This window comes from Nipponia nippon, unplaced genomic scaffold (assembly GCF_047370975.1).
Source record: "Nipponia nippon isolate SJK-2023a ecotype South Korea unplaced genomic scaffold, ASM4737097v1 scaffold_2, whole genome shotgun sequence".
Taxonomy (NCBI): domain Eukaryota; kingdom Metazoa; phylum Chordata; class Aves; order Pelecaniformes; family Threskiornithidae; genus Nipponia; species Nipponia nippon.
Window position 1 is genome coordinate 16,046,859 of NW_028262336.1, and position 118,435 is coordinate 16,165,293.

The window sequence follows — 118,435 nt, forward strand, 5'->3', positions numbered from 1 at the left end:
AGGGCATGTGGGTCTGAATCATCTGCCCATGTTCAAAAGAAAATCAAACACCTTCTTTGTTTTAATATGGACCCCTTCTGCCAGTCATGAGGGTAATGTCTGACCTTTTCTTGCATAGAGCCTTTTAACCCTAATGACTTACAAATTTTATATGTACACTACCACCAAGAACACTCACCTGGGGATGAAACATGGCAACTATTAAATTATGCAACTGCAGCACCACGCAACAGTTCAGGTGTGAGTGCTCCCAGGAAGCAGACTTTCAGATCACATCTCCTGCAGAACTGAAAGCTTTATATATTCCTGAGGGGCAGCTGTCAGCTTCTGCTTGCTCACATACCAGAGTCTCATGTGGGCTTTTATCCATCGTATTTGTGGTGTCTGTTCAGTAACTGAGGTTGCACCTTTTTGAGGGCTTCCTGCTTTTTATATGTGGAATCTCCTCTGACCCTCTGCCTCTAGGCAATACTTTTGATCCAATTCACAGCCTAAGGAGCACATGCCTTGCAAAATTATTGAGGGAGGGAAGTTTAAGTTGAAGTTGAAGAACTGAGGTTTGCATTTAGTTTTGAATGTAGTTATGCCTGTGGTCATTTTATCTGCTCTGGGAATGAACCTTCATAGGTTATGACAGCTACCGGGAAGTTTCTATGAGCAAAATGTACAAAGCTCCCCATTAATTGGTAGTTTCATAAAGGCTATTGTGGTTTGATAAAGCTCTCCTCTCAAGCAAGGAGGGACAGATGTTCCGCCAAACTAACAGAAGGCTTTCGACTGGATCTGAGTTCAGTACAGAGTCATTGCAAAGATCAAATTGCTGGGAAGGTCCATGACGACGGACCAGTCACACAATGTTTAATACCAGCTGCTGTGTGCTGCTTCTTTCTTTGATATGGTGCCCTGCAATAATCAAATGGAGAAATCACAAATAGGGAAATCTCTAAAATTAGGCGTGTTCCTGGCAGGACCTGAAGCATATAGCTGTCTGGGCAGTTGTAAATACTTCTTCCCACCACGGTTATTTTCTAATATCACTCAGAAGTCCGAAAAGACTCTTAAGACATTGAGCTCCAGGTAGATGCTGTTGGTAGTTGGGTGATGCTATAAAAACGATCAGTTCTTTTAAATGTTTCTGTCTTCTAACTAGCATCACCTATGTCTTGGTACAGTTTTATGCCCGCACACATGCCCTTCTGACTGGAGTCATCCTTCCTTCCACTGTTACTTGTGCAGAGTCCTTGGTAAGTTTGAATCAGGTTTTAAGATTTATTGATCTGGCCTTGTCCATTCTGTGGTCTGTTCTTTGATTTAATTTAATGACCGTAAAGCATTCAGGCATGTTGGCATGAAGGGTGCACTGGAAAAAAAATAAGTGATTGATTGATTGATTGATTATGTAGAGACATTGTTCTGTCCATAGTTAACAATGAAGCTAGTTTTCCATTATACCCATTTGTGTCTTCCAGGGCATACGTATCTTCACTAACAGTAAACCAATCTGCCTGCAGGTATGAATCATATGTGGAAGCAGTTACACTCCTGTGTAAGGATTAAATTTGTCTATTTTAAAGATACATGCAAATAAAAATCTTTGAAATGCAGTTTAGAGGGGAAGGTTCAAAGCACAGACAGGATGTCCCTTCTCCTGCACTCTAAGCAGTTTTCACATCGCCACACCTGGATAGCTTGGCATAGACATACCAATATTTTCTTTAACCTGCTGGTCCTGGGAAGGACTGAATTCATATTGTTGCCTGCTTTTGTAAGTCACAAATAATGTTTTCCCTTTATGTTTGTGTGAGTATGTGTGTGTGTGTGTGCTTGTGTGCATGTGCGTACGCACCCTGTGGTAGGGGAAGAGCAGTCACAGGAACACACTGAGCTCAGAAGCTACTGAATGGTTGTAACAGAGGGATAGATGGAAGCAACATGAAATCAGCTCCTGAATATGTTGAAATGCACCAAAGAACAAAAGGCAGTCTAGAAAAAGGATAGGATTCTTCCATGTCAAAAAAATTTCTGTTCCTAGGGGTGACCAAAATGACAGGGTGTTCCTTTAAGTAGATTATGCTGGTATTGGCAATACGCAACCTAAATATACCTTGAACCTCTCTCCATTTTTTAGATGAAGAACAATGTAACAAATCTTATTGGCATTTAAATTATTACTCCTGGGCAAATAAGGTAGCACCTTGCTGAGATGACTAGGGCAATTCACACACCATTTAGAGCTATGCTCCCACCTCTCTAGAGAACTGTTTATTTGTTACACATAGTTCCAATTTTGGAAGTTTTCTTCACAATTACAACAGCCAGAGATTTAACCCACTTTCATTTTTCTAAATGACAAGTGAAATTCCGGAGAATAGGTAGGTAGCTCTCAAAGAGATTTTGCTGGAGTACAGGAGCATGCAGTGTCTGTTTCCAAGCCCTAGACTATATTAATCACATGCTTTCTGCATCTCTGTTGGATTGTCTATAAATTTAGGAAGCTCATGGATACTGTGTTTTCATGTTATAATGTCTATATTGAATGTATTCCAGCTAAACCCTTTAAGGAAAGGCAGGCAATGCAATATAACCATCCCCAGGTAAAACTTTTTGTCTCGTAGTTCACCTAGCTCTCCACTACAGCTAATGCATAAGCATTTCTCAAGGAGCTCTAAAAGAAGGAAATGGTGCTAAACTCCTTTTAAAATTATCCAGTCTAAACCAGTGCTGCATTGCTAATAAACCAAATTGCCCTGAAAATCCTAGATGGGGGAAATGGGCCATGGCCCCACGTCTATCAGTATTACGATGCAGAATGCAGCTGTTACACTAGGAATAACTTATTTCTGGCACATTTCCGCTTCCTTCCAAACTTGTTTCTGCCACATTGAATTCCCAGTCTAGCACAGATGTCATTTTATCATCTATGTCCCACTGATGATTCTCACCTTTTCCAATTCTCACAGTCCCCTTCACATTTCTCACAAACCTGTAACTTCTGTAAATCCCACCATCTCCTTCCTTCCCACAGAGGTTGCCCTATAACCTTTCCCCAGATTTTTATACATCTAAACAAATTAATATTTTGCATTAGCCTCTTTGGCTCACATACGTATCTTACTGTCTCCATCCAATGTAGGTCCCCTTCTTAATTTGCCTGTTGTCTTCAGATCTCTTTTTGAACACTTATGTCCTAGCTCTCCAGCTTTCATCACTTTCTTACTTCTTACTTCAATCAGACTAACATCAAATGCGTTTCTCCCTCATGTATCCCTCCTTACCTTCTTTGCTTCCCACATACTCCGAGTTTCTGCATCGTTCAAAGGATATTAAGGAAACAGAATAGTAGAAATGAGAGGCTGGCTGTGTAAAAATGCAGAAGGACTTAATGAGACTGAGACTGAGCACTAAGATGGCAGATGAAATTGAAGGCTAATAAATGTCAAGCATTACACATAAGAATACTTAACATATCAAATGATAACCATTGCCATCCAGCAACAAGATTTTGTGGATATAATAAATAGTTCCATGAAAATGTCACCTTGGTGCTCAGCAACAGCCAAAAAAGCATGCAAACTGTTAGGAGTTAATAGGGAAGGAAAAGAGAACAGAAAAAAGAAAGTCATTATGCCACAGGATAAATCCCTGCCACACCTGCACCCTGAATACTGTGTGAGGATTTGGTCCCTCGTCTCAAACGTGACGAAGCAGAACTGGAAAGGGTTGGGAGAAGAATGGCCAGGATAATCAGAGACATGGAGCAGCTCCCGTATGAGGAATGAGTAACTCGGGCTGAAAACCAGAGAGCTAGGGATGGGGCACAACAGTAGAGGTGGGTAGAATCTTGTGTGGCATGTAGATACCAACTAGAGATTATTTTGGCATCAAAGGAGGCTAGTGGGCAGCAGGTTCAGAACAGACAAAAAGGAGATGGCTTAGCACTCAGTGTAGAGTAAGTTGTGGGACTTCGTGCCACAAGAGATCACGGAGGCTAGCAGGTACAAGGCTATAATGGCTATAACTCAAAAATGACTAAGCACCTCCATAGAAGGAAAATCTACCCAGGGCTATTAAATACAAAAAAATCACATCTGGCTCAGCAAGTCCTTGAGTTGCAAATGATTGGAAGCTGGAAGATCATGCTGGGGAAATATCACTTATATCACTGCTCTTAGATTCTTCCCTAGGTAGGCACTGTTGTTCTCTGTCAGAGACAGGATATTGAGCCAGATGGACCTTTGGTCTGACCCCATATAGCCTTTCTGATGTTCCTGTGTTTATATTCTTAACTGACTGTACGGATGCTCCTTGCACTTTCACCTTCCACTGTACAATGCCAAAAAACCCCATCCTGCCTTCAGCAGCAAACTGAGGCTGAGCAAAAATACCAGTCCCAGCGCATCTTTGCTGAAAAATCCTTCCTAGATAAATTTGGGTACTTACCTACTCTTTTAATCTAGTGTCAGACCAATGTCATTGCTGAAAAACCAGTCACTGCAGCTCTCGTCACCTGAAACAATCTGTGCAGACCTCTCCCCTTTCACCGATTCCCTATCTCCTGCTAAATTCTCATCTTAAAACCCGACTTTCTAGCCTGCCTTCAACCTCTCCATTTCTGTCTCTCCTGGTTATTGGTCTTATGACTGAATGCTTTAATATTTTCACCATGCAAGGTCTTTATGTCACTGTTTCATGTAATTTATACCTGTGAGCTGGAGCCTTTCCCATCTCGCTTTCAAGCACAGGCCGTACACTGAATGGAGTCCAAAACGATCCCCACCCCCTTATTGCTTTGGGGGTTTGGCTTTATTAACAAGGATATAAGCAATAAGAAAATAAAGTTCAGCTGTTTCTAAGGCTTCTCCCTCATGACTGCTCAGCCAGCATCTTAGATGGCCTCTCCCCAGCAAACCATTTTTATCTCCCTTTTACACAAGTGAACTAATAAGCCACCTACCTCAGTGAGTCAGCAGAACCCACTTAACCCTTTCCCAGAAGGGTCAAAACTTGCTATCAGGATGGTTTGGCTCAGGCTTGTTATAGAACCATATTCTGCCCCTCAGTCTTGAATAATTTATTTGTGTGGCAGACCTAGATTACTGTTTAAATCAAAATGCTACCCAAACAAAGGCTGTGCTGTACAGTGCAAAATGAAACCAATTACTACATCATATAATGCTCATCTTTTACAGTGTAAGATGCCCCCTACAGTACTGCAGAGGACAGACGTTTCTGTTGAGAACAGCAGCCAGCCATAGGAAGTGGGAGAGAGATTTTTCAGAGGGAACCAGCCTTTGATAAAAAAGTAAATTCAGTGCCAGAAGCTACTGCACGTTCCACTTTGATCCGTCGAAACTTAAGACCTTTTCTAGACTGAAATTAAAGCAAGCTCCAAATATGCATGTGCAGAGCTGTTTTTCCACAGAGCAACTTTACCAGGGATGAAGAAAGGAGGAAAATGCCTATCCTAAGACACATCGCAGAAATTCAATACAAAATCTCAGAATGTGGATCAAAGCCTGGAATTCCACTACTTTAAAAAAATACAACTCACAGAAGTATGCAGAAATAAGGGATGCATTGTATTATATATTATGTTGTATAGAAGTGCATTATAAGCCTTATAGCAGCTCTGGATGCCTGAAACATGAACAAGACCATGTTCCTTATGTACTTCAAAAATGTAATTTGAGTTTACTCAAAAAAATAAAAAACCCACACAAGTAAAATATGTTCTTTCTCTTATTTTTCTACCCCTGTTATTGTTCAATCACCTGATTTTTGAGACTCCATTCACCTGACAATAAGTAGCTATCATTTACCCTAGTCCTGGCTGTCAGAAAGAGTCATCTTTATCTTCAGAGAAGCAGGGATAATGTCTAATCAGTGAGTTATAGTTGAGAGAAATGATTCTAAGTTTAGGAAAATTGGCAGCTGCATTTTGTTATCAGTAACCATTATTTAGATAGGATTGCTGATGTGCGTGGCATCATACAGACAAGGACAAAGATCAGGTCCTTGCCCTGTGGAGCTTACTGTCTATATTACACAATTAAAATAGGGAGAGGTACTAGCATAATAGTAATAGTGAGCTCTAAGCATCGCAGTGGGAGGGAGAAGAGACGACAAGAAAAAGAAAGGCAAAACTTCCTGTGAGAGAGCAATACTGCATCATCCCTCCATTGTTGTTTTATGCTCAGCTCTGCCAGAGGGTTTTGTTTCAAAATACAGTCTGTACAGGAGACAGAACAGATTATTCCAGAGTAGAAATCAGGAGAAACTGGCCTATGTGTTTATAAGAGAGAGGTGGAAGATGTTGACTGGTGACAGATTTGGGTGCTTTAATGTGTTAAAGACACAGCGTCATACAAGCCATACAAGGGATGCTGTGGCAGACCTGGCAGGTCATGTCACACAAGCTTATGAGGCTCTGCAGGGCATGGAAAGACCCCAGGCTCTTAACTTGGTGTACTCAGTTAACACGGAGACTGTGCTCCTTCCACTCACTCTGAAAAGTGGGCTCTGTAGCTCATGATACAAACAACATGTCAACTGTAACACGCCAACTAAACCTACCATCTCCTACAAACAAGCTTCCAAGTACCACACTCAGCAGACACACAATTTGTCCTTAGGTGCATGGTGCCTTACGCCAGCTTTAGTTATACATCATTTTATTATGAGGTCAGCTTGTGTATCACTCTTTTCTTTTAAGGCAATCATGTTGAAAATTAATACATGACAGTCTGACTATAGACATCAGAGCACAGACTTAGCTGAGCTGCATACATAAAACAAACTGAAGTCAGTACTTCAGAAACCCAGCCTAACCTAACACTAATCCTAATCCTAACTCCATCTCTTTAACTACATCAGACTGCATTTTTTAGACAGCTGTTAATATTACTGCATTTTTCCTTTGTTGACCCAACGTTATTAGCAGGAACCAACCATACTGGAGCAGAGATGACTGCATCTAATAGAAAACAATGGTACCACAGGAATACATTCATTACTGCACAGAACTTCTAAAAAGAAGGAGGCATCTCCTTTCTTCTAGTATTCCACTTTGCTTCTGCTACTTACTGAAGTGAAACAGTACATGAATTCCCCTGAACTGTCTTATTCCTGTAGACATTCATAAAACTGGTACAGAAAATGGAGCCTACCTGGCCATATCTTCTCAGTGGTATAAATTAAAACTGATTAAGAGAGGAACATTCTTCGAGTTCCTAGAAAAGGCTGTTGGCTTCTTCCATTTATGATCAAAAAGATCCTAGAAAAAATAAGTCCAGTCTTTAACAAGACTAGGAAATTGAAATGACCAAAACGGGATGTGATTGGTCTTCTGAATTGAGGTGCTACCATTACTTGCTTTTGCTGCTGAAACATCGTCTGGCTCCTAATGGCTTGTAACATTGTGTTCCTACCTACATTGATCATTTAATACTAGCATCTTCTTTCTGACAAACCACAAACACTTCCAAAACTTGACCTCTTCCCTTTATCGCTTTTGATTAAGAAGAGAACTATCTGCAGGAAATGCCCTACAAACCACAAAGGATTATCAGAAATATAACGATGAGTGATTCAGGGACTCTGTGGCTCTGCTTGGGTTTCTATAATCTGATCTTGGTCACTCTTCCCTTCGCCGCCGGAGCTTTGCCGTAGTTTCTTCTAGTCGGCTTCTCCAAGCAGCGATAATGGCATCATCATCCATCTCTTCTTCCTCTTCTTTACGCATGCGTCGCCTGTACTGAGAGAACTGTCTAGATGCAAATCTTTCTTCACTTTGTTCCACTTTTGCCTCTTTCTTTCCATCCTCTTCAGACTTTGAAAAGCTCTGGGTGAACTTTCTCTTAGCTCCAAATTCTGACATGTCTGACCTGGCCTCCTCTTCACATGCCTCCACATGATGAGATCTAACTCGACTCTGTGTAGATGGTTCAGGGGATTCAGAGTCAAGGGATGGTTCAGGTGTTTGGCTGAAAACATGCAGCTCTGGGGTCTTTTCTCTGGAACTTGTTGTCTCACTGACCCTTGACCTTGTGAACTTATACATCTCTTTGTCCTCTTTTGCAGAAGCAGAGGAAAATCTTGACATGGTTCTCAGTGAATCTCCTTTCGATTCGTAGGAAGAACAGCTGTCCAGCTCTTCTCTTTGGGATCTGGAGAATCTGTAACTGGATGTTTCAGAATCCATCTCTCTAACTTTGGATGATCTGCTATATTTCTCTCTAGCCCTCTCACTTTGATCATAATATGACGGTGGTTCTCTTTCTGTTTTCAGGCCACTGAGCCACTTGGTAATATCAGTCTCTATCTCTGACTTCGGTGCAGCTGTGTTTGCAGGTTGACTGGACAGATCAAAGACTGTATCAGTTCTGTCAAGATCTGCTTGCAAGAGGCGCCTGTGGCTGTTTGTTGTACTCTCTCTGTCATCTTCTATTTCATTTCCCTCTCCTTTGGTCATCTTTTTTTTAAATAAAGTGCTGCGTTTATTGTCTCTGATCACCTTTTCAATTTGATAATCTGACATTTTCTCTCTCATTTCCATTTGCATCTCCTTCTCCTTCCTCCTGAGTTTCTTTAGGTCAACATCATCAGCAAAGAGGCTGTACAGCGGCTTGCTTGTCTGTGTTGTCTTCATGTTTGAACTAGTCCCTTCTGTCCTTGCGCTCGCTGAGGTGTTGCAAGACAGGACAGACTGAGACTCAGCCCTGTGCATGTCCTGCTGGCGAAGCTGAGAGGTAGCAAGAGATGAGCCACTCTGAGCACTGAGAAGAGAAACCTTATCATCATCTCTGCGCCTGCCAAGGTCTCCTGACATTACGCTGGAGGCCATTGCAGACGATGGACGGGACAGCATCATGATCTCATTTTGCTTTTGAGCAATGGTTTCACTGACCACATTAGCAATCCAGTTCTGAATGCTTGCCATGGATATTGTGTCACCTGGGCCAACCGGGAGATTGGGAAGGGGTATACTTGGCATCTGAGGCTGCGTTGCCCCTGTGCTGCTCCTGGGCTGTGATAAAGATGAATGATTTGTCTGCATGCTCAGGGCAGAAGCTGCATCCTCGGCACCGCTTGCAGAAGGCGCTGAGGGCCAGAAAGCTGACAGTGGGATACTCCCACTCATCGTACTGTCTGTCTCCCAGCTGCACAGGGACTGGCTTTCTTCTAAAATTTTCTTTGAACGTTCAAGAAGCTCTACACGCCTCTGCTTCTTTTTAGCTGAAGCAGAATCCTCACTTTTGGCAAACTCCACAAATTCCTCCTTGCTTTCACTGCCTACCTTCTTCTGCCGCTTCATTTTCCAAGCCTGGTAAGCAGTCAGGTTAATATCTGACAAACTCTTCCCTTCTGTCCCCTCCCCACGTGCCTGGCTGCCATCTTCTGCTGGAGATGGTGCAGAAGATGATGATTCTAAATCCTTCTTGTGAAAGCCAAACTGGATCCTCTTAACCTTCCACCTTTCTAGAGGAGTCAACTTGTCTTTGTTCTTTTGGCAGAAATTGTAAAAGGAGCTACTGTCTGAAAACACGCTCTCCTCATCCACATCCCTCTCCTTTCTTCCTGTTTCTGGGGATCGTGTCTCCCCACAATTTTTATTCTTCGAACGATACCTCTGAGCAGCTTCCTTCTCAATCTCCAGAAGCCTCTGGTTCCACATGTCCCAAGTGCTCTCTGAAGACATAGAGCCTGTGCGGCTCCTCCTCATCCTGCTAAAGCTACTGGCTTCCAGCTGTTGTTTTAGGGTTCGGATCTCAAAACTGCTCACGCTCTCAACATCACTGAAATCACCTGATTGGTAAGGTCTTCCTCCCATGTTGGAATCTCCATCCTCCTCCCTGGGTGGACCCTCCGTTTGGTATTTCTCATTTCTGCACTGCCAGTCATGGATCCTCTGTTCCACATCCTCCTCAGATTGTTCCCCTTCCTGATCCAGAAGCTTTGGAGATGTTCTTCTTCCATGGTTAACTCCTGGTTCCTTTGCAGGCAGGCCTTGTTTCTTCCTCCATTCCTCATACAACTGTTCCTCTTCCTCCTCACTGATGAGGGTGGAGTGCTTGGAAACCCAGCTAGTTTTTCCCACTGATGAAGAGCTCCTAAGACTACCCAGCAGGCTGCTGGTGTCCTCTTCTTCTACTGTGATGGAGTGGGCTTTGGCTCCCATGATGCTTTCTGAGTCTCCATCTCCAGACAGCCGGGAAGAAGTCCCTGCATGGGCAACAGGACTTTGACTAGGAGTGGCTTCTTCATCTCCAGTATGCTCCAACTCTCGTTCCTCCAACAATTGCTCATTGAGCTCCCTTAGCTGTTTCAGAAAGCCATCGTTGGGGTAAATGGCACGCTTCTTTCTCAGAGTCATCAGAGCCTCCAGAATGGTCATATGGTGGTAGATCATCAGGTAAGCAGCCACCAGAACAGCTGAGCGACTGATTCCCATTTCACTGCTGACAAGGATTTTGCCTACAGATATTAAATATAAAAGTAATTAGCTATTTCCAATAATATAGAGAGGTTGCTATGATATGTAACACAAAAGCATTCTCTGAATAGTGTTAAAAATTAGACAGATTATATGTTTCAGTGACTGAAACCAATGCTAAGTATTTGTTAGCTTTATAAAAAGCACATTAGTTTCAAAAGCAGTGGCAGGCACATTTTAAAACAATGTAAATAATATTTGTATTTTCACCTATACACTTCACTTCCCCAAATAATCAAAAAGCTTGTAGCAGGTATTAGAAAGCCAAGTGATATAGTATTCTTGACTTGCTGGCTGGCTTAGGGTAAAACATGTAAGCTTTCCATGCTTCAGTTTCCCCATATGTAAAAAGGGAGATACTAGCATTAGCCTCCAGGAAGGCATTGGCAGGATAAGCAAATAACTTAATTTTTTATAAGGCACATTATAGGACTTAAATACAATCTTATATTAATTTAATTATATTTTTGCCAGAATCCAGATCTGCTGTTTTGCAAAGTACACTCAAACAGTTACACGTAGGCTGGCTGGAGGCCAGAGTCATAGTATATCTCAGAACAGGAGAACCAAGCAACTAGCATGATTTTGACTCTGACAAACTGATACAGCTGCTCCAAATGACTGGGACCCACTGTTCTGTAAACAGTGACTGCAAGAGCCAGAATCAAAGCTGAGGATCTGCTTTATTTCATGGCATTTACACAGAAACCACCTTTTGCAGAAAACTAAGCTTTGGCACAGAAAAATTGTTTTTTAAAGTTACTTTTATAGCAAATTACAGTTAAACAAAAGCTTGTAAATATGAAAAGAGTGCAAATGAGGCTTTGCTAGCTTGCAAATAACTGAAATTACTGTTTCTAAATGTGTGATAAACTCCAGTTTAATCAAACTGTTTGCACTGAAACTTAATGAAGCCAGTTTAAACATCACCTTTCTGACTGCTGATATGTTACCGCAAGTATTTACCTAATGTACCTATCTCTACAATCCCAAAATGTCTTTTACACCTTTCTTCTTCTTCAGTTGCCTTCCGTGTTTTAACAGCCAGTAAAGCCTACTTAACAGCTCACCAAAAGGGGGAGATCTCAGTCCTCTGCTTTTCTTTCAAGGCTCCTCTGTCTCCGTGCATCCTTTCCTGTGTCGGCTCCGGTACTCACCGGGCCCTTTGGTGAGCCAGTTCAGCTCACTAACCCAATGGAAAACCTTCTCTTCCCTGCTGGGCTGTTGTTCTTGCTGGGTTGAAAGGCCGGCGAATGCCAGCAGCAGTAAGCATCTGTACTGTGCCAAGGGTGGCAATGGGAGTTATGAGGAAGAACATAGATGGGTAGAGTGTCCCTCCTCATGTTATTGTTGGTGAGCTATTAAAATTGGCTCAACTTTTCTTGCGTACTAACAAAACTTCTCACTTCTCTTACTGTCACTTCATTACAGGAGGTAATCTGTTGTCTCTCTACAAAAATGAAATGCATTAAATACATATATAAAGAATATCAGTGATATCAGTGATTGTGGTGTTCATTTTCACATTGAATTCCATAGATATTTCTAACTGTCCACTGAAGCTGCAACAAAATGACCAGCATGCACTGCAGGTCCACAGAATAACAGTTGCCATGGAATTGGAGTCCAGCAAATTATGCAGTAGCCTGGGTGTAGACATCCAGGGGTTCAACTCAGCTGTTTGGATTGTTCTAGTAAATCAGCCTGTTCTTTTGTAGTAAGCATCCTGGCAAAACTGAAACTCGCAGTGTACAGGAATATGTCAATAGATATAGTATAATATACTATCAATATAAAAAATATATTTATTGGAGCAGGGCTTCACCTCTTTGTAATTGTAGGGTACTTTCAAAGCAGCTGAGGGAGGTGGCTCGCAGCCAGTTTGAGTCCAAAGGCATGGGGCTTGCAGCAGGGGCTGCTGGGCTGCCTCATCTCACTAGTTTGCCCCCTCCAGCTTTGAATGAGGCATGGCAGAAATGGGCAAGAAGTTTTCACCGTAACTGGATGCAAAGAACAAAGTATCTGCCTTCTACCCAATCACAAATGTGGCATCAGCTGTTTATCAGAGTAATGCTTCCACCCATTAATTCCCAAGCATTCTGGAACCACTGTAATCTTCTCCTCTTACCCCTGTAAGTCAGCAGTGCTTCGTCAAGGAACTCTGCAGCTGGGCGGAAGTGTTTGGAGATATCCATATCTGGAAAATCATCCACTTCAATGCCCAGGTATTGGATATTCAGACCGTTGTAGAAACCTGGTCCTGTGTATACACCTGTACCATGAGCTGCATTCAAGACATGCGTGATCCCCAGTCTCTTCAAACGGCTTTTGTTCACCGCAACACTTCTTCAGAAATGAAAGAAAGATGTTAGATATCGGTGGTGCTATTTCGGGTAGGAAAGAAGCTGTCTGCTGCAAGCGCTACAGAGCTCCCAGTCTGTATTACTCATCCAACACACAGCTCCACTCAAACCTTAATGTCCTTTGAGAGTTCTACAGGTATTTCTTTCCAACACTCACCAGGAAAAGAAAATGAGAAACCTGCACTCACCAGTGGAGCTGCATGCTCAATTTCCACTCCAGCTTGATTTTAAACTCATCCTGCCATCCTACATTCGAGCTGTTTACTTACTCCCCAATTTTTATCACTCCATAATTGATGCTTTACACTATATCCCCTTCTAATTCTGTTCTGGTCGCTTGCACAGGTGTCTCAGACAGCTGAGCCATGGTACAGAAGACCTAACCTTTTCCGCTCGATATTTGCTACGGCATTTCTTTTTTAACTCTCTTTTACATAACAAAGACTTTAGTCTCAATTTCAGGGCCGAATTCCAATCAGAATCGTGTAATTTGGGCTCATTTGCCTTTTCCCCTCCTAAATTGTCAAAGCATCAAAATAGCATAGTAAAGCTGCTGATTCTATTCCAGAAGTATTTACTTTTCAGTGCACAGAGATCTTTGTGAGCATATTCTGAAAAACACTTTGGGACTCCCTAGGGATGAAAGGTATTACATGCATGTAGTACATGTTATGCCTTCAATGGTTCCATCTGACCCTTCACTGGGAATCTCGTGCAACTTGATGACTAAAGCTGACACTCACTTTTCTGCTATGAAGACATTAGGCCAGACTTCATCCACAGCATCCCTGGGGGTCTCCACCCTGTCCTTCACAAGTGCCCTCTGCAAGTCCATCACACATGGTGTGTTAAACAAGCTGGTGTCATCAATCTTTTCCTTAACTCGGTTGTACAGGTCTTCCACCATCAACTGCCGCGCAGACTCTAACATCCTGGCACACACTGAATCTACCTTGCCGTCCTTTGTCTTCAGCTCTGGAATAAACCGACATCGTAACTAAAAGCATGTAAAAACAAAGGAAATATATGACCTGTCATTCTTTGTTCCTGGGACAAGCCTTGTGGCTTCCTTTTTTTCCCAGTAACATCACACTGTCCTGCCTGCAATGTGTTCATGTACCTGCTTATCTAGCAGCCTCAAGGTAGTTAGTAATGGAAAGAACACATTGCACTTTCCTCTCAGTCCAGAGACCCACACTGGCCAAAGGCCTGGGACTTAAGGGCACACTGATTCTAGCCCCAGAAGAATGCAGTCACTCTCTACAGCTTCCTGAGGAAGAGAAGTAGAGAGGGAGGTGCTGAGCTCTTCTCCCTGGTATCCAGTGATAGGACGCGTGGGAATGGTTCAAAGCTGCGCCAGGGGAGGTTTAGACTGGACATTAGGAAGCATGTCTTTACCGAGAGGGTGGTCAAACACTGCAACAGGCTTCCCAGAGAGGTGGTCGATGCCCCAAGCCTGTCAGTGTTTAAGAGGCATTTGGACAATGCCTTTAATAACTTGCTTTAACTTTTGGTCAGCCCTGAATTGGTCAGGCAGTTGGACTAGATGATCATTGTAGGTCTCTTCCAGCTGAACAATTCGATTCGATTCTGTTCTGTTCTGTTCGTTGCAGCGAGCAACCAGCAATCAAACTGTATTCACCGCTGCGGTACCTCATTCTGCCACAGATTCAGTGCACATCTTCAAAGGAAGTCACCAAACCTTGCTGTAAATTGTTATTTCTTTGTGTTTTTCACCTCCACCTCAGGTGGGGTTTTCTCATAAAGGCTTTTTTATCATTTTAGGATCTCTGGATGAAAAAGGCAAAAGAAGCGCAACTCAAGTCTCTATTACTTACATAGTTCTTTTACCCTTCCTCCTCTTACCTTCATTGATTATTTGTTTGGCAGCCACAGCAGATGACAGATGGATTGGCTCCATGAAGATGGTCTCTGTATCAGTGTCCGATATCACTGAATACCTGCCAACCAACCACACTGCCTATTAGGCAAATGCCCTCCACTGGGATCCCACCTCCAGGACTTTAGCCCTTTTCACCCATTCCAGAAGACAGCAGCAGGGAACTGGAGCAGTGAGGATCCTTTGATGGTAGAAGGGAAGCCCCAGCTCTTCTCCCACCCCTCACCCTGACCCTGCTCTCCAGCGTGGCACTGCAGGCTTCAAATATGCCTTGGTTCCAGTGTTTGCAGGAGACAGACTCCATAGGGAGGAGCCGCAGTGGGCTGGGAGTGCAAGAGAATGGACTGGTGCAGCAGGTTTTGGGTAGAGACAACCGTGTCTGGTTTGAGACTGGGAGGGGGATGGATCACAAGGAATAGGCTCACAAGTAGCTCTCACTTAGACAGACAGACATAAACGTTGTCCTAACTAGAATTTATTGAGCAATTCAAAACAGATTATGCTAGAAAATGGTTGGGTTTTTTTCCTGTTAGCTAATTGCCTACAAGCATCCTTTGAGTTATCACAAGCGGCAATGCAAGCATTAATATTGAAGCCTGTGAATCTCTCCTTCAGTACTCAGTACGTTGGCCACTTCGTAGTATGAATCTGTGGTCAGTCTCTCCACTCACATAGTGTTGTCTAACTGCAGGGCAGAAACAACTATGAAAGCCACAAACACCTTTGAAGGGAGTTCTTTGACACGCAGCGTGATTTACATAAGTTTTTGTTAAGCAAAAAAGCCACAATCTTGAAAACAAATATATTTCCATCTAGGTCCACCTGTACAGTCCAGGTAAATCTTCTCATTTAGACCATCTTAACAAAATATTTTACAGAGCTTTTTCGCTGATGCACATGCTCTACATTTCCTTCCAAATAGATGGTACAGATCATTAGGACAAGTTTGCTGCCATCACAGAAGCTATCTGGCAATGCAGGCTTGCAGTACCTGCAACACACTGTTTGGTTTTGTTTAATTAAAGCAGGAGAGGGAGCGTGATTAATGTGCAGTCAAGGTGCAGCAAAGCATCTGGAGAGCTAAACCACTTTCATTCTCCAGAATCAAAATGGAGGGCACAGCCATCGGAAACCGGTTAACGGGCTTGTCTAGGTCATTTAGGTGGGTTCCAGCACTTGTCACCCGTGACTGAAAGTAATCCTTTTCTAGCTCTTCAAAGGAGTTTATGAGATGACCAACGGGAGTGTCAGTCTCATTTACAGGAGCTGACACAAATTTGCAGCTATGACCTGCCTTCAACTCCTTTTGCTGTAAAGGTTGCCTGCAAGCTCAATAAAAAGATAACAGTTGGTAGTAATCTGCCACCACAGCCTCAACACATTTTACCTGTAGCTGCCCCAAGCATCCATGAAACACACAGGTGCAGAACTGCCCAAGCCTGGATGCTTCAAGGGCCTTGTTCTGGTTGGGAAGGACCTTGCCATTCTGATCATTGCTTTTGGCATTGACAGCAAGAAAAAAAGGAGGAAAAAAAAAGGGGAAAGGGAAGGGAAGGGAAGGGAAGGGAAGGGAAGGGAAGGGAAGGGAAGGGAAGGGAAGGGAAGGGAATGGAAGGGAAGGGAAGGGAAGGGAAGGGAAGGGAAGGGAAGGGAAGGGAAGGGAAGGGAAGGGAAGGGAAGGGAAGGGAAGGGAAGGGAAGGGAAGGGAAGGGAAGGGAAGGGAAGGGAAGGGAAGGGAAGGGAAGGGAAGGGAAGGGAAGGGAAGGGAACTGGAGAGGTGCTTCTGTTCATTTTGAGTGGCTGATGAGCAGTAGGAGAGTGATTTACCAAGTTCAATACCTAATTTTACTTTCTGTGAGCTCAGTGAACTTCTTAAACAATTTTAAATGCATGTAGTTAAATGAAATAAGCACTCTCTCTTCATTTTTCTGCAGTGCCCCACAGTTAATGGGAAACATTTCATAACCTCCTACTTGTTGAGGGCCACTGGGGAAGGTTCTTTTCAAACTCGATCCCTGCTCCCTGCCTTCAGCTAAAGCACCTCAAAAGTGTACAGAAAGCCCTGTAGAGCATTTTGCTTTAGGAAAAGAGTACAAAGGGATGTATTTTTCCTTGTATTAGGAGAAAACACATCTAATCATGCTTGTTTTGCTTGAGGTAACTCAATTTCTGCTTGCACTGTGACAGTCTCCTCTTCAGTGCCTGAAGCCTGTAGCTAAAGATGGCTCTGAACCAAACCCAAATCTGAAGATCCTCAGTCTTTCTGGGGCTGGGAAAGGCTAATATCAACATTAAAAAATCCACAGGTCCTTATAAAGGACAGAAAGACAGGGCTGAATTTGGGAAGAGTTGAAATCTGGAATAGAAGGTTCAGCTTGGGGGTGGACGTGAGAGGATGAGACAGGGAAGAGCAACGATACCACCCCACAGTAATGATTTCTGCAATTTATCCCCCCCATGTGCACGTACGCTCTCAGCGGGATGGATTAATTAGCACATCAGTCCTGCCTCTGCAGTCTCTCTCCCCACTGGCACACTAACCTCCGCCTCTGGGAGGGGAGGGAAGCCCTGGGCTCCACACTTGATCCAAGTGCCTGTGCAGAAGGAGGCGGTGGAAGAGGAAGGAAGGCAAGCTGATCTACCATGTGCTGCCGGGAGGCCATGGCGGCGCCTGCAGCAAGCATACTCACCGGCTGGGCGAGGGGCTGCGGAGATAGTGGGCCTGCACGGCCTTCACGTCCGGTCCCTCATCCTCCTCATCAGGCACCGCCTGCTCGCTGTCCGAATCTCTGCCACTGGCCATGGCAGCTGTGAGAGGATCCGCTACAAGGGGAGCACAACAGGAGGGAGGGCTGTTACAGAGGTCTGCGCGGGAGGTCATCCCCCAGCCGTGGGGCAGTGGTAGCAGGGGGGTATGGCAGAAGGGGCTCCCACACCTTGCTCCCACCACCCTGCGAGCAGCCCTTGCTGCAAGCCAGCAGCACTGGCTCCTCTGCCAGGGTGCCTGCCATTCCTGAGGCCTCGTGCAGCTCCCTGGCTGGTGCCCAGCGAGTGCCGACGCCCTTCTTGCCTGTGAGTAAGCGTGCAGGAAGGCCAGGAAGGAAGGGGTGGCGGGGCAGAAACTCTATCCCCAAGCTGGCCGGCTCAGCCTGTGCATGATGGCTGGAAGAAGCTGTACACAGCCAGAGCTGGACTGGAAGGAGCGTCGGGGGCAAGAAACATGAGACCTCGCCTTCCCAAAATGAAATGCTCCTAAAGCTCAAGGCCGAAGGTGCTTTAAGCCTCAGGACTTTGTCCTTGTAATCTTTTGTGGGGAGGCTGCTGTGGCTGCGGGAGAGCGAGGGGGCCATAGCTCGGTTAGGAGCGTGAGAACACAGCAGCTGCCTCTTCCCCGGGTCCAGCCAGAGCGACTCCTGCCTCACCGTGCCACGACAGCCGGTGGTGGCTCCGAAGGGCCCCAGCAGCTGGCCTCAGGCGGGAGCACCGCAGCAGCGTGCCACCATCAGGGCTGAGGAGCAGCTGCCGCCCATGGGGCAGTGAGTAGGGAGGCAGGGGAGCAAGGAACGGGGACTTACCCACTGTGCCCGGACGACTCTGCTGGGGGTCCCTGCTGGAGGCACGGCAAAGAGTCCAGTGAGGAGGGCAGGAAACCTGGTAGGGAATGGTACTGGGGGAAGAGAAATCAGCTGCCCCCTCTCACTCTCTCTGCGGCTTCTTCATCAAGGGGCAGGACAACTGTCTGCACCAAACCTTTATCAGCTTTCTAAATATAGCGTTGTCCTGACACAGGCTGTTGGATTGCACAGGGAAAGAATTCAGTGCCTCATAGACGGCAGCTGGTCAAGCACTTAACTCCTTCCCCACTGTGGGCTGGATCCTCCGATATTTCCCAGTTGCAGGAGGAGCTCAGAGAAAAGCCCAGAGCTAGGGCGGCTGGACCTCTGCCTGTAGGGAGCCTCCAGGCAACTGGGACCCCACCAGGCGCAACTTGAAATGCTGGTATGACCTCTGATGTCCTTGGGAAACGCAGTGCGGGATGAGCCACTCCAAGCTTACTAGAAGCAAGCTACCTGTCAACTACCTAGAGTCCTGGAAGGTCTTTGATATGGCCCCCCACAACATTCTCACCTCTAAATTGCAGAGAGATGAATTTGATGGATGGACTATTTGATGCATATGGAAGTGGCTGGATGGCTGCATCCAGTTACAGTTAACAGCTCAGTGGTGTCCCTCAGGAGTCCGTACTGGGACCAGTACTGGTCAATATCTTCATTAATGACGTAGACAGTGGGACTGAGTGCACCCTCAGCAAGTTTGAGGATGACACCAAGCTGAGCGGTGCAACTGATTTGCTAGAGGGAAGGGATGCCATCCAGAGGGACCCTGACAGGCTTGAGGAGTGGGCCCATGTGAACCTCATGAGGTTCAACAAGGCCAAGCACAAGGTCCTGCACCTGAGTCGGGGCAATCCCCAGTATCAGTACAGGCTGGGGGATGAAGGGATTGAGAGCAGCCCTGCAGAGGACTTGGGGATAGTGGTAGATGAAAGATTGGACATGAGCTGGTAATGTGCGCTTGCAGCCCAGAAAGCCAATTGTATCCTGAGCTGCATCAGAAGAAGCGTGGCCAGCAGGTAGAGGAAGGTGATTCCGCCCCTCTACTCCGCTCTGGTGAGACCCCACCTGGAGCTCTGCGTCCAGCTCTGGGGTCCCCAGCACAAGAAAGACATGGACCTGTTGGAGCATGTCCAGAGGAGGGCCACAAAAATGATGAGAGGGATGGAGCACCTCTCCTATGAAGAAAGGCTGAGAGAGCTGGGGTTGTTCGGCCTGGAGACGAGAAGGGCCCAAGGAGACCTTATTGCGGCCTTTTAATACTTAAGGGGGCTTATAAGAAAGACAGAGAGAGACTTTTTACCAGGGTCTGTAGTAACAGGACAAGGGGCAATGATTTTAAACTAAGGGTAGATTTAGATTAGATATAAGGAAGAAATTCTTTACATTGAGGGTGGTGAGACACTGGAACAGGTTGCCCAAAGAAGTGGTGGATGCTCCATCACTGAAGTGTTGGATGGGGTTTTGAGCAACTTGATCCAGTGAAAGATGTCCCTTGGCAAGGAGGTTGGACTAGATGATCTTTAAAGGTCGGTTCTGACCCAAACCATTCTGTGGTTCTATGATTGTATGATTAGCTGATTTTTGTTCTTGGAAGAGCTAGGACTGAGGTACACTATGTCTTCTCTGATGCCTTTCCAAAGAGGAAACCTGCAGTTCCCATCTCTTGACTCCCCAGAAAAGCTCATGGGCCAGGCTGGTCCAAGGCAGAACCAGAGGAAAGCCTAAGTGCTATTTACCTGTAATGGGGCCTCCAGTTCTGAGTCATGCAATGACATCGCACTGTTGATTCCTTTTGCAAACAAACAAGCAAACAAGAAAGGAAGTGGAAAAGAGAACTGACCTATCTCATACCACAGACACCTTTGCTGCTGCATCATGCTGGGCAGGGCCTGCATACCCCCCTTCTTACTTGAGTGCTGCATCCCCACATGGAGATGGGGCCACCATCAGCAGGGATGCCACATCATGGCAGGGAAGAGCCGTGAAACAGGCACTCAAGTCTTTACGTGCTCATAGCCTAGACCTGTGTTAATACAGTTACTGGGGTAAGCAAACAGGAGCAAGAGAAAGTGGTATATTGAATCTCAAGTGTCATATCAAGGGGAGAAATGGATTATTGATTACAGGTTTGAAGAAATCCTAACGGTTTCATGTACCACAAGAGGATGAATTGTGTTGATCCTACAGCTGCCTCCTCTGGGCAATGCAATTTTTAGCCACTTCTGCAATGCAGTGCCACATGTGCTCTTGTTAATTACTGCTAATTGAGTCAGGAAGTGATCTAAAGACATTTGCCTATGGACTTCCTTATTATTGGAGAACAGAGTTTTCAAAGGACCTAAACGTTGTGGGAGCACATATACCATTGACACCCAATAAAAACTGATGCTTTTAAGTCACTGACCTGCTTCTGAAAATCCTGTTCATGAATCTTTAGGATACAGCTGAAACAGGGCATGATGGCTAGACCTGAAAGCCCTGCCATGACCACCGCAACCATTCACATGTAGAGATGCAGATAGGATCGCGTATGTTGCAGACTTGTGGAGAATACACAGACAGCAGGCAGCCTGGCAGCTCTTCCTTACTGCTTGTTACAGGTTGTTGCTTTAGGGGATCAAGATGACAATGCAGAAGAGAGGCAAGGATGCTAGAAATATTTGATAATGAATGTATGCACATGCAAACATAGCAAAAAGTAACAAGCTGTAAGTGGCTGGGCACCTGTCATTGGTGATTAATATATCCATTCATAGAATATCCCAAACTGAACATGGCCAGGTGCTGTCCTTTTAGGTGGGAAAGATGGGATCTTGATGGAACATTCCTCTTTCTCTGTCTTAACTTAACAGGAGTTACTATCATTTATAGTGTTAGCACTATGCTACCTGTGCATTAATCCTCATTGGCTTTTACAGGCAAGCCTTATCAGAGTATGTATTTTTAGCAGGACAATGAGGCCACCCTAGTTTTGTATTAAAGCTTTTCATGTCAATGGCAGTTTCATTTGAATAAGATAATAATATCCCCTAAAAATCCTATATATCAGCAAAAAGATTCCCCAGAGCTGTAGCCGTCAGCAAAAATAAGACTTTAAGGTTTTGCATTGCCCATGGGTGAGTCACGAAGAAGTTGATGCGTGTCAGCCTATGCTGAGACGCAGGCCTGCGTTAGCCTAAGTAGGGCCATGGCAAAGCTTTGGCAGCGTTGCCAGTACCTGTGGGAGTTCTTTCAGCTGTGGTGCCAATGCCTGTGAGTTTTGGCAGCTTACACTAGACAGGGAAAGAAAGTCAACCCAGAAACAAAATTAAAATCTCTTAAAATTGCCAGCTGTCCCAGTCTTTCTGATTGGGCAGCTCTACCGACTTCTCATAGGTAAATGGTACATTTGCCTCCTGCATTTATCAACAGCTCCTGAAGCCCCCAACGAGAACTGTCAGGGAAAAGTAACAGGATATAAATGCCTAAATACCTTCTCCAATCTAGGCCTAAATAACTAACAAAAGTAATAAATAAAGTGCCTCTAAACAAGCGTCTTAATATCAGATTTATGTAAGTATCAGGTGTTGAAGCATATGCTCTCTATGATACCTAGGAAACCAGTCTTACTCAGCTAAGTCTCCAAAACAACAGAACATTATCAATCTCCGCACCAGCTTATTTACTTGTAACACAACTGAGTGGCTGACAGAGGCAGGGTAAAACTGTTCCCACAGTGAATCGTTTCCACACCAGTACTTCCACATGGACACCAGTTAAGGCAGCCTATCCAAGTTATGGACCGTGAGATGAGATCCAGTGCCTGTCCCTCCTCCCCAGCGCAGTGGAACAAGACACATGCCAATACGCTTGGAGAGGACGCACCTTGTTACTTTTACAGTTAAATAACAAATTTATGTGAAAATAGTGCATTTGTTTCAGGGTTAACATACAGTGCTTAATCTACATACCATCTTTTGGACAGTAAGGTTACTAAGCTCAGACCTGCGTCAGGTATTTGAGGAACTAGTGTTATAGGCACTGTTTTCAGCTTAACTCTGCAAGTTCTCTCTATGGTAGGTTTTTTACTAGCCAGTTGCTGAAGTTAAGAAAACAGACTAAACCTCATGTATTTCCACAAGCAGTGGGATTACCAAGCCTGGTTTCCAATGGACATGTGTCCTGCAGTCCAGGTGCCCCAGCACGATAAACATCCCTCACAGAGTCATCAGCTCTTGCCCCCGTGACTTCTCACTATACCGTATTTCCCCATCTGCCTGGCTGCGCCGGAGATGAAACAGACCGTGGTTAGGTGCATTGGCTGTGCAACCACAGATTCTTGGAATGGAAGACAAGGATTAATGCCTAAGAGGTACCATTAATTTAGATTTCTCTCTTATCCCAACTGATTGGGATTGCTGATTTTTATGAGACTGAAAGGAAATTCCCATCTTTAGGTTTACTATTCATTTGTCAAATTTAGCTGAAATCAGTTAAGTGGGTTTTGAAATTATTGGGGAGAAGAGAAGTTGTATAAATGATAGTGAAAATCTTATTTCTGTGAAGAGGATAACAGCAAGCTTACCAAGTTGGTGCAGTGTCTGTCAGGGACTGTAACCAAGTTCTTTCAGTGAATACTTAAAGCTGTTATTTACAGAACTGAGAATTAACAGAGGCAGTATAGGCAGATGGTGTACAGTGATGGCATCTCTGTCACTATCTCAGTTCATCAGATTCAGTTAAAATATTAAATGGGAGCAAAATCTAAAGTGTGGAAGCTAGACTAAAGATCCTACATGTCTTTCCCTGGAGGCTGTGGGATAAAGTCACAAAGATCTTGAAGTTTTTAAAGGAGGTAAAAATTTAAGAACCTCATCCTTGTGGGGAACCTCTTCCTTGTGGGCTCCAAAGAGGAGAAAGGAGACTACTGACCTTGCTCCAGTTTTGTTTACATCTTAAGTCATTTGTAATTAGCATTTAGAAGTTAGCAAGCTGTTTTTGAAAAAAGGCTCGCCTCTTTTTGCAGAGTCCTTGCCATCTCCTAATGCCTGCAGCCTATCAAAGATGAGACACATACAGCAGGATGGATTTTTCTACTGGCTGTCCTCACTTGGAAGATTGCCAAAGAATACAGTTTCTGTACTCTGATGTGCTTTAATTTGCTTTGTGCTAGCAATTTGTTTGAAGAGAACTGAGGTTATATATCAAGCACAGAAGTATAGATTGTCCTTTCTATCAGAGGGATTGGATTTCCAGTCACTCGTAAGTTTTATTGTCTCGGAGGTGTTTTGAACAACTGCCATATAGACAAAAAGGCAGTCTTTAGCGTGGCTTTTGACAGGCTTACCGTGCAAGTATGGGGTCAGCACCAGATCAAGATCCAGATCCACTTTACTGGACTAAACACAGGTATCTCCACTGGAGACACCCACTCTTGAGGTAGCCTCCTTCAATAATCAAAACAGAGTTCATCAGTACTATCACTGCATCGTGAGTACGATTCATTTCATTGGAAAATGATGTCTGAAGACATGAAGTCCCCATCTAAGATGCCTAAAATGATCACTCACACTCTAAAAGTGACTTTGTCTCTCAAATGTCTAGAAATAGAGCATAGATGACTATCCCAGATGGAGACATCCCTTGCTGCCTATTGGCAGTGAAGAGTTTAAAAGACAGCCTAGCCAGCTGCACTCAATTAAATGTAATGTCAGATATTTGCCTGAGCTGCCATCAGTCCTCCTTTTATTCTTCAGTTATAGCAGCAGTTATTTGTGCTTTCCAAGTGCCCATCCAGAATATGTGAGCAGTGGCTGGACTTTCACTGCGCATGCCTCAACAGATACGTAGCTAGCATGCTACAAGCCATTGATCAGTTTATCTAACAGCCTTTTTCAGCGGAAAGGTAGAAAGTACCTTTGGTAGGTACAGCCACACACGAGGACAGCTGAACAGTACACATAAGAGCATAAGAACATGGCTGAGATACATCTCACTTATATTTAGATAACCCATTAGTCATCAAATTCTCATAAATTACATATTCTTACAGGTATTTAAAGTAAGTGGAGTTAAGCACCTCAGTTCCTTAAAGGCTGGATGTGGGCAGCTGCCTGCATTGTGAAGCACTTCAATACCTTTTTAACTCTGGCTCTGGACTCCCTTAATAAATACTTAAGATGAATGAGGCTTATCCTCCCCTAGTTACACGTCATCAGATGCATGACTTCAGTTGTTGTATAGTGTACTCCCAGTCACCGCACCCTTCGGTTTGCATCTTGCTTTATGTGCCTGCCTATTAGGAGAAACTGGAAAAGGCAGTTTAATTGGGGAAGAAAGTTCACAACTGGGGAAGGAGTTCACAAGTCTCCTCTCTGCCCCTAGGCAGAGAGCAACAAGCAATGTCAAAGCCTACTGGTGATCTGGCTTGTCACTCTGCCTGAGAGGGGAGTGGCAGACCGGAGAAGCAGCACTTTAAAAGAGACTGAGGAAGGGAACCTGCAATGCCACTGTGAAGCAGCCCTTCAGCTAAAGCCAGTTACCTACCCAGCCACCCAGAGGTTCCTAGAACGAGCACCCTGAGGTGAAACAAAGGAGAGATGAGGAGGACGGCAATGAAAAGACTTTGGCTGTTCATTTTCAGTGCAAGTGAGTGCTAATTTGGTTATGTCCGCAAGGGTTGGGTAGAAGGAAACAGCACTACAAAGTCAAAGTATTCCATTGGACTTTGTGTGTTTCTTTTTCGTTAAGTAAAAGTTCCTTCATGTTTATGATCAGGCAGGTGTGTTTACCATCTGTGTGCTGAATGTCCAGACTCACAGGCATCTCCTAAAGACTGAAGACAGTGTTAGGAACAGGAAAAGAATGCTATTCTTCATAAGGCTGGAAATTATTTTTTAAAAACAGTTTTAATGTCTTCAGTTAAATACAATGATTCTCTCTGAAGAAGGAACTTCCTCAACTGGAAGTGGAAAAGTCCTTGGGTTCTATTCTTTTATACATAAATCTGCATGTAGCGTACATCTCCGTAAGTTTAAATTCTACTGTTTATATGTGCTCCAATACAACTTGTGATCTCTATATATTATTTACGCCAAGGGGATGCACAACAATCCCTACTAACGCATATAAATCAGCCAGCTCGCTCTTGGCCTTCATCACAGACTTGCCCTGTCTCATCCTGCCTTGCAGAGCCTGCAGTCTCAGTTCCACTGCTTTTTGACTTGTCTCGTCTTCTCATACCAATACTCCTACACCTTCTTCCAGGCTTCAAACAAACCTACGCACGTGGAAATTGCTTGGGTTTTTTTACCAAAAATCCTGAAAACCTCACTTCAACAATAAGACCCACGAGAAGGAAATTCACAAAGTTTAATGTAATTAGACAAAGTGGATGTGCTCCATATGCAACAAATGTGACTTGGGTCATGATTAGATGATCATTGTGTAAATTGTGTAATGCCATTGGTATTCATTCTCCTTTTTCATTATTCTCACCTTTCATGCTATCCAAATTATAGATGGGAAACTTTTCAGAGCAGAAATATGTATGTTGGGTGAAGCTTTTCTTGCCTGTTTGGGCAGGACTCAAATGGTAATAATTCAGTGTTAAAATACTGGCCTGTCAAAAACATTTTGAGAAGGTATAGTAGATTCCTGCACTGCACCAGAGTGGAAAAACTGCACAGCACATGGCAGTGCCGTGTTGGGATGCCAGAGCTGCCCTGAATGAGCTGCATCAGGATCTCGGCACAGGCTGACTTTTTCTGCTGTACAGCTTTTCACTGCAGTTGTGTGAATAACTGGTACCGTGTGCTGGCTGAAGGAAAAGCCCCTAATGGTCATTCTGAATCAAACAAAATATTTACTTTTAATGCAAATTTCACATTTAAGAGGTTTCCCCTCACCCACTTTGGAATTAAATTTCAGCTAAATTATGAGGCAAAGTATTGAGGAATTAAAAGTCGGAACATTTCCTTGTAAAAGTGAAGTAACACATTTCCACTTTTCCTACTTTTCTCACTAGCCAAATCTACCAAGACAAATCAGAAATAATAATTTTGCTTGATCAGAATCTCAATTTTTTCAGCAAACAAAGTATTCCTCTAATTGTTTCCAGCTCTATTAATTGCCCTTCATTCTGTTTTGATTCACACTTACTCAGTAAGGAATGTGAAAGTAGACACATCACTTTGATTTTCTTCTTCCTTCGTACAAGTACAAATGTTTACGTTGAACAGAGGGAGATAAAACCTTTCTCAATTTCTTAAAATGTTACAGACACACTAATTAATAACAAAAAAAAGTAATTCTAAAGCTTAAATCTAGGTGACGCCATCCCTCTAGTACTATATATGCTATTCGTCCTCTCTCCTTTTCTGAAGTTCTTTCACAATTGACTCTCTCCTCCCTTCAGCCATACTTTGAATAGATTGTTTTCTCTCAGAAAAAAAACCCAACCCCTGAAGAATAAACCACAATTTCTAGACATGCTGACTGTGACTAGCTGGCTGTTGGTGATTTTGTGAAGAAGTGAAATGTGGTGAGAAGGGAGAAGGAGGAAATTGGTGTGAGTAAATGGCGTCCCAGAATGAAACCGTGCAGCTTCCCCGAGAGCCAGAAGGAGCCCTAACAAGGGAGGACTGGGAGCCAGAAAGAGATGTCATGAGTGAAAAATGGGAGAGCATCAGAAGAAGTCGGGCAGTAGGGTGACAGCAACAGATGAATAAGTTGTCTTGCTTGTTACGGGCTGTGTCTCTTGGTTCGGCTGTTCCCTGATTCTGCACTGAAGACATGTTTGGAAAAAACCAAAGATGATCTCATCTATTGTAGGAAGGAAAAGCACTTGTGAGGGGAAGCCTTAGGGTTGGGCAGTCTTTTCTCTGCCTCAGGGCTGTTGATGATCTGTCAGTGAACCCCGGCCTGGTGGAACATTTCTGAGTGGCAAAGGAATCAGGAAATGGGGTTTGCTCCATTTCCTAGTACAGGTAGTGGTGCTTTTCACCTAAATGCAGGAAAGCGTCTCTATCCAGTCGCAACATGCAACGAGAAGGCTTTCATAGGTGTCTCTCATACAGAGGGCACGATGAAAAACACAGAGTGTCCTGGGGCTGTGCAAACAGGGCCCTTGCACTGGGTGCTCCAGAGCAGGCAAAGACCTGGGAGTGGCTGCAATAAAACCAAGCTAGAAATACTTTGCCCTGCTGGTTTCCTTCTCATAGCTGTCCGTAGCTGTAAATTAATCCCTGAGAGAACAGAAACCACTACCGCCATGCCACAGAGGAAGAGACTAAAATGCACGCTTAACTAATGAACTGTGCAAGACCACAGAACAACTCGGTTATGGGATGGGGAACGCAGAATGGTGGGAACTTTGGCTAGAAGCATCCTGCTGTGGTCACGCAGCTGCCTCTCCGTACCAGGATGCTAACAAGCACAGAAGGCAGTCTTTGTACTTCTGCTGAAAATGTCTGAAGCTGCTTCTGAAGACAGTTGTGGAAGGGAGGGCATCCCTGCCCGGCAGCAAGGAAAGAGGGGTGCCAGGGTGGGAAAGGTTTGGCTGCTGTGAAAATTCCTGTCAAACTCCTCTCAGGAGAGAAAAGATGCAGCAGTTCTGTAAACATAGGCCATTTCTAAGAAGAGACTTGAAGGACCATTTGCTATGGAGAACAGACTGGATCCGGGAAGCTGTCACAGAAGCTTTTGCCTCTCCTGAGGGGCAGCAGATGCCCTGCCAACTGTCCCATGCTACCCTGTGCAAGTACCTGAATTGGTACCAGCAGGTTCCTAGTGCAGTGACAACAAAACCTTTTGGGTCCCTACACTGTTATTTTCTAAAGGACACTATCATTCACTGCTGTTATAGTCAAGGATCTGGTGGTGCTCAACTTGCCAATGGCTTACTCTTATTGACCTAATATGCATGTGGCTGTGGTCTTTTCCTGAGTGAAAAAGCATGTATTCACAATCCACTTGCAACTCAAGGTGGAATCTAGATGTCCTTTGTTCTCTTCCTTACACATTAGATTTCCTTATGGATCTAATCTGGACAGAGATATGGCAGAATGAGGACCCAAAGCTTGCTAGATGGCAACTTTTCAGTCAAATCCTCTCTGGGGGACACTGGCTCAGCCTGGTTCTTTCAGAAGCAAACCGTCACCACCGCACACAGCGTGCCCCTCCCAGGGAAAGCATACATCCCTGCCCTCCTCCACCTTCCTCCTTACTGGGCCATGTTCCTCTTTGCCATGGGAGTGCCTCTGAGCAGCACTCCCTTTCTTGCCTCCCTGCACTCTCTTTAACTGGTTTCAGCCTTCGATTTTTTTCAAATGATTCAGTGTCATAAAAAACCCAAGCAAAGAAAACAAAACAAAAAAACCCCACACAAACTGTAAGGAGAAAGCAGGTGTTTTTAAACACAGGTTCCCACAGGCATGAAGGTCATCTATGGCAGGGCAGAGGTAAACCTCCAGCCCAATCCTGAGAATAACTATGACCTGCCACTAGCTAATGCTTGGATATGATGAATTAACCATCAAGTCAAATGGAATACAGAGTACAAGAAACGCCTACCCTGTGCCCTGCATGCTTCACCAGGGCACGGAAGGATTTCTGTTTTATTCAACTCTCAGCTATTCCTGTGCTCTACCGGCAGGAGCTACAGTTCTTGGAGAAAGGTGACTACTACCCTACTCATTTTTAAAAACGAATAGCTATTCTTCTCTTGTTTCTTTCAAGTTCTCTTTGCTTTTCTAGGTTTTTCTCTTTTCAGGGCATTACATGAACAGGTTTTGATTCCCTAGCACAAAATGTCACTTCTCTATGGACTTGGATTGAGTCAAGTTATTTGACAGTTTTCCTGACCCCTTAAATTTGACAATATCAATTTGTTAGTTTAGCCTGAATCCTTAAGACTGCTGGTGCACTTGTATTATCTGTTTATCTGTCTCCCTCTGTACATTTACAACTGTCAAAGGATGTCAGTCACACTGAAAGAGGGCTCAGAAAAAAAATACATCTTTATAAACTCCATGGCAATGTCTGTCCAAGTAAAGAAGAGGGAAGCGAGGAACAGCAAGCAGCCATCCTGTGCGGCAGCTTCCTATAGTCAATCAGCCACAGCATAGATCCCCTCTTGCTCAGTGGGGAATGTCATGGATGACAAGAGGGGATGTGGGGTTAGTGTGGCATGTAAGAAAGCCAAAGAGGCAAAACGTGGAATCCAGATGTTAATTTTGCTGACTGCAGAATCTGTTCTCTTCCTAGTTCTGGTGGCTGCTCATGGCCTCGTTGTGGAAGCACCTGCCAAGGAAATACAGGTGGCACGAGGGAACAATGTTACTCTCCGCTGTCATTTTAAAACGGAGGCTGCTATTGACTCAAGAGACATTGTTGTCTGGAGAAAAATCAATAGCGCGGTAAATCAAGTTGCATAAAGAAACGTATGATAGGGCATCCGAGAGGGGGTGGGAGGAGAGATGGAAGCAGAACCGTGGGTGGGAATGTGTGTTGGAAGAAAAAGATTCCTTCAAGACTTTCTTTAATCTCATAACTATGCAAACAGAAGCTCTGATTCCAGATGCAATTCATCCCAAATCTATTGCATGATACTAGGCAAGCCCCTATCCTTCTCTTTTCTCTCTCTCGGTCTTGCATCTGCGTATTGAGGATACATCGCTGTATGTACTGTGAGTTTGTATCTATTAACATATGTGAAATACTCAGATACTTTATAAAAAGATCTGCATATTTTAAGTATATATATTATACATATATTTATATATATATACATACCATTGATACTATATAAGAAGTTTTAAGTTGATGATAATAGTACGTGGAGAGATTCTTGAGGTCTCCTACATTCACATGGAGTATTTGAAGGTAAAGAGACCTCTAAAGTTCTCCTTGACTTCTTGGGAATTAGTGACAGAGGAAGCAGCCTTTGGAGATCTCCTTGCAGCAACTGCCAAGGGTTTCTTCTCTGAAGATCCTTGCTGGATGAAAGCAAGGAAGTTTGTGTAATCATAGGGGAATTTGATCGACATATGGATCTCGGACAAGTCTCACAGTGTCCTGTCATGGAGAGGAAAGGTGAATAAGCCCCAGCTTAGAAATCAGCCCCAGAAAAGAAATCAGTTGTCTCTGACTTCAGATAAGGTGGGAGAAGGGGATTCCAGACAGAAACCCAGACCCTTTTGAATTTCTATGTTTTTCTTGGCTTTTTGGAAAACTGGGGCAGCTTAAGGCCCTCTTTTCCAACTGCTGCTCTCTTAAGAGTGAGCTAACGCATTGAGTTAGGTTGTAGACTCACACAGAAGAAACTAAGATTGATCATTTTCCCTCCCTCTCTATCAGGATGATGCTGTCACTAGGTATTTTGATGGACTTGTACAGTATGGCAAGGGCTATGAAAACCATATACAGTTTAGTGGTGATGTAAACAAAGGGGACGTCAGTATCACCATCAATGCAGTGACCATGGAAGACAACGGAACATATGCATGCAGTGTTCGTCTACGGAATGACCCTCCCAGGCAGACTGCAACCTTGGCTCTTTCAGTCCTTGGTAAGCACGATGGAGACAACACCAGATCCATTAGATAAAACACTGGCCTTCCCGTAACATCCACATTGGTTTATACAACAGATTTTCCAACAGAAAAAAAACTTTCCAGGAAGTCATCATCCACAATTCCATCTTCGGTCTTTTCCTACTACTATGGAAGTAGGCTGGAAGGCACCCAACTCCCTTAGATACCTGACTGTAGAAAATAGTCTTTAGAGTTGTATAGTTCACTTTCCTGATAACCCTTGCCTCATTACAGGGCATTCCTCATTCCCCCTGTGGCTTGTCATACTCCAGTTATCAAAGGAGGAGTTACCCAACACTATTAGACTTATTCCAAAAAGCATCTTACAATTCCTTCTTGGCTGACCAGTGCCAAGAAGGGAGAAACAAATTACAGACAAGTTCACTCCCGTTCCTTTGAGAAGGTGCTAGGTTCAAGACTGGCCTCTTTAGTAAGAATAAAAACCACAGGTAAAGGAGATGGGTTGAAACAAAAAACTACTTCTGATTAATAAAATTCCTTCCTTTTTTCTTCCTTCAGTTGCACCATCCAAGCCAGAATGCAAGATTTTGGGGACGGCAGAATATGGACAGACAATCAATCTGACCTGCTTTTCTCATGAGGGCTCCCCAAAGCCCAGATATACCTGGCAAAGCTTCAATGTACAAAATGAGCCCCGTGTACTACAAACAACAGAAGGTATGGGAAATTCAAAGACATCAAGACTTTGAGCTCCCTGTAGATCAGGGTTAGAAATATCTTGAAATACAAATACAAAAAACACACTTAAGGCTTTTTCTAGGAAGTTTCCTGACCAGGATTTTGAAAAGTTGTCCTTTTGATACAAGACACACTCACAAGTAACTTAGCAGGGGGAAAATGACTATTACCTGAAGTAACAATGGTCAGTAAGATTTTCACTTCAGCTCTCACCTGGCGAGAAAGCTGGCTCACTCTGGAAGCAGCCAGAACTAATTACTTCTCAATTGCTGGGTGTAAGGGGGGCATAACATGAGGAATAACATGGAGGTTTCTAACTGGTATGTCTTTACATCCCAGCTCGCTCGACAATGACCAGGTCACTTTCTGTGGTGACAGTAGGCAAACAATAGTTGGCTCTGGAATCTCCTTTCCTTCCAGAGATGACTCCTCACCTAGAGGAAGGTGGTATCATAAAGAGTTACACCAGTCCTGTTTTGCGCATAAAAGAGGCTTCTGGTTCTTTAGGACTGTCACACAGGCCCCAGTATTTTATTTGCTTTCATTTTAAGTCAGAATCGGGGGGGGGGGGGGGGGAAGGAACTGAATTTCCATGACAGGACCTTTTGTAAAACTATTCACACAGAAATGAGGGTTTAATAGTCTTTGAAGTGTAGCAGTGACAGAGGACTCAGATTTATTCCTTTAAACAGCTTTGTTTCTTCCTGGTATGTTCAGCTCCAGAAAGACTCAGTATCTGAACCTATCCTTTTTGGTTTAAGTTGTTGTAGCATCACTAAGGAGGTATACTAAATATGATCAGACTCTATAGGATATTCAATGCTCACTCGACGATTCTTGCATAAATTATGCGAAAGACGAAATGTCACCAGGGACAAAAACCTTATTCATTTAACTGGCCACTAAGTGGTGCCAACGCATCACGCACCGCCCTGAACATACCGGGATTTGTCCTCTTATAGCAGCAGCTGCCACCTGCTTCTGCCCCGTCATCCTGTCCTTCCCAGGGACAGGAGTCTCTTCGGATCCATTTCCACATCGTTTCTGTTTTCATCAGAGCACCCATGTCCAAGTAGTGTGCCGACTGTCCCCTTCTGCCCCAAGCTGGCTGGATGCCCTACTGTCGCTACAAGCAATTTCTTTCTGTGCTAAGCAAGTCCCAGTGCTGCAGAGTGTGCAGAATCCCCTTAGGAGCCACTCCAAAACTGATAGTATCTGACCCGAATTTTTCCCAATTTGACTCACCAGTCAAGTACTTTTGATTTAATATAGGAGCATTTACAGTCTGGTAATAGACTGCAACTCAGAGATATAAACATCACACCACAAAGAAAAGTGAAGTAAGCATGGACAGTATGTAGGAAACTAAAAAAAAAAGCATGCTCTTTTATTATCTGGCGCTAGGCGCCAGCAGAGACTAAAGAGAATCCCAGTCCTGCGAGTGGGCTGGAAAGAAGTGAGATCTCAGGGAAAATAAAACAGGAAAGTCACTGAAAAGTATTCAGTCTTTTGCTTTTAGAGCAGGAATCTGGACCTTTATTAGTAGATCACAAGCAAAAAGCATGGACTGCGCATACAAATGTCAGCTGGAGATGTAACAAACAAAAACTGACTGCTTGAGCAGACAGAGCTAAGCTTTAGTATATGGTTCTGAGCTCTGTTGGGTTGGACAGAAAACACCAGTGTCAGCAATGCCATGTCACTGCATTTCTTTTCCTTCATTTATTTTCACAGCCTGCATGGCCTCTCCACGAGTAGAAAGCTATTCCCCCCACTGCTAAACAATTCAGATCTGAAATCCTAAGAGCTGGAGGACTGAAGAGTTTTTTGTTGTGTTCCAGGTTAATTCATCAGATGGCCAGTTCTCAAAGCCAGATGCCGGTTTGAGCTATCTTATATTTCTCAGCAAAAGCCAATGCAAAAAAAAGCTTTCACTAAACACACATACTTCTTTACCCTCCACCTACAATTTTCTTTCTAAAAGGAACGTTCAAATGCCACATGCTCCCTGTAACCAAAACAGCACACTGCCATTTGTCCTCCCACAAATCACACTAAAACCTAGGGACTAGCATGGCAGCTCCTGAGCAAGACGGAGCAATCCATCAGCTTTAATAACCTCACATCACTCCCACTATCCTGGGCTAGAATTGAAGGGCTGCTGTCCCCACTTCCTTCCCTGCTTTAATTCTTTTCTGTTTTGGACTGGATTTCTGTTTCACAACAGGGGAACAAATAACTCTGAAGAACATCTCGGCGGATACCTCTGGCTTTTACATCTGCACTTCAACAAACATTGTGGGAAAGGAATTTTGCAACATGACAGTCAGCGTTGTGCCACGTAAGAGACGGAGTTGCTTACTAGAAGAGCAGTACCAGAGAAAGTAGCCTAGCTAAGTGGCAAAGGATTAATGGAGGCAATGCAGACAGAAGTATAAAATTCTGCTTTCTTTCCAAAAAATAGCACACTTTTTTTACCTTTAAGACAGATTCTCTGCATTGGTTTACATGCTCATAGAGTGCTCGCTAACTCATAGGGTTAGTTCACAGATGACAAAAAAAATGTGTAGAGTGAGCCCTCAAAGTCTGAAACTAAACTGTATCGATGAAGTACAGCAGTTGTTCAGATCCAGGGGCTCCTCTCTATCACTATCTAACTAATTGCTCCTGCAGACTTAGCAGCTACCCAGTACAGAATTAATTCCAGTTGCTATAGTCAAATAAATGTGGCTTCCACTCAGTCTGGATCCGGTAGTGAGATCTGACATCTGGTGGTGGGATTTGAAGTCCAGTGATTGTGCTGATTGCATTTGATATCATTCTTACTGCAAAGGGGTAAATCTTTTCTTCCTGTATAGCATCCATGAACATAGCTCTTTACGCTGGCATCATTGGTGGAGCTGTTGCTGCAATTATAGTTATTGGCATTTTAGCCTATTGCTGCTGCTGTCGGGTGGACAAGGACAAGGACTATGAGATGACGTAAGTACCTTACTCTAGAAAAGTGGATGGAACATACGAAGGGTTCACATTCTCCCTCTGGCATCAACATATGGAGTGCAAAGCACAGGAGAAAAAAGAAATCAAGGAAAGTGTGCACTCCTTTCTCCTTTCAGTTTCTACCCTATTGGCTCCCATCTCTTCTCATGGAATATGCCCAGTATTACCAGACACCTTTGTGGTCTCTGGGGTAGAACCAAAAAATTCAAACCTTGGAACTGAATTAGCAAGCCCAAGTCAGTCAAGCGTGCACAGCTACTTGATAAGCAAAGCCCAGACTGTGTCTCATTTCTCTGAGTCCCTATACCTGTTTCTGTCCATGTTAGCCTAAACCACCATGAGGCTCTGTATTCAGAATTATCACTCCAAGATAGAAGCCTTTTGGTTATTCTCATGATGGAAACAGATCATTGGAAGAAAAGGGGGATGAGAAAAGAGACACCGGTCACCCTTTCTCTACAGACATGCTATGGAAAAAAAAAGTAGCTCACGCACCTCTCTTGCATCACCAGCAAGACTTAATTTATGGAGTTCAGTATGGTACACTTCCAGGTCAGCTTAGAGCAGCCTAAAACCATTCTAACTCAAAATCTCTTCAGTAAAAATTCTAGCTGGTTTTAATTAACATCTCTACTCCTGAACAATGTTTTAGGGAGCAAGAAGATATAAATGAACCCCCCAAGGAGACACTTACAAGGAATCAGAGAGCAGAGGATGATGTTGAAGATGAATGAAGAAAGAAGCAGGAGGCCAATGCCATCTTCAGGATTTGCTGAGGCACAGACACCACTGTAGAAAAGAAATCAATCCCTCTTTCTTACTGCAAGAAGGTTTTTTTGAATAATAAAATGAAAGCTAGTGGCTCTGCCTTCAAGTTCTGGGAGAGAATATCCTTGTCTCCCTGGAAAGAAGTGCTTAACGTACAATAAGTACTAACACATAACCATAAAAATGCATGTGAAACACTGTTTCACCCAGTCATCCAAAAATAACCAGTCTTCTCGACTTCCCACTTTCTGGAAAAAGAAGCCAGTCAGGTCTATTTGGAGAACAGAGTTGTTGCTCTATCCCCAGACCCATTGAAGGTTTCAAGGTCACCAACTGCAAGTCATCAAGGAAGGGTGGTCTTGTTTATGGTGTTATGCAAATGTCACAGTTTACAGCATTGTCCAGTATAGAAATTATTTTATGCAGACCAAAGCAAGCTGATTTTTAAGGACTTTTTATTAAATGTGTTCTTCGTATATATTATACATGCACATATAAATAAAAATATGGAAAAAATCACAGATGACCAATGAAAGTCTCCTGTTTGGAACAACAATGCATACTAAGGGACTAGATAAGGTAAGAAGTTAGATGGATTTGTAATTGGCAGCTGATAAGATCTAGAAACAGTCTGGTAGCCTATATACTGTCAGATTCTTGAACTTATGAGTTCCAGCTCAGAGAGTTCCTAAATACTAATTTTCATTACACTATCCTTTCCTCCTGACTGTTGCATGGTTAAGTCAGAAATAGTCCATTGCTGCTGCTGGTGCTTCTGGAAAAATGACAGTGTGAGAGCACGTACATGGCAAGTACATCTTTAATAAAAAGAAGAAAACAAAAGAAAGAAGGGGGGAAAGGAGGAAAAGTACCTTTTTATTCAAAATTGTAACAACTTAATCGGAAACGCTGTATGTGCAAAATGTGTGCAAATGTGGAGAGAACTCCCATCACTAGTATCTTATCTTTGGATGAAAATGGACTGTCTGTCCAAAAGACTGACAATATGGTATTAAAGCTAATTAAGAGCTGTTTGTTTGTTTTTAAAAAAAAACAAACATGTTCAATAAATGACTTACACTACAATATTTATTCTTTCAAAGCTCTCTATTGCATCTTCGACTTCAGGAGTTTCAGAAACGCATTGCAATGCCTCCCACATACCCTTTACCCCCAAGTAGTTACTTTTAAATCTGTAACAACAATCTAAAATATAACTTTAAAGAAGAACCAGCAACCCTCCTACACATGGGCAGCATTTTCTAGATTCTGAACTATGCAAAACAGACAACCAAAACTGTTATTCTGTCTTGCTTTCTGACTGCATTTGTTTTACATGGTACCTCAAATATAATTATTCATTTGTACTAATAAAAACTGCAAAGACCAACAACCAGAGTTCTTTACAAAGTACATACAAACCCAGATCTCTCTGGCAATGAACAACCCGAAATGTAACTCAGCAAGACATTCTGAGGACCTATTCCCATGCTTAGTTTAGATGCATGACAAAACATTGCAAAAATGGATGACTAAAAAAGAATTTTGCACACAGAAGCTGAAGGCAGATAAAAACCGAGGTGCATAGCTCAGAAACAGAGCTCATATGTATTTTATTCTCTTTTGTAACAAGCAAGTATAGTATGAATTATCTAATTAGCATTGTAACAAGTTTTTACTGTGAAACAAAAGCTATTTCTTTTATAAATGTTACAGACATTAGTCAGCACTCCACATTCCCTCACAAACACCTATACCCTAGGGCTGAAGAGGGCTTCTGCTGAGGGACAATTATCAGAAGTATTTATGGCCAGAAACCGGCTCTGGCCTCCAAACCATTTTAACACTGTGTTACCTATCCCATACTCTTCACTCTTAGGATACGTGAAGCTTAATTGCTGCTTCTCAGCTGGAGTCTTGAAGTAACAAACATTTGCACATTGGTCATTTTAACCGTAAAGAAAAATGTAGATGAGCAAAGCTGCATTAAGTTATCTGAAGAAACTAGCCACGAAATACAGAAGAGATTACATAACCACCCCCAAAACCAGGAATTCAATTCTCTGTAAGCAGGTTCTGTGAGAACTAGCAGGTAAAAAGCGAAAACCTTCCTAAAGTCAAGGTAAATGACCACTACTGCTCTCCCTTTATTCACAAACCTATCATGGAAAGCATTCAGGCTGGTCAGGCATGATTTAGCCTTGGCAAATCCACGCTCACCGTTCCCAGTCCCCCTCTTATCCTTCACGTACCCAAAAATGCATTCCAAGAGGACTCCACGGTTTTTCCAAGGAGTCCAGTGGAGCTGAGCAGTCTATGGTTTCCTAGATTGTCCTTTTGGCAGATGGGGGCAATATTTGCCTTCCATTGCGGTGGTCTTTCCATGCTCTCTGTGACCTTTCAAAGAGAACAGCCTTGCAAAGACACCAGGCAGCTTTCTCAGCATCCTCAGACGCAGCCCATCTGGCCTTGTATGGGTCAAGATCTCCCAGCTGATCCCTGGCTCAATCTTCATCCACTGCTGGTATTCTCTTCCCTGAACCCTTCCCTGAGTATAGAGATCTAAGACACCTTATTAGTGAAGACTGAAACAAAGAAGGTACTGAGCACCTCAGCCTTTTCTGTGTTACTCCAGCCATGTTACTAAATCACTCGCACAATTCAGCAACTTTTTCCTTGTTCAGTCTTTTACTGCTAACAAAGTCATAAAAGCTCTTCTTGTTGACCTTGATCCCTTGCAAGCATCAACTCCAGGCGAGCTTTGGCTTTCCAAAAAACATCCCTACATGCCTGGCCAGTGTTTGTGCATTTTTCCTCTCTACGCCACACCTGCTTCTACCTCCCACATACTGCACTAGGACTAGGGTGCAGACATGAGTTCCCTGTAAAGACAAGACAGTCTCCTGACAAATCTACCTGCCTTCCTGGACTTTTCTTGCATTTGGAAGACACTGTTCTTAATGAACTGCTAACCTTAATGAACACCTTTATTCTTTGGAGCTGGCCCCCGGGGATTCCACCCCTACCCATTTTCTGCATAACCCCCAAGGTCTGCTTTCACTGCCTTCCTCACTTGTCTCAGGATTTTGAGAAGTATTTCCAGTATTACGCAGACACAAAAGCCGGCACTGCCACTGCTTATTACAAGATTCAGTATCGTGCACAATTCAGAACTGATCAGACAGACAAGAATTAATTATGCCACAATTCTTGTTGCTAGAGTAACAGCACTACTTTTCTATTTATCTGTATCATCTGTTCCAGGAAAGACACCAAGGCAGTCTTCTATCTGAAGAAGTTCACAGTACGATGAGCAAACCGTCAAGATTAATTCTGGATACATTGGAACTAGCACTATATTTATTATAGCCCAACATAAGGGAATTTGGAACTTCTCTCTCCTGCCTTTCACCTGTTCACTAGGGAATGAGGGGAATTATTCGAAAATGGTAATTAGAGAAGCTTCTGGGAGCTTCTAAGACAGAACCAAGGAAAAGTGAGGGAACAGAGATAATACAGGGTTAGACTAATAAAAGTGATTTCCGATTTCTTCATTTTACTGAATCATTGCAATAAAAATTAACGGGCAGCTCATTCTAGGGTGGAAGTGAGGGATGATAATCCTGCAGAAGACACCAAGAGGGCAGAAACTAGATAACAAACTTGTTATTCCCCTGCCCCACTACAGTACATTTACTCTGCCAAATGGGAAGATGTTACAGCCTTTGCAGTCAGCTGCATATACCTCTATCTATCTACGAGAAATTAAAAACAGTTTCACACATAAACTTGACTCACTTAACTTTTGGGGAAAGTTTGAAATTCTTGTTAGGGGAAAGGATTAGCACTTTTTAACTCAACTAACAGGTCAAAAAGTACAGTCTCTCCATGTTAATTATGCAGGTTTCCAAAAACATTTCAGGAACAGAAAACCACAGCTATTTTGCAAGGAAATCCAGACAGGGCTTCCTTGAATACAGGTTTTCATTCACCCAGCACAAATTTTTATTTGGAAGAACCTGACCTTCAGCAACGCCATCTGACTGTGATGGCTCAAGACCCAGAGTCCCTGAAATGGAAGCAAGTTTTCTATTTGGGTATGACTCAGCATGGACCTCACCCTAGGTAGCTGACAAAGAACACAGCCACTGGAACAAATATCAACCGTGCCACCTGATCAAGGATCACAGCACCGCTTCCTCTGGTTTGACATGTACTCGAACAGCAAAATCCCACACCTAATATTTGACAGACCCTCCACCCAGACAATCCCCACCAAATTACTGCCTTCCTTCTACATTTTAAGATTTTGATGACTGTTTGTGCTGGTTTTGGCTGGGGTAAAGATAATTTTCTTCATAGTAGCTAGCATGAGGCTATGTTTTGGATTTGTGCTGAAAACAGTGTTGATAACACAGGGATGTTTCCATTATCACTAAGCAGTGCTTACACAGAGTCAAGGCCTTTTCTGCTTCTCATCCCACCCCACCAGCTGGGGGTGCACAAGAAGCTGGGGGGGACGCAGCTGGGACAGCTGACCCCAACTGACCAAAGGGATATCCCACACCGTATGACCTCATGCTCAGCACATAAAGCTGGGGGAAGAAGGAAGGGGGGGGACGTTCGAAGTGATAGCATTTGTATTCCCAAGTAACCATTACGCGTGATGAAGCCCTGCTTTCCTGGAGATGGCTGAACACGTGTCTGCTGATGGGAAGCAGTGAATGAATTCCTTGTTTTACCTTGCTTGCATGTGCAGCTTTTGCTTTACCTGTTACACTGTCTTTATCTCAAACCACGAGGTTTACCTTTTTTCTGATTCTCTTCCCCCATCCCACCGAGGGGGGGGAGTGAGTTAGCAGCTGCGTGGTGTTTATCTGCACGCCAGGGTAAACCACAACACTGACATATTGCTAAAGATGTAATAAAGATTAATCTTACTTTAGACACAGCAAACACTCTCTGATGGCTTAACTAGTTATAATGCGGATCCTGAAACTGACACAAGTGTTGAGCCTACAGGCCTCAAGAGTAAAGAGATTACTAGGCTTCCCTTCCCACACATCACTTACTGTCCAGCTTGTTTTCTCCCACTTGGGAGGCGAGAAGGGAGAGTTGCATGAGAGAGCAGCTGGAATGGACAGAGCTCTGCCTGGGGATGGACAATGAGCCAGTTGGGAGCTCACAGGTCAGGAATAGAGGGCAGACCAACATGGGTGATATTCTAGCAGGTGTCTGCTGTAGACAGCCTTATCAGGAAGAAGTACATGAAGCCTTCTTCAGACAACCGGAAGACTCATGACACTCCTGATACAAGTGATTGAGGAGTCAAGGAGGGGAGGCACTCTCTGCTGGACCTCAAACTTACAAACAAGAAAGAACTGGTCAGGGATGTGAAGGCTGGGGTGCAAACTTAACTTCAGTAACCACGAGATAGTGGAGTTTGGGATCCCAAGAGGAACGAAAAAAGCAAGATCATAACCCTGGATGTCAGGAGAGCAGTCTTTGGCCTGTTCTGAGATTTGCCTGGAAGAATCTTGTGGCATATGGTGCTGAAGAGAAGAGAGGTCCAGGCAAGCTTGTTGATTTTTCAAGTATCACCTCATCCAAGATAAGCAGGAAAACAAGCGGAGGTTGACCAAAGAGCTCCTGACAAAACTCAGACATAAAAAGGAAACGTACAGGAGGTAGAAGCACAAGATGAGTGATCTGGGAGAAATAGAGAGATGCTGTGAGTGTGCAGGTATGGGGGTAGGAAAGCCGAAGCCCACCCAAAGCTAAATCTGGTGAAGCACATGAAGGGCAAGGACTTCTGTGGGTGCATCTGAATGGGAATGGGGACCTGGTCATAAAGGACAAGGAGAAGGACAAGGAACTGAATGCCACCTTCACCTTGATCTTTACTGGTAAGATCAATTTAATTTGAAATTTGTTTTGGAAGGCTGAAGACATCAAAACCACGTATTCTGTATCTACAGTATATATGTATATACTTAAGAGAACATTTTTGCTAAATCAGAGTACAAGGTACTGATAAGAATATTCTTAGCTGGAGCAGAGACAGTAATCAATAGGAACTTCTTCCGCATACCTAGTTTCTACAGTTTATCAAAAGGAGAAGGCAGGCAAGCCAGAAGTGCACAAGCAACAGTCAAATTCATACCTTCTACTACATGAAGCTTCTACTGCTTACTCTACAGGAACATGCTTTATTTTTCAATATCAGTTATATACTCTTGAATATTATGTAACAGAAGAAATACGCGATTACAGGTTAATATACTGATGTCATAGACTAGATCAGCAAAGTTGTCACCACAGTCCATTGTGTTTTCGTGACCCTCAGACAAGTGTTCTCCTAGCCAAAACCTTTACAGTAGAGTAGTTATGCACAATTCACCTACTTAACTCGTATAACAAGAACAAAAATACCTATTAACTTTCTAAAGCGTATGCAAAGCCAGGATGACTTTTATCCATTGCTGCCATGGGACTGAGTAAGCTACGCTAATAGGAGGTCAGAAAGTCACGTCTGATAGAATCTGTTAGATGTCTCCTTTAAAAAAACAATTCTTTAGACAGTTCAATTTGTATGGTACCTATACACCCATATGCAGAGTGTATTAAGTTAGTTACTTTTTACCATGTGCAAAGTACATGTTTAAAGCTCCCAGGCTGCATCACTCAAACTCTGCTCAAGAGCCATTCTGCCCTTTTTTTTATTTTTTATTTCCCCTTGAGAATTTTGTCATGCAAGTGGGGAGAATTTTTTTCTGATTTTGACCCACAATTTGTGCCTTACCAGTACTATTACTTGCACTTAAGAAGTGTGCTAAGGTTATAAGTCACCATCTTTCCCTCGTCTTTACTTTTCCCTTAAAGGAGAGAAGCATTACTGTATTGTGTTTATTAAGCAGAATTTATTTTTCAAGAAATCAAACAGAGTTTCAAATGACAAAACAGTCAGGGAAACAGAGCTCCAAAACCGAAAGAATTTTCTATCATCCTCCAATAGCTGTTAGGGATCCCCCTCAATATATCCAGAATAATAGTATTAAACGGGCTAAATCAAGTTAGTGTACTCATTCTCATTATACAGATCTTACAGTTTTCACTACAAAAAACACCACAGGTTGTTGGTTATTGCAGGAAGACAGTTACTGCCCTACTTAACAGCTCACTGCCTACAGCATGTAAGTAGATCTTCTACACCTTATGTACCATTTTAAGTTACAGGCGATAAGGTACAGACATGCCATGGAACCCTAATTCTGTATTTCTCCATTTCTGCTCAGATTCTTTATCTCAGTATTGAAGATGTATAACACCTTAAGCATAGTAACAAATGCTCTTAGGTTTGTGTACTTACACTGATACTGAAGAAATCTTTTAATACTAATGAATTCTTCATAAGAACTGAAACATGAAACTTCTATTGCAACACTGACCTCTGAAAATAATTCAAAGATTACAGTTGTGTGTTTTTAAATGTCAATGCAGCAATGGCTGTCAATGCAGCAATGGCTGTCAGTTAAGAAACTCAAAACTCAAACAACTCTATTCCAATGCAGAGAAGCCTTTACCACTACTAAATAGACACTCTTAACACTTTTACAATGTTCCCAGATGTTTCATTTGTAAATCTCACTCTCAGAGGTGTATTGTCCTCATCTGGTGAAATTTAGCAAGTAGAACAGCCGCCTCAAAGGAAAGAAATACAGAATAAGTCAAGAAAATTCAGTGGTATAAGCAAACTGTTAGGCATCAAAATGGTTCAGTGATCCTACAATACTGGAAAAAGGGCCTCAACTGGCTGTACAGCAATGGTAACAGGTTTCCAACTAAACCAGAAATTGGCCTTTTTTAACATACTGATCAGCATGCTCGAGTTTATTCATAAATGAGTTGACCTCTTATTTTGGTTGGGTTTTGTTTTGTTGGTTTGGGTTTTTTTTTTTCCCTATTATCCAAAAGAATGAACTGAGTTTCAGTTGCTACAAGGAATGAAATAAATATCTTCTCACAGTTAGTTGCTATGGAAATAGTAATTCACAACTGGACCTCTGTTGCAACAAAATGGAGAAACAACTTAAAAAAATAAGCTCTTATTTCTGAGAATCAGTTGCTTAAAGACACAACAACTAAGGATGAGGCTCAGGCAACAAACAACTTTTTGGGAACTAGTCCAAGACTTGTACCTCCAACAAAATGCAACATGTAACTTCCCAGTGATACATCAGTCTCCCAGTTTTTATGTGCCCTTAAACAATTATGACTGGTATCTACCCAGCCTGACTAAACTTGTGAAATTATATCTGCAGATTAATATATCAGTTAGAATTTGATATTCCTTTCAAAAAACCCCGTAACACCTACACCTTCTCTTCAGTCTGTAAGTTTGAGGGACATACATTTTTTTAAACAGAAAACTGATACAAAGGAAAAAACAATATCTATGTTGTACTTGTTCCTGATGTATATAATCTGTGCCTCTAGAAGAACATTAATAGATGGATAAATTTGCCACTGCATTTCTTCCAAGACATAGAAAGCCTGCTTTTTTGCCTTGAATAACCACTCAAATTCTTCATGGCTGGAACTGACAGATTGAAGGTTTGCTCATAAGACTGTTACCCTTTTAATTCCTCTAGTGCAGCCCTTCATACCTCCAAGCTCCCCCATCACTTTTTGGGGAGAGACTGTTATGCACTGAAATTCTATCTTCCACATGCAGAGGAGGGGAAGGAGGTTATTGAAGAAGAAATAAAGCACTTGTTTAAAGTCACATTGGCCACTAAAGAATTCTTCTAAGCCAATGATATTGACTAATTGATCTTGAATTTGTACTCCATCCATTAAGAAATAGAACTAGCATGCATGTATTTTTAAAGAGAGGATGCAACGGTCAGGTCCCTTCAAAGTAAGTCTTCCTGTAGATAATAAACAAGATTTTCGTCTTCTTTAAATCCAGTCAATAGTTTTATCATTCTAACAAGAACTTGAACTGTCCATGGTTGCACATAAGATGAAAAACTGCAGTCTGGAGAAACTGCTGGTTATCTCAGGGAAACAAGGAAAATCAGAATTTACAGCGCTCCTGGATGTAAAAAAGATTTTCAATTACTGAAAGACTTGGATAGATCAGATGCACTTTTCAACAATCGAGTAATTCCTCTTCCTCTCATGGTACTTGTTCCATAAAGAGAAGTCTTCACACCACATGGAGAATCACCTATTAAATTGAATACAGTTTGCAAATCAAATCAGCCTTTAAAGCTTGCATAAATTAATGGAATTGTTCTTCATATGCTGTGGAGCTGAACCTATTCAATAGCTCTAACACAAAAAGTCAGAGACAGGGGTTGTGTCCTCTATAAACACCAAGACCATAAGATCTCATGATTTATAATTGGAACAGTTTTGGAGTTTAATTCAGCGTGTATTTTATATGCAAGAAAATAAGCTACAAACTCAGAATTCTTACAGTTATTTGTCTTGCAAACTTGATTCTCGTCCTCTGAAAATTAGTCATGAACTGAGCAGATGAACCGAGCTCCTATGACTTCTATTAAAAAAAATTTTGTCTCCAAAAAGAAGATTTTAAATGAGCATTCCTCATAAACTGAGCTATAACAGAATACTTGCAACAAGTACCAGCTGAGTCTGCAAATATAATGACTTAAGAGCAAGGAAAGTATTTTAAAAATGGCCCTGCCTCAAAGCACCTAAGCATATGAAAACAGACTTCGTGTAGTAGAAAAATAAGGGGGTATAAACCAGAGAGCAACATTTGTAAGAAAAACTAAATTTTGAGAGACCTTTTTGACCATAAGATTGAATTCAGTATGAAAAGGGCAGCTCTTTATGTCTTCAGAAATTCACTGAAATCCATGGGCAGGAATAAACGCGGCTCATGCAGAGTTGTTTAAGCTTTATGCCACTGACAGGCAACATCTAAGCCCAGAAATTTGAAAAAGCAGCAATTGGATTAAGTTTAAATACCTCTTTCCCCTTACAAATGTGAAACTTTCAAACTCACAATTAGAAGGGACAAGCTCTTGATCCTGACTTGGAGAAGCGAAATGTCTGTTGCATCCAGAACCCTCAGCCTTCATTTTCTGTATGAAGGAATAAACATTGCAAATGATATGTGTGTCTTCTAAAATGCAGTATACACAACTATCCATGAAGCCTATGAATTATGGTCAAAAATCGTAAGAAATGACCCAGCTAGTGATTATTTTTCTTTCATCAGTCTGCCCGATATACATCACAAAAGTCAGCATCCAATGAGAAAACAGCTAACCTGAAATTTGCAAGTTTGAACACTTGAGTTAACTAGACATAAAACAGGATACCAGTTTAAAAAATCTGACCTGAAAACGTCCAGCATCCAGTATCACCATCTTGGTATTTCTGCTTTCACCATAATCAGAGTCTTGAAGAGGTAGGTGAGCTGCTGTCAGTGAGACTCCATACACATTAGCTAAAGATTTACTGATGCAGTAACTTGATCGAGAAAAAAAGAAAACAAGAAAAGTTTGGCTAAGAGGGCTGTAATGCTTAGGTACAGAAGCACAGCATTTTTAGTTCTTCAACTGGCAAACAAAAGCAACCACAGACTGAGATGCACAGAGCGGATGACGGAGGGCGGAAGGACATTATTGCAGCAGCTAAATAGTTAGCCTGCATCCTTCCAAGACCACCAGCCTATTCTGCAACTACACATGAAATTAAAACAACTGCTTCCCCACACTATCAAATGCAGCCCCTGAAAAGTATGAAAAGCAACATTTTTTTGCAAGGCATAACAGTGCATAATGAATAGTCTTTCATTTAAAAAACTCTTGTTATTATCTCCCTCAAAGTGCTACTACTACTGACTGACATCTTAAATGGCATTTCCTTGTTTCCCAACTATTTACTTTCCCTCTCCCCACACCAAAAAGATTACAGAACCATATGTATCTACATTATATGTAAGGCAGTATAAGTTTCCAAAGTAGAGATGTACTAGAATATACTGAGAATGTCTTACCAAATACAGGTATACTAAACCTCTGAAGAAAAACAGTGAGTCCCAATGTAATTAGCACTTCTCTCAACTCTCCAATAGTAAGTGGAGGTAGTGAAAGGATGACTACAGAGTGGTGGACATTACTATCACAGAAATGACATCAAAATGCTAAGACTTACAGCATACTGCTAAGCCATACAAACAACAATGAAAGTTACAAATAGAACAAAATCTTGGGGATGGAGGGAATAAATAAAACTCAAGATCTAGAACTACAGTGCTCCAGGCAGTCAGAGAAGCCAGAGCCAAAAACAGGCATCTGTAACAAAATAAAAAGTCATCATATTGGAGATAACTCTATAGCAATACTCACGCAATTTTCTTACAGGATGCCAAAGCACAGCAGAGTATATCGTTCTCTTCATGCCACTTGCACCTACATGAAAAAAAGTGCAGGCTTATTTCAGAAGCATCTACATCATTAATTAACATGAATAGTTGGTCTGGTCAGAAGGAACACGAACAAATAGTAAAGATGTTCTTTTTGTCTCAGTGACCATATAGTACCTTTAAAATTTCACAGAGGACCAGTGTTCAATAATTAAGCTCTAAGTGGTTTATGCAGAGTTAAAAGGCATGCTTAACAGGCAACCTGCTTCATGCTGAGGTGGGGGGAAGGGAGAAAAGAGAGTCCGAAGAGACAAATGGAATTTAAAGGTAACAATTTGAAGTTTTCCATTAATGTGAAATAGTTCCTCTTAGTATAAGTATCCTCACTTTCCTCTCCAAATGTGTGTTTTAAAGTACATTTTCCCATTCTTGTTAAGGTCTCCCTCTAGCGAAATGGAAAACTGCTTGACTATAAAAACATAAAGTGACACTGATAATCCCAAAATCCATACTGTAAGCAGACTTCCAAGAATAATTTCTTTTTAAAGATCTACTAAAATTTAAGATCAAATTATTGATTCTTACTTAAAACAGTAGCAGAGGAAAAATTAAAGTATATTCCTAAGTTAACTGCGTCATCACTAAATATTCCCCTGCAACACAAGCTACATAGCACTTCTTTGTACAAACATGGAAGAATCCGAACGCAGGAAAAGCTTTACCGATCAAGACACATAAGGAAGAAAAAAAAAAAAAAAGGAAAAAGAAGAAAAAGGATAGGATCTAGCTTAATGCTTATGCTTGAGAACTTGATTTATACCACAGGCAAACATACGTGTCCCTCATCACAGCAGCAGCATGAGGCATTTGATGTATAGCAACAGCCAGGTCCCATCCAGATTATGCTTCTGAGAGAGTCTGAATCTTCTCAATTCTATGATTTCCAGTTAAATAGCACAATATATTTTATTACCATGTTTTACCCCTTCCTTTAAATTAGGCCCCAGACTCAGCATTAAAAAGCTGTCTATCTTTACACTTCTTTTGGGAAAGTATTTTTCATTTCCAATTGTACTCATGATGTGACTAGAAGCATTTCTGATTAGAAGGCTTGCAGAACGTTCTAGCACAGCAGCATATAAGCTATATGTAGGGCACCAAGACACATCAGGCTAATAGACGTTTCCACAATGAAGAACTCAACATACCTGGTATTACTGGAGAAATCCCACAGGAATACATCCAGTTCTCTACACACCCAAGTCTTGGATGGCTCCTTTTGGTATTTCTTCCGGTACAGTTCTATTACCAGGTCTTCTACTGCAAGAATCTCCAGGTAGCTCTCAATGCCTATAGCTCAGAGAAAATCCAGGTCAGGAGAACAAAAGAGTGAGTGAATATTCTGTTCAGCTCACTTCTCAGTCAGTCCCTGTTCACTGCCCAGCCTCTTACCAGAGCATCAAAGCTCTTGTAAACCTTAACAAGTTATTCCACCAGTGGTTTTTATGAAACTTGGCTTCCTAGCAAAGCGGGTCATCCTATATTCCCATAATTTTCTCCACCTCAGTAATTACATACCCTACTTGCAGGCCATCTCTGCTCAGAAGCTGTTAGTTTTCCCATGTGTTACCCATACGCTCACCTTCACAGTAATCTCACTGCCTCTAGTGCTCCTTTAACTGGCTGAGCAAGAAATGGTGTATGTTATCCTATGGATGTGCTTGTTAGCCAGTTAGCTGAACATGCTCCTGTTTTACTGTCACTGATGGGGAGGAAAAGGAGAGGAAGAAGCATGCAAAGTAGTTCTGGCTGTCAGTACCAGCTTTTATGAAACCTTTGAGACCCAAAGATTTTCAAACCTGTCCATGATTACACAATCCTTCTTTGGCGGGGGGGGAGGGGTGCAGGGAAGGCCAAAAATGATCCATTTCCCACCTGTTATGCTAGCCATTCGATTGAGACACCAGTTAATTCGGAATCTGTCATTAGACTAGAGGAAAGAAAATTTCAGTCACATTGAAGAAGTACAGTATATAATTCTGACATCTGCAAGACTTCTGACTACGTCTGAAAAACTCACCTCTAAAACAAAATTCAATGTTTGTGGGACTGAATGTACACTCTTCCTGAAAATTATCTTGAAGAGGAACCAAATGCCACAAAAGCTTTCCAACCAAACCCCAGGAGAAATCTTGGACTAATGCTTGGGGACAGGTTAAAGGTTAACCCATACTATAGTACGTTAAGTGCTCTGAGATTTTTTTTCATGTGTATTTCTTCAGAGCACTATATTTATGGATGGAGCTCAAGATCTTGACCCTCCCCACCTTTTTAAGGATTGACATTAGGCTTGAATGGAATCAAAATGTCATATATCTGTCACGAAGCTTAAACGCCTCTGAATCCTAATGTTTTGCTTTGCACATTGGCAAATGAAACTTGAGCAAAAATTAAGATGTACAGTATTCTCATGGGGAAAGAGTCATAAAAATGTAAAAACATCCTTTAGACAAGAAGGATTGTGTGACTATTATTCAGCACAATCAATTTAAGTCAATCTTAAAAGCCCTTAATCTAAGTCAAAACAATGTCAGAGACCAAGTCAAATGTTCATCAGTAGACTAGAGCCAGAGTACAGGCTGAAAATAAGAAGGTAGAAAATTAGGTCTCTGATTTATAAAAAGGTTAGCTTCTAGGGGCCGTTTCTTCGTGCATGGAACTGGAAAACTTTTGAAAAGAGTGTCTTTTCCCACTCATCTGCACACTCATTAGGTTTTAGAGTGAAGTATCTCCATAGTCATGCAACAGAAGTGAAACTAGAGGTTTTGATTTATCATAGAATCATAGAATGCTTTGGGATGGAAGGGACCTTTAAAGGTCATCTAGTCCATCCCCCCTGCCATGGGCAGGGACATCTCAACTAGATCAGGTTACTCGGAGCCCCATCCAGCCTGGCCTTGAATGTTTCCAAGGATGGGGCACCTACCACCTCTCTGGGCAACCTGTTCAGAGCACCTTACTTTGACCTTGGTCATACCCTGCAGTAAAAGTGAGGCCGAACACTGCTGGCTGGCTGGACAAACTCAAGAAGCTCCCGTAAGACAACTGCGTAAGAAGTACATGAAAGATTAAATCCAGATATAGGGATCTTATGAGTGGCATCACCTAAGGGGGGGGGGGGGGGGGGGGCAGGGGAAGGCAGAAAAAAAAAAGAAAAAAACAGTTTATGAGAAGTCCTGTTTCCTTAAATGATACAGTTCCCGCCTCCTTTGTATCTTTTTATATACATATATGCATACACACAAACACACACATCTCCTCTTCTCTACAGGCAGTGTCTGTGATTAAGCTATCAAAACCTTGCTTCCCAGCAGAAGACTGGCAGGTCTGGGCTGTGAGCAAACACACACACACATACCCCCACCCCTTTAAAGGGCCATTATCTAAGTATTTGACATAGGAAAACAGGCCAAGTTTGCTCCCTCTGTACACAAGGGGAGGAAGCGTCCTAATAGAAACAAACTGGAATCTATAAACTCTTCTTAAGAGTCACAAGGGAAATAAGGCAGGCCAAGCCAGACACAACAACAGTATAAATACTTTAACTTTGTTGATATATGTAAAGCTGCAAAACACTTACAACTTTTAAATACAAACTAGTGTCTTTGAGTTACCCTATTATGAATTAGCACCTCAGGCTGAAGATATACACAAGGACTATCAAGGGAAGGATACTCTGCTCAGATGGGCTTGAAAGCATTTAAAGCCACACAAAGTTGTCCCATTTAAGAAGAACATACTGCAGTTATCACTGAATTAAATAAGACGACAAAATACAAACAACTCTGCCATTGACAAAACCATTTCGGGTGAAGCACTCTGCCATTTGTGGGTACAAGAAACATACAAAAGGTGACTGTGACAAGCTGCTCTGTCATTCATTTTTCTTCAAAACTTGACAAGTTCCCAGAAGGCAAAACTGTAGATTTACAAAACGCTTGGATACAGATCAGATAAGCTGAGTCTAAAACTGTACACCTTTGCATACTATTCTTTTTCTCCATTGATACTCACTAGCAGCCTGGCAGTGGTACCGAAAACCACGTGGTGGTACTTCTGCAGAAGAGCGGGGGAGACGGGAGAAAAAGAACAATCATCATCCAACATCCACAATGACAGATCCTTAACTCTCAACTATACACCATTGTTTCATGTACAGAAAGGAATAGCTTCATCTTCTCTTATGGCCTTGTACAAGTGCCACAACTATTTTTGAAAAAGTTATTTTCAGTTATAGGCATTTTAAAAAACAAAGCATATTGTATAGTGTGTGTGTTTAGGTCCAATCAAGACAAACATTTGTTGGCATGAAATATAAAGCACAAACATTTGAAGGTCCTCCTGGATTTATTCTACCCTCTTTGAAGCTTCATGCAGTTCTGATGCTTAAGTCCATCTCTTCAGAGACAATCAGCACTGCTCCAATATTTTAAGAAGTCCAACCACTTATAGTCAAAGAAATAAACCTGTCTTAGTACCAGAAATCTAATCTGGGCAGCGGTGACACTAGAAAGCCTCCCTCTCAGCCCAAAGCAAGATGAACTACTTCTTGTCTCCCTTCCTTGGAACTCACCTGGATCTATGAAGTGATGGAAATCAGCCATTATGCCATTCTGTAGGGAGTACCTGACACACCCAATCTCGCAAGGAAGGAAGCGCTGTTCACAGTGGGATGGCAATTTGCCATGGCTGTAAATGTTCAGGAAGTAGAAGATTTCTGCAACCACAGCTGAAAGAAAAAAAAAAACCAAACCACAACAACACATTTTCAGAAGAGCCACCGGAAGTTACAGCAAGCCATCCTGGCCTCACCTCATCCAGTGAAAGCTTTGGTGCGCTTTATCATATGAGTGAGTAAAGTAGGGTAATGACCAAGTAAAGCACACAGATCTTTATCTGAGATGACAAGGTAACTAATACTTGTGCAAGATTCAGGAGTATCGGTAGTCCTGGTACACCTTCCATAAATGCTACTGTGTGTAGAGATCAGGGAAAAAAAAAAACAAAAAACAACCAACCAACCAACAAAAAATAAAAGCAATTAAAAAAAAATCAAACCCACAAGAATGTTAACAGGCCTGGAATCCAACAGGAACCACTATACCTTTTTATAATAGGTCTCTTCATCCTTTAGGAAAATAAAGTTAGAAAATAAAATCTGTAACTGCAAAACAGCCTCACAACCTCAATTCAGTAACTTACACAAGTTAAATGAGCTGGCAATAATCTTCTAGTGTAAGAGGAGATGAGAAGTCTGACAATTAAAAGGATTGCTTCTCCTCTGCTAAATGAGCTCCCAAAGAAAGCAGCAAGAATAGCCAAGGCAAGTGTTCAGAAATAAATTTATCATTTACTAATTTAAAAAGTATTCAACTATGAAAAATATTTCACAATACACCTTAATCCTTCTCTTCATGAATGTCACATAACATTCACATTGAAGTTTAAGGTAGCTATTTAATTCTTACCCTTAACTTCTGCCCCTCATCAAAAAATCCTACTTATTCTACTAAATAAGAGAGATGTATAGCTGTTTTTACACAGAAATGCTGCTGTGGGTCAGACTTTATGGCATTTAACACCAGTTGTCCTAACCTTGAATGCTGATGCTCTCTTATATGGGTCTTAAACTCTACAAGCTGCAGGGTCACAGGAAAGATACCTCTCCTACCTGAGTTTGAACTGCTTTCCTTATGAAAAGATGGATATAGCTACCAGAAACCATACAGGACTTTTACCGAGAAATATTAAGGAGCAACATCATAAAATGCATCTCAGTTATCCCTTACCACTATCCCTCTCATTCAGTTTCAAGATCAGTTGTGTCAGCTCAAGCCACCATGATCAGCCTGATCAGATTTGCATCACAGTGACAGCGGAGCATGACCTCTGGCAGGGAGGACGCTAACAGGTATTACACTTTTTTCCTGCCTCTCCATAACCATGACAACACAAAAATAGTTCAAGAGACTTGTTACGTAAAAGGCTTGAGTGGAAACTTAACCACACAACAAATACGGCTTATATTAACTGCTTGCTTGACTTCTCTTGTAAGCACTACCATTTATCATTTTTCAGAATAATGTAATATTCATGAGGAAAAGATTACAGATGTGCTCATTACTCAATTCTAATCAAAACATCCATTTAAAGAGGGGGTACAGATAAGAAAGGTTCAGTTTCCAAGAGTTCTTTCAATAAGGAAGCAAGCCAGGATGTTATAAAAGCACTGACAAAGTACATATCCCCTCTTTTATTCTCCCAAAGAGACCAGGTCATTGTTTTATTTAACACCTCTACCATACAAATTTTGAACATTGATATCTAACAGCTCTTCACCCTTTAAAACTGGTACAAGTATTCTTTTATGCTGAACTTGGATTAGGCCTTGTAAGTCATAAATGTAGGAGTTGAAGAATTACCTTTTTCTTAAAAACCTTGAAATAATTGTGAAGATACTATTAGTGGCTATACTCCCATCAAGCTAAAAAACAGAGGACAGAATTGTTTTGCCCGGAGGACGACACACAGAATGGACAGGACACATTTGCACTGACTTCCCTCTACACTACAAAAGACCTTTTTACAGCAGCAGACCATTTTAAAACAAAGAAACAGTTGACACAGATGTCTATCAGCAAAATGTAAACAGCCTTTGTATAGGTACCATTGAGAATATCTATAAAGGGCAAGCTTTTATCTACCAGGATCAACAGCTTTAAGATTACTATACCCTGATCATTCTTCCAGGACATAGCAGAGGCATCTGGAAGAGAAGTAACACTGGGCATCTTTGTGGTCGGACAAGCAGGAACCGGATGGGCCAGATTACATGTCTGGAAAAGATGAGAAGGTTAAAAAAAAAAATCAAAAGAGTCTACTAATCCCCAATAAAGTCCTTCACCTCCTTCTATTAGAGGAACATATGACATCCACTAACAGTTATGGTTAGGTGGAACAAGTCTGCAGTTTATATACAAGTGCCTGTGTACTTGCAGACCAGGAAGGCAAGATTTCTCTTCTAACAAAAAGAGAGAGAGGTATCTTAGTACCTTGGTCAACTCACTACAACTGGAAACAACTACAGCTATATTTGCAAAATGTAATTTAAAAAAAAAAAACCAAACAAACTTATTTTGCTAGGTTCAACCTCTTGTCACAGGTGAGGAACTTTTCAAATTGGAATTTCAAAACTTTTTCCATAAACTTTAGGAAAAAGTTTGGCACATGCATTAGTTGCCTTTGAGTAGGAATGGAATTCATGAAAAGCTGATAAACCCTCAAGGAAGTCATCAGATTACGCTGGCACAGAGCAAGTAAGAGGGGCGCATATGCCCATTAACCACTACAAATCCATGTGTGAACAATAACCTTTGAAGAGGACAGGAAGAGTAACCTGGCAGGCTTACAGAATTCAATCATTCAAGACCCAAATTGGGAATAACATCCACATCCAGGTAAACTAATTCTAGGTGACCATCTTAGCCAAAGGTTGTTGATTATCAGTTTGAACCATTTAAAATAAAATGAGGAATTAGTACCATCCAAATAAGCTTAAGTCACCTCCAAAAGACAACCGAGACCTTTCACTACACAAAATAACTGTGGTTGTCTGTGTACAGGGATGTGATTAATAAATTGAAATCACATATAATCTCATACATACACACTTCCCTATTTCCACTGATAGGCAATAAGGATGATGCTCTTTATTTTGGTAAAGCAATTATTCCTTTCCCTGATTACAGCTTTCTAAAATTCTATCGCTTGTGGAAGGAAATGCAGAAGCCTCCATTTATGACTTAGTTGTCATTTCATGTAGCTCTCCATTATGTATGAAAATGGAGCTCCATTAATTACATACCCCTAGCCTGCTAAATAAGACAATGATGATCACGTTTTAAACAGCTCTTCCCCATACAGGCAGGCCCCCAAAATCAGAAAACATTGCCTAACATGTCCCTACTAGTCTAGATTGACTAAATTAACTAATCCGGATTTACTAGTTACTCAGAACTACGATCATGCTGTCATTCTCTCTAGCATCACGTGTTTTAAAGTCCTAAAAGTTACCCTCATCAGTAATTTGTAGTTCATAGTCAGTATCTAGCAATATGGGATGAAGAAGTAAATGCAGTATTCTCCGTATACTCAATCAGGCTCTTTGCTTTGACACACAAGTTTTTACATTGCCAACCAAGACTGGAATATAAGAAGTTTTCTGACACCTCACAGAATTCAAACTCTGAAGCAAACTATGCTTCAGGGAACTGCTGGGAGAGGGAGGGAGAGAGACAAACAGAAGGGGGAAAAAAAAAGGGACACACACACACCTTTTCAAGACAGTAAATAATAGCAGGGATCTCTTTAGCACTATTTCTGACCACAACCACATTCAGCTTAACGTAACTGCTTACTTCTATATTGTGGGATTTTGTCCTCCACCATAGCATTACTATTCTCTCCATAATCAAGCCAATCTAAAAATAATGGCAAGGCGTAACTATACTTTTTGTGTGTAGGTTGCAACATTTCATTGACCTAGTGTACCACACAGCCACTCAAGAATGTCAAATCAGCTGCATATAAGATATGGTTTCAGGCCGTCAGACAAGGACCACCTAAATTAAGGACATCCACAAAGCAAAAGCAACATGAACCTATGACCAGAAGTCAAACCAATTTACAGTATTATAAATAAAAAAAAATTGTAGATCAGTCACTGGAAAATATTGTTAAACATAAAACTCAGTTGTTGGAGAACTACATTTTACTTGGTAAAAGAGCCCAAAGGAAAAAGCTGTGCTGGTTTAAAATGGTATAGAGCATTTTCACCTTCAATTCAAACGAGAACAATTTTCTGTGTAACCTTCATAATGGTATGGACTACTACAGCAGCCATAACCTCCAGAGGCTGGAGACTATGGAGAGCAGGTGATCTTCCATAACGTCACAGCTGACCAAACCTCAACAGCGCTTACTCTCCCTCTTATTTAGCTATATCGAAGGGTGTTCCTTTTGCAGCATTTACCTCTTTCACTGTCTTCTGAGAGCGTTTCTTTTCATTCCACTTACGAGCCTTCTCTGTGTATGCCATCTTTTCCTCCTTAGTCAGCAACTTGAAGGAAAGCAAATTGTTAAAAAAAGGGTTTACTGCTTCTTTCTAGGAGTTCCACGAAGCAACAAACTCTGTATAAGAAATTAATTGTGCATTTCCAAAGGACATTGTCAGTCCTTGGCAAGAACTGCCAACTGCTAACGTTGACTCAAACATTTCCCGTAGCTTTCTCCCCAACGAAGCCATAAGCTTTGATTCAAAACACCTAGCGAGCACGTGCTTTTGAAGCATCTTCAGCCGAGGGCAAACTAGCACTGCCCCACCACAAACAAGGGGTCTTCTGAAACTACTCTTACCAGCCAGGGATGCCACTACCCACGGCAAAAATGCCAGAGCTGCCCCCGTCTTGTCCTTCTTAGCTAGAGCCAGCTGAGGCCACTCAAGATGCCCATTTGAACCGCTAAACGTACGGCAGCTGAGCCACCAGCTAGTTTACCCTCTGAGAAAGGCCACACTGACATTTTGCCCACCACGCAACCTGCACAGGGCCACCGCACAGAGCCACCTGAGGGGTGGTGGCTCCCCACCAGCAACAGGCAGGTGAGCTGCTAGGAAACCCACGGCCCCGGCACACTGCGGCTGGAGCAGGACCACGCCGCGGACCTCCCCCCTGCCCTCCCCGCCATGAAGCTGCCCTTAACCCGACGCCGCTCCGCGCGAGAGGAAGCCGGAGAGGCGAGGGGCGGCGGGCGGGAGAGGGTCCTTCCTTCCCCTCACCGCCCACGCCTGGGAGCAGTAGGGGACGGCGTCGACCACGCGGGTCACAGACAGCCCGCGCCGCTGCAGCTCGGGCAGCTGGTCGCGCACGAAGAAGCAGTAGCGGCTGGTAGAGCCCTTGCGCTGCGCCACGGCGGCTCAGACCCCGCCGGCCCTCGGCCTCTCCCCGCCACGCCGCTCTGCAGCCCCGCCGAGGGAGGGACCGCCGGGCCGGCTGGCAGCCCGCCCGCCTCTCGGGGCGGGGCGCCCTGAGGAGCCGCCGGCGGGGCGGGGCGGGGCTCGGCTTTTGGCGGGAAGAGGCGGGTAACGGTCAGGCGTTACGGCCGCCCGGGCTGGGGGCCCTTGCCCCGCCCACACCTCGGGTGTTAACCGTCACCTCAGGATGGGCCTGGAGGACAGATTGTTTGAGGGGTTTTTTTGGCTTTTTTTAACGTTCTTTGGGTGCTGAAGGAAAAGAAATACCCAGTGGGAGCAACAACTTGCACCAAGTTCCCATAGACATTCAGAACGCAGGCTCTCCACCCTCACAAAATGGCAATGTGCTGCTTTTTCAAAATAAAAGGGTCATACGCCTCTATATCCTCTCACTCTCAATAGTGTTAAATACTAAATTGAGCAAAATCCTTACAAAGAGTCACTACATTCATTTATGCAAATAGATACAGAATCCTAGAATCGTTAAGGTTGGAAAAGACCTTCAAGATCATCAAGTCCAACCGTTAACCTAGCACTGCCAAGTCCACCACTAAACCATGTCCCTAAGCACCACGTCTACCTGTCTCTTAAATACCTCCAGGGACGGAGACTCAACCACTTCCCTGGGCAGCCTGTTCCAGTGATGACAACCCTTTTTGGTGAAGAAATTTTTCCTCATATCCAACCTAAACCTCCCCTGGCGCAACTTGAGGCCGTTTCCTCTCGTCCTATCGCTTGTTACTTGGGAGAAGAGACCGACCCCCACCTCGCTACAACCTCCTTTCAGGTGGCTGTAGAGAGCAATAAGGTCTCCCCTCAGCCTCCTCTTCTCCAAGCTAAACAAGCCCAGCTCCCTCAGCCGCTCCTCACCAGACTTGTGCTCCAGACCCTTCACCAGCTTCGTTGCTCTTCTCTGGACACGCTCCAGCACCTCAATGTCCTTGTAGTGAGGGGCCCAAAACTGAACACAGTTCATATGTATACCTGTACATATGTTCCCATGTATATGTTCATATGTATAAACAAACAAAAAAAAGGAACAGAAAAAGAAGAGACCAACTGGAATTACATATCCAAAACACATCTACTGGTACGTGGGACTTCTGAAAATATTGAGAACATTATTACTGGTTGCAACTACTTCATCTAGGCCAAAACAGGGATCTTACTGCATCTCACCGTCGGGCTGGGCACTGGCTGGCAAGGTGCCTGCCCTGCAGCCTGCATGCCCCCCACAACTTGGCTCCCAGCTTTCTGCTCCTTCGGGAGCAGCCCGGTGCCTGCTGCTCCCTGACAGCGAGCTCACGAGGAGCTGGTACTTCATGAGACAAGATGATCACGGTGATGCGCCTACTCTGATGCCTCCAGTAGCGCTCCAAGTGCTAACAGGACCTGGGGTGCTAGGGGAGATTAGGGGGTGACAGATAATGAGGTAGGAGCCCAGAAGATGCAGGAAGGAGTGGAGAAAGAGATGAAGACCAACTTCAGTTAAGAGGCCTGGGTTCGGTTTTGAGATACGCGGTAGAAAAGTGGAGGAGATGAGAGGTGGCATGGTTTAACCCCAGCCAGCAACTAAGCACCACACAGCCGCTCGCTCGCTTCCCCGCCCTGGTGGGACGGGGGAGAGAACTGGAAGGGTAAAAGTCAGAAAACTCGTGGCTTGGGATAACAAGAGTTTAATAATTGAAGTAAAATAAAATAGAATAGTAGTCATAGTAGTAGTAGTAATAATGGTAATAATAATAGAATAATAACACAATAATAACATACAAAGCAGGTGCTACACGATACAATTGCTCACCCCCCGCCGACCGATGCCCAGCCCGTCCCCGAGCAGCGATCGCCGCTGCCCAGCCACCTCCCCCCAGTTCATATGCTGAGCATGACGTCATACGGTATGGAACAGCCCTGTGGCCAGTCTGGGTCAGCTGTCCTGGCTGTGCCCCCTCCCAGCTTCTCGCTGGCAGGGCAGGGGAAGTTGCTTGATCGCAGCACATGTTTCGCATTCGTGGATAACCTGTGCAATAGTGCAATACTTCACATCTATAAACTACAGTCTTTAGAGTCCGATATAAATTTCTAGCTACAACTTGAGAGTTGTATAAGGCTTCAGTTCCCCAATGAGTTTTGTTGTGCTCTGTTTTTATAAGTTTCCATAATATGCTAAAGAGAACTATTATTCTGTTATCTTTCAACAGTGCCCATCCTGATGGGCTGATTTCAGCTCCTAAGTTAGTGATCAGCTTTTGATCCTTTTCATCATATTCAATTGTTTCAGGTAGTGGCAAAGATTTTTCAGGATTTCTACTTAATACCTCACCTTGTTTCACAGCTCGCCTTGCCTCGTAATCAGCCAATTTATTTCCCACTTCCCTGTCAGTGTTACCTTTCTGATATCCTTTGCAGTGCATAATTGCCACTGCTGGTGGAAGTTGTACAGCATAAATTATATCAGCACGTTTTATACCTTTCCCTTGAGCAGTCAAGAATCCTCATTCCTTCCAAATTGCTCCATGGGCGTGGACTACACCAAAGGCATATTTTGAATCCGTCCATTTACTCGCAGCCCTTCGGCCAGCTCAAACGCTCTCGCTAGGGCAATTATTTCAGCTCGTTGTGCAGATGTGCCCTTAGGGAGTGACGTTGCTTCCACCAGTTCGTCTGTGGTGGTTACAGCATATCCTGCCATTCCAACTCCATTCTTTACGAAACTGCTCCCATCAGTATACCACCTTCGGTCGGCTTCCTCCAGTGGCTCCTCCTTCAAGTTTGGTCTGCTTGCATATACAGTTTAAAGCCAGTGTCCCCCTTTTTGTGGAGGTTACACAATCATCTTTTGTCCCAAAGTAAATTTTCGAGCTTTTTGGATAATCAAAACAACGGCGGCCACTGCCCGAAGGCGTCCCGGCCATCCTTTGCTTACTTCTACAGTTCGTTTAGAAGGACCCAGCTTCTGGGCCAGAATTCCCAGAGCCACTCCTTGCCTTTCATACGAGAACAGCCAGAAAGGTTTTGTTACATCTGGTAGGTCCAAAGCTGGAGCCTTCATTAGCTCCAATTCCAGTTCCTTGCAACCATAATCAGCACCAACCTGTCATTCCCAAAAAGGTTCCAGGCTCTTTTACCATGGTCGGTTCTGGAGTCCTGCAGATAGCTTCCTTTCGGTCATTCCCGAGCTGTCTTTGTCCCTTAGCAATCACAAATCCCAGGTATATCACTTCCTTCTTCAGGATTTGGGCTTTCTGTAATGAGACTCGATAACCACTTAATCCCAGAAAATTCAACAAGCTCACAGTCCATTCCTTACACTTTTCATCCTTTTCTGTGGCTGCTAAGATATCATCCACATACTGCAAAAGAATCCAGTTTCCTGGGGGCCTCTCCCAGGTCTCCAATTCCTTAGCTCATTGATTTCTAATAATGGCAGGGCTATTTTCAAATCCTTGGGGTAGCACTGTCCAGGTCAGTTGGGTTTTCCGTCCTGTATCAGGGTTTTCCCATTCAAAGGCAAATAAATTGTGGCTTTCTGGAGCCAAGGTGAGGCAAAAGAATGCATCCTTTAAATCTAATACAGTAAACCATTCATAGGTTTCTTTTAAACTAGTCAGCAGAGTATATGGGTTTGCCACTACTGGACACAAATCTTCAACTACTTGATTTATGGCCCGCAAATCTTGTGCCAATCGATGGCTTTTGCCATCAGGCTTTTTGACAGGCAGAATGGGAGTGTTATATTCTGAAGAGCATGCAATTAATAGTCCACATTTTATAAACTCTTCTATAATTTTTTTTTAATACTACTGCTTTAATGTGGGGTTCAGTACGAACCAAACTTAAAATTTCAATGTGATTTTCATCTGGTATTTTAAATTCAGTTTCCCCATTTCTAAATTTTATTGTGGTCTAATAGGTCCCTCCCCAGTAATGGTCGAGGAGCCTCAGGCAGGTAGAGAAATTTGTGAATCCCCACACTCTTCCCAATTCTAAATTTTAATGGTCTCAAGAAAAAAGCCTTTTCAACCTGCCCAGTTGCTCTCACATCATTAACATTTTGTTTAACAAGGTGTGAACCCCGTCAATCATTCTCTTGTACTTCTGCCACAGTCTTCAAATGACGTGTCTGCTGGGGGCATTCTTTTTCCAGTGTCTGAACCCTTTACAATAAGCACATTGTTATTATTATATCTCAAACTACCCCTTCCTCTGCTGTTCATGCCTCTCCCTAGGCACCGGGATGCAGCGGTGACCTCAGATTTGCTCGATCTACCCCCAAGATCGCTAGCGGCTGCTCTATCGGTCAGCAAATCTCCTTGGCCGCTCTATCGGCCAGCAAATTTCTTTGGCCGCTCTATCGGCCAGGGTACCCTCCTCCCCTACGGGGACTATGCTGCACGCCAGACGTCTCTGTGCGGCTTACCAGCAGCCCCGGCCAAGCGTTCGACTTACTGGCCCTTCTTGTTAAACATACCGTTTAATCCGCGGCTTCAGGAGTTTGTTGTCTGCTCCCACGGTGAGTGGCCAGCAGCGGAGGCTCCTCCGAGGAAGGTGCTCGGGGCGCGCCTAGGAGCGTCCGCTCCGCAGTCGATCCCGCGGTTGAGCAGAGACTCTCCTGCCTGGCTCGCCAAACTGACGTGCGGCAACAGACTCCACAACCCGTAAGGTTGTAAAGTAGGTATGTTTATTCAGCGCTGGGCAGCACGGGGGGTCATCCCGCCAAAGCCGTGCGTGCCCACGTGGTGGCTTGTCCTGGATTTATACGGAAAAGTATTACATACACATAAGGTTTCCCAATACGCCTATTGTATTAAATTTAGCCCCAAGAGGTCGTTTCCATAAACCCCTCCCAACCGCGCTTGCGCGGTGCCTCCTGGTGGTGCTCGCAGGGGGTCGTGGGGATGAAGGCTGATGACTCTTCTTCGTCACCGCTAGTAACCCCTTGTTCTTGCGCAGACTCAGTTGCTCCTTGACTCTTGTCCAAACTGCAGGGTCGGTTTCAGCTGGTTTTTAAGAAAAGTTTCTGTTCTTATCAGGAACTGGCCTTCGCTGAGAGATTACAAGACTCCTTACTTCAATAATTTTGTACAATAGTTAAACTTGTATAGTTGCACTCTAAAGCCCCTTTTCATGGCCAGTCCATGATCACTTCCAAGATGCCCGGGCAACTGGGGTTGTGTGATCAGCGCGACCCACTTACTCCACGTAGCATCAGTTGCGTGATGTGCACAGGGGACCCTCCCTTTGAACATCCAGCCCAGCACTGGCAGTCGGGGTGCCAGGAGGAGCTGTGCTTCAGTCCCAACCACTTCCAAAGCGGCTCGAACCCCTTCACACGCTGCCACTATCTCCTTTTCAGCTGGAGTGGAGCGGGCCTCCGATCCTCTGTATCCCCGACTCCACAACCCTCGGGGTCGACCTCGAGGCTCCCCGGCTGCGGCCATCCTGTCCTGCCTGTCGTGCTGGTTGGTGGAAACATGGCTGTTCTGTTGTTGATCACCTCCATTGGGATCTGACGACATCCATCTTGCCGTTTTATTCCTCAAAACTGGATCTCCTGCGCAGGTCCCTTGACCTTACTTTCTTTTATGGCAAAGCCGGCCTCCGGAAGGATTTGGACTGTTTTCTTCCCTTTCTCAGAAACCACCTCTTCTGCTGTGTTGCCCCACACGATGATGTCCTCAACGCATTGCAGGAGTTCCGGAGCCCCACCCTGTTCCAATAGAGTCTGGATCAGTCCATGGCAAATGGTGGGGCTCTGCTTCCACCCCTGGGGCAGTCGATTCCAGGTGTATCCAGGGACTTCACCTGGATCTTTGGATAACTGGAAGCTGAAAAGGCTTTGACGAGTGTAAGCACTGCTTAGCAACATCTAAACCATCAGTGTCTTCTCAACATTATTCTCACCCCAAATCCAAAACACACCACTAGACCAGCTACGAGGAAGAAAATTAACTCTGTCCCAGCTGAAACCAGGACACCCACTTGCCCAGGCCGGCCAGCCAGACCCATACATCACTTTCCCCAGCTGGCCAGCCCGAGTCCTACCCCATTTGCCACGGCGGGTCAGTCAGAGCCCCACACCACTTGCCCCGGCTGGCCAGCCAGATGCCTACCCCACTTGCCCCGGCTGGCCAGCCAGCCAGAGTGCTACCTCCCTTGCCCCGGCCAGCCAGCCAGGGCCCTACCCCACTTGCCCCAGCCGGCCAACCAGAGCCCTACCCCACATCCCACGGCGGGTCAGTTGGAGCCCTACACCGCTTGCCCTGGCTAGCCAGCAAGAGTGCTAAAACACTTACCCCAAGTGACCAGCAATAGCGCTACACCACATGCCGCAGCCAGACAGCCAGATGCCTACCCCATTTGCCCTGGCTGACCAACAGATGCCTACCCCATTTGCCCCGACTGGCCAGCCAGATGCCTACCCCACTTGCCCTGGCTGACCAACAGATGCCTACCCGACTTGCTCCAGCCGGCCAGCCAGATGCCTACCCGACTTGCCCCGGCCAGCCAGCCAGATGCCTACCCCATTTGCCCTGACTGGCCAGCCAGATGCCTACCCAACTTGCCCCGGCTGACCAGCGAGATGCCTACCCGACTTGCCCCAGCCGGCCAGGGCCCTACACCACCTCGCTTTCCTCCCCAGGCCCCACCCACATTCCAGAACCTGCCAGTCAGCACGCAGGTAACAATCACCCACCAGCCAATCAGGAGGTGGCTGCCAGAGGCCGCAGAAGCTTCTGGAAGTTGCTGGGCAGCGAAGCCCTCCCGTGGGGGCTGACAGGGAAAGGAAGGCCAGACTGGAAGGTAAACCTGAACTCTGCCTTCAGACAGCATATTTTCTGTGATAAGCCTGAATGTGAGCTAGCGGGTGATCCCCTTCAACAAAACAGACATTTCCTTTCTGAACACAGTTGGAGGAGCAAGAGCTATGAAGACAGGGAGTTCTTACCCCGATTCACCACTAAACCATGTCCCTAAGCACCACGTCTACCTGTCTCTTAAATACCTCCAGGGATGGAGACTCAACCACTTCCGTGGGCAACCTGTTCCAGTGCCTGACTGCCCTTTCGGTGAAGAAGTTTTTCCTACTATCCAATCTAAACCAGCTGTCCTGGCTGTGCCCCCTCCCAGCTTCTTGTGCACCTGGCAGAGCAGGGGAAGCTGAAAAGTCCTTGACCGGTGTAAGCACTGCTCAGCAACAACTGAAACATCGGTGTGTTCTCAACATTATTCTCACCCGAAATCCAAAACATAGCACTACACCACCTACTAGGAAGAAAATTATCACAGTTGAAATCAGGACGGAGGGCATGTGTGTGCTTGGAAAGGCAAACTTGCTTATGAATAATAATTTGGGAGCTCATGTTATACAAAACTGAGGCTGCTGTCCAGGCTCTCTTTTTGTGGTTTTGGGTTGTTTTTTGTTGGTTTTTTTTTTCCTTTCATATGTCCCATTGACATAATTGACACTTCCTTCACTGAAAGTTTGCAGAGTGAGTCATCAGAGTGAGTTCAGATAAGATAAAGGCTGGAAATAACCTGATCTGCATCATCTTGATGAGTTGCTTCCCCCCTTAATCGTTCTGTTGATCTCTCTCAAACACCAAATGATCTTCACTGGCCATAGTAAAAAAAAAAGGAAATTAGCAGGGCAATAACCACAACTGGCTTTAAAACAAAGTTTAATCAGTTTACAGAAGGAATTGTGAAATCTGGCTGCCTGCAACAGAGGATCCTATGTTTGACCCGAAATAGGGTTACTGAAGTGGCAGTGTTGGCATAGGACCTGATTAAATTCTGGCCAGGTTTTTCTTGTCCCAGGCGTGCGATGTCTCCCACATTCCTCAACGTTCCCCTTGTCTTTTGGGGGATCTCCTACAGCATGTGGTTGCAGTTCCTTCAGAGCCTGCGTAGTGTAGAACAAGAGCCAGCACACGTGTCGCTTCTCATGCAGCCACCTTCAGTGGAGTAACCCAGACAATCTCAATGAAAATGAATGGTGTAGCCGTGACTTGGAAGATTATTTCCAGTCCTCTATCCTCTTGACTTTACTGTAAACCTAGGCATGAGGATAAAAACGGGGATAAAACACCTCAATGCAATTCCAAATCACTGGAAAACTCTGTCTCTTCTCCTCAGCCTAACTGCTTTTTTCATCTTCTGGTTAGGTAATGTAAGTCTGTTTAGCTCCAAAGGAGGTAGCTGTTGTTTAGGCTTAAATCTTTGGCTTAGCTGATTATGTTTGTCACTGCTGGAAGTGCTGGCAGGTAAGGTCAGACCAGATTGCTCTTGCATCTCACTGGTGGCTGGTTTCTCTGAGGGTTAAAAAATGCTAGCGCAGTTTAGTCTTCTGGATGCTATCCTGTCTTACTCAAATCCAGTGAAACTGTTTGTTTTATGTTTGTGAACAACTTACTGAATTTGCTGTTAAACATACAGGAGGAGTCACATTGTTATAAATGTATAAAATCGCGATGTAAACTCAATGAGAACAGGTGAGTGTTTTTAAAATCACTTTCACTGTTGTGAAAATAATTTATATTCTGGTCTAGTTCCTCATACATTAATGCTAAATCTCTGAGGAGAGGCTGCAAGAAATACCTTGTATCTTGTAAATACACTTCTGCAGAGTCTAGTTTTTCAGGCAGAAAGGCGAGTATTTATTGTTATATTACTGCAAGAGTTGTTGCTAGGAGTGCATCTGTGCACATTTGTTTTACTTTCCTTCACACCATGTTCTTTTCTCTTGTGGGCAGCTTTGGGACCCACCCTTTAGTAGCCCTTCCTTTTAAAGAAATTCAGATAATGTGTGCATCAACTGCTTGAAAAACAGAAGGCTCCAGTAATAGCTCTCCTAGGGCTAGAGGTGTGGTTGAAAAATAAAATTCATAAGCAGGGGAGAGAGAGAGGATTTTCCTAAGTGGGGTGGGGGGCAGAGAAACAACAGGGAACAGATCATCTTCAGAGCATCATGTCATCAGGATTCTTCCCCAGGGCACTGGGGAGAGCCCAGTGTCTCTGAAAGAACTCATGTTTTAACTCTTCGATTGCCTGCTGTTTAATGTAGCTGGCAAAGGAGTTCTCTGGACCATTTATACTGATTTGTAAATAAGTTTTGTAGCGCTGGGGCTATTCCAGTGGATAAAAGCAAGTGTTGTGCCAGTATTTATATATTACTTTTTTTTTTTTAAAGCATTTAATTCAATTAAATTACTTGATATGCCAACACTTAACTCCTAGGTACCTAGGCACCTTTGATGAGCTGATGGCTCCTGTGATGGGTGTGGGAGGAGTCAGGGCAGGGTCTTATTTGGGCTACCCCCAATTTAGGCAACCCCCCCTGCACTCCTTCGTGGGTGTGTAGACCAGCTTTTATCACATGATCTCACAGCTGATGTCTTTCTCAACCTGGTTATGGAGGATTTAAACCCACAATTTCCCTGGAGAGTGATACAAAATGGGAACTTTGCCTTTCCAGTACAGTAATTATTATTGTTTCATATGTTCATATGCATAAACATTTCAGGGATCAGAGCCTGCAGGCTTCCCCTTCCCTAGGCGAATAATTTAACCAGTAAGCTATAGCTGTCACCTTTCTCTTGGTCTCACTCCTTTTCACCTAAGGAATCTTGGGTTTCTTTCTGAACAGTGCCACAACTGCAAAAGGAGTGGAGTGTGCCTTTCATCTCAGCTGTATGATTAAGGATGTAGCTTTGAACACCTAAGCGTCAGGAGGCCTTTTTATAAAAGGTAAGCCACATCCCCCCGCCTTGTTCCCTTGCCTGCCTTTGCAGGGCTTTGCTGAGTGTTAGACCTATTGTGAATGCCCTGGATTAGGCCTCCCAGGTGATACCAGCATCTTTCTCTCAGGTTTCTGGTGGAACTCAAGTGAGAGCTGCTATGCTTCTGTCTGCTCTTCAGAAATATTAGTGCTTGTGCTGGGAGTTGCAGTGCAGCAGGTGATGGGGTTGTGGGATGCATGGGACTTGCTGGGCAAGTGCTGTAACCCTGCTGACCAGCACGCCCCAGAACCACTAAACCTGTTACAAGGTACGTGGCAACCAGCTGCATGTGTGGTACAGCTGCATCCCCTCTATGCCATAAATTTCAATTATCTTCAATGCCGTGGCTCCAGGGAAACCACCACGTTGTTCCAGCATCCTGGACAAATACCGGAAATCCTTAATATCTAATAAGACTAGGTTTTCAGGCGGAAAACAGGGATCTGGCTGTGACAACCCCGATGCATATAAGCCTTAGCTTGGGTGCTTGTTAGACATCTGTGTGCCCAGGACTATCTGGGCATGCAAAGAAGGAAAATTGTAAGCGTGTAGTCAACTTTGACAGTACACGTGTGCTTTCAGTCTCAAATTGCTGCTGAATGAGGGGTTTTTAGATTGCAGTTCTAAACATTAGGTACCAAAAATCTTCCAAAGTCTTGTTTTGGATCTGGCCCTAAGTAAGATGACCTGGGTAATTACAGACCTGTCAGACTGACAGGGATCCCAGGCAAAAGAATAGAATCACTGATATAGGAGTTGCTTCAATAATGAATTACAGAAAAGTCATGTAATTAATGCCAACCAACATGGGTTTGCAGAAAATAGATTCTGTCACATTGGTTTGTAATTGCATCAAAAAGGTATTAAGTGTGGTTACTAAAGGTAATGCATTCAGACATGTGAGGCCTGTGACTTGACCACAAAACACTCAATCAAGGAAATGCAATGATACAGAGATCATCCAGTCCCCAGATAAAACATTGTCTCAAAATGTAATTTGCAATGAGGAATTCTAATTGCACATTTTCTGCAAGATCTTTCTTAGGTCACTTCTTGGCTGCATACTACTATTTGTTGATACCTTTGAAGGAATACAGTCATCACAGATACTTGCAAATGATACAAAGATTGAGGGAATAGTTAATTACAAGGTGATAGAGTGGGATATCCACCAAAGAGGAGCTCTGCATGTGATGCTATATCAAAAGGACTAAAAGCATAATCCTTGCAAGGATAAACAAAATATTAAGCAGGAGTGATGATGCTGTAGTACTTCTGCTTTCATGCTTTTAGCAACTGTGCCTGGGATGTTCTCTCCAGGTCTGCTGTTAGCTCAAGAGTATAGCAAAATAACAGTCTGTTGAACTTCCAAAGAGAATGTTAAAGGGTGCTTTGATCATAGCCTGTCATTACCTCTGTTCAGAAATGCCTTAAGAAGGCCTTTCCATCTAGCTTGGCAGTACTAGAAAGTGAAGTTAGATGAAATTAGGGGAAAGGTGAGGTCCCTTCCAACCCAAAGTATTCTGTGATTCTTTTTCTAACAGATACACTGTAGTTCAAACAGGATGTAGTGTGGCACAGTGATGTGGCCTATTTTATTAAGAAAGCTGGATTAGACAATCACAAAAGTTCAGTTTGTGAACTCCAGCTCCCTGAAGGTATTTGTGCTGCCCACAGTTTCTCTACAGCCAAAACCGTAGAGGGTTTAACAACTGTTACCTCCTTGGTTATCTGTAGATATGCAAGCAGAGTTTGTCTCATGCCTATTCTGTGTATTTTTGCATACAGTGACACACAAAAGATTGTGAGCTGGGATGATTCGCTTATGATTGTGTGCCTATATAATAACTTCACAAAATGTTGCTGCTAATATGCACTTAGTGTTTTACTTAAATGAAGAGTTAAGTGTAAAAAAGAACCAGGAGCAGCATGGGAAATTTATACAGAGGAGTGAATATTACAGAAAGATGCTGTTCTCTTGGGTTTTCTCCGATGCTGAACTTATATTACAGAACTCAAGGTTCACTGGAGTGAGAAAGTAAAATTTCTCTATTAAATATTCTAAACATTTGTTGGTACAAACATCATGGTTAAGAACAAAAGTAGTTTATATATCCATATCACCCACTCCTGATGTTAATGGGAAAGAAAAGGTCTGTATTATCGTGCTATCAATTGTAGCCAGGCAGCTCAGAAAAAAACAACATATACAGAGAGTGCATATATTTCAGCAATATCTTGCTGTGAAGCTATCAACGATTAATAAGAGATTCCAGTGTAACAAAGCAAACAAGGAAAAGTTGTAGTTAGTAGCTATTCTGAAGAGACTCACTAAACGCTATGATTTGATGATGTGTCACCTAATACCTTCTGTAATGTGCTGGCCTCAGTACTAAATCAAGAGAGCAGTTTCTAATGGCTGAATCTAGTATGACATCCCAGAAAGCTGTTGAAATCACTGTTTCTATGGAAATTTCTACAAGGGAAATCCAGCGGGCTGAACGGATGTACAAAAGTACGCATGAAGAGAAGTATTTTCACTCAGCATAGCAGGTTTTCAGGGATGTTGCTGAGATGGGTCATTCTGAGTGAGGTGCTGGTGTAAATCATTCCAGGTGCTGGTAACTTATGGAAAAGCTGACTCCACTTATCAACAGAGGAAATGACCACAGAAGGCTGGTACTGGAAGATGAAAGGAGGGAGGAATTAAGTAGTTGAAAAGAAGAGAAAGGAACCAGCAGCTGCTACAGCACGAGTAAAAAGTGAGTTTGTTTGTTTCCCTACTGTTCCACTGAATTTGTTTGTGATCCCATTGCTTAGAGAACTGCTCCGAACAGAGTCACGGTGTCACTTACATCAAACGGTGTTGTAGCATGGTATTCTTCCAATTCAGTCTGGGGCTAAATTATGCAGGACAGGCATGGGGAATTTGGTCATCCGGTATCAAGGTTGTCAAGTGACTGAGGGAGATGAAGGTTGAAGTCTACCAGTATGCTGTTTTTCAGCGGACAGAGAATCCCCGCTGGGCTGTGGCTTGAAGCGGTCTGGCTAATTGCATAGGAATTCACCCACTGTTTGAAGGTGAAATGGGGCTAACTGCAGTCATGCAGCTTTTTGTCTCCAAGAACTGGCTAAAATGAAAGACAACATCCCAACATTAACTATTAAGCCTGCTCGCTCAGATGTTGCAATACTCAGATCAAAGGTCTGCAGAGATCTGGAACATCTATTCAGGGCTCGGGCAGGGCATCCATCATACATGCATATATTCAAATGACAGCTCACATTAAGTGAAAAAGAACCCTACCGTGAGTTTGAGTGTATGAAAATTTCAAAGCAGCTATAAATCCAACGTTACATGCAAAACAATGGTGCTTCCTTGTATTGAAAATCTTTCCTTCCTTTGTTATGAGTCAAAAGTTTAGCAAAAGTGACGTATGCCAAATTTATTTGCAAGAGCTGGAGTAGATTAAAAAAAAAAAAAAGCTAGGGGTAGCTAACAATAGTGACGCATAAGGGATTGTACTGCTCCAATGTTAAACATGAGATGATAATATCAACAACAACATTGTCTCAGGAAACTCTGGATCAGACTCGTGGCCAACTAAGTTACAGAAAGGCAAGGCACCAGGATTTCACTTGAAATTTTGAGGGTTATCAGGAAAAACGGTTAAGAGAGGGAGAGAAAAAATAGCTTTGTGTTCACCTTTTAGGAGTCTTAATTCAGCCCATACAAACCTTCAGCCCATACAAACTTTCATGGATTACATCCTATAGATACATAACAGGTCTTCAGCTGATGTGAAGCATTATAGCTCCATCTGAGTTTTCTGGAATGACATGTATTTCTTGAGGCTGAAGTTGTGGCCCTGACGAGAGTTTCTACTTTGCCTTCCACCTGCAAGTATGCACAAAGGCAGTGGGGTGTCAGATCACTGTGTGCTGAAGGAGAGCAGCACTGTGCGCCATGGCGTATGTACGTTATTTAGCATAACAGGGTCTTAGTTCTCAATAGTGGCTTTTAGCTGGTACTGCAAAATGGTTAAATTCATAATGTATCAGGTCAGAGGCACATCAGGACACTGACTGGGGTGGGTGTGTATTTTTTTTTTTTAAAGCAATGTTGAATAAAAATAAACTTCTATGTGAAATGTATTTTTAAATAACATTGACTAGCTCTGAATAAAACACTTAAAAACGGGCTGGCTGCCTAGGGATTACCTCCTTGCTTAATTCCACTTTAACTATGTTAACAGAGGGACTACAACTGTTCAAAAACAACTAAGATGTTTCAACACATCTTTTATCATAGCAAACATGCTGGTTTGCTTTTTCACTCAGAAATTATTGATCTATTTTTATTCATGCTTTTGAAAAAGGCTTATCTTGCCTGTAGAGAAGTTTAGTCTGAAAGGCAAAATTATGAGGAATCTACAGGCGATTGGAAAATACCCGCTGGAAGGCAGATGGCTTGTGCAGTTTTACCGCCGGCATCCCTGTGCACCCTGCCTTTAGCAGCAGGACACGCCTCGCGCTGCTCCCTTCTGGGGCCCAACTTCGTGTTCTAAAATCAGAATCGTTTATGTTCTTTGGCAGATTCCAGACGAGAAGTGAGAAGTTGAAGACTACTCCCATCTCCCGTGTGGACCACTGATGTCTGCAGAATGCAAACTTTGCTTATGAACACCAGCCAAGGCCCTAAAGAAAAACGCCCGAAGATGAACGACACGCAAATGGAAGCTGTGCTGGATGCTGTGAACGGTGAGTGCCACGTTGGAAGGTGCTTTGGTGCTGAGCCACCAAAGAAAGCATGCTGCTATTTAGCCAGCTCTAGGCCTGTGAATAATTCCAGTGACTTATTTCGCTTTCTCAGAAAGTTCGGAAGTTTTAAGTACAGTACGTATGCATACATGTGGGTCTGCTGTGGCCAGGACCATTTAATTTCACAACAACATCCATCTTTTCAGAAGTGACCTTCTTCAGCTGTATTTCTAGTCGGCTGTCCCCTTCCTCCCAAAAAACTGCCATCTCTCTTCCAACATCATGTTGGCATTAAAACTTAACACCCCACAACTCAGCTGTCCATCATTAACAGCCAGAACACCTCCTCCTCATCTAAAATTATATCCCCTCTTCATCTAAAATTACGGTAATTAGTCGCAGTGCCCATGCTGGAAGTGGAAGCCCCAGGGAAATTCAGAATTGGCACAGTCTACATTCAGTTCCCAAGGTATACACTTGGCTCCTCTGGGGAGGACAGACGATGGGAGCAGACGTTTTTAAGCGCTTACTCGGGAAGTTGTAAGCCGGGACGGGGCCGCGGCCGAGGCCGCTGCAGGCCCCGCGGGGGAGCCGGGGGCTGCGCCTCGCTCTGGGCTCGGCGGCTGAAGCAGTTGCGGAGGAAGGCGCCGGGGTGCCGGCAGGCCGAGGCCAGCTCCGGCACCCCGCCGCGCAAACCCCCAGCGGCACCTGGCAACCGAAACGCCCCTCTGCCGGAGGGAGGGAGGGAGGGAAGCAGTTTCGGGAAGCCGCGTCCCCTCCCCGCCGTCCTCCGCTTGCCTCCCGGCGGCGGCGCCCCCCGCCCGAGCCCCCGCCGCCGCGCTGTCCCCGCCTGCCGCCGCACCCGGATAGCCGCGGGGGCGGCCTTGCGAGGCGGCCCCCCTAGCCGCCGCGGGAGCCGGCAGCCGGGGAGGAGCGGAGCGGAGCGGAGCCACACGGCGCGGCCGCTCGCCGCCAGCCCGGCCGGCTGGGCGGGGAGGCGGCTGCCGGAGCGGGCTGCGGGCGCGCCGGGCGGGGCCGCCCCCGGGCCTCTCCCGCCGCCCCGCGGCATGGTCGCGCCCGCCCCGCGGCGCCCCCGCCCCGCGCCTGCCGCCCGCCCGCCCGCGCCGCCCGGGCCAGCGGGAAGATGGATGGGCACGTCCTGGGCTGGATCGTCCTCCTCTGGCTCGCAGGTAGGGCCGCGGGCTGCCGGCCGCGGGCGGGGGCACGGGCGTCCCGGCGGCCCCGACGTGCCGGTGCCCGGCGGCCCCTACGTCTTTCTTTAGGGCGAAAACGGGCGGTTTGGGGGAGTGCCCCGGCAGGCTGGGGAGGGCAGCTGCGGAGGGAGCCGGCGTGGGGTGGGGGGCTTTTCGGGGGCGTCCCACGGCGCAGTTTGCGGAGACTTCGCGGAGAGGGCTGGTGCCGTTGGGGACGTGGGGAGGCAGCCGGCGCCTCCTGCCTGCCCGGGACCGGCCGTGGGGGCAGCTCCGAGGGGCCCCCGGCCCCTCTGTCCGCGGGGGGCGTTTAGGCCACTGTTTACCGCGGGTCGGGGCGGGGAGAGGAGCGCGCTTGGGCGGGGGAGGGTGGGAGCCGGCCCGGGGAGGCAGCAGGAGCGCGGGGGGGCCGGAGTGTCCTTGGCCGCGGTGCAGGGGGGATGGCGACAGCCCTCGGCTCCCCCCGCCCGCCCACGCCGGGCCGGGAACAATTGCAGGAACTTCTCCTTTCCCAGTGTCCTGGCCGCGCACGCCGTCGACAGAGGTGTGAGAGGAGGGGGCTGCCCTGCCTCTGCCCCGGCTTCGAGGGGAGCAGGATCCGGCCTTCCCGGTGCTGGTGCAGCTGTGCCCAGGCCTTTGTGGGCGCAGGACGAGACTGCCTCCCCCAGCGCAGCCCGCCAGCCACCTCTTGCCCGGCCGGCTCCCAAAGAGGTCGGGAAGCCCTCCCTAAGCAAGGGGGAGGGGAGCCGGAGAGGAGAGCAGAGCAGAGCTGAGAGGGCTCTGCGATGGGGAGAGGGCAGGGGGACCAAGCTGAAAAGGGGCTGGGTCTGAGAGCTGGACAGCGAGGAGAGGAGAGGGTAGGGATTACAGCGGAATGAGAGCGGCAGGGCAGCCAGGAATCGGGGAGAAAGAGGGAGCCCTGTCAGGTCAGCGGCAGGATCTGCCTCCTCTGAGCCGGTGCAGCAGCCAGGTACAGGCAGGAGGCTTGAGGAAAAGCTGCAGCAGGCTGACTTAGCCAGGCAGGCTTGTTACAGGCTGAAAGAAGAAACAGACACACTTGGGTTAAGTGGCATATATTCCCCCCCACAATGTATCCCGCAGAAAAGACCTCAGGCTCTTCCCTCTTCCTATTCAGATTTAGGATTCACAAGCAGTAAATTCGGCTTTTAGTCATAACACCTCTCTCCCACCACCCACCCACCCCTTTCCTTGCTTTTTCGCTCTGAGTCATCTTCAACACCGGTGCCTGCCTACTGCTCCCTTCCAGGGTTTCACGGCCTCATCTGGGGCTTCAGCAGCTTCCAGCTCATCCTCTCTCCCTGCCTCCCTCTCTGCCATTTGGCTGCTTCCGAACATATCCCGCTTCACTGAGTTGGTCTGGAGTGCCAGTGCACCCACAACTACCACTCCTTTCCCACTAGCCATAGTAGTATGCTGATAAATAGCATCCAGGGTAAAGGAGTACAGGGTGTAGATAAACATGACGTTACATTCCTCCCTCTTTTTAAAGAGCTTAATTATCAGGACATGTCTGGCTAGATCAGGACTTTTCCATCAAGCTAAAAGGCTGGGCTGTTGACACCTTTCTCCCTTCATTAAAGGTAATTCACGATTACTGGCAGCGACTGCTGTTTGGAGCATGCAAGGTCTATGCAGAGAGAGGTACCGCTGCAGCAGGAAGACCTTCCAGTCTCCTCTAGTCCTGGGCTTTTGAGACAGGACTGCCTGTCGTTGGTGCTGTCGACTGCCGGCAGGCAAAGGCTTCCGGCAGGCAACAGGTTAGCCGTAGCCGAGTGCTGAGAGATGGAGGCAGCCGGTGTCAGCTTGCTCCCCTCCAGCCTCCTGGCCGCTGCCGCCCAGTGATAGAGCAGGCACTGCTGTCCTTTTTCATGACTGAGAGAAAGCAAATAAGCACATGGGTGTGTGTGAGTGTGTACGTGTGTGCACAGAAAAGGGAGAGAGGCTAGCAAACATGGATTCAAGATTTTCGTCTTCCCAGTGGCTGTGCAAAGGAATGAAAGGTCTGCATCAAGGTAAGGAGCCCTAATCCAGTCAGAGTGGTACACTCCACTCTGGGAAAGAGAAGTGGGGGTTGGGAGGTGGAGGGGCCAGGGTAAGAGACAGAGTGCAAGATGGGGAGGAAGCAGGGAGACAAAAGGAAACAAGAAAGAGAGAGAGAGGCTCTCGCCCCCTTCTCTCCCCTCCTCCCTCCTCAAGGTAGGCTGAGAAATTTCTAATCAGCACTTGCAGTTCCTTTCCTCCCAGCAATAGTTCCTCTCTGTTCTTTGTTTGTCTTTAATTTTTGGCTCTTGCATTTATCTTTTGTTTGGTTTTGTGCATTGTGACTTCTTACTGCAATTTCAAAAAACTCTGCATGAGGTGCAGTGGATTTGATTTGGCTTCTCTTCCTCCTGCCATGGTCTCCCACGTGCCTGAAGCTAGTGTTTTAATAACAAGAGCAAAAGGATGGAGAGCAGGTCATCCTTTATTCCTTCCTGTGAAGTGACACAGGTTAGGATACATGTGGCACTGTGTTCTTCGCATTGTAGAAAAAGAAGGTACAATTTGTCAAGTATCCTTAAGCCCCTGGGTAAAGCTGGTTCTTGTAAACTACTAAGTGCAGCTTGATTCTGGAATGAATCCTCCCCTTGGGTTTATCATTATTCTTATTAGTACTGTAATTCCTAATGCATTTAAAACTAGACAGAAGTGTTGCACTGGAGACTGAACTCCAGTTTTACCTATAGAATGAGCAGAGCAAATTTTTTTTTCTGCCTCACGACTCAGGCTAAGCTTGGAAAGATTACAGTTAGAAGACTGTCCACATTAAAAGGTGATCTTCTCTCCCTGTTAAGTAATTTTTCACTGATAATTTAGCACTCTGTACCTGTTTGCTCTCCCTATGCAGAGGAGCCACTGCAATGCAATGGTATGGTTCAAAGGCGGGTAGATTTACTACCTCTACTTTCCCAGCCACAGTTTAGGAGAGCAGGCAGAGGGGGCATACTGGAGCACAGTTGTGCTTTGCTGTTTCCTGGCCAACTGAGCAGACTTCTTGGGAAGGCAGGGAAATGGATGGACTGTTTTATCTGCCTTGATTTAAAGTATTCATTTGTCTTCCCTTGACTGGCTGCACGCAGCATAAGTGTAGTGTAACTGGGAAGAAATCTCACTTTTTTTTTTTTTTACTTTTTGTTCCTGTGAGATCAGCTTGAGTGGGACTGGCACCAGTGGAAATCCCAGTGCTGTCCCAAAGACAGGTGTTATGGCTTGGTGTTATAAGGCTTGGAGAGACTCTTCCCATTTCTTTTCTCAGGCTTCTGGTGGTGACCAATTACTGAGTGATAGTTCTGGGAATGATTTCTGGGATGCTGGGATGTAAACCAGGAGCCATCTGACAATTTTAACAGCTCTCAGACAGTATATAAGACAGGGGTGATCAGATTTGAGCTGGTGGCCAAAGCTGGGATAATTCACCTGAAAACATCCAGGGTGACTTTTGTGAATGTGTGAAAGGGGCGGGTCGTAAGAGAGTGTAATGGGTGCAGGGAAGCTGGTGAAGAGAGACCGATACCTAGAAAAGCCCATGAAATGTCCTGAGCTCTTGTGAAAGTCCTTATGTAGTCCCTGCCATTTCAGTGCTGTGTCCTTCCCTAGAGAAGCTGGGAGCATGGGGCGCCTGGGGGACAGCATCACAGAGAATGGGGAAGAGCAAGGAATAGTCCAGTGTCTGCTGCAGTCAGTTTGCAGAGTCTGGGCTGTGTCCTACGTGGAGTGTTTCCCTGTTGAGGTTCTGTGCTGTGAGTGCTGGGTGTGCAAGGCCGTGGTTTTCTCCGACTGCTTTAGTTTTGCCCCTTTCCAGGTTAAGCAGTTAGGGAGCTGAAATTCTGAGTTTTGCTACGGAGCTGTAAAAAGCAGTACTATGCTTTCACCTCAGCTGCAGCTGACCTATTTAAGTATTGGTTTCTTGCTGGCTAAAAAAGTTGGCAATTAGTGGCCACAGAGCTAAGAACACAAGTCTGATAGGAACCAGACCAAGGCATCCAATTCATTTCCATAAGGCACTCAACACAATCTGATGGTGATGGCTTTTTCTGATTAATCGCATGGATTGGATTTAGTCCAGCATGAGTAGGCAAGAATGTGTACAACACAATCTCAGTGATCCCACTGGCTCTCCATACAACTGTTTATCATCTCTGACTTTTCAGTCTCAAAGCCCAGATCTTGTAATTCCTGATCCAGGCTTGATCCACATGTGAAAGTGTGGATGGTGTGCCTGTATTCAGCAGTGGGGGAAAGAACACTGTTAATCGATGCATAGTGGCCAAGGCACAAAAAAGAAAGATGTAGCATCCTTTTGCCCAACGGTTTATTTTGTTTGGGGAAGTGATATAAACTACCCAAGGAGCACTGTCTCTTACCAATGAACATACACTTTTCTGCCAAAGCCCTTAGTTATAGTCCAGGAGTAGTTTTCCTGAGGTGCGTAGTTCAGGGCCCATGGACTTCTGTTCTCCTGTGTGCACAACTGTCACTCCTGTCAATAAAGGTGCATAAAATCAGGGGATGTAATTTTTGTAGTTTCATAGCATCAGCTATACTGCCTCAGGCGAGTGGTAATGTGAGCCAAATAATTGCAAAGAAAGAGATGTGATGCGTGCACAGGTAGGGAGACCCATGCTGACCTGAAGAATAATGCATGCTGCCTTCTTGTGGACTCAAATCTTAGGCACTAGAAGGATACAGTCTGAGACCTATTCCATTGAACTACAGTACCTGGCTTTGCCATTATTTACAGGGATTAGTGCTTCAGATCAACTTCATTCTAATTAGATGATCTTTAAGGTCCCTTCCAACCCAAACCATTCTATGATTCTATTCATAAAGGCTAACTTAAGGCTGTGTAGTGAAGCTAAGTCTTCCTGAGATTCATCTAGCCTCAGGGAGGCATAGGCTTCTCCGGAGGGCAACTGGAAAATAAGAGCCTAAGTTATCACTTCTCAATTGCCTTCTCTCTTTTACTCATGGAAAGTGCTTATGAAGATAAGGCTCACAAGGCTCAAATGCGGCCTTACAAATATCCCCCTCTATAATCACTTCCCTGAATTTTCTTTAATCACCACTAAAATGTATTAGTGATAGCTTGTGTGTAATGTTGATTGCATACTTTGAATGCATAATCTGAGGATAGTTCAGGAAAATAATCAGAGAAAGGAGACATGCATGTTGCCGATGAGAAACAGACAAAATCCATACAATTATATTTCTGAAGTGTGATTATTTTTAAGCTCTTTCTCCAGGAGTGTATATATACACATGCACAGACATGTAAATACCTGGATTATTTTTATTTTCTGAGAGTAAGGATATCTGTGTTTTTAAGATGCACTTGATTAATATTTGCAGACCTTTTTTTGGGGATTTAGGAGAACAAGAAAGAAGGGAAGAAAAATTGTCACGTAGTCATGAGACTCCCATGAGTGAGATTTTTCTTGTGAAAGTTCAAACATTGTGAAATTCACAATGAACAGGTTGCTTCTCTGGAGTGCAGGAATTACATTTCCGTGATGATTTTGAAATAAGGGCTAATCTTGCTCTGTCTGCATTAGTCAAAACATAGCAGAGCGCAATTCAGCTTCTTTTTAGTCCTACTTGTATTAAACTAGACAAAGAGCTACCACGGTGCTGTCACTAAGCTTGTCATCATTTTTCACATCTTTCAGCCTTTTTTTTTCTCTGCTGTATAAACAGCCCAGAGTTGTGTCCTGTGGTACATTGGAGGCTTTTCTTATCTTGGCTCATCTCTTGAAGATTTTTGAGGTCAGCAGTTTCTTCTTGAAGTTGAGGAAGTCCTAAGCAGACCTCTATAATTCACACACACGGACATAACTGATAGGTGTAAAGCCACCATCTTGTCTTCAGGCAGTCGAGCATCCTGTTGGCCTTTCTGATGGACACTGTTACAGCAGTGACGTATTACATGAATCGATTTTGGTAATTTATTTTTTTTTTTTTTTGGCAGAGGAAATTACAGGTGTATAATTTCCCAGTTCAGCCATATATAATTATATATAATTTGACTTAAATAGATGTAGAGTTTCCGCTGCTCTAGTCTCTCAGTCTGAGGCACTGTGTTGCTCTTAAATGCTATTTCTGGAAAGGATCCGAAAAGAATACTTTAAAAGTTAATAAAGAGCTTGGGGTGGGATATAGAAGATGCCAGATAATTTACTGCACATCTCCCAAATGCTTTTGGGTAGAAAAAGAATTCCTATGTTTTCCCGAAAGCTGCTTTTCTTTTCTTTTCTTGATATAGACATTCATGTGGGGGTGGGGTGGGGAAAGTTAGTCAGATGAGAATTTGCTAAATCTCAGCTAATCATTTATTAAAGCAGTTCCTGGCTTGTCAAACTCATTAATCTCATTAACAGGGAAAGAGGGCTATGGTGCATGGTTAGCTGAAAGCACTGTGTTTACTAAGCAGCGTACTTGGTTCACAAGGGAAAGATTTAAATATTCACTGTGTCACTGTTTTATCCCTGAAGCTGAAGTAACGTGATGAGTCACTTGACCAGCCCGTGTCACATGCTGGCTTCACCCACAGACTGCGTGGGGTCAGGCACGGAGTTGCCAGATACACGTCTGACCTGGACCCATTAATTTTTCAAGGTGGTCATCATGTCTCTTGCATTCAGATGCAGCCCAGGAAGCACGCGTGTGTGGAGAAGAGAGAATAAGACAACGTCACCACTTGGTTCACCTTAAGAAGCAAGTGGTGACGTTCTCTTAGTGCCGCTTGGCCCCTCTTGACCCTGGGAACAGGAGGCCTGGCAGAAACGTCCCAGCTGCCACTTCTTGAGTTATCTCTCTGCCTATGCCTCGGGAAAGTGGAGGAGCTGCCTCATGCCCTTGCCTCTCCTGTGGGAGCATCTTTTTGGGACCCCAGCTGTGTTTTCGTGGTACTCAGGAGAACACCCACACTTCAGTGTTCGGATTTGGGTCTAGGCACTTCTGGCAAAACTAATGATATCTCCTGTGCAACTTCCACATGGCATGAGTATGATATGCATAATGTCATGCATTCATTATACGCGTAGTATAGCATTCCTGTGCAAAGGCCATAGCGCCCTTGTGCGCTGCAAGCCTTCGCACAGTAGTCCCCAGGGTCAAATCCTACCTAGATCAGTAATTCTTTGTTAGTATCAGTGACTATCTTGCCTCTCTGAAATATGCTTTCCCCTAGGTTCTGTCCATACTGTGTTTTTATCCCCTGACTGGTGTTTATAGACTTCGTTGTGTTTTATAGTTTGGACATTGATAACTTGTTGAAATGAATATTCAGTGTTGGTCCAACCTCTCCACTTTTCTTTGGTTCTGGCTCCTGATCATGATATCTTTGCTTGCTTTTGCTTTCCAGCTCTGCAGCTGTCTCAACTTGACCTTGTCCCTTCATGCCTGCTGTTGTCATACTGTTGATGCATTTATTGCTCTCTGTCTGCTTTAAGCTCCAATGCTTTAGTCTAAGCCTTTTTTTCCCCATCCTAAAGATACCTCCTGTCATTTCACTTTCTTTTGCCAGCTTCCATCTCCTTTTCATCTCTAGTTTCTGGAGTGGGTGGTTTATTTTTGCTGACTCCATTTCCTCTCATCTCTACATCATTTCTTAATCTCCTGCAACCTAGCTCTAGCCCTTTGAAATTATTTTGACCTAGGCTGAGACACCTTCTTCAGCTTCTTCCAGCTAAATGTAAGCTTCCTGCTTCCATGGTTGTCATTCTGCTTATCCTTCCACTTCCTATACTTACGCTGATTCTTTATCCTTACTCTGTTTTCTTTTTTCTTGGCATTTGCCCTTCTCTCCTACTGCTTCTCAACATCAGGAAGCCTTTCTTTGTCCTCAGTCTTTCATTCCTCCCTGCTTGGGGAAGTGTCAGCGTGTGTTTCTGGTGTTGTGTAAGTGCTCTCAGTCATTGCGGCCTGCAGCGCAAGAAAGAGGGGAGCAATGAAAGGCACATGTTGTAGGTTTTGCCATTCCCCTGTGGGTAGATGGAGTACCTCACTCTCCCGAGGGCTCTCTGCCGGCATTGCTCACTGACTCTCGGCTTCTCCCTAAGCTACGCAAGGATGTGGCAGCAGTCCCATTCGTCTTCTCTGAGGCCTTAATACATCAGCTCCAGGCTGCAGCTCTCCCGTCAGCTGGTAGATAAACATTATGTGTTGAGATCCATCTCCTCCTGGGAATGTGAAAAACTTGAGTATTTGGGCCATTTTTCTCTGCACCTCCCACATGGAGCAATTTCTCTTAGTGCTACATGCCAGCCCTGGCAGGAGCTGTGCGATTTGGATCCACTCCTTCATGCATCTCTAGAGTTTGGCAGAGCAAGCAGCACTTAACTGGGCACCAGTGCATGACGGGCTGAGCCAGGCACTGTGTGCTGCCTGACTTTCAAAGAGGAGGTGTGATGCCACTGAAATTGGGAGGGGCGTGACTTACTCTGCATTGGTATTGTTATGAACTCAGGATCTGGTCCCTTGGCTGACTGCTGTAGAAGTGGAGTATGGCCATCCCTAAAATACCTTTTCCTTATCTGTGAACGTGCCACAGAAGCCGTGAATTGTCATGTTGCTGTGTTAGGGTCTCTACAGAGCATAAGGATACTACATTTGAGCCTTCAGCCCCATTGTGCTCTATTTTTCCTTGTGGCTGCAGGCTATGAAAAATGCAAAATTACTTCTGCCAACATCTGTGCTTACATACATTGAGGAGTATTGCACCCTAGCACCTGAAACAGATGGACATTTTAATTTTATGTTCATGGGGAGAATGATGCTATGATAAAATGCAGTAGCTCCCTCTTCAAGCAATGCTAAGGCATATGACGCTCATGTTTTTGTTTTTCAGCTGAGGTGGAAGGGTTGCAGGTTACCGTGCCTGAGAAGAAGAAGGTGGCCATGTTGTTTCAGCCTGCTTTGCTTCGCTGCCATTTCTCTACTTCTTCCACCCAGCCAGCTGTGGTACAGTGGAGGTTTAAATCTTACTGCCAGGACCGGATGGGAGAAGCTTTGGGTATGGCAACTTCTGGTTTACAAACAATGAGCAAGAGGAACCTGGACTGGGATCCCTACCTGGACTGTGTGGATAGCAGGAGGACAGTCCGTGTCGTGGCCTCCAAACAAGGATCTGCCGTCACTATAGGGGACTTCTATAAGGAAAGAGATGTCAGCATTGTCCACGGTAACTCTCCTGCCCCAGTGGTGCTTGGTGCGGGTTGGAATGGACCCTTAGCAATTTGGGATACTGGAAGCTGGCAGTAATTGTTCAGTCAGCTCCCTTAGAAGAGGCTGCTGGAAGGGAGCTGTTTTATGTCGGACATTTAGGATTCAACCAACCAATCAACCCTAGACCCAAAGGTCCTTTTCTTTGGCCCTTCCCTTCATCCGACTCTGTGTAGGTCTCCAACTCTGATACAGTATTCTTTTCCCTTTGATGAAGTGGAAGGTTTTTATTCCTGGCTTCTGCATATTGCTCTGTATATAGATTTTCCTTAACAAAGGGATGCCAGCAAGAGAGGTATCAATTCAGTCTTTGCTGGCTAGGTTTTTCTTCCTTGCAAACTCTATTTTTTCCCAGTTCCAAAATACCAGAATTATCCTATAGGTCATGTTTGCTCAGCTCTGGACTTCACCAGCTTACCCCATCATGAACCTAAACCCACACAGCCTTGGGCTGTGTGAAAGGAAGGGTGAAGTCAAGTTGGGTGGAGATGGGGAGTGGCAGGGTCCTTAAACATGTGGTCTGGAAGGCTGTATGAGAGACCTTGTCCCTCAAAAGTACAAGGCTTCTGTTTGACTCGGGAGACCACCTAGGCAGAAGTGGAGGCTCGTTGGTGTGGAGAGCATATGATCAGCCTCAGCAAGGGGGAGCGTAGCCTCAGCAAGGGGGAGTGTTTTCTTTTGTTGCTGTGTAACCTCTTCGGCAGATGGCTGAAGTGCTGTAGAGGAGACACTGTCAAAGCCCTTCTTTCATGGCATGAATACTGTTGGGACCCCAGGCCTTAGGTGATAGGAAGGACAGAGAGTGACATTAGTTACTCCTCCTGCTCTCTCAGCACTTGCAGAGTGAGCTGCCTCTGCAGCGTTACCTGTCTTCCCACTTACAGCCACAGAGTCCTGAGCCTGTCGGTTTTTTTCTGCATACTGTGATATTCTGGATAAGGTTAACCCCTCTTCTTAGTAAGGAAATGAAATGGATTTGGGACACGGAGACGGACCCGGTGATTTCATCACTTCGCACTTCCTATAGGTGTTGGAGGGAAAGCCTGACGTTTCTTTTTTGCCTTTCAGATGCAGACCTTCAGATTGGGAAGTTGATGTGGGGAGACAGTGGGCTCTATTACTGCCTTATTATCACACCGGATGATGTGGAGGGCAAGAATGAAGAATCGGTGGAGCTGCTTGTGCTTGGTAAGCCCTCTTGCCAGATTGCTTTTTCAGCAGGTAGCTGATGTATCTTTCCTTCTGCTCTCTCACTCTCTCTACATGTCTGTGCACCATACTACTATGGGTGCAAGATCTATGTAAAACAGTCCCCGCAGTACCTTCACCATTGCCTTGCACCTTGTGCAGTCATTCACACCTAGGCAAAGTGGGTGGCAAACACTACCAAACCAGAATAGTAATGCCTACACCCACACTGCTCACACGTTACACAGGCGTAAATGACTACAGAAAGTGCAGGGCTGTGGAAAGTCAGAACCCTTGTTTTTAAGGCATAAAACAATAAACTTGCAGCAAAGTGAACACTTGAGACAGAGTCTTTTAAAAATAGACACCCAGAAGACATCAAATCATATGCTTTTTCCAGTCTTTTAACATTCCCTTCACCCCATTCTTCTGACCTGTGAGGATGTCAAGAAGCACTGTGTTTTTCTGCTTGAGTGTGTCAATTTGGCAGATTTTTCTGTCTGCCTAATTATACTTGTCCAGTTAGAGGTGCAGTTTCACAATCACCCTAATCAGGTCTAAGCTGTTGGTGCCAGCAAAAGGACCTGTCCTCTCTGCAGTGTGCACGCTTGGCCCTGTGTTTCTTTTAAGCTCCCCTGAGCAGCGTGGTGAGCAGGATCAGTTTCTTTCCAATTTGCAGGGTTAGCTTTCAGCCATGGCTTCCACAGTCCAGCTCACTGTGAAGGTCAAAAAAGCACCCATCCCAGCTAGGGGAGAAAAGCAGGGTGGAATGGGCCTTTCAGGGGCGTTTGTTGACACTGCCTTGAGCCAGCTGTAGTACTTCACCTCTAGACTGCCCCAGGAGAGTAAGATGAGTTAAGACGTTAAGACCTGCTAACATCAGTGTTTGTCTGGTCAGCATACTTGCATGGTTCTTGGGTGTATAGATTCTGTACGAAGAAAATGTGAAAAAGCTTGGGTCTATAGTGTGTAGGTGATATGTAGAGGCATATCACAGAACATGTCTGTCAAGTGCTCTTGCTCTCATGGCTAAGGTCAGAGTTTAATTGGCATTTATATTTGGAGCTGTAGTTGTCATCACAAAGTAAAACAGATTGAATGGCTTGGGTGAGTGACTATAACAGTGCCATCACCTCCCCTCACTCCTTCAGATGTCAGTCAAGCAATGGACAACTGCAGAATGGGTCCCTCCAGAAAACAGTGTCATACCCCTGTCTAAATCCACAGTGTGACTGTGTATCATATGCTAGTTAATAACAGGCCCAAGACTGACCTGTGTTAGTTCAGGTGAGGTTATGTCTGCTGGGTGGCAATTGTCGCTGTTACGTAGCCTCTCCAGAGGAGCTGACTGTGGCCGCGTAGTGAGGGACTGCTGAATTTTGTCCCTTCTTCACCTTCCTGTCCAGGACTTAGTGTCTTATCTGTGTCTACAACTGTGCTCAGACACCAGTGATGAAACAGTGCCATGGTAACAGGAAGAATCTGTTTTTCAGTGTGTACAGAAGAGTATGTGGGGGGAAAACAAAGAAATCCCCACCTCTGAGGCTGGCTTGATGATGGCCCCAGTTCATTTTGGTTATGTTGGGAGGAAACACCTAGCTTAGGCTGCGTTACCTTGACTGCATCTGCTTTTCTGTTCACTACAGCCTTTGGGTCTGACCTTGCACTTTGTGCAGCACTCTGCTAAGTTTGGCAGCAGCATGAAAGCATACTTGTCGTGGGCATACTTTGTTCTGCCTCATGCTGTTTGGTGCAGCTTGTGTGTATTTCTTTTCCTGGGTAGTGTGTATGGAGGCAACATTCCAGCTTTCAGAGTGATTCCAGGTTACCTACCCATTTTCCTTCCTTCCTTCCCCTTCCCACCTTATTATTTTTCTTCTGCCTTTGCTAGTATATATATTTTTTTTCCTTTTCCTTTACCTCTCCCCATTGATGGCTAAAGGAGGAAGCAGCCAGTGGTGAAAATACTGTTTCTTAATATTCTGGCATCTTCTGGGACATTTTTTATTTCATCCCACTGCTCTGCTAGGTATTAGTGACTTGCAGGGAGACAGTGAGTACAGATGTAGATCGGAGCAATTCCACAGTCCTAGGGGACACATGGTAAAAGGGTTTTGTTTGCTCTTTTGCTGTTTGCTGCTCTTTGGGTGGAACCCAGATTCCCTTTTAGAGTAGATGGAGCAGCGGAGGGATAGTGTCGGCTAGAGACAGTATGATTCCCACAGTACATTGCTGTTTGCTCCCTGCTGACAGTGGTCTTTCAAAGACAATTTACATTGCTTATTTTGGGGCTGCTGCATGATTTAAGCATAGATTAGAATTTTGAATAGAGCAGAGGTTCTACCCACTCATGTTATCAGTGGGGGAGGACAGAAAAATCAGAATGGAAAAGGAAATAGGAAAATATCCCTTCTAGTGGTTTCATATTAATGCCAAGATGAAAGGTGTGTTTAGGTTAGAGAAAGATACTGCTGGACAGGGCAGTTTAATATCACATAGAAACCTTGAAAGGTCTGAGAGGCAAAAATGGTAGATACCTAATAGCATCAGTAAATTAATGGAAATTTGCTTAGCTAGAAGTGGAGGATCCTGCTTTTATACAGTGAATTGCACAATTAAAAATTGGTCAAAAGCTGCTTTATCACAACTTGGAGCAGAATCCAAAACCTGAGCAAATTACAGCATTACTTTTTTCTTAGGGAAGCAATCACAGAGACTTCCAGTGAAGTCTAAGTAGCCAGTCAGCCTGGGTCGTGATGGGATTGCATGCTGAGTATTGTCACCTGGATGTGTCATGTTGACACACAAAGAGGCTGGAGAACTCTAGGCAGCATCAGAGAATCCCATGGGCTGTCTTCATTTCAGGCCTATTTCAGAAAAGCATATAAGCATTTATTTATATCTATTTGTGCTCAACAAAGCTGATAGGATTTATAAAGCATACCTGATGTTAAGCATGTGCTTATGTGCTTTGCTGAAAAGACTGTTCAGTAGGTTTTGCTTAGTCAGGGACTTTAACCCTCTCTAACGGAATCAGTGCAGGCAAGGGAAGAGGAATAGTAACCTCTGTGCCTCAGAAACACAGAAGAAGAGTGACTGGTAGTGAACCTCCTGTAGAGTAAGGAAAGAATTTAAATTAAAAAGTACTATTTTTTGGTGGCATTTGGGATCTCCAGAGAGGGTCTAGCATGCTGGAAACTGTATGAACTTTGCTTCTGCTGCAGCAGGACTAGACTAGAACAGAGCTTAGCAATTCCACAGCAGGATTCAAGTGATGCTCTCTGCACTCGTGTTTTACTAGAAATGTAGAACTCTTTGCTGGGCTAATAAATCCATTTGCAACTTGATACATTTTTATTTATTGGAACTAATGTGATTGAATCAAAAAGGCCGAATCCTTAATTTAAGAATGTCTGTGTTTCTATCTTAGTAGCTAGCAGCTGAGTGTCCTGCTTCTTGAAACCCAGACAGTGCTATTATTCAAACTGTTATTGGTAGCACCTGTGCACTGCTTTTTATATGAGAATGTCAGTGGGCTTCAGTAAAGTCATTCATTGCAGCCTTTGTTGAAGGGAACTGCAAGTGTACCAGTGCAGTGGATGCAGGGTGCCTGGTGTAATCTTTTGAATCAGAAGTACAGGGCAGTGTCAGTGGATACCCCATCCTAGCTTCATGTGACCCAGCTCACATCAGGAAGCAGTCTAGCTTAATTGCATGATATTGCATATAACCCAGCGAGCCTTTCTGAGAGCTGGAATTTATACTAATCAGGTGCAGGGTCCTGTGAAAGCAGCTATGCTGCTCTCTTCCGAAGCTGGTACAGCTACAGAGCAATGGCTGTAGGTATAGCTAGGCACAGCTGACTACCCTGAAATGTGTAGGTCTGTGCAAGCTCAGCAATGTTTGCATTACGAGATTTTTACATAGCTTAGACGTGCTTCACAGAACAGTGGCTTCATTCCCAAGGATGTGTCAAGTTCCTGGAAGAGGTAGGAAAGTGATCTGCTAATCCCAGTTGTTAGTTTGATACTTTGGTTAGTTATCCATGTGCTTTGCTAGACAGCTATTGCCTCCCTTTTTTTTTTCTGTCCAGTTTGGCAGCTAATGCTACATAAATGATACATTAGTGAAATATTATTTTATAATTAATCTTTTAGGATCTTCAGCTTCTGCTGTCATTATGCTTTAAATAACAACAATTAGCACTTGAGTTTTTTGTTATTTTCCAAAGTCAGCTAGGACTTAACATTGGTAAACTGACATCTTTGGTAGTTTATATTACCAGCCAATATTGATACAGACTAAACCCAAAATTTATCAAGTCTAACACCCATAGGTAGGAAAGAATATAGATACATATACACACGGCATATTGCACAGTAATTAATGTACTAATAGAGACATGCGTTGGCTTTCAGAGAGGATAAATCTCTACTGGGACGTGTGCGTATGGTGTGCAATGCTAATAAGACACTTCTTACTCAGCAAAGTGACTCAATAGCTGCTATAAATATAGTCAGGTTTGGAGTCTCTTGTGTGCTGGGAGAGACTGTATTATAAAAGTTGATGTGGATTCGGAGACAGAAAAGTTCTTGGCAAAATTTCCCCTTACAAGACAATGGTTTTAGAATTTTGCTCTGTTTCGCTGAAAAGCTGCCAATAGCATCCGAGCCAGTACTTGGTCACAGCGGTTGGCAGAGATGTCAGTGCTATTGGCCATGTGTCGGGGATGAGAGGGCCAGATCTCACCCAGGGAGGTGTCTGTGAGCAGCTTCACGGTGAAGGCTCTCCGACCTTGAGCTGAGCTTTCCTGACCGAAGGTGGGTAGTGCCAGCAGGTGAAGTAAGTGATCGGCATGGGAGCCCTCCACTTAAAAATCCAGGAAAAACATTGATGCCAGGGAGGCCGCTGGTGTCCTCCCACCCCGAAAGTGCTCGTCCTGTCCCCATTAGGTGCTGCTGCCCTGCCCCGGACCACTGTGCTGCCACCTTTGTAATCTGGGTCCAATCCTGCTCGTCCTAGCCCGGGCGACTCCTAGTTATTTATTTCACACCATTTAGAAGTGCTACTTGTTGCCAAGGTTTTTTACCCCTCTTTTCCTCCTTATTTGCCAGCGACAGCCACACGCTGCTCACAAAGGAGACTGGCGTGATTAAAAGACCTCCGTTACTAAGGTAGTCATGGCAACAGCCTCCTTGGAGGTCTTTGTTGCCTGCTAAAACTTTGATCTCCAAGAAGGGCTGCTGCTGTTTCTCCCTCCAATGGAAGAGAAGGACGGGAAGAAAGGATAAAGTTACTCTGAGCAGAGGGAGCATGGAGGAACTCATTGCAGAGCCATACTCTCCCAATAAATCTCACAGTAGCTTCCTTGGAAGAGTATCTGATTTACAAGGGCCACACTTCCTCTCCTGTCCTATCCAGCCTCCTCTCAGGACAGTGTCCTGTGCCAGGGGCCTCTTGCTGTGGCATGGCTTGGCAAATTTTTCTGCCACTGAGGAAGAAGTAATTCCTTCTGTAGCTGCTGCCTCCTGTGGTCCCACTGCTACAGGGAGGGCTGCAGAGGCAGCTCCCAATAGGGAAACCAATTCAGCAGTTATTGCCATATTTACCCAATATTTATCACATTTAAATATCACATGCAATTGGCCAGTATTTACCATTTCCTGTATTTACCCAATTGCCATGTTCCTGACTGCACCTGTGCCTACTTTATTCATGTCATCATTTCTTTTCAGCTGCACCACTTACCCTAATTATTTTTGTGTCTCTTCTCTGCAGACTCTCTGCTAATTGTCTGCTTGACTCCAGGTCCTCCCTGAGCTGCTGCTATTTGCTCTCCCACTCTGTCACCTGCCTTCCTCCTGCCTATTAACTCCTGCCCTCGCTCGCCTCTTCTGTATCTCTGCACCTTCTGGACCTGCTCTGCACCCCTCAGCTTTTCCCTCTCCCGTTCCTCCTCCCCGCCCTCTCCTGCTGTGCTCTGCCAGTGCAGACTGGGCTCCCTTGCACTTTGGGGCTGGCTGGGGCCCGGGGTGTGCAGGGTGCCCGGTGAGAGGCTGCTGTGGGCGCGTAAAGCCCTGCAGCAGCTCAGTGGGAATAGAGACAGGAGCGTGTCCCAGATCCATGCTGGAACAAGGACGAGCTCCTAGCTCCAACAGAGCTGCCCGGGACAACCCTGGTAAATGGGGCCATCGTCTATTCCCTCTTTCCCCTGCGGGTGTCTGCTGGGGCTCGGTGGGGAGAGCTTGTACAGAGGACACGTATCCCTTGCAGGGGTGCAGAGCTGTGACTTGGCAGCTGTGCTCGGCCATGTCTCAGAGTGCCTGCAGTCCTCCTCCTCAGGCGGGCAGAGCTGCCGTCCAGAGGTGGTGTGGCCAGGTGGTCTCTTGGCCGGATGTTTTACTAAATTGTTTTCTCCCCACCAACTGCTTTGTAGCTCCAGCCTTCCACCTTCAAGTTTCCTTAAAAAAAAAAAAAAAAAAAAAAAAAAAAAAGTGAGGTGAGCTTAATGTCTACAGAAGGAGCAGGGAGCAGCCTGGGCACAGAGAGCCAGGAGGCTGGCGGCCATGATCACTGTGGCCTCCTGGCTGGTGTTTCAGCTGCAGGTCCAAAGGGAGGCCTTGCTCACTGAAACCCTGCCGTCTCTGCCCCAGCTTTGGGCACCATGCCGGCCTGATCTCCCCTCCTCCAGCTACCGTCTGGCTTTGAGGTGCACCCATGCCGGGGCCAGGCTTGCACAGGGCAAGCAAGCAAGAGTCAGCGGTGGCCCCTGACCCCCCAGAGCTGCCCTGTCCCTGCACCTGCTGGCTGGTGGACTGGGGGCTTCTGCTCCACTTGTTGCTGGCAACAGCGGCAGGAGGAAAGCCTTCAATGAGGGGCAGCGGCGGGGGGCCTCCCGTTGCCGTGCCAACCGCCATGCGCTTCACCCGCTAAGGGGGAAGTGCATGGTGGGGCGAATTAATTCGGCCCAGGATGGGGAGGGGGGAGAACTGGGGTGCATTGAAAGCTGCTGGGGGCACGGCAGTCCAGAGGCAGGCTTTGTGCTTGCTGGCTGTCGGCTGGGCTAGTCAAAGTGGCAGAGTTCAGGCTGAGCCAGTGGTGGGGTTCGCTGCTGCCTTGGACCCTCCCGGCCTTTGTGCGTCCCCTGAAGGTGGCTCTGGGGCCCCCAGGGCTGTGTGAGCCCTGCTGGCAGGGCAGGGGGAGCAAATTCCCCAAGCAGATACTCAGCAGAACCAAGTGAAGCTGCAGAAGCAGGGAAATACTTGACTGCTTGTAGGTAGCACAAAGGAACTATTTTGACTGTCTTTGTAATGAGTTACCAAGTACTCAAGCACTGTTATTTTTGAGGGGTGCTTCTTCCCCCTTGAACATGTGGTTCCTCCTGGGGATCAGGAGGCACCATAAGACCTAGCACTAGCATGGATCGAGGCTCTTCAGGTAGGTTCAAAATAAAGCAGGTGCCTATTTGGACTCATGAGATGGAGCTTCTGCTCTTTATAGGTGTCACTCCATTACCCCTGGTACCACAAATCCCAGCCCTAAATTAGCTGCATACCTCCAGCTATTTGTCCATTGGCATCTGCTCTCAGACTAGGGCTGCACGTGAGCTTGTGTGGAGATAGTAACGCATGAGAGGCAAGCTGCGTGCCCATGTCTGCCCATATGTTCTGCGTGCATGTGGTTCACGTGTACATTGTTCACATACACACACATGCAGAGGCCTATGCAAGAATTGCATATTTTTTTGTGCATGCTGGGAAAATAAGGAATATATTTAATATGCATGTGGAATGTAATGTAAATCTAGCATACTGTGACACAAGGCATACTTTTGTTGCATGTGTTTGGAGCCCACTTGTGGCACGTGGGGAGCTTAAAGGTAGTTTTCTACCACTTTTGCACTGGCTTACCCTTAGCTGCTTCTGTTATGTTATAGCCACAGTGTATGTCTCTCTTCAGAGTGCAGCTCTGCTACCTTATGCATGTCTTTAAAAAACCTAGTGTGATCCTGGTGCTATATAAAAGAGTACGCAGCACAGCTGCACATAGGGCTGTTCTGCCGATGCACGAGTGTGCGTAAATTACAGCTGAACACTGTGCAGGATTTTTGCTGTGTATTAGAAATATCCCAGATGTTCAGTGCCAAAACAAATAGGCACCAAGCTGCCTTTGGGCTTGGATTTTGTTTGTATTCAGTTATAAATTAGAAGTTGACTTGTCGTCCCCCCCTTTTTTTTTTTTCATTTTCCTTTTGCAAAGTGAGTCCACAAATTTCTACATGAATCCTTCCCTGGTCGGTTTGCTTCACTTGAGAGTTGGCCTTGTATCACACAGTCTCACCAAGCTGCTCGTGCATCTTGAAATAAGTAGCACATACTCACTTCAAGACTCCTTTCCTGGAGCTGTCTCTGCAGTTGCAGAGCCCCACATGGAGAGCACCACCCACGGGTGTTGGATGCATGTGGCTGACTTGTCAAAGGCCTTGGGTTAAAGATGTTTCACATCCATCCAAACTACATCAGTACATTTTTAAAGTAAACTAAATCCTTCTGTTTGAGGGCTGTCGTGCATTTTCAGGAGCTTTTTGCATGTGTAGAGCATAACTCCAGAAAGATGTTACCGTGTAACCATGCTAAGGGGACGTCTCTCTTGTCATTTTGTGCCTAGATCAGAGAAGCTCTGTTCCAGATTCTTTCCCCCAAGCTCTGCTGATAAAGATAAAATGCAAGGACACAGAAATGGCAGAAGTGCAGAGGCAGACACCAGGCATCGAGCAGGATGACATCTGTGGTTGATAGGAATTCAATTAACAGAGTGCAAGTGGGCTGATGAGGAAGGGGACTGGAGGCTAAGGCAGGGGCTGGGGAGTGTGTTTTTCTTGCAGTAACCTCTCTCCTTGTTCTCCTCCTTCTGTCTTTTCTAGGCAGGACAGGGCTGCTTGCTGATCTCTTGCCCAGTTTTGCTGTGGAGATTATGCCAGGTATTCAGTCATTTCACCCTTCAATCACCCAGTCCTCTGTCATCTTGTCTGTTTATCCTACAGCATCTTTGTGCGGTGTACATTTCACTCTTACGTGTGTTTTATCTGGGGATAAAAAGGCAGAAGCCTATTGCTTACTCGGAAAGTGTGTTGGGTTGAGATCTGAGAGAGCTGAGGGCTTGGGGGAGGAATGGCCGTGCTGGGAGCCAGCATACAGAGATGGTTGATGTCATGCTAGGATCAGTGTGAGAGCAGAAATGCCAGCGCTGTTCAGGGGAGGTTTTATATCAAGCTCTCTGTTCTCCCCCTGCTATCACAAAGGTAGCGCCGCTCCAGCCTGTGAGACCGTGGCAGCCTCCTGTGCCCGTATGGCTTTGTACATCAGCTGCTCTTGTGCAGTAGTAACTTCCACTCCCCAGACCCTATCCTGCGGGTACCGTTACAGCCATCACCACAGATGGTAGCACAGGAGGTGCTAGAAATAGAGCACTGGTTAGCAACCCATCAGTGGCACAGCCCCTCTTGCACTGCACGGCCAGGGCATTATCTAGGTAACACCAGGTGGTTGGAGCAGACATGAAACCTCTCTGCCCATGATAACTCCCTTGCTAGCCAAACTAATGAGAGCTGCCAGTTCTGGCACTCCTTGCAGGGGAAACAGAGATTGTGCAACAGATTGTCCTTGAAAGGGAAAAGCTGTGAGGACATTTAGCCCTCGAGTCATCTGATCATCCCCTGACAGTGCCCAAGGAGTGTTTCTTTCACACGTTTGTGCAAAAATGCAACTCCACATAAATGTGTGAAGCTATTTTCAAGTCTGTCCTAGAGATGCAAACGGAGAGAAGGCAGACACTTCCCCGTCTCCAGTGTAACCCAAAGCTCCCTGGAAGTTCAGCATGGCAGGAGAGGGTTTGGTCTTTTCAGCATAGACAGAAGTCGATTCTCTGTTGCCTAACACTTTTTTTTTTCCCCACTGTTTACAATTTTATTGTATGGGTATAAAATTCTTGTGTGTTGGCCAGCTAGCTTTCTGGTACCCTCACTGCATGGCTATAAACGACAAGAAAGGGTAAAAGGCAGCGGCAAACCACATTTCAGCTGTTAGCATTGCCTGTTACCTGAATAAACAAAAGCAGATGCTTCTGCAAGCACAAAACAGTAGTTTCCAGACAGCGAGGACACAGAGCATTTCAGATTGGTAGTCATTTGAATCTTAGGCTTATACAGTTGTATCTGGAAGGGCTGTGATAGAAGGTAACAGTTGTACCGGAGGAAGGATTAGGGAATTGCAGGTAGCAGTGGTTGAATCCCAGTTTTGTGCATGAAGGAGGAGCCAGCAGGCTCTTTTGCTGTTTTCTTAACCTCATCAGAGAAGCGAATGGTCTAACTTCTGTGAAGTAAAATCCTTCATGATTCATAGGTCCCTGTGACTGGTAGACTGAGTTCAAACATCCACTCCTGTTGCTGAGTGAGTATCTTGCAATGTAGATACTAACCTGACCTTCTTTTATACTCCTAGAACGTTTTCAGAAAGACCACAGATACACTTACAATGGAGTTACTCCGTTTTTTTCTTCTACCAGGCTTTTACCCTTTATGGAGTAGTTGCGAACTGTTCAATAATACATCTGGATATTTGACACCTGAGCTTCATTGCATAGTTGTGGCTGGCCACTTCTGTCATGCGATACTATTTCACCTCCCTCTCTGTATCAGTGATGGTTGTAGAGAACAAGATGATAACATGGCAAAAGAAAAAGCCACCGAGCTGCTGCCCTGCTTGGATTGGCATAGGTTAGGAAGTACAGGACTGGAAAGGATAGTCTGGCTTGCTATCTTGCTGTCCCGAGCGCCACGTAATTTCATCCTTTCCATAAGCTTAGCGAGCTTCAGAGTAGCTTTTCTCTCTCCCATTCGATCGCTTTCTTTGATGTGCATCTTCTAGCTTCCATCTACATTACTCGTAGCCTGTTCATGCCCATTTATGTAAGACCTTTAACTATAATACCTGCTTTTCCTCCTAGCATTCATCCTCCTAGCATATTTACAGGCAGCAGCTACGTCTGCTCTCAGCCTTCTTTTTAATGGACTAACGCAGTGAGCTTCAGCTCTCCTGCTGCAAGGCAGGCTATCGAGTCCCTTCATCCCCTCAAATCCCTACTTTGTATCCGCCCTGACCTGAATTCATCTTTTCTTGTCCAAAGGTGACCAGAGCTGTATATCATCAGTAACTTCAGGTGCAGTTACATGGAGGCCTTGTGTGATGGCATTAATGTTTCCTTAACACTACTGGCAATTCCTCCTCTACTGGGCATGGGATTACATTTGCCATTTTTGTGGCTGTATTGCATAAGCAGTTACAGTTGTCCTATGGTGGAATCGTATACTGGATCATTTCTCTTCTTTTTCAGTTGTTTTCAACTAACAAAGTCCTGTTCAGAACAGAAATTGTTCTTAATACTTGAATGTGTGACCTTGAAAGTATTGCTCCATACCTTGGAATTCAGTCTATTGCTGCATTTCATGTTTCTTATTTTAGGCCCAAGGACAACTGGCCCTTTCTCTAACATATCCCAGTCTTCATCTGCTTCTGTGCCTCTAACCCTCAAGACACATTAACACATTTTTACTTTCTGTGTAAAGGTCATTTGTGAAAACATTAAATAAGATGGTTCCTAGAAGCAGCACTTGAGGAATTGTATCAATAATCTCCTCTCAGCTCTTTTCCATTCATGAATATTTCCCTCCAGCCATTTCCATATTCATTAGCTAATTTTTTCTCAGCATATAGTAACTTCACCAAAAAAAATTATTCCACAAGGACCAAAATTGTCTGCAAATTTAAATGAAATTCATCTGTTTCAGCCAAAAGAGAAATAAAATATTCAAAAAATATAAAACATTTCACTTGACACTTCTGAAGTGAAGTGTTTTGATTTGTAAATGCCAGATCTTTCACTGACATTTTTAAAGGAAATTGTAAGTTCTAGACTAAAAATGGTGTTAAAAAAGGAATTGTTTGTAGAAGAGTTAAGGAAAACTCCAACAAAGCAAAGAATTTTATTTTTGTTTAAACAGAGTTCTGTGGATGAATCAAAAATGGCACTTCTTAGTTTTGCATTTTGTTAAGAACTAGAAAAAACTTCTGGTTTGATATTTTTCCTTGACTTTTCAGCTTAGCGATGCAGGTGAGAGGTGCACTATTTTTCCAGTGTGATTCTGTACTCACATTGCAATCCTTGTATCAATACTTCATCTTAAATAATAACGTACCAGGAGACCCCGTAGCGAATGCTGGACTTCTGTTTGGAAACAGTGGTCTGCTGCTTTTTTTTTCTCTGCAAAGCAGCCCCACCACTTCTTTGCTTTCTTACCATCTTTCCAAGGTGGTTGAAAAACCACCTAGGTACCCCTGGAGTCTTTCCCTGCAGATTTTCCCTCACTAGCGGTCTGACTTCTAGGTAGGTTGATGCATCTCTCTGAATACACAGGGGACCTGGAGTTCGTTTTACGTCAAAGTCTTGAAATTACTTGGTCCAGATGTGTTCACTGACCATTCCCTTAATCCAGGGAATTGCCATGTGGCGGTAGGCACAGCCCTGTGCACGCAGTCCCCTGCACAGCGCAGTGTGGCCGGATGCAGAGCTGGGAGCTGCCCCAGCACAGGCTGGGCATCTGCTCCCACCATGGCTGCTGCTCCTGCAGATTTCCCAGCAGCGAAGTTTGAGAAACCTTTTCTCACTCCCCTTCCCCTTCAAACCCCATTCTGGTTTTTGTGGACCAGCTATTCTGTGCTTTCACTTGTACGGCGTTTGTCAGCCATTCCCTTTCAAGGCCTGGCAGACATTATCTGAGGCTTCAGCGGAGCTGGGTGGTAGGGGGAAAGTGGTTGTTAGGTTTCCTGGCTGGCTGCAGCGCCTGAATAGGATGTTCGTTCGGCACATTCAAAAGAATAATTGCATGCGTGGGCCTAGTTGCGAAGGGGCAGGCCTGGCTCATTTACTGGGCTATTTATAGCATGCTTTTCACCATCGTTTGTCCCATTAAAAACTAGAATGTGGGTAGGGAACAAACACACAAGCAGGACATGAACATGTCCAGGAAGAATGAGTCTTTGATGAGATCCAAATGCTAATGAAGTACGACCTGTGGTATTCGTACAGGTCTGCTGTGGGGCGAAGGGTTTCTGTGCTGGGGAACCAGAGCTCCTCCCTCCGTGCTGCTTGCCTCTCAGCCAGCCAGAGACGTCGCAGGAAGGGACCACATTTCTGTAGCTCCATTTTTCACTGTCATTTGCCATTTCTGCTTCGACACAGAGGGGGATGTAGTCCTAGACCAGCAGGAAGTCCACTTCTGTTATTCACCTATCTGTTTTGCCCCTATGCTCTCCCCTGGGGAGGATGTTGCTGATGTTCCCTTCCACAGCAATGTGCAATCCTGTAAGTATCTCTCTTTCTCCCCTTGTTTTCCAGAGTGGGTCTTTGTGGGCCTGGTGATCCTGGGGGCGTTCCTGTTCTTCCTCCTGGTGGGGATCTGCTGGTGCCAGTGCTGCCCACACAGCTGCTGCTGTTACGTCCGCTGCCCCTGCTGCCCTGAGTCCTGCTGCTGTCCCCGGGCGTGTGAGTGACTCTGTCCAAGCCTGGCGCAAGTCTTCTCCTGCACTACTTCTGCTCCCTGGCAGAACAGGAGGAGAATCTGCTAATATTGCTTTCTTTGCCCTGAGCACTTTGCTTGACTAAAGAACTAGTTCTTAGGGAGTGAAGCATCTGACCTATTGCTCAATGGTTGAGCGCTCAAAGTTAATTACAAATGTAATTCCCCGAGCCCTCTCTGCCTTGGCAGCTGTGCCTGCTTCTCCAAAGTGTCATGCTTCCCTTCCAAAGTTGTTGTCGTGTCAGTGAATGTTGCGGGTCAGAGCTAAGAGCATCCCGGGAGGTTTCTTCCCGGCAATGCAAAGCAGCTGCCCTCTACAACAGTGCAAAATCCTTGCAACCCAGCAAGGTTCCTCGTCAGGCTCAGGCAGATCTGTGAAGTTTCATGAGCCTCATCCCTGCTGCTTGAGTCATCTTTTTTCTTTTTAAAGCTGAATTGCCACTAAATCATGGCAGCAGTAATGCTGGCTGTAACACCCTGAATGTCTTTCAATTGCTGGGCATCTTCCAGTGCTCATTTGACCTGCCGTGTGCATTTTTTAAACTCCCCTCAGTGCACCTTGAGGCTTAGAGAAATTCAGATTGGTCCTTGTAATTTAATTTGTCCAGTTGTCTCCTGCTGGGTTGTCACCAGTGTTGGTGATGTGCAGGTTTCGGCCTTGTGCCGCGTGGGTTTGTGGGAGGCTGGTGTGATGCTGACTGTTGTTCTTTTTCTTTTTCAGTATATGTAGCAGGCAAAGCAGCAAAAGCTGGGTACCCTCCTGCCGTCTCTTCCATGCCAGGTCCATACTACATCCCCAGTGTTCCTGTAGCTGGTGTCCCGTCTCCTGCTGTGCTGATGGATAAGTCGCACCCCCCTCCCTTAGCCCCAAGTGACTCCAGCGGAGGAAGCCAAAATGGTAATTTGCAGTGCCAGGCACAACATTCTGTCCTCTTACTGGGAGCAGGGCTGGGAAAGGGAGGAACGATTGCTGCTGATAGAGTGATATGAACGGAAGAAACACATAGAAACTGCATTTTAATCCTGGCTCTGACAATGACATTTGCATCCCTTAGGGCCACATGGTCCAACTTTTCTAGTGCCATGAGCACAGTGTCAGTTTGTGGGTGCCTGATGAGGTCAGCAGGGAATGGGAGGCCAAGTTCCTGCCTGGGACCCCTCTCATTACTGCTGCAAACATTTGCTTGCAGAGAACAAAAGGATTAAGATGATTTCAGGAGAGCAGAGGCAGTGGCCATTTTCCCCTTAGAGCTGATGCCTTGCAAGCTGCTCTCTCTTGGTAAACTCTTCTTCCTACCCTCTGTAGGGCAGTGCTTGCCCTCTGGCAGCAGTTTTTCCTGCAGCATGTTTTACTGTCCCCATGGCAGTTTGGGCACGGGGACATGCTCCCTTGGCATTTCTGCCCAAGCGCATTTGGGGCTGGACCCCCTCCCCTATCTTACAGAAGTCAGTAGGCCACTTTTTTTGTTCAGCCTTTGCATTTGTGAAATGTGAGTGATAAAAGGGTTCTAACTAGAAAGGAGTTGTGGATCAATGTCAGGAGTACAGTATCAGTATGATGACTCTATCTTGGTGAGGGTCACTTCTCCCGCTGCAAAGGAAGCTGCCATCAAGGAAAAAGAGGGTAGCTATTTAGCCACATGCTAGCATTTCAGGATCAGAGTGGCTGTCTAAATTCAAACATGCTGCAGCAGAAGTGGCTCTCACCAACATGGAGTCACCATACCGACACAGTATGTTTGCCATTGATCCAGCCACATGTCTGATTTCAAAGCACCACACTAATTATCAGTTGTTAAATTTGCTCATGACAATGTGTTGATAAGACACTTCTGAAAAGGCAAGATCAAGTAGCATAATCAAATAATTAAGCTTTTGGAACAACACTACACATCCTTCCACTGCCCCAGTCAGTATATTAACCTTTTTGGAATTACAAAAAGTATTTTCCTTCAACAATCATACTTTTTTTTTCCCACTGAAATCAAAACAGAGCTCTGGAATGGAGCATTTTGAAATAGGAAATAAATCAATCACTGATCCAGAGCAGAACATATCCAATTCAAAAACCTTTGTCAGAAAATGATGAATGACAGCCCAGTGCTTAATTTTTTTCTCATGTGAAAAATGTCACTGCATGTAGAGCATGGTGTTGGCCATGGGAGCTCCAGGGATTTTTTTAAGAGTCAGATCACAACCCCGGTCTTGTCTCTGCTGTATGTTACTAGCAGAACACAGGTGCAGAATGAAAAACTGTGGATGCGTTTAGTAACCAAATGGAACCAGCTCTTAGCATCCCATGTTCATTACACAGAAAGATGCATTTATTACATAATCCAAATCAGCTGGCTGGACTTAATCCCTCAGCTTAGGACAGGAAATACTACCTATTGCAAATAAAACCATTATTACAGAGTTTTAACTGTTGTGGCAAGACAACAGAGGTTCTTAAGCTTTTTTCATTTTTAATTAATATTTTTTGCAATAATATGGACAAACCCTTAGTCTGGATCATGCACCTGTTGTTCAAGGTATTTCATGAACTGTGGAGCTAAGGAAGGGTGATTCCCTGCACCCTGTTCCTTTTCTCTTAGGGTCCTCCACAGTGCCAGAATATCCCCTAATTACAGGCTGTAGAAGAGAAAACATTATGTGGCTGTTCCAAGCTACTTATTTGCTGGTTGGCCAGACAGCAAGCTAAACAAAACAAGTAATGGTTGAGTTTATAATAAAGGCCTTTTCTCAGAAGGAGCACTAATTATGGTCTCTGTGTCCTCCACGCAGGCAGTGTAGGTCTGCTGTGAAACTTGGTATCTTTGAGACTTCAACCTTTCTGTCAAGTTTATTAAAAAAAAAATGGGATCAGAAGTGCTGGGGGACAGAGACTGGAGGATTCTCTAATCCTGGCTGCCAGGCTAAAAAGGACAGCCTTTGCCCTAGATAGTTTCTGTGCTTATAAATGACCCTTGTGAGGTGATCTAGTGAGCAAACTCAGGCATGAGGATGTTTAGAAAATTTGTCTAGGCTTACATAAAAGCCATGTGACAAAGCTCCAGTGAAGCCTAGGAACTCCATCCTAAACTTAGGGCTGAACAGGGATAAAAAAAAAAAACCTTTCAGCTCTCTTATTTAGAAAAGTGTTTGCAACACATAAGTTAGGATGTATGCTCTGTCTATTTTAAATGCAGTGGTTACTTGGAGACTCCTGCATAGATTCCTTAAAGGGTGCACACAGGGAAGCTTTTGATCCGCAAGCCGGAGTCCAGACCTTCAATGTGGAAAGTGTATAAGGATGAGACATCGTTTACTTCCTAACTGCACTTGTCTGAAAAAAATAGTAGTCCTGTCCTTTCTGGGGAGGGAGACAGCTTACAGTTTTGGCTGACTTGGCTCCACCCACAGAAGAATAAAAAAAGTGTCTAGTTAAACACAAATTAAACATTAGAAATTTATGAACTGTTGAGGAGAAAAAAATATGGTCTAACAGGGAAGAATGTTCCATTCCCTTTGACTTCAGTGAATGGTTCTGGACAGGTGGTTAACATCTCTGCATCTTTATTCCCTTATAATTAAGATGGGCCTAAAAATATTCAGACCTTATTAAAGGGTTATAGCAATTTACAGATGAAGAAGGGTGTGAGGAGGAAGCAATAATATCTTTGGTTCTCACATGAAGGAATAATAAAGAGAATAAGTTGAACATTCAATATCATTGCGAGAAGTATTTAATAAGTAAATGTAGAGACAAAATACTTCATCTATAATGGAAAATACTTTTTATGAGCTGTTCACCATCATCTTTGCAGATTTAAATCCAAAGTTAATTTCTAGATGCTTACAGAATTAACCAAGAAATTCATTTGCCTTTTGATACACAGCTGCAATAGCAAGTCGAGCATGAAGCTAGCATGAAGCCTAGCTAATTCTCCATCAGTTCCAGGAGCTACAGACGTTGCCCAAATAGATATTTGGCGCGGCCTCAGCGTGAGTAGTGGCGCTGGGGAGAGAGAGTCTGGAAGCTGCCTGTTCAAGTTCCCCAAAGGTTATTAGTAGTCAGAGTCATTTCCAGCTGATGGTTGTTTGCTGGCCTGTGTATAAATGAGGTGGCAGCTTAGCTGAGCTCCTAGTAGACACATTAGAAGAAAGAATAACAAGAGGCCTCTTTCCTGGCAAGGTAGCAGACAGAGGTCAGCCACGATGGTGAGGTGAAGTGGAGAACTCGCCTTGCTGTTGCTCGTGCAGTGCAGCAGGAGTCATCGCTTCTGAGGCCAGTCAGTCCAGCCCCTCTTCATAGCAGCAACCTCACTTCAAGAGACGTGATGGTCTTCCACTTTGGAAGGCAGAGGCAGGGTTCCTTGTGTTCTGTAAATCACTGCGTGCATTGCAGTCATTGTGCACACATTCGTGGGGATAATAAAACACAGCGAAACTCCAGACTGCTGTCAGCTAAGCTATCTGGAAACACATTGAAAGCAGGACCCTGGTAGACCCATGCTATATTTTAACATCTAATACCTTTCTCAAGTACAGATATACAAGGTAATATTTCAAGATGTAGTTAGTTACCTTACATGTGCACAGTCAAAACCCACAGTATAGCACTTTCCTCCTGAAGCAATTTGCGGGATTATTACAGGAATCATTCTACCCATTTCTATGGCACGGCCATTTCTGAAGCAGAGCATGGTTATTTAATAGTGCACAGACACATGCACAGCAGTTTAGGACAGAAGGTGCCTAAGAATACCTCTGCCAAGTCCTTGTTCAGCCCACACAGTGCATACTATGCAACGTACTACCAAACCCATATGTTAGTAGCTTGATGTATTGGGGTGTGGGATAAAAGAGAAAGAACAGGTTGGCTTAAAACCACCGTCCAAGTATTTAAATCGTGCCGCAAGAGGAGCACTCATGCAACACTGCAGTATTCACACAAGGGAACATATTGACCCCATGCAAGGCAGACAGGTTCCATTTTGTGGTGCTAAGTGGATTGTCCTCACAATAGTTCTCTAATGAGGCTGAATTTGAGGGTTGTAGTCCTCTTTTATGCTTAGACCCGTGTTTCTGTCAATCTTGAAATAGCCCCAGGCTGAGACCTTTCTTAAATAATCTGCTATAAAAACCTTATTTTCTTCAAAGTCCTGATAGGCAGAGTTCTCTGCTTGCTGACTATAGAGCTGCCTTGAGGTAGTCAGGCTGTTCATATGGTCAGCAGGTAAAGCGTGCATGGAGCTAGCCTGCCAAGGTGTGTTGGGGCTTGTTTTCTACATGCAAGAGTGTGGAAAAGCCAAAAAAGCTGTCCAGACTTCACCTGCAAATGGAGTAATACTAGGAGTCGAGCACTTAATGTATGTGTGAGACATACCTTTTCTGTAAAATAAAGCATGTAAAGAATGCCAGAGCAGGCAGTTTCACAGTTACCCAGTGACCTGATTGGCCCCATCATTGGATTCGGTATAAATCTCAAAGCAGTGCGATGTGCTTTGTGGGACTTTCTGTGTTTCCTTCTGTATTCTCTGGAGCTTCTCCTGCCACATGCTCTTCAGCCTGTGTGAGCAGAATTCATAGGGTTGGGAGGGTGGAGTGGTCCTGCAGAGTGACAGCTCCCAAATGCTCAGCCACCTGCTTCCCCTAGAGACTGGGAGCTTACAGCCCCTGTGGCAGAGAGCAAGCCTGATCTTCTGGGAGTGCTTCTCCCATACCATGACGAATCCTTTCTGTAGTGCTGAGGAAGGGGAAATGAGTGCTACTTTCCTCTCTGCCATCCTCTGTGGGAGGTGGAATCACTCTGTGGCAACGACACCATTTGATGCATTTGGTTGTACAGATTGGGCATTTCCAAAGCATTTTTGCTGTTACTGCAAACTTTATAAATGATGCGGCTGCTCGCAACTTCACATCCCACGTTACAGACAAATTTCTTCTGAAGAAAGGACTGACTCAGTCTGTTTTGGAAGATGCAGCCTACCTGCCTGCGGATGTGAGCTCAACTATAGAAGCAATATTGTCAGAAAGTCTCCTTGGACTTAGATGTGTTTTCCTCTAATGCTTTTCTTTTCTCCCTAGCAGTGCGCAAAGGGTACAGGATCCAAACTGACAAGGAAAGGGACTCCATGAAGGTGCTCTACTATGTCGAGAAAGAACTGGCTCAGTTTGACCCAGCTAGGAGGATGCGAGAACGATGTGAGGAACAAGCATGGTTTGATTTTTTTTTTCCACTGACCTGAAAAAGACTGCAGATTCATAGTTAAAAGTTCACTGGCTTTGCCTTAGAGCCAGCCTCTAGGATATGATGTCCAGGATATGGTACTTGGGGCAGATAAAGTCTAGATTTTAGGCATCTACAGATATGTTCTGATTTTAAAGATCTGCCGCTTACCTAATCGTCCTTAATTAGAGCAAACAAGATGAGGGATACTCAAATGCTCATGAAAACTGTCCACTCAGATAATTAAACTTTTGGATCATCAACATATGAAAAGCCAAGTCCATACTCATGCCTTCTGTAGCCTGTGGTGTGATAATAGCTGGGATATTGTCTTCACAATTCCTATATGTCTTACAGTGTGATGCCTGTAAATTCCCAGCATGGCAAAATAGGAGAGGGATGATTTTATTGAAAGCATATTTTGTGGCCTGCAATGACCACAGTGTGGTTTGAAAGATGCAGAAAGGCAGTTTGGAGTCGCTGTTGCCCTGCAGAGGGAGCAGGGACTACAAGAAAGATTCAAGAAACCAGGGGATCGTCAGATTTTGTGACCCTGGTCAACATAAGATCTGAAGTGGTACATGCATCAGTACTCATGGCTTGGCAGTCAGACAACTGCAGGTTAAGGGGAGCAGGGTGGTGAACAGGAACATGACGCAAACTCAGAACAGAGCTTCTGTGTGGAACTCCTCACTGTCTTCCAACAGCCTCTTGCAAGCTTTATTTCCCTAAATAAAGGCTGAGGCTGCACTTAATGGGTGTCAGAATACAAACCCAAGTGAGGATCTTTCCGCATTAGGAGGCAGAGGTGCAGTGGCAGGACAAGCTGTGTGCGTGAGGTGGGCTTGCGGTGCTGCTCTTTGTCCTCTAGCTGTGCTGTGCAGAGGAGAGCAGCAGGCTGGGGGCTCAGTTCCTCCGGGCAGCATCCGACTTGCGCAGAGCTAACCCACATTAGGCACTGGCAGAGGCTCATTTAAAACAGACGCGTGAGATCCTGCAAATCAGTGAAGGTAGAGGCTTTAGGGAATGACACTACATCAAAGCTCTGTACAGATTAGGCATAATGAACAAATTATATATACTTCTAAAACAGTCATTGCTCAGCACACTGTCTTCTCCACCCACAAGATTTACTATAAAAAGACCTCTCCAGATTGGTATGTTAGGCCTCCAGATGTCAATGTGCTTGACGGGGTAGAGACTGACAGTGATTCAGACAGTCTCTTACTTTTTTCTTAATCTTTTTTTGAGGGGGTTGGTTTTGTTTTAGCTGGGCAAGTCAGGCCAAATCCAGAGCCAGCCTGTCTCACACCAGGAAATGGGGAGGTGGCACAACTGCTGTGATGATGTTCCACCAAGCTCAGTGCCCACCTCGCGAGGGCGGAGAGCTCACATGTATTACTGAAGCAGGGCTGAGGGGGGATTTCTACATGAAGGCTGAACTCAGTTGTCTGGAATACAGGTATCTGATACCATTTGCGATACCCTTAGAATATCCCACCTGGCTGCCAGCTACCAGGTCAGAAGACCTGTAGGTCTAACAGCGGCTCTTTGTCCAAACTGAGCCCCGGGAGTCTTGGGCAGGTTTGGTCAAGGGTTTGGAGAAGGGCCTTGGGTTCCATTTTGATTTTTTTCTAATGGAGGGCAGCTCAGCTTCTTTCTGAAAAAGCTGCAGCTGGGCTCTCCACAGCCTTCCTGTCCTCTCCTCCCCTCTCACACTTGCTGTCAGGTGATACCTGTCTCATTTCTTTTCTGCAACCTCCCCTGCAGATAACAACACCATCTCTGAACTCAGCTCTTTGCATGAAGATGACTTGAATTTCCGGCAGCCCTACCGCCAGGCGCGAAGGAAACCTTTACCTCCTGCGGGGGACCTGGATGGTGATGCTGAATACTGGGCAGGAGTGATTGGCGGCGGCAGCACGTCAAGATCACAGGCTGTCTCTGATTACAGAGATGAGCGGGACAGTTTCCGGCACAGGTGAGGAGTGCTGTGTTGGGAGGCAGCTATATCTGGCAAAGTAGTAAAGAAGGGAGAAGAGACAGATGGACTGGTAGCTTTTCTCCATTTCCTGTTGCTCTGGTTCTCCTTAGCAGGATGGAGGGGTTAGAGAGAAAGATGAAATCTGGAGATGTCATTAGATGAGGTCGGAATGAATCTGATTCCCACAAGCCTGCTGAAGCCTACCCAGCTGGGGAAAGCTAGGGACCAGCCCCATCCCAGGTGGGATGTAAAAGTGAGATCAATAGGAAACCAAGGCACCCTTCCCAAAGTGCTCTCTTGAGATTTGTACCTGCTGGTGCGCTTTATTAGGAGTCGCACCCTGGTGCTTTGGTGCAGCAAGACCCGTACTCCAGGCCTAAAGGACTGGCACTCTGGTGCCTACAAGAGAGATATCACATCCCTCCCTCACATACCAGCAGCCCAATCTCCCGAAAGCAATGGCAGGGATTTCCTTCCCTTAGTACGGGGCTATTGTGTCAGCTTACTTTCTTTAAACCTGCTTCAGAACTGCCCTGCTGTGAGCTTCTGTAGCCCGGTTCTTGGGTTTTCCCAGCAGGACATACACCTACAAGTTTGGGGCCAAGGAGAAGCAAGTCCAGCCCTGCATAGTGGAGGACAAGGGAGGTGCACTCTGGGGTTAATCTCAGGTAGCATTAGACACGTAGAGCCCGAGCTATCTGCACTAAGCTACCTTTACAGTCAGCAGAGAGAAGCAGGGATTTTGAGGATGTGATACATTTCCTACAGAAGATGATGAAAACAGGTCAGATGATTCATGCCCCAGGAATGCCTGTTTCCCTCTGTTGTCTGTGAAGGCAGCTGAGGGGATGAGCGCAGCTGAATCCTGCCCTCTAACACTACCTCTTCCCTCCTCCAGCCAGCAGAGATCCAAGTCCGAGATGTTGTCCCGTAAGAGTTTCTCTGTGGGAGTGCCGGCCGTCTCTATGGACGAGCTGGCAGCCTTTGCAGAGTCCTACAGCCAGCGGACCCGGCGGGCAGACAGCCAGGATACTCGACGTTTCGAGCGGTCAGAGTCGCATGGTGGCCGCAGTGGGGGGCTGCCCCACCAGGATAGCTCCATGGAGGAGTACTACACCAAGCGTAGCAGAGGGAACCGAGAGCCGCTGACGGACTCGGATCGAGGCTGGTCGTACAGCCCACCCCGGAGACGGGCCCATGAGGAGAAGCACCTGCCCAGGCTGGTGAGCCGGACGCCCGGAGGGAGCCAGAAATACGATCACTCCTACCTCAGCAGCGTCTTGGAGAGGAAATCCCGGAGCTATGATGAGAGTGGTGACCTCAGTGAAACCCCATCAAAGCTGAGCTCGCAGCCCAGTCAGAGAGGAGGGGGAACATATTATGCCTGGTCACCACCCTCTACCTACAAAGCCGAGAAGTCACAGCAGCAGCCGCAGCAGCCGCCACCACCGCCTCAGCAGGAGGAAGAGGAGGACACCTTGCCCCCGTACAGCGAGAGGGAGCTGAGCCGAGGCCCGTCGTACAGGGCCAGGGAGCAGGCCTACCTCAACGCCTCTGACAAGAAAAGGAAAAAGGACCCCAAGAAAACAGTGAGGCCATGTCTGGTGTTCCTGATCCAAACGGGCTGAGTGGGGACCCACCAGGCAGGAGTTACTAACCAGAGTTTAGGGGCAGGGGGGCTCTCCGGGAGGGTAGAGCCTGGAGTCTGAGTGTGGGGAACCCCAGCTAAGGGGGGTCGCTGTGGGAAGAGGGCAGTCATTGTGGGTGTAGGAGGCCAGAAAGGGAAATAGCTCCTACACAGGACTCCATGATGGAGGGGAGAGGCAGATATGCCTGGGCCTGGGGAGGTAAGGGATGTTTTTGGCATCTGTTGCCTGGTGATCCAAGGAAGTGGGAGTTTATCTAGGGTTTAGGAGGATCATGGTAGGGAAGGGAACTTACCCAGGGTTTTACAGAAATTACAGGGCATTGCTTTGGCCTTGGTCCTTGTTAAGGAAGGGTTGAGAGGTTCTGTTTTGGACTGGGACAGGGCTAGTAGCAAGGCATGGTGTAAGAGAACTCGGGTCTTTCTGAAAGGGGTGAGATGACAGACTCCCGTGGGTACATGCCCATGGGCATGTGTACGGGCCACGCAGGCCAAAGGCGTTCCTCGCACAGGATACCAGCAAGTGCGAAACATTCTGCCGCAGTCTAGTGAGGACTGATGAGTTCATGGTTGCTGGGGAAGGGGAGCTGGCTGAAGTCTGTTCCATGTGGGGGAGACCTTGTCGCTAGAGCAGCTTGGCTGTTAGGCCTGAGCTTAAGTGGCATGTGTGAGAGAGGAAAGGGGTGTGAGCGGACAAGGCTATTGCTGTTTGGTTGTGTCTCTGTCAAAGCTACATCTGCCTCTTTGTGCGTTCCATGGGTGCTTTCCTGTTGACATTTCTCTCTTTCCTCCCAGAACGATTTCCCAACGAGGATGTCCCTCGTGGTTTAAAGTGGTTGTGGACATATCATGTTGATGGGCTGGATACCGTGAGGTGACTGCGGTGGAAAAGATACAGAGCAACAAGCAAGAGAGGCCTCCGTGAACCTTGGCAACCACTAGCCATGGACTCTTTGTTTCAATTGTTTGTTTCATCAGGGGAGCAGAGGCTTTCATAAGAGACAGACTCCCATGAACAGCACTCAATCTCAGAGGCTCTGGGAGTCTGCCAGGAAAATGAGGCCAGGGCTCTCTTTGGCACCCTGCTTTCCACTGCCGTCCATTCTGCACTGGAAGGCAGCCACGTCCCTACTGTCGCTGCAGCCCTGAACTACAAGCAAGACTGCCTTTGTGCCTCTTGCCCTGTCTGATGTGCAGAGAGAGGCCTGTGTGCCTACCTGTCGCTCTCTCTGTCTCCTCAGTTCTCTGTTTGGATTAAATATTGTCTCCATACTTAAATACTTAGCGCCTTTTCTGTATCATCCCCATGCTGGGAGGAGACCTTGTTCTTACAGCTGCGGACTGCCTCCAGCTGATCGGGCCCTAAATCGTGAAAGAAAATCTACACCTTTTCAGACACTATAGAAAAGGACTGATGAGGTGTTACTTTGGCAAGGGCTGAACAGAGAGAGAGAGAAAGACAATTATGGGCTGGTTTATTCAATATATTTAGTTTTGTTCATTGTGTGATGAGAGTTGCAGGTGAGATTGATGTATTGTTTTGAAAGTGGATCAAAGTAGCTTTTATTGTGATGAGAGCATGATGTGTTTTTTCCCCCATCCCCAACTGTGATTTGTTTTGATACAGTTGCATTTTCTTGCAGCTGAGCTGTGACCCTGTAGAGCTTCAAGCTGGCATATCTACTCCACCATATCGTAAGCAGTGCTCTAGCCTTGCTGGCGCTCTGCTTCCAGCACCACCAGACAACTCTGCCTAGTGAGTGGCCTTTTTGTTTTAAAGAAGCAAAAAGGGGAAAGTCTCAGTGAGAGGGCAGCTGCAGATCTTCATTCTGTGCTACTGGTATTACTCCTTTCTGGTTGTTGTTCCCAGACATTGAAGAGAGCCGTAACAGCAATGGAAAAAGAATTAACACTGTGGATGAACACGAGCTTTGAAAGTCACCTTTTTCACTTACAACCATTCCATTCACTTCAGTTGTGACATGGTTTTAGTGGCTGTTGTCTCAGGAACAGCTGAATTTAGAAGCGAGTGCTTCACACCATCTGGAAGCCTGACATTCTGGTTTTCATAGGGTATAATGCAGTCATTTCTTTAATTTTTAGCTGCTAAAATTGTAACGTGAAGGAAGATTATGGGAATGTTTTAAGGTCCAGCTTCTTGATCCCTATTATGCCTAGAAACAACTTAGTGCCCTATTATGTTATGGACATTGTCAGCCTCTGAAATGCCATCTCTGTTGTTCCTCTGGAAATGTCTGGCCTCAGGTGCTCACTCTGGCAATACTGTTTTGAACATGAGATTTATTAACATCACTGCAGTTCTCCATAAAAATGGCAGATTCATTTCTGTATTACTCCTTTTCCATATTTTCCAGTTCAGCAGGAATCGTCAGGGGAGAGGAAGGATAATCTCCATAGATTTGACAACAGTGCAGTTTTCATGCTAGAAGGTGAATTGATGAAAGGATGGCTTTCTTCTCCTCTTCTCTAGTGATGAATGTAGTTTTGGAAATCCCAGTCCTGGGTCTTCTTGGCCAGAGAAGGATTAGCCTGCAGGGGCATACAATCACAGAGTCACAGAATGGTTTGGGCAGGAAGGGACCTTTAAAGGTCATCTGGTTCCAACCCCCTGCCATGGGCAGGGACACCTTCCACTAGATCAGGTTGCTCAAAGCCCCAGCCAGCCTGACCTCGAACACTTCCAATGATGGGACATCTGTGACTTCTCTGGACAACCTCTTCCAGTGTCTCACCACCCTCTTCGTAAAGAATTTCTTCCTTATGTCTAATCTAAATCTACCCTCTTTCAGTTTAAAACCGTTGCCCCTGATAAAAAGTCTCCGTCTTTCTTATAATCCCCCTTTAAGTACTGAAAGGCTGCAATAAGGTCTCCCTGGAGCCTTCTCATCTCCAAGCTGACCAACCCCAACTCTCTCAGCCTTTCTTCACAGGAGATGTGCTCCAGCCCTCTGACCATTTTCATGGCCCTTCTCTGGACTCCAACAGGTCCATGTCTTTCTTGTGCTGGGGACCCCAGAGCTGGATGCAGCACTCCAGGTGGGGTCTCACAAGAGTGGAGTAGAGGGGCAGAATCGCCTCCCTGAACCTGCTGGTCACGCTGCTTTTGATGCAGCCCAGGATATGGTTGGCTTTCTGGGCTGCGAGCGCATGTTGCTGGGTTGTGTCCAATCTTTCATCTACCACTATCCCCAAGTCCTCTGCAGGGCTGCTCTCAATCCCTTCATCCCCCAGCCTGTACTGATACTGGGGATTGCCCCGACTCAGGTGCAGGACCTTGTGCTTGGCCTTGTTGAACCTCACGAGGTTCACATGGGCCCACTCCTCAAGCCTGTCAGGGTCCTTCTGGATGGCATCCCTTCCCTCTAGCAAATCAGCTGCACTGCTCAGCTTGGTGTCATCCTCAAACTTGCTGAGGGTGCACTCAGTCCCACTGTCTGCTATTAATAAAGATTGAACAGTACTGGTCCCCGTACAGACCCCTGAGGGGACACCACTTGTTACTGATCTCGATTTGGACATTGAGCCATTGACTGCAACTCTTTGTGTGCGGCCCTCCAGCCACCTCCTTATCCATCGAATAGTTCATCCATCAAACCCGTATCTCTCCAATTCAGAGACAAGGATGTTGGCTGGGACCACGTCAAAGGCCTTACAGAAGTCAAGGTAGATGACATCAGTTGCTCTTCCCCTTATCCACCAATGCAGTCCCTCCATCATAGAAGGCCTCTAGATAGTCAGGCACAATTTGCCCTTTGTGAAGCCATGCTGGCTGTCTCTAATCCACCCTGCTGTCCATATTGCCTGGACATCATAGCTTCCAGGAGGATCTGTTCCCTGATCTTACTGGGCACAGAGGTTAGGCTGACTGGTCGGTAGTTCCAGGGTCCTCCTTTTTAGCTTTTTTAAAAGCGGGTGTGATGTTTCCCGTTTTCCCATTACTGGGGACTTCGCCTGACTGCCATGACTTTTCAGACAGGGAGAGCGGCTTAGCAACTACATTTGCCAGCTATATGCCAACTACATCTACTTGTGTTATGGCTGGAGAGACTACATTTAAAATATTTTCATCTTTTCTCATTTTTAATGTATGTTCCTAGGAAAATCACAGCACAGTTAACAAGAGGTAGGCAGGTGGTTGCCGCCTGAGGTCTCCATGGCCTTGAGAAGTCTACAGAGCTACACTACATGTTATTTTAAATTAAACATTTTATCCCTGACATATGACAATACTAGGAGCAAGAAATGTTGATGTTTTGTTAGGCTGAAAACCTTGGGAACCCCTATGCAATGAATTTCAAGGGAGTTTAGCCTGCTATCTTTTCCATCAGACACCCAGCAGACCCAGGAAACACTTTACATAGAAAGTTGAAAGTGCATCTGCAACAATGACTATGTCAGAAAGGGGCCAAAACAGCAATTTAACAGTCTCTGAATACCTGTATCTTTTAAATCCTACCGAAAGCCAGAGCGTTGCAATCTCCTTATTTCAGTTATGTCTGTCCCTTGTCTCAGTCACCATAGTTTATTTGATCAAGCCCTCAGGAATGAGTTGTATGTATTAAAAATACAAGCCTTCCCCTCATTTATTTGAATCAGTTTTGTTTGCTTGCTGCTGGTACTTTAGGACGCTTGTACACTCTGCGTAGGAAGTTGCCATTTATGTATCTAGCTTATAAATAAGTAGTTGCAAGGTCTTAATTCCCTGAAGTCAGATCTGGGCAGCACCCATCAATTGGCTCCGCCTTTGCTCTAAAATTTTAGATTTCATCTCTCTCCATACAAATCTGAAGGAATTTTCAGTTACTGATAGTGCCTGTCCTCAGGCCATCTTTATTTTTCCCCTTAGAAATGTGTCTGCAGCAGCACCGAATGAACCAGATCAAAAAGTGAGGGGTGATGCAGAGTAGGGCTTCCATCTCTGCAGCTGCACAGCCCTAATGACCCGTAGCTCTTGCAACAGAGAGGAGCAGGGAGCCAGAGGCTGATGGAGAGGCTGCGAGGAGCCTCTTGTTTCAGAAAAGAAGCAATGGTTTGTGTCCACGCCATCTCTCAGAATACCTGCAGAATGCTGGCACTGGAAAATAATGAGCCTGATCATTATGGGGTCTCAACTTATAAATTTTCCAGTGATCAATTTTTATTGCTGGCATAAAATTAAAATCCTTTTCATACAGGATATGGATATCTGGGTTATGTCAAGGACAAGGATGGTTTCGTGGCCTTAAAATGAAGCATCACAACAGTGACTTGCTAAGAAGACAACCGAGATGATGAGTGAATCCTGTAAAAAAAAAAAAAAAAAGCCCTTAGAGCAACAGCAGGATCAAGCATCAGCAGTAAACTTGGCTGTGCTGTGAAAAATGTGATCTGGGCTACTTAAAAAAGTTTTGACATAATGGAATGAGAAAATAAATACCAGTGGCAATGACTTCTCAACAATCCCATTATTCCATTGAAGTACCCTGTAAAAATTCCAGGGTGTGGCTTCAGTGTGAATATCCTCAGACCACTCCATTTCCACTGAAATGGAAAATTAACAAAACTAGCACTTTGAATACTTAGAAATTTTGAGAAACTCCAACATATATCACCTGAGACAGGCAGCCAGAATTGTTCAGGTCTTTGTGCTGGCATATAATGCAGGGGACTGGAACTGTAAGCATCCTAGTCTTTGTTGCTGTTATTAGGCCAGAGATGGCCATCGGCAGCGTGCCCCAGGCCCACCTCACCTTCCCTGCAGCCAGCATCGGCAGCTGCGTGTGCCGAGTTTCCCCGAGAGGTCCCAGCTCCTGCTGCGAGGTCTGGGTCCCTCTGTAGCTCACTGAATGGTGGTTTTCATTCTGGCTCGTGACTCTGGGTGCCTGCCGCCCGTGGATCAGCAGTGGCACTGCTTTCCTGACCTTTTCCAACAAGCCCCCTCCAGGTGGGCAATACCAGTTCACCTGTAACAGAAATAAGACAGATGGTTTTGCAGTCACCAAAGGCACTCTGACATGCCAGTCCTCTCCAGAGTCACCTGAAACCGGACAGAGAACTTTGTGGGAGGGAGTAGCAAAGAAAGTATCGGGCATTGTAAGATGGAACTGGCCTTTTGCAGGGAGGAGAGAAGGGGCATTCTCAGAACGTTTTTTTCAGGGGGTTTCAGGAGAGTTAACCACATGGATGCCACCACTGGGGTGTGACCAGCTTCCTCCAGTAACAGTGATCCGACATTGCGCGGAAGGGCTTTGCTTGGCCAAGTTGCCAGCCCAGCTCCAGGTTGTCTTGAGCAAATTAACTGCTAACTCCCCATATACTCGAAGAGGACTATGTCTCTTTTGACCCAAGGTCCCTCCCAAAGCTCCTTCTCTGAAGAGATGCAGGACAGCCCCTGTACAAATACAGATCCCTGAGAAGGAGCAATCACAAAACATTTCACAAGTCAAACCCAACCGCAGACTGTTGCAGGTACATAAACACACCACCACTGTGTTTATCATGCCTGGGCTATTCTGAAAATAAATTTAATGTTGTGCAGAGTGTTTTGCTGAGAAGGCCCTTGGAGCTATCTTCCATTTTCTCCAGGGAGCTTTCACACAGGGTTGTGGGTGAGGATCTGTTCTGCATCACCAAGTACAGGGTTTGGGACATGTGGAAACAGAAGCCAAAGGGGCTTTAGCTCATTTCTTGACTGGGTCCAGGAGCAAAGAGACCTTTGGCATAAGCCAGATGCTGCAGACCTGACCATATGGCTCTCCATCGGGCTATACTGGCCATACGTGCTTTCTACAACAGCTGTGAGATGGAAACCACCCTCGTCGTCACTTGGGGCTCCTAAAGCCCCTTCTCCATTGCCTAGGAGATCAGAACAGAGATCCATTATGTAATGTGACAGGACGGCTATCATTTTGATATGATCTTTAAAATGCTAGGTGGATTGCCAGCATTAGAAACAGGAAATCTTAAGAATAAAGTAAGTTAATACTAAAGGAATGAATCTGCCATGATTCCCATATGAATTCTCTTGTGACCTTTACGATTGCTTTTTGACATTCACCCCTGCCTGCACGGGGGCCTTTGCCAGGAGAGACCTTCACCTCCTCTCCCTTTCTGCCTGTCGTTTTTTGTCATGCTTGTAATCCCTCTCTGACCCCGCTGCTTTCCTTGGCTATTTCCAGTTAACCTTCAGCGTTGCACCTAGGGATTCCAGTCAATTTAGATGTAGAGTGAGTGGCATTTTGTAAAAAGACACTTTTACCCCCTATAAAAGCAAAAAATGACAGAATACACAAAACAAAACCCCAAGCCCTCCAGATACTCTCTCAAGCCCAAGCAGGGATGTTACTGGAAGCGTTTTAAAAATGAGAGCTGAACATAATTTCAAAACGAGTTAAGTATTGTTTTCAGCCCCAGGGCAGCTGCTGTCAGAGCTCTGAAGTGCAAACAACAGACGGAAATGCATTCGGTTTTCATTGTCCTTGGTGAGAGCAGTGGCAGAGAGAAGCAGCATTCCATGAGCCGTAGAAAGCAAAGGGGATTCCAAGATGCTATTAGTTACATTCGAGTTTAAAAGCATGAATTAAAAGTTGACGGGCTCATTTTAAAAGCTAAATTCAGGTTGTAACCTCTAATGCCTGGTGGTGGCTCTCCACCACACCTGCTCACTCTGTATAGGAAAACGTATTTTTTTCTGCAAAGCCTCTACTAGTGCTCCGAGAACAACGTGCCCTCGGTGCCCCAAGCACCAAAATGAACTCGGAGGTGAAAGGAGCCCCTTGTGCGTCCCTGTCCCAGCCAAACGGCCCGCAGAGCACCAGCACCGTCCCCACCGTGCATCCCCACAGGCTCGCCTTTAGGTCTGTTTGTACAAGCTACAGTCTGGAGACTCGGGGGGGTGGGAGCCAGGTGCTCGCTGACTTTTCATAGGCCCTGTCACAGCCCCAGCCCAGGGGTACGGTCCTCTTGCTGTTTATCAATGAGCTGTTTTGGTTTTTTTTTTTCTGTTGCTGTTGCTCACCTGCAGCAGCCGTTTTCCCCCCATTATGCAGTGAGTGACTGGCTTTCTTTGCTGTACTCGGCTGTTGTTATTTTACTTAAATTGCCCTTCTCCCCGGTAATGAAGTTATTTTCAAGATGGGGGGAGAAGGACATAACAATACTCTGTATAATGAAAATACACCACTTTTATAGCTTTTTGGGACACACCCTCATCCCCAATTACCAAGCATTATATGTTTGCCATGCTTGCAGTTTCAAAGTTGTCGCTTTTGAGTTGTCACCATGGAGAATAAAAGCAGGAAAAGCTACCGCCAATCTGCCTTTTTATTATCCTGCGGGCAAACAATTTGCCCACTTTTTGCTAAGAAATGAGCAGTATAGACGAGTCATTTTCAACTCTTTTTTGATTAATGGATGATAAACCAAACATTTTCCAGTGGAGCAGCAGACCCCTTCATAAATTTCATACCTAGCGCGCAGGATAACGTATACGAGCACGTTCTGCCCAGCCTCCTTTCACGCCAGAAATCCCTAGCAGAACCCCATGGAGCCACACTACTTCACAGAAAGGAGAAACTCTCCCTTGGTTTTGCAGACCTAAGAACTTTTTCCCTGTGGATTTTATTGGGAAACTTTATCTTTTTTCTACAGACACGTTCTTTCCTATTGGCAGTTTGACCCCTTTGTGCTTATGTCTGCAGTACTCTGATGTTTTTCCTCTCTCGCAAACAAGTAACTTCATTCAGATCCTGTCTCCCTGTTGTAAGTAATGGATGCAGACTCTCACGCTGTTTGCAGACGTAACCCAAACAGCACGTACAGGTTCAGAGCCGTATCACAGAATTCATATCCGCTGGGGATTACCAGCCGCCGGGTGCGGGAGACGCGCACGCAGCTCCCGGCTCTGGCCTGGCTCTCCCTGGGCGAGGCGCGCCATCCCTGGGCTCCCCAGCTTGCGCCCTGCGGAAGGGGGGCAGCCAGGGCCACCCGCCTCCGAGGGCGATGCTGCCAGGCCCCGGCCAGCTCAGCCCCGCTCCGCACGCCTCTCCCCGATGCCGGGCTGCATCACGGCTCCACTCCAATTTTCTGCCTCTGCAGCGAACTCCCTCCCCAGCTTTTTTATCCTTGGCAAATACGGATCCAGACACAAGCGTTACAACGCAGGCTCGGTCCTTCGTGCCCTGCCAAGCCAGGGCCCTGGGCCAAAACCGCCATGTAGGCAAGCGTCCTCCTCCGAGCCCCACCGCGCTCCTCAGCTCGGAACAAGCGCTGAGGGGAAGCCCCCCAGGTAACCCGAAACGGTACCCCCCCCCCCCCGCCCCCCCCCCCGTGCTGGGGAGAGGAGCGGGGGCAGTCGACTCGGCTCCTGCTCGGCCCGAAGGAGCGCACAGCCCCGGCCGGGCCCCCCATCGCCATTAACCGCCCCCTCCGGGCTGGGGGCGCGGCCCGGGCAGCCCCGCTGCGCCCGCGCCGCCGGTGGGGGCGCCCCCTGGCGGCCGGCCCCGACGCCGGGCCGTAACGGCCGCTCCCGCCCCAGGCGGCGGCCGGAGGTCTGGGGAACGGCTGGCCCAACGGAGCGTGCAGCGGTAAAGATCTCTGATCTCAACGCTTGCCTCTGAAAATCGCCATTAATCCTTTTTTTTTTTTTTTTTTTTGCATTTGTGAAGGTGCTCGGTGTTTGTTTGGGCCTCTTTATTCCTCCTCCTTCCCTCAAAGACACCCCCCCCCCCAAATGGAGAAACTTATAAGGAGGAGGAAAGGTGCCCATGCCTTGAAGACAAACGTGGGTGAGGGAGCCATGGCAGCAGGAACACCGAGCAGCCACCCAGCTCCCTGGGAAGTCACTCTGGGCTGGGGAAACGTTTATGCCAGCGAGGCAGAAGCCAGAGGCGGCCCTGCAGCTCCCAGAGTAACTTCGGGTTACCCCTCACACAGGTAAGGCCCTTCTGTGTCCAGGCCCAGAGCTCTTGGCTGTAGGTACAGGTTTGTGATTCAGGGCTGTTTCTGAATCAGAGAAATGAGCCTGAAAAAAATTGCCTAAAGTGGCACAGGACCACTTATTCCAGGAGGTGCAGGGCTTTCAGTTAGTCCTTGTGGTGGGGTGGAAATTCTGTCTGGTTTTATTTCAAGTTTGTTTCCATCAGCCCCTCTAGAGCAGGTGTTGGTGATTTTCATGTCCCAGTTATCACATCTTCTCTTTGAGCAACAGCTTAGTCAGCACACTTGTCTCTGAATAGGTACTCCAGGGTAGTGAGAGTCTGAGCTCCAACTGGATGCATTTTACACTCAAGAGCCCACTAAACAATTAATTTATTTAGACTCTTAAAGTTCCCTGCTTCCTTGCAAAGCTAGAATGTGTGTTTCTACAGGCCTCGGTCCTGCTCACCTTGGAACTGCAAGTTTTGGCGAGGACTTTAACCTCCAGTAAGGTAGAGATCGGGTAAAACTTTATCATAAAAAGCTAAAGGCGTTACCTCTTACAGATACACTGCCGTGTCCTGCCTAAGGACCACTGCATCTATTTGTCAGCACTAAATCTGCGTACAATCACAGAAAAGACACTTGCCCATGCACGTGGCATCCCTCCCCGACTGGAGGATGTAGGGCTAAGTATGGTTTAAGTAAGTCAGCCAAAAGAGAACTGCCCGGGGGCCTCTGGCACTGCGGGATTGTGCCCCATTGGGGAGGGCGTAGCCCAGCCTGCCTCGCTGCTGCTGGCCATAGGCTCCCCTTAGGGAGCAGCCCCTGCCAGCATCCCCAACAAGGGGAACTGGAACCCCTCTCTCATCTTCAGATCAGTGAGATTCTGCAAGAAGGGTGAGGTTACTAAAATGAAGACTACTTTAGCTATATAAGCTCTTCCTGGATTTCTCTTTCAAGTTTTTGGCAATCTTAGACTTTGAAGGGTAGGCCTGCACAGTCAAAGTTTGAGGAATACCTGCCTAAAATGCAGATCCTACAAATCTTTATGTGTGGACTTGGCTACTATTACTGAGTGTGTGCAGAAAGGATGTGTGGGCCTGGTACCTGGAACATTTTTCTTTAGAACTCGGAGCCCCGGCACATTGAGCTGAAACCAATAGCACAGACAAGCGCTCAGGATTTCTGAGAAAGTAAAACTACTCAAATTAGCAAAAACACAGTCTGCACGCATCCCAGCGTGGCTGATTTACAGAGACCACGCTGTGCACCCCGGGCAGCCAGAACTGACTGATGCAGCTCGGAACCTGCATCTTTGCTGAACTGAGCTGCCAAGACCAAGAGGAGAGCACCTGGTCCCACGCACAAATAGGCCTTCACCTAACGACGGCAGTGACAGAGCGTGCGTGGGTAGCAGACTCGGAGCCTAAGGTACGCTTTAAGCAGCACTGGGGGAGCGAAATGTGGTTTGTTTGTTGGGTTTTTAAAAATAGAAATATATATTTATATATATAGCAATTTTTCTTTTCATTTCTGAGAAGAGAGATCTAAGGCTGCCTTCTGTTCTGGCCGGTATGGTGCCTGAGTGGAAAATTTCACTCCCTGGTTTCAGTAAGATGCAACTTAGGCTGGTTCTTGCAAATAGTTGTAAAAGGAAAGTTACTGCAGCAGAGCTCTGTGATCAAGAGGTCTCCATAGACAGACTGTCATCCTGATGAGAGATGCTTCTTAATTAAGCAAAGATGCCGCATTGTAGCTGCAACAATTCCCAAGTATCCCAACCTCCCTCATCGTATCAATGAGTCTGGAGTTACAGAGCTCCCAACAACAAGGGGTTTTAGAGAATTTCAAACGAATTATAAGTCTAAAAGTTCAATGCTCAAGCATGTGCAGCATGCAGAGAACACATTTCAAAATG

At 45.2% G+C, this 118,435-nt stretch overlaps 4 protein-coding genes across 15 annotated transcripts; 2 read left to right on the plus strand and 2 right to left on the minus strand.

Moving 5' to 3' along the window:
* Positions 1–460: 460 nt before the first annotated feature.
* Positions 461–18,467, minus strand: STYXL2 (serine/threonine/tyrosine interacting like 2). 3 transcript variants are annotated; one of them, XR_015704840.1, is made up of 7 exons: positions 18,331–18,467; positions 17,446–17,578; positions 14,722–14,816; positions 13,599–13,830; positions 12,621–12,838; positions 7,167–10,473; positions 461–1,360 (listed from the first exon to the last, which is right to left on the minus strand). XR_015704840.1 is itself a non-coding variant. In XM_087758117.1 (6 exons), exons 2-6 carry the CDS (start codon positions 17,556–17,558, stop codon positions 7,634–7,636), a joined length of 3,495 nt encoding a protein of 1,164 aa, XP_087614243.1. In that variant the 5' UTR covers positions 17,559–17,578; positions 18,331–18,467; the 3' UTR covers positions 5,559–7,633. The 3 variants fall into 3 exon arrangements, 2 of the variants coding, with proteins under 2 accessions (XP_087614243.1, XP_009465941.2); XM_087758117.1 differs by lacking the exon at positions 461–1,360 and having other exon boundaries at positions 5,559–10,473; positions 12,621–12,835; XM_009467666.2 differs by lacking the exon at positions 461–1,360 and having other exon boundaries at positions 5,559–10,473.
* A 6,403-nt stretch (positions 18,468–24,870) lies between these two features.
* GPA33 (glycoprotein A33) lies at positions 24,871–35,711 on the plus strand. Its single transcript, XM_009467696.2, has 7 exons — positions 24,871–24,999; positions 29,617–29,768; positions 30,709–30,919; positions 31,464–31,622; positions 33,871–33,984; positions 34,502–34,625; positions 35,296–35,711. Exons 1-7 carry the CDS (start codon positions 24,951–24,953, stop codon positions 35,375–35,377), a joined length of 891 nt encoding a protein of 296 aa, XP_009465971.2. The 5' UTR covers positions 24,871–24,950; the 3' UTR covers positions 35,378–35,711.
* Positions 35,712–42,311: 6,600 nt separating this feature from the next.
* MAEL (maelstrom spermatogenic transposon silencer) lies at positions 42,312–56,935 on the minus strand. The gene is made up of 12 exons (XM_087758118.1): positions 56,714–56,935; positions 55,910–55,996; positions 53,612–53,714; positions 51,452–51,607; positions 50,893–50,934; positions 49,856–49,983; positions 48,754–48,808; positions 48,027–48,168; positions 46,802–46,864; positions 45,788–45,920; positions 45,451–45,529; positions 42,312–44,643 (listed from the first exon to the last, which is right to left on the minus strand). Exons 2-12 carry the CDS (start codon positions 55,973–55,975, stop codon positions 44,528–44,530), a joined length of 1,083 nt encoding a protein of 360 aa, XP_087614244.1. The 5' UTR covers positions 55,976–55,996; positions 56,714–56,935; the 3' UTR covers positions 42,312–44,527.
* A 12,438-nt stretch (positions 56,936–69,373) lies between these two features.
* On the plus strand, positions 69,374–114,912 carry ILDR2 (immunoglobulin like domain containing receptor 2). Of its 10 annotated transcripts, none has more exons than XM_087757215.1 (11): positions 69,374–69,449; positions 71,284–71,448; positions 81,565–81,897; positions 83,007–83,126; positions 92,050–92,106; positions 96,579–96,725; positions 97,481–97,657; positions 102,829–102,945; positions 104,741–104,951; positions 105,853–106,543; positions 107,395–114,912. In XM_087757215.1, the coding sequence occupies exons 2-11, from the start codon at positions 71,352–71,354 to the stop codon at positions 107,428–107,430; spliced, it is 1,986 nt and encodes a 661-aa protein (XP_087613341.1). In that variant the 5' UTR covers positions 69,374–69,449; positions 71,284–71,351; the 3' UTR covers positions 107,431–114,912. The 10 variants fall into 10 exon arrangements, with proteins under 10 accessions (XP_087613341.1, XP_087613345.1, XP_087613342.1 ...); XM_087757219.1 differs by lacking the exons at positions 69,374–69,449; positions 71,284–71,448 and adding exons at positions 72,519–72,638; positions 91,794–91,916; XM_087757211.1 differs by lacking the exons at positions 69,374–69,449; positions 71,284–71,448 and adding exons at positions 72,575–72,638; positions 73,175–73,370 and having other exon boundaries at positions 102,832–102,945.
* The last annotated feature ends 3,523 nt before the right edge of the window (positions 114,913–118,435 follow it).

What these genes read in the sequence shown, in the direction of transcription:
- STYXL2 (XM_009467666.2), bottom strand. Translation starts at nt 17,558, where the DNA reads ATGGCCAGTGGCAGAGATTCGGACAGCGAGCAGGCGGTGCCTGATGAG. An exon ending in CAAACAAATAATCAATGAAG is followed by an intron (nt 13,831 to 14,721) that starts GTAAGAGGAGGA and finishes GGTTTATTCCAG; the next exon opens with AGCTGAAGACAAAGGACGGC. An exon ending in AATGTCTTCATAGCAGAAAA is followed by an intron (nt 12,839 to 13,598) that starts GTGAGTGTCAGC and finishes TCATTTCTGAAG; the next exon opens with AAGTGTTGCGGTGAACAAAA.
- MAEL (XM_087758118.1), bottom strand. Translation starts at nt 55,975, where the DNA reads ATGGCATACACAGAGAAGGCTCGTAAGTGGAATGAAAAGAAACGCTCT. An exon ending in GCATCCTGTAAGAAAATTGC is followed by an intron (nt 45,921 to 46,801) that starts GTGAGTATTGCT and finishes TTCTCGATCAAG; the next exon opens with TTACTGCATCAGTAAATCTT. An exon ending in TGGATGCTGGACGTTTTCAG is followed by an intron (nt 45,530 to 45,787) that starts GTCAGATTTTTT and finishes TCCTTCATACAG; the next exon opens with AAAATGAAGGCTGAGGGTTC.
- ILDR2 (XM_087757210.1), top strand. Translation starts at nt 72,597, where the DNA reads ATGGGCACGTCCTGGGCTGGATCGTCCTCCTCTGGCTCGCAG. An exon ending in GGTGGAGCTGCTTGTGCTTG is followed by an intron (nt 83,127 to 92,049) that starts GTAAGCCCTCTT and finishes TGTCTTTTCTAG; the next exon opens with GCAGGACAGGGCTGCTTGCT. An exon ending in CGGGACAGTTTCCGGCACAG is followed by an intron (nt 104,952 to 105,852) that starts GTGAGGAGTGCT and finishes TCCCTCCTCCAG; the next exon opens with CCAGCAGAGATCCAAGTCCG.
- GPA33 (XM_009467696.2), top strand. Translation starts at nt 24,951, where the DNA reads ATGAGGAGGACGGCAATGAAAAGACTTTGGCTGTTCATTTTCAGTGCA. An exon ending in CTTGGCTCTTTCAGTCCTTG is followed by an intron (nt 30,920 to 31,463) that starts GTAAGCACGATG and finishes TTCTTCCTTCAG; the next exon opens with TTGCACCATCCAAGCCAGAA. An exon ending in GACAAGGACTATGAGATGAC is followed by an intron (nt 34,626 to 35,295) that starts GTAAGTACCTTA and finishes ACAATGTTTTAG; the next exon opens with GGAGCAAGAAGATATAAATG.